The sequence below is a fragment of the Phalacrocorax aristotelis genome, chromosome Z, assembly GCF_949628215.1.
Source record: "Phalacrocorax aristotelis chromosome Z, bGulAri2.1, whole genome shotgun sequence".
NCBI classification, from domain to species: domain Eukaryota; kingdom Metazoa; phylum Chordata; class Aves; order Suliformes; family Phalacrocoracidae; genus Phalacrocorax; species Phalacrocorax aristotelis.
In genome coordinates, this window is record NC_134311.1 from 29,662,325 (window position 1) to 29,806,503 (window position 144,179).

General features: G+C 42.2%; 1 protein-coding gene across 5 annotated transcripts; it reads left to right on the forward strand.

The window, feature by feature from the left end:
* Positions 1–2,950: 2,950 nt before the first annotated feature.
* Positions 2,951–94,024, forward strand: ZNF462 (zinc finger protein 462). 5 transcript variants are annotated; one of them, XM_075079703.1, is made up of 13 exons: positions 2,951–3,158; positions 44,072–44,323; positions 44,928–50,416; positions 51,276–51,440; positions 53,039–53,313; positions 56,458–56,576; positions 60,792–60,983; positions 76,147–76,411; positions 78,574–78,710; positions 84,276–84,499; positions 86,903–87,035; positions 91,755–91,869; positions 93,077–94,024. In XM_075079703.1, the coding sequence occupies exons 2-13, from the start codon at positions 44,104–44,106 to the stop codon at positions 93,276–93,278; spliced, it is 7,536 nt and encodes a 2,511-aa protein (XP_074935804.1). In that variant the 5' UTR covers positions 2,951–3,158; positions 44,072–44,103; the 3' UTR covers positions 93,279–94,024. The 5 variants fall into 5 exon arrangements, with proteins under 5 accessions (XP_074935804.1, XP_074935808.1, XP_074935809.1 ...); XM_075079707.1 differs by having other exon boundaries at positions 53,210–53,313; XM_075079705.1 differs by lacking the exon at positions 2,951–3,158 and adding an exon at positions 3,595–3,676.
* The last annotated feature ends 50,155 nt before the right edge of the window (positions 94,025–144,179 follow it).

A 144,179-nucleotide genomic window follows, 5' to 3' on the forward strand; every position in this document is an offset into this window, starting at 1 on the left:
TCTTTCCTTCTTTCTTTCCTTCTTTCTTTCCTTCTTTCCTTCTTTCTTTCCTTCTTTCTTTCCTTCTTTCCTTCTTTCCTTTTTTCTTTCCTTCTTTCCTTCCTTCTTTCTTTCCTCCTTTTCTCCTTTCCTTCTTTCCTTTCCTTCTTTCCTTCTTTCCTTCCTTCTCTTTCCTTCTTCTTTCTTTTCTTTCTTTTCTTTCCTTCTTTCCTTCTTTCTTTCCTTCTTCCTTTCCTTCTTCCTTTCCTTCTTCCTTTCCTTTCCTTTCCTTTCCTTTCCTTTCCTTTCCTTTCCTTTCCTTTCCTTTCCTTTCCTTTCCTTTCCTTTCCTTCCTTCCTTCCTTCCTTCCTTCCTTCCTTCCTTCCTTCCTTCCTTCCTTCCTTCCTTCCTTCCTTCCTTCCTTCCTCCCTTCCTCCCTTCCTTCCCCTCTTCCTTCCTCTCTTCCTTCCTTCCTTCCTCTCTTCCTCTCTTCCTCTCTTTCTCCCTCTCTTCCTCTCTTTCTTTCTCTCTTTCTCTCTCTCCTTCTCTCTTTCCTTCTCTTTCTTTCTTTCCTTCTTCTGACCCACCCCATCACCACCCACCCACACCCCACCCCCCATCCCCCCAGTTTGATATCCACTCCTCTCAAGAGCCTTCATTTTGAAATGGGATTGTTGTTTCCCTGGAGGCTGGGTGGTCAGAAGTCAGGTGTTGTGGCGTTGTGTGGTTGCTCTATTTGCCTTTTTTTTTCACTGGTGTTTTGTGTTTTGTTTTTTTTTTTAATTTAAAATTAATACTGAGAGACAAAGAGGTAAATTATCTGCCTCGGCGTTGATGATACGTCAAAGATTGCAAAGCCCAGGCTCTCTCTTCCTGTGAAGAGGATGATTTACAGAAAATTGCAGGCAGAACACATGCACATTCTGGCAGCCGTAAAGACAGTCCCTCCCTTTTCCTTAATGTTCTTTTACCAGCTTCTTAGGAGGTGTCCGCTTCATTTGTCTGCATGAAACCAGTAGTCTTAGTAGGAATTCCCAGTTTTGATGTTTTTTCCCCCTTTCCTTAAGAAGGATTCTCTAAATCCAACAGTGCTTCTTCTGCCCAGATATTATCCTTCCTCCTATTTCTCACAGCACTTGTTTAGGGCAAGGAGGGGGGAGCGGAAAGAGGGGAGAGGAGGAGGGAGAAGATCTTTCTCCTGTTTAGTGATTAACTTGCACGGCTCAAAGAAAGAGAAGATTTAATGGGAGAGATCCTGCCTGTCTGCTTTGTACTCATGGCAGTCTTGCGGATGGGAAGATCGGAGAGTGCATGGGTTTAATATTTGACTAGTACCTGGGGACCGAATTTTGTTATTTTATTTTATTGCTATCGTTCGCATTTCTGCATTTGGTCTTCAGCTGAGCTGGGAGAGTTCAGATAATGAAGTTCTAACATGCCTGACCTCTCCCAGAGACAGTAAAATCTGGACTCTTTTAAGCAGATCATCTCAGCTTCACCACTAACATAAAACTTCCTCGGAGCAAGGGAGAGATCTCCCCCTTCACCCGAACCGGAGCTTTGTGGTTCTAGTCTCTCTTCCACCCATGCAAATTGCAGCGCTTGAGGGCTCGAGAAATCCCAGTGATGTTCCGATACCAGTCATGCCCTTGTGCTGAAATTGATTTTGCCTCATTCCCTTGTATTGATTTTCTGAGTCTGCACATAACCCCTAATCCCCCCCCTCCCCACACACACACTCCAGTGCTAGACATAACCCTAGAAAGAATCTGACCTGGTGCTGTAGGAAGACTGGAGGGGGAGAGGGGGGGATGTCGAGCAAAAGAAGTAGCTCAGCACAATGCTTAATAGAAACGAGACTAAAAATGCAGGCTACAGCCGCTTTGTCTTTGCTTGCTTGCCTTCATCACAAAGATACCTTTCTTTGTGAGCCTTGATCGTTAGTTTCCACGGTTTTAAACAATCAGTCACAAAGGAGCACACAACTAGGTGCTGGAAGGCATAAAAGTTATTTTAAGTAGAATTATTTATTTTATTTTGCAGCCAAAACCGTTTCACCAATGTAGGAAGTGATTTTGGTGCTCAGTATTACAAGCTCTCTTTTCTTCTAAATGCTTGTGAGAAATAAAAAACCTGGAGATGACTGTCTTTATTTCCGGGAGGAGACTTCAAAATACGTGCCAGAAATGGACAATTCGAGTCTCCTTTCTCCACATCAAATGCGAGCTGGAAGGGGGATTAAAAACCAACCACGTGGTAGATCTGGTTTTATACTTTGCAACCTCCAGCTCCATTTATGTTCTTTACCCTGCTCAGGGAAGATTAGCCTCTAGATGGATGTGTCTGAGGGATCACCTCAGGGGCAGATCTGCATGCAGAAACCGGTTTTTGCCATGGCTGGAAGAGAGCTATGACCTAGCAGAGCGCTCCATCCGAGCGGCTCCCCCAGCACTGCAGGAGCTGCTGAGCGCTCCTGCACAGGAAGCTTTGTGAAGGCAACAGCTTGGAAGGGGAAGCTCTTCAGATCTTTCCCCTTCTCCTCCTCCTCCCTGGCCTGTGAGTGATTCAGTGTCCCAAACCTTAACTTTTTGTTACCACCTTCCTCCTCTTAATCTCCTTCATCTTCAACACCTCCTCCTCTATCACTACCATCTTCTCCTCCATCTGTCTGCCTCCTGGATCTCTCTTGTTTGCTTGCTTCCCCCCTCCTCTTCCACCTCCCTCCCTCTCTTTCTTCTTGCCTTTTCCTCCTCTCTTTTCTTCTCTTTTCTTTCTCTTTTTCCTCCTCTTCCCCTACACGTTGTTGTTGTTGTTAGGAAGGATTCTTGCACCCCCTGGTGCTCTTGCGTTTTGTGTGGTAGGAGAGGAGATTGTCTTCTTTCTCTCTCTCCCTCTGGTTGCTCATTATTCAGAGAGAGACACAGAGGGTGAGTGAGAGAGAGAGAGAGACGGATATCTCAGGTCATCTGCAGCTGCAGCAAACCAGTGAAGGAGAGAGAGAGAGAGAGGGAGAAGGGGGGGGGGAAGCAGGGAAAGATGGCGATCCTCCATTGCTGAGACCTGGCAAGGAGCACATGAGACTCACAAAACAACTTCCACAACAATAACAAGAAGAAGAGCTAGGCAGAGAGGAAGAGGAGAGGAGGCAGCAGCAAGAGCAGCAGTGCCGGGACGCTCCTGTAAGTTCTTGCAATTAAAACCCATCTCCGGTTTGGCATTGGAGAGATCATCTCTCGTGTGTGTGTGTGTGTGTGTATATATATATTTTGTTTGGTCTTTTCTGTCTTTCTTTCTTTCCACCACCTTCCTCTGAAATCCATTCATTCGGTCAACGGAGGAAGGAGGAAGAAAGAAAGGAAGGAAAAAAAAAAAGAGGGGAGCGAGAGCGGGGTGTTTTGTTTGAGAGAGAAGTCTCTTGCATGGAGGAGGAGAAGAGGAGGAGGTGCTGGTGGTGGTGGTGGTGGTGGTGGGAGGAGGAGGAAGGCGGTTAATTAATTTTTTGTTGTTGCATTAAGGGGGGGTGTGAGATATGGGGAGATAAGTGAGATATCAGCCGAGCTTTCGGGGTGGGGGGTGCCCGAGAGGATGTGTGTGTGTGTGCGAGGTCTGGATGGTGCTGTGCGTGTGGACTTGGATCAGAGACGGGAGAGACACGGAGGAGAGAAAAGCTCTGTGCTGGCACAACCCAGGCAATCGGGTGACCTCTTTCTTCCTTCCTTTCTTCCTTTTCTTTCTTTCTTTCTTTCTTTCTTTCTTTCTTTCTTTCTTTCTTTCTTTCTTTCTTTCTTTCTTTCTTTCTTTCTTTCTTTCTTTCTTTCTTTCTTTCTTTCTTTCTTTTTCTCTCTCCCCCTCTTCCTCTCCTTCTCTTTCTCCTCGTCCTCTCTCGTTGCCCTCCTCCTCGCCGCTGGTGAGGCTGGTCCCTCACCCCGGCGGTGGTGCCCCCACCGCGGCTCTCCTGGAGTTGGGATGCGGGGGTCCCCGGCGGCGTCGGGGCTGGGGGGCTGGTGGTGCCCGCAGGAGGTTGCTTGGAGGAGGACAGCGTTCAGCTGGAGAGCAGGAGCCATTACACACGCTTGTGCTCTCCTTTGAGAGAAAGAGAGCGAGAAGGGAAGAAAGGAAGGGGAAGGAGCCCACTTCTTCTTGCTCAGTTCCCCGATGTCCCTACCTTTAAAGCAAGAGAGGGAGAAGGCGCTTTCTCCCCTGCCCCTTTCTCAACCACCCGGAGCAGCTTTCTCCCTACCTCTCCCCCTCTTTCCCTTTCTTTATCTCCCTGTCCTCCATTTGCAAGCTGTCTGCTTTGGTTCCAGTCCAGGCTCCACAACACAAAGCTTCTCCTCGCTCTCGCACACATGCACACACACAGTCTACAGGCTCTTTATGTCTTCTGGAGTAACCTTCTTCTCCCCCCCCCTCCGCTCCTCTTAGCATTGTGGTTTCTATTCTCCACACAGAGAGATCTTCCTGGAGCTTCATGTAGTTGTGATCTGATAGGATTTCTCCCCCCCTCACCTCCCTCTTTTGGGGGAGAAAAAGGGAAAGTTTCATTCGTTTTTCTGGTGTTTGGAAGGAGAAAGACCTTCAAGTTTGAGTGCTTTCTGTTGCTGCTTTTGTGTGTGTGTCTGTGGGGGTCTGTTTGTCTCATGAAGCTGCTTGCATGTCTAAGAGGAAGTGACTAGTTTGGCAGAGAGCTGTGATCTGAGTCAGGTAAGCCATGTCATGTTCTCTAGCTCCACCAGAAAATGGAGGAGAGAGAGAGTAGACAAAGCTGAGATGGGAAGTGCTCCTAACATCGTGGATGTCTCTCCATGTTTTGAAGCTTTGCTGGCAGTAGCTGGCTTAATCATGATTTTTTCCCCTAAGGTTTCTTCAGTTTTTTCAATGTACAACATTATGATGGGTCTTCTCTCTGACTTCATGCTATCAGGAAATGAGGATTGGAGGAAATTGCTCAGATTCTCCTTCACACAGAGAAACACATCCTCAGGCTTGTTTGCTCTTATGCTTTCATGCGGAGGTCACCTTTCTAGATATTTTCCTTTGGTTAAAGACCACAGAATTTAGAAGGTTGATCAGTTGGCCAAAGAAATAGTGTATATATGCATATATTTATAGATTTTTTGAAAGCATTTGGAGGTAAGTGCATGCAGCTTGGCTGCTCAGGTTCTTCCAGAGAACGTCATGAAATGTCATTTTTTTCTAGGTGATGATGGTGGTGCCTGATTTTTTGGGATTTTTAACATCTGATTTTCAAGAGCATTGCTTCTTTTGGATGTTTTTTAAATTAAGATGGAATATTTCTCCCCACTCACTAGGTCGCATTAAAATGATACTGGCAAGCTTTTAGTAGGTTCCTCAGAGCATCATAACATACATAACTTCTCTTGGAAAAACCAAAACAGTTTTCACAGCTGCCTTTTGGTGTCTTAAAATATTTTTTTCTGAACACTTATGGCAACATTTTTGTTATGATTTTAATGTCATTATGGAGACCTAAGATCTTTAAAGTGAGATAGCAGTTAAACAGGATTTTGTGTGCTTTTCTTTAACCCACCTTTTAAGCTGAAATAATTTTGAGTAGACTCAAACCAGGCCTCAATCTTTTTCCACCAACCTAAGTTTGCACATCAGTTGCATAGTAGATGCAGTTCCTCAAAAAATTCAAACTACATGCTGAAATGCATGAGGGGGATACCAGAGTGAAGTGCTACTGCGCTTGAAGGCATAGTTCCATAGAAAGGTATCAGTAATGTTCATACGTAGGCCACTCTGAAGAGTTTAAGAAGGAATGTGTTGCATGGGGGAGGTGTAAGTGACAGGATAGGGGACCAGTGAATCTGAATCAGAACATGCTGCCAGATGTGCGAAAGGAATAGAAAGATTTGAGGATTGCAATAATGAGTGATGAATGTAGGATCCAGCTGCTGCAAGGTTAAAATCAATGCCATTTTCTTACCTTTGCTGTGGAAGAAATGGTTTATTACATAACCTAATATACTTTGGAAGGACATTGCACTATCAACTGTGCATTTCTTAAGTTCTGATTGCTGATATGTCACCCGAATTACTGAGATAGTGTGGTTGTCTCCATCTTTTAGAAGTGGGCCATGGAACATACCATTCCAGGTATGTTTAGTCTTAGATTTTGACAAATGGGGGAGGTTAACTGTTCGTTTGGTTTTTGGGTTTTTTTTTTGCCTCCCTTGAGGTGATGTTCTTTGATGCACTTTGCAATCTTTGCACAGGACTAAATCAGCAGCCACTGAAGAAATTAGAAGAGTCCCCACTGACCTTTGCATATTTGGGTCAGATCCTAAATATCCATCCTCTGTATAAGAAGACTGTTAGGTATCTGCTTGTATTTCGTAGTTCAGAATTGTGAATCTCCTCTTCTTGGGAGGTCAACTCAGTGCTTGCACTACAGTGTGCCCTACAGATACATTGCTCTTGAACATGGGATGTGCAATCCAAGAACAAGTTAGGGATTTAAGCTGAGGATCTTTATGGGAGGGTCTCTTATCTCCCTCCTGTGGTTACAGACACTCTAGAAAACCAAACGTCGTTGGAATAGTTTCAGTTGGAGTGAGACTGGTGTTATTCCTATGGGGGGTTTCTTCACTATGAGAGACAAATCCCTTATAGAGAATGACATTCTTGTTGACGATGTTTCTTGCTGTAGTTCTGCCCAGACAGACTAAAGTTCACCTTGCTGTTAAAGTAGTAGCTGAGGGTCTTCTTTCATGTTTAAAAACAAAAGAAAACTAATCTAAAAAAAAAACAAACCAAAAAACAAAATCCAAGCGAGTGAGTTTTAAAGGAGCTCTAGAAAGATAATCTTAATTCATGAGATGGTGGTGACTAGAACTCGTATGTAACCAGGCACAAATTTCTTCATTCAGACAATGGCTTTCGATTGCTTTGGGTTTGTGGGTACTCAGAACTTTTTCATGGTGCAGGCTCTAACAGAAACTGCATTCATAGCTTACTCTTCAGTATATAAACTTGGCTTTTCTTAATTGCCTTTCTCAAGCCCATTAGACATAGCCTATGGACCACTGCTTTAAAAATATTTAAACAATTATTTGATTTCCTTATACATTTTTACTTGTTCATAATGTATTACATTGTTGAGAAATTTAAAATTTCATGTTTAGAGTTTCCTTCCATAATTTTTTAAAATTATGTTGTTACAAAAGAAAAACTAAAAATATGTTGTGTATACTCAGACTGTGAAGAATATGAGTACATAATTGGATGCTGGAAAAGGAAAGTAGAACAACTGCAAATAGAAGTGGAAAAAAAAAAAGATTATAATTTCAATTCAGTGAAGTTTATAACAAATTCTTCAGTGCTGTGAACTTTGACTTTAAGGAGGATTGACTTTTATGAAGACATGAGTGACTGAAAAGAAAGCTGATAAGTAGATAAGTATTGGAGAAGAACTGTGTTCAACATAGATGTCTGGACATCTGGCAGATGTTACTCTGGGCCCCAAGGAATGGGGCCCCTTAAAAAGGAAATGGGAAGAACTGAAGTCTTATAATAGTACAACTTACAGTTTGAGGAAGGTTACTTCAGAAAAGCGCAAAGAGGTCTCTTGAAATTTGGAACTCCCAGAAACAAGTGTAAATGAGGTTTTCCTATTGAGTTTTCCTATTATTCCAAACAACATGTGCAGAGTTACAATGTAACTTGAGATTGCTCCAGTTTGCTGTAACGCTTTCTCTGCATGGTGTTGTGGATAATTTCTTAAATTGAGCAGAAGAACACTGCTTTGTAGGAAGAAATTGCAGGAAAAGGACTTATAAGTGTGTAACTGGTGAATAGCTGTGTAGTATTCGTTAGCTGCATTGCCCTTTTATGAAGCTATCACTAAGCAAACTTAAGGACAAAACCTGTGGTATCCAACACCCCCCCCCCCCCCCGACTGAAAAGAGTGATTTGAAAAAGCATACTGATAGAGGAAGGAGGTCCTGTTTTGACAGATCAGGAAAGGTCTATGAAGGCCCATATGTCTTTGTGTCTTTTCAAGCTATTTCGTTTCCTTATCCTTTGTTACACTTCCAATCCATTGTACTAGAAAAATAATGTAAATGCTCTCTTGACAGATATTTGTGTATTTTAAAATTAAATAATGGATTTTGTGAATTTGTTACAGATTAAAATGGCCTGCTGGAGCCAGAACTGTATGATTTGCTTAACTTGCATACTTGATCAAGATGTGATCAAGTATGAACTTCTAATTGCTGGCTTCAGTAAAAATGTTGAACTTCATCAGTCTAAATGCTTGCTTGCTTGCTTTTCAAGCAGTTGCTTCCTTCTAGAGTACTAGATCATGCAGTCTGTTGAAAGGGTTTGTTTAATGGAAATCTTCTAGGTAGTGTTAAAATACATTATGGGCCTGTAGAAGGTGAGCAGGAGGTCTGTGAAGTGTTAATTGAGGAGGGGATGAGAAATGCCACCTTACTCTTCAGAGAGTGAGAATAATTTTGAAGTAATAAAAGAGTATGATGAGAATGAAGGCTTCTTAAACATCTATCCTCTCAGAGAGAGAGGAACTCAAACCATTTAATTGAGGTGCTGGAGAAGGTGGTGTGGTGCAAGTCTTCAGCTGCTGGCAGAGACACAGTTAACATTGTAAACGGTTGAACTTCAGCATGGCACTTCTCCAAATGAGTTGACTGTTGAAAATAAAATGTTCCAGAAGAACTGGGAGAACAGGAAAGAAGTTAAAATAGCATGGTTTGTATGCCAGTGCTGAAAGAAGAAAAGGGGGGGAGGAAGGGAGATAGCTCAACTTATGATAATTATCTTGTTGGTTGTAGTGAAAAGTCTTTAGTAGAAGATTCCAAATGAGGGGACTAGATTTAATAGAATGCAGTCTTCATTTGTGTCCTGAGTTTTGGAAGCATTCTTCTGCTTTCAGCTTGTGTTTGGGAAGTTGAACACATAGGTAAATAAAAAGACATGATATTGTTTTGTGTTTTGTTCCATTTTGTTCTTTTAACTTCAAAAACAATCCCAAAGATCTAAATTCTGTCCGTCATCTCAGGTTTTATGAAGCTGTGCCAGATGTTGCAGTACAAACACAACTGTGAAGGGGTTTGAAAGAGGGGGTTTGAGATATGGAAAAGGAAGTATTTATTTCTGGTGTCTTGTATTTGAAACACACAGTCTTATGTACAATTTCAATTTTGTCTGTGTTTTCTTCAGCTCTTCCAGAGTTGAAGATCTTGGTAAAGTTGCTTTGTTCAGCTTGAGGCAGTATGTGTTACTGCAATAACTCAAAATGTCCGTGCCTAATCACTACTTGAAGGAACTTTTCTTTAAGCAGTGTTTGAAAAAGAGCCTTCCCTCACCATTGGTTGTGATTACTTTGTAGTAATTTTTGAGACATGCTGGTTATCAGGACATCAGGCCCAGACTTACCATCAGTGCTATTCCTTTTATTTCCCCGTGATCTAAAAGCCTCTTTGTTTTTGGCTAATCTTTGTGATATAATTATGGATCTCCACAGCTGCTGTCTAGGGAGAGAACACAACAGGTTTTTGGCTTGGGCTAACAGCAGCTTTTTGGGTAGAAGATGGTAAGATCCCTCGAGAAAAACAATCCGTTTACACTTACTTGGTAATTTAAAGAAGATGGAGATGAGACATTTCAGAACGTGCAGTCATTGTTCTTGAGTGGAGTCAAATACAGTCTTTAAGAATGCATGTTTAATAATGTCAGCGTAAAGAGCTGTAGGCACAGCATCAATGTCATGAGTGATTAGGAAGGACTTACCGAGGGCTTATCGGGGTAGCAATCATTGCAAGGCCAGCGTGTTGAGGACAAATAATTCTGAGAAAACACTTGATTTAGACTACTCCTCTAGTTTTGAACTAGTTAAACTAAGAATCCAGTTGTTCAAGTGTGTCACTTGTTACTTCGTGATGGGCGATAAAACAATCTAATTGGTATTATGCAGAAAATTGGAGAGTTATTTCATGCCTTTGGGAGAAGCTAGGTGCTTGCATTTTGTGCCTGTGTTTTGCCTTCTCCTTTCAATGCCAGGAATTTGCAATTAATAACTTGCTAGTCATTTAGATAATGGGTGGTCAGCAGCACTGGATGGTGTATTTGCAGCACTTGTTACAGGTACAGGCTCTATGCTGACCTGAAGATTAAGAGGTGGGTTGTTGAGCGATGGCATTACTGTTGCTATTAAAAAGCTCTGGAAAGGGGCCTGAGAACCCCAGCTGCTGTCGTGGTGGAGGAAGTCAGGCCTTCAAAGGATACAAGGATTAGAGTGTCAGGAAAAGTAAATGGTAGCATCAGCACAAGTAGAAAATAGGCAGAGCTATTCAGCAAACAGAAAAGTAGGCTAAGGCATGCCATAATTATGTGTAGTGGAAACTTGCTGCTAATAGAGCAATTGCGTGGGGTAGAGAGGCAGGAGAATGATTTTTCAAGACAAAACAAAGCAGACATTGCAGAGAATGATATAGGAAGACTGAGGATTCAGTGTGCTTGTGATAATGTGAAAGAGAAGACTTTGTTTTGAAAGATGCTAAAAATGGAATCTTCTGATGTACATGTGGTCACTGTTTCCGTGGCCTTGTAGGACAATAGGGGCTTCTTTGCTCTGCCCGAATGAGCAAACTCTTCCTTCCCGCTTGCAGCTCTTAAGGTTCAGATAGTGCTGCTTCAGGGTGGTATCAGTGGTTGTGGAAAGAAGGCATCACAGGATATTCCTTTTGGGAAGAAGATGGATCATACTGGATTGGACTGTTATGTAAATTGATTCAATATAGAGTTGCTGCTTATCACAGGACCCAGGCAAACACATGCCTCCCACACATGGTCCCTAGACCTCTCATTGGTGGCAAATAAAAGAGCAGAATGGGCGAATGTGACACACAGAACCTGTGCTCCAGCAGCCCGTATTTTGAATTTAGTCCTTATTTATCAAATTAATAGGGTAGCCAGGGGAAGACTACATGTGCTGCAAGATTTTGGTCCAGCATGAGTGTGACATGCAGGGTGGTTCATTTACCTTCTAATGACTTTGACTTGCTGAAGACTTTAATTTAGTGTCTAGCTGGGAAAGGGATCATTAATAAAGGCCTTGCTGTGGTCTGAATGCCAGAATTCAGCTGTCCGGTGATGCTGAAAAGCATTTTTTTCCTTGCTGCCTCCCTCTTGTTGATCTTAAATTGACAGCTCAGATAGTTCCTAGGTCAGAAGTTCTGGAGTGATTGGTGAAGGTGGCTTACGTCAGCAGATATTATGTTGGATGTTTAACAACTTCTTCCTCCTTTCCTTTCAGGTTTGTTTGTTTTGTTTTGTTTTGTTTTTTAAACAGAGTGGACACTCCAGTCTGGGCTAAACTTGTGAGACAGCTTGGAAGAGTGCTGGTCTTGAGGTGGATGCAGTGAATCAGGCATGACTGTTCATCTCTAGTTGAGCAAACTGCTTCTGGAGAGAACTTAGAGAGGTCCTGAATATTTATTTCAACTCAGACTTGGATTTTTCAGTTCCAGTCAGGCTCAGCTAGGTTTGTGGGCATGTGCCTCTCTACAACAGGGTTTTAGGCCTCTCTGACCAAACAGTAAAACCAAAGAATTAGTGTCTAACCCTTGAAATCTTGCTCTTATTTTTTTTAATTACTTCAATCATCCATCCCTCTACCCAGTAATATAGGCATAATTAGGATTTAGCAGGGATATTGGAAATCAAGACCTTGGTCTGGATTCTGTTGCTGTGTATGTTGCAACAAACCAATACGTAGGGAAAAAAAAAAAAGGAAAACCTCCTTTTGCAGTGATTCTGGTGTGTGAGACTGGAGCAGACCTCTGCTGTTTGGAAACACTTGGGAGATGGGAACTAGAGTTACCTGCCACTTTGTTTCTATGTCACGGCTGTCATTCTGACTGTTCATTCGTTCTCAGGTATGTTGCTGTTTGTGGTGAGTATGGAAGAAGGGACTAACTATATATACAGGATCTACTTAGTTTAGTTGGTAATGCAGCAAAGTCTGGAAGGCAATGGCCATAAGGAGTCATCCTGTTTTCTTCTGTGTTGTGTGACAAGTGGTACTGTCAGAAAAATAAATAAATGTCAATATGAACAAATTTGGAATGATTTCTCTCCTTATTTGATTGGAAGCTCTGATCTTGCATTTCAGTTTTTCCCTCCCTTGTCTACATCTGGGTGGCTCTGGCTGCAGGATATAGGACCTCCAGCACTGGTGGGCTCTGAAACTGTGGTTCTATCATGCTCAGCTAAATAACTTGACAATTGTAAAAATGTTAACAAATGGCTGATGGAAAATTGAGAGCAGCCAGACAGCTCTCAGCCTGGTTAATTAGTTTCCTGACTGCTGAATTGTTCCTCCCCTCTCATACAGCTGTGGCTTGCAGCCCTGTGAGAAGGGGTTTGGGTTCCTGGCCAGGAGTGCATCCCAAAAGTTGAATTCATGTAACTTGAAGTCAGTGGGGACTGGTTCCTTTTGGTCTAAATGACCTTTTATCTTCATTGGGGGAGGGCAGTGGGGAGAAAGTATATCAGCTTTCAGCTATGTCAGGTCATATAGAGGTCAAGTTCTCTTGTCTGCAATCAAGCATATGGTGTAAAACAGCCCAGTGCATGATAGTACCAGGACCTGGGGAGAGGAGGACTTTATTAGGCCTTCTGGAGGTAAATATGAGTGAAGGCCATGTGGTGGATCTGCATATATGGTGGCTTTCAGCTCGGGGCTTGCAGGATTTGTGTGTTTAACTCTTCTGTGGTGCTGCCTCCTGGTGTGTTTCCACCCTGGTAGGTTGAGAAGAAGCTGTTTCTCAAGAGCATGCAGATCTCTCCTGCCAGGTCATCTGTGCATGTGTGAGACCTTCTGAAATCCCTGGCTCCAAGGGCATAACTGTATGACTCACTGAAGCTGCTGAAAGAGTGAGTCAATATATTTGGGTCTCCCAGCTGCATGAATAAATGAGTAAACCTGAATTATTTTTAAATGATGAGATTACAGGAGTGATAACATACTACAATGAATTTTCCATTCCATGCCCTCTACAAATTTGCTGCTCTCCTTCCATGGTGGAGTAGGGGAGGAATACAAGATTATCAGTGTGTTCTTCTTCCAAGGAACCACATAAAACCTGCTGAGGTCGCACTCAGAAAATGTCTTTCTGACCAAAAGCCTTGAGTCAGAAGTTGCTTGGCAGGATGACAGAGAGGTTGACCAAAGGTTGCATGTGGTGTGCTCTTGCAAAACGAACATGAAATGCTCATTGCCCTCCATGGTTCTTTGGTGCTTCCACAGGTTCACCCATGTTACTTCAGTGGTGTACAGGAATACAGTTTGCTTGCTGGTATTCTGGTCTTATCTCTGAAGATATTTATTTTAAGAATTTGTGTCTACATAGGTTTGTTAATACTGTACTGTAATATCAGATGGGCTGCTGAGACCTCAAGGGGGTGAGAAATCTATTTTTAGTGTGTTTGAAGGGTAGATGATGTTTCAGGTTGTGGAATGACTTTCTGGGGGGCCTGTCACCATATACTGAAGTTTTGTATGTCATGGCAGTAGAGGCCAGTCATATGATGATGAGGTAGTAACTTAAATGGGACATTAAAAAAAATCTTGCTCTTTGGGGAAATTTTAAAGATAGATGGAGCTAAAATGCCACACAGTCTGTTCTCAAGCTTGTTTCCTTGATGTGCTGAAGATATCTAATCCTCTTTACAGATGAAATAAGCAGCATGCTTATGAGCTGAAGGCAATGCCTGCTGATCTGTTGATGTCCACATTGGAGGGTTATTCATGTCTGAGAAAGAATTTTAGTAATGGCTGTTTTAGTTGCCCAAGTGGTGTGAAGAAGACGGTTTCTGATCTCCTTCCACGTCAGAAGTTAGTCACATGTGGGAAGTTGGATAATAGCAATGCTGTCCTATTTAAACCTATTTGACACCCCAGCCTGCAGAGATTTGGAGCTATAGTTTGAGAAGACTGCCTCAGATAAAATGTGTGCATGCAGCAATCTGAACAGTGAATCCAGCCTTGCTTTGGAAGCGCTGCACGATAGTGGTAGCCATGAAGAACAGATTTTAGTGATTTATTATGGTTAGATTTTGTGTGGACTGGCTTCCTATTTTCTTTGGAAGGCAGTAAAACTGCAACTTTTACAGGATTCTTCTTACATTCCTGGGATTTTGTTTTGTGTGCAGGCATGTACGCTTTATTTATTCATTTAATAAATCCTTACTGCCACTGTTAGGAACATTAACGAATGCTTTTTAATAGGTCAGACCTCAGCTACCATTGCATTTTATTGTTACTGTAGTACATTTAGCAGATAATAGAAGATGGGGGCTAAAGCCCTTTTACTGTAAAAGCTTATTCATGTGAATAGTTGCTGTGATCTGATTTTGAATTTTACTGCAGTTACTCCTGTGGGTAAACACTGGAAGATCAAATCCTTAGCTGCATGGACTAATTCTTGTGGAGCTTTCAGGGAGGCACTTGGAAATTACATCTCGAATAGAAGATGTCTTTAGCTTTCACCAACTACCAACTACATACATGAGATGTTCATTTGTGGTTGAGTGTAAGGGCGTGGTTGTAGCTGATTTCCAAGAGCCAATGGGAGCTTATGCATTACAAATTCTTTCATTCATGTACTCCTTTTCTTTCATTTTTGCTCTTTCTATTTTGACAGGGGGAGCATGTATGTTTCAAGTACTCAAGTTTGACTTCAATTAATGCTGGGATGTCCCTGAAGAAAGATTTCATATAAGTTTGTGGGTGTTCTAGTGTGAACATTCATGTTGCTGTGCTGCCCGTAGATGATGTTCATGCGTTCTGGAGTCCCATCACTAACAGTGGTCTTTTCGGAAGCCATGGTTTTTCACTTTTTTTTTTTTTTTAAATTTGATTAAGGGATTGGTTTGAATAGATAGTAATATAGTAACTGCCTGTTCAAGACAAAGGTACTTTGGATCAGGGAAAATACAACCTAGGCCCTTTTACAATGACAGGAGTGTGTACCTTTGCATATGTGTACATAATACAAGTTGTTATCCATGTGGTTCATACTGCTATGGTAGTTCATCTGGCAGTTCATTTAAATATTTACTCCAAAAGATCTTGTTCTCTGTTGGTGTGAAGCAGCATTTCCAGTTATTTTTAGGTCATTTTCATCTTAGCAACCCTGTTGGAGATAAACCAGACACAAACGCTGTAAACTGTCCCTGCATCTTGGTAGAAATTAATAAAATAAAGTTTAATGGTTTTGTCCCAAGGGGAGAATGGACCATCTGGTTAACAGAAGGTTAGGCCAAGTAATACAGTGCTGAGAGTGCCACAGACCAACCCAGAATATCTGGTAGTGTGTCCAGTTGCTGCATGTATTAAGCATTGAAATGGTGCTTTCAGATCTGCAGAGCCAGCAGTTCTGTTACCACTGCTGTGACGCAGGAGATAATTCTGTTGGGCAAGCATCAGCATGGGGGTGGATCTACAGTACAGGATGTGTAATGTCAACATGAAGCATGGGAGCTGGCAGTAAGAAGGAAAGCAGCCATTTCATGCCAGTGCAGGAAGCCTAAATAGATTTTTCCCCTCTGCATCTTGTCCTTTTATGCTGCTTTCATACTTGGTATTAAACGATTACCTTCTGCTTTGTCATCTGAAAACTTCAGCCCAGCAGGGTTTAATTTCTTTCTCTTTTTGAACCTGTTTGTTTTTTTTTAAACAAGTGAAGTGCACTTCAAAAGCATGTCTGATGGATTATAAAAGGGGCTAGGGGGAGGCTGAAGGGCTAAGCAGATCTGGGGGAAGAGAAGAGTTCAGTCATGTGCAAGTTCTGAGCTTCACATGAAGTTTCATTGTAGATCCTTTTGGCTCTAGTGCAGAGACAGTTTGTTCAAAAGCTGTAACCATTTGAGAACATTGTACTGCAGCTGTGAAATGCAGAAAGGTATGAAATACTGCAAGTGATACTGTGTAGACTTTGAAACTGTAATTACTAAGAAACTGTAGAAAGCTATTGTAATTGTTTCTGCTTTCTTTTTCACAGGAATGTTCTATTAGAATTTCTTTTTCCTATTTGGTTAAAGCTAGTGGCAAATTACTATGATACTAGGTTTTTTTCAGAGCCAAATACTGTTACATGACTGTCTAAATCTGCACAAAAAGAAATTTAAACAACCTTGCTAAGCATTCTGTGGACTTAAAAATCTAGTGATATGTCTTCTGGCAGGTCTGTTGTGGACTGGTCAACCAGCCAGTTTGGGGCTTTTTATTGTGGTGGGTTTTTTAGTGTTGGGTTTTTTTGTTTTGTTTTGTTTTTTTCAACCCAAAGACACTTGGAGCTATCTTCCTCTAGCTGCAACCTGGGAAGCTCTAGAATACTAGAGCTTGCTTCCTGATGGGCATGGCAAAGCGGAACTTCATAATCAGAACTCTCATGGTTTCTACTGCCTGTTCAGCAGGATTTTCAAAGAATAATATTACAGCTGCCCTTGAATGAATCCTTGTCTTAGATGCTGTTCAGTAGTAGCCCTGCAAAGGTATGACTTTCTTCATATGTTCCTAAGAACTGGAGTGGGAGTTTGGGAGTAGTCAACCCACAGGTATGTTTTCGCAGTTGCATTTTGGTGATGGGAGGAAGGGATGCAGATAAAACATGGCTTGTGTGTGAAGACTGTTTGCTCTGTTCTGCAGTAACTTCATCCTTATGCAGTCCTCCTTGCTCCACTGGCTCCATTCAGGAGATGTTTTGGTTGAAACTTTGGGAGTCTAGCACTTCTGCATAGGGCACTTGCAAAGAAGTGGCACTGAAGAATCATGTGAAACTTGAACATCATCTCTCAGGGCAGAACAACTTCTTGGTTCCATAGATAACTCTATGTTGTGGTAGATGTTTCAGCATCAGAAGTATTAAGGATGCAGGCAAATTGAGAGATTTTTTCTAAGGTATGATTGTTCTGTCATGTCTGTCCATATAATTTCCCTTGCAGATTTTATTTTCTAATAGCTGGTAATTTTGTGGTTTTTCTAGTGGTGTTGAACAGTTTTCAGAACACACTGGAGAATGTTCATCAGAAGTGTTTCTTCATATGCAAATTAATGCTTCTAGATTTTTTCCTGCACCTTTTCTCATAGAACATCTCTATACTGCAAAGAAAATACATTGTCCTTGACTTTTTCATACCAAAAAAGGTGCTACTTGCCGAAGATAGTTTATTATAAATAACTACTAAGATGATAATCTCACCACAGCATGCTTGGCAGTCTTCCACTGAGTTAGCCTGTTTCAGCAAGGAGCTGTCGCTTAAGATACAAACCAATCTGCAGGGACATATGATCACACACACTGACTGTTTTCACTGTCATCATGGATGCCTCATCATTTCCTGTGTCTCATAATTAGGAACTGGAATTATTATCGGGTAGACTAGCAGGACCTAGCACCAGAAATATGGACATGAGTTCCCATCTCATAAACACCAGGTTACAGAGAAGTTTGCAGTTATGGAGGCATTAGTAGGAGAATTTCTGTTGGGCTTGGTTGCTTTTTTTGTTTTATTTTTGATGTCACAAGGATAGATGTGAACTCTGGGGAAACTCTTTTTTATATATGTATGTTCACAGCATACTTTCCCATTAGAAATGGTGGAGAAACATAAGTCTACTGGCAGTGGTGTAGAGAGGATTTTTTTAGGTGTTGGTTTTGTTTGGGTAAATAACAACTTCAAGATCTCTGAATGTTTTGTTTTGTAGAAATATTGTCCAAAAGAAATGAGAAGAGTTAAGAGGTAGTATCCATTTTTCTGAGGGTTTTGGAAAACTAATATTGATACCCAGTTATGTTTACTATCAATATTTGACTAGTCACATAGCTTGACAGTGACTTTTTTGAGTTTGAAAAGTTGATACTGCTTTGTGATACGTGGCTGTTGAGTTATCATTGCAACAGTTGTGTGATGAGTATCACTGGCTGTTGTATGCAAAATTCTTTTCAAGTAGAGTGCTGGAAAGTGTACGTGTTTCATTTGTTTAGAAACAATTTGATCAGGCCATCTCTACTGCTTTGTTAACAGTATAATATGAATCAGAACTTTTTCTAACCTCCATGTTACTCGTGGATTCTGTTCCTTGGCACTTGATGCTTCTCAATGTCCTAACAACTTCTATTTAAAGCCTGGGCATCTATGGTTGCTTGAAAGTATGGCATGTGATATTTAATGGAAGCAATTGGTAAGACTGAGATGGAATAATGAAGGTATCAACAATGATGTTGGAATTATTTTCTCCCTTATTTGACAAATCCTGTTAATTCCAGTATGTATCTCAACAGGATCAAGGGGAAAACAGGACATGAAGAATTTAGTCAGACACTGACTTTGCAAGCCTTAATACCAGTCCTTTTTTGAAAACCTTACAAGTGTTTGGAGTTGACTCTCATCTGGGAAGTAATTTGCTGTCCTCTGAAAGAAAGGCATGGAAGGAGGCAGAGAGATGGTAACTCTTTATTTAGTGATGGTATCCTTCCCCACAAGCTCTACAAAGGCAAATTCCTGTGTTCTTTGCTGAAACTGTGGGAGTAGATTAATGATGGGATGGGTTCTGCTTGCTGATAAGATGAAGAAATAATTGGAACTGGTTTCTGATGTTCAGTGACCCATGCATGACTGTGTAGTGTTCATCTTTTAACATTTGGCCTAGATGCCTTTACACTTTGGGATGGCTGTTCAGATTCTGTCATGTCCAGAAGCCACCTAACTTGGGTGACCTTGTGGCTTTAAAGAAATTCCCATGGAACTGTTAGTTTCAACCTTACTGAAGGACACATTCTGAAGAGCTAGCTCATTAAGCAAGCTTTGAAGGGTGTGCTCTGCAGAGCAGCTTCCTGTTATTTGGTTAATGGTTGACCTAGTTCTATTGCCATATGCCTCCTGGAACGCATTCTAATATAAAATATGTGCTAAAGCAAGACTGGGATAATAGAAGGAAAGTCAAAGCCTTTATGAAACAGAAATCATATAATTCTGTTGCATTTTGGAGGGTATGGTAGTTACTAAAAATGGCAACATCTTCCTGGAACTGTATTGATTCTGATTGCAAACTCAGGAGTGGAATAGACCCATTTCTGTATTTTTTTTCAGACTGGCCTTGTACAAAAGGTTTGTATCAGTAATTCCCTGTGCTCCATATGTGAACCTAAAGTTAGGGAGTGAAGCACTCAGAGTGATATTATAGCTGTGAGGAAAGATTAGATTAGATTTGGCTGAAGGCAGGAGGATTTTTCCCTCGTGGTGGGTGTTATTTTCATTGCAAACCATGGATTAGCAAATTTTTTTCCTCTTTAAATCCTGGCTAGAAGCTGGAAATGGGAATTCAAGCTTTTACCTGGTATCAGAGACAACGCAGCATACATACTTACACTTAGGCAAAAATATAAGTAAATTGGAAGTACTAGGTGAAGTTCAACCTCCAACCTGCATGAGTACATTATGACACACTGAAGTTCTGAAGAACCTATAGGCTGTGTTTTCTGGTTAATTTGAATTTCTGCCCTAGGAAAAGGAAGGGTGTGCGATTTTTCATAGGTAGTGTGCATTATGGTTGAAAAGGGGGAAGGGAAAATTAAAGCCATGCTTTGTAACCTTTTGAGAGCTCATGACTCTATCAGTAGATGCGGTGATTTATTATTATTCTGTCAGTGTGGGAAACTGAACTGCTTACCAGACATACTGCTTTGAATATTCATATAACCTGGCAGTGGCTAACCTGTGTCTCTTCAGTTGCAGATGGCTTGCAAGCAGCCCAGGTGTGAATTCTGGGCAAAGGTATGTCATGACAGTGGTGGGGGTGGCTGCGGCCAGCCCTATTTGTCTGTGTGGGAAGAAGTAAGCTGTCAGGACCTGTAAAGACAGCTGTTGCTGATCAGCATCTGCCTAACCTGCAGAGAAGTGCTGGGATGTCTTGGGAGTCATAAGCATCTTATACCCCGGTAACTCCTTCAACTCAAGGCCCTTCATGTGCTTCTCATGACTTTGGGCTCATTTGGTGAGGTTATGAATATTTTCGCTTATTTGGCTAGGATACATGTAGTGACAGAATTACAGTTTTCCCTCCTTCCTTAGTGCCTAACACCGAATGGTATTTTTGTAGAACTCCTGGATCTGGGGGAAAACAAACTGCAACATTTTTAGTAGGACACAATGTGTTGCATGAGCTGTAATCATATTGGCCATGAAAAAAAATCTCTGCTCTGGGGAATGACACAAGCACAGCTCTTTGTGCAACCTGATCAGAACAAAGGATAATGCTTCTGCTGCAAGATCAGACAGATCTGATGCTTCAGCAGGCTGAGCAAATGAATGGAGGAAGTGGTCCGCCTCCTCTTATCCATTGTCTCAAAGATGCAGACTCATAGAGAAGAAAGGGAGGTTGAATTGAGCTTCTGAAGGAATATGCTCCTTTGTGTTCTGTGGGAAGAGAGCAAGCAGGAGTTCTAGAAGTTCTCTGCAATGGTGGGCTGAAAAGCTTGTGATAGGAAAGTGTGGCAATGGACTACTGTTATTGAAAGAGTACTTTCTCTTCTGCAGCCTGCCTAGAAAATCTTAGTGGTATTAGAAGGTGATGAAATGTTCCAAGCTGGGAATATGGGACCAAGCCTACCTTGAAGAAAGCCCAGTGGGTGTAAAAGTTCAATAAATTCTGACCTGCTAGTAGAGAATGATTTAAAACTTTTTCTGTACATGAGGAAATTGAGAGTTTTTTATCTTCTCCTTCTCCTTCTCTTCTTTTTCTTTTCCCTCCCTGAATAACTCATCTGTGTGTTCCAGAATACATAGGGAGAACTGGGATGATCAAATTACTGGGACAGGCAGAGTTGTCTTCTGCTTAGGAGAATCCTTCTGTTTCTCTTGCTCCAGCTGTCAAGCTGTCATAGCCAAATTAACCCAAGTGGTATTTTAGTAGCAAGCTCCCCTTTTAAAGGCATAATGAGGCCAAGGAAATGTGAGAAGAGAAGGAGCAGAGCAGGGATTGTTGATAAGCTGGGCAGAATTGAGGGTTACGTCACATTCCAGAGTTATAATATTTAACTTCCAGCCTCCAGGGAGATTTCAGCTGTGAAATGAATCCTTTAGAGGGAGGGGTGTAGAAGTTCTATCAGTATCATAGCTGGTTAGATCTCTGTGTATTACCTTTTTGCATGGTCATTGGGACTAGAAATTGCTAGCAGTTAGGTTTCTGATGATCAGAATACTTTCATATAGAAACTGTTTTCTTTCAAATCAAGCTTTTCTTGGCTCAGGCATCCATAGCTGAAATTTCTTTAGCAAGTATGCTGTTTTTCTTTTTTTAAGTTAATGAAGATTAGATTTGTGTCTGTGATAACAGAACCAGCTTTGGTGATCCATGAGGTGTCCCTTTGATCCATCCAGCATGTTCTCCCACACACTGTCTCCAAGGTTATGTCAAAAGAGAAGTAATTAGTTCCACAGGAAGCTGACAGAGTCCATCACTAGTCTGTAGTGAGGATGAAGATGCTTCTTTGGGAGCCCACTTAATAAAAGCACATCAGAAATCCATCAGATTTCTTGAGTGGAAGCCTGTATTGAAACTTTTAAAAATATGATGAATGGGCTGCCATGATCAGCATGCATAGAATCAAAAAACAGTTGTGAAAATTCCCTCTGTTTATTCTTAGGAGAGGGTTAAAACCCATCCCAAAGGATGTGCCATGCTGGATTTGACTCAACAGAGCCTTCAGTACAGGTTTCCAGCTGCTTTGACCTGCAGGAAGTACTGTTGGGGAGAGGAAATAATGATACCAGTTGCTCAGTGGATGAAGTATGATGGCTGCTTTGCCTCCTTTATTCAACCATGGTTACACCATGTCTAAATAAAATCAGTGTTATTTGGACAGGGTGATCAAAAATGTGTATATTCCGAAAGCGTCTATTGGAAGAGTTCAGTGAGCTTTCAAACAATGCTTGCATATGAGGACAAGAGGAAAGGTCTCCAGCGTGGATATAAATCTCACTAATAAATCAAGCAGCATTTTCCCAAGTGATAAAGATTTGGGTCTGAAAGTGAGTACTTTCTGAAGGAACAGTATCAGCCTGGTGCTAAGAAGAGAATAAAAGTAAATTGTCTATTGGTGAAGGCTGCAAAAGAATTTCTTCTGCTTACTCACGTCTTTAGGAAATAGGAGGCACAGCAGATGGATCTGGGCTAGTTTTGGAGATCTTCAGAAAAGCATCCTTTGAAACTGTTATATTTCCCAACTTCATGTTATGCAGATCTTATCTTTATTTTGTGGGATGTTTTTATTATTTTCTTAATAGAACTCCATAAGATATAAGACAGTTAGGCCAATCACTGTTTCCTGAAAAGCCACAGCACTGTGCCAGTCATGAAGTTAATAATGTTTTCACAAAAAAGGCTGTATCATGGCCTAGATAAGAGGAACCATGAAGGGCTGGCTTACGTGACACTTCAAACAAGAGCAATGTGCTTGGTTTCTCAGTCATCCATCAGGTCAAGCAAGGTGGATGTCTGACATCCTGTGACTGAATGTTGAATTTTGGAATTTACCCATTATACTTCAAAGACCACAGCAAATTTCTGGGCTATTATCAAATGTTCACAAAGGAGTTGAGCTGAAGAAGGCAAATCATCCAAACATGTATTTGTACAATGTACAATTTGTACAATTTGTGCCTTTCTTCTCCTCCAAGTAAAAGGGATTGAGAATTGGGAGAGTTTCCCCAGGGATCATCCAGATGGAGGCACCTGCTTTTGCAGCTCAAGGAGAAGGAGACTGTGGGGTGAGAAAACCTCATGCAGAGTGTGCAGAGGAATCATAGGTCTCATTGCCCATTGGCTTTTCTAGTGTATCAGAAAAGACTTTTGGGGCTTTCCATGACCAAAGTAAACTATGACCTTGCTTTGATAGATCAAACAAATAACACCAGTGTTGTGCCTTTGAGAGCCCTTGATCCCAAAGAGAAAAGCAAGGGTTTTCCTTTTTATTTTGGACGCATTCCACTGCAAACAAAAGCATCCTACAGGTCAGACAAGAAGGGTATCTGACAGGATTTAAAGAGACTTTTCCTTTTTGCTTCTATGCTCTATACCAGTAATTTATATTTTAAAATATCAGACCTAAAAGCTCCTCATTCAGTTTATATCTGTAACGGATAGAAAATGTGGAAAATGCACTGTGACTCACTCTAGAAATGTCTTGGCTTTGTAGCCTATGTGGGCTTTAAGAGTCCTGTCTTCCTTTTAAATGAGAAAACAGTGATCCTGTAAAGTAGTAGATATCATTCAGAATGGTGAGAATAGCTAAGTGGACTAGTACAGCATTTAGATGTATAAACACAGGACATACAGTTGTTCCTCTGATCTGTTCAAGTACCACTCTCAGAATACTAAATCTGTTCCTGAAGTTGGCATGTTTGTGAAAACTGAGTGTGGAAATGCTGGGCATAGTAATGATTTGAAGTCTGAAAAATTGTGCTTCACACTGAGAGCTTTCAGATAGTCCATTCCTCCCTTTCAGAGGTTTTCAGAAGTGACATTTAGAGGACTAAAAGCAGTTAATTTGCCAGGCTATGTCCAATATTATAGGAATCTGGAATCTGTACCAAGCTGTAACAAGATGCAGTGGCTGGAATCTAAGACTAGAAAATGTTTGCTATATAAATAGTTCCTTATTTCTAATTTAATAGTGGAAAAAGATTAAGAGCTATTGGAATGACTGATAGACTCTGTAGAAAGTCCTAAGGTGTAAAGCCTAAGTGTAGTTTCTCTTCAGATGCTGTGGTGGGAGGCAGGGGTTAGACTTGTTAACATTGAGTTGGATGTGGACAACTGTCTAGTTGTAGAAGGTGGATTTTCAGCAAGTTGACTCCCACTGCTGTTATCTCATGTTCGGTCAGGGATTAGTTGTCTTAAAGAACAGTTGATGGGAATGATATAACTTAAAGGTGTAGGGAGCCTAAGATGGTGACTGAGTTTTAACAGAACATGCAAGAGGACTCCTTCTCACCTGGCAAAGAAAAGGGAAGCTAACAACCAAATTAAGTGAAATGATAAGGCTGACTGCAGGTTTGTAGCTATTAGTTTAGGTTTGATTATCTGTAGCAGGTTTTCCTCCATTTCCCTGTCTTAGGCTTAAAATTATGAACAAGTGGTTTGCATTTTGTTCTCCAAGTGGAATCTGTGCACAAGCTTGGTGGAAGCTGCCTTCCTCTTAAAAATTAGATGTGTTTTCCTGTTACCTCAATAGAGGAAGAGAAGAAATGGAACAGGGTTTTTGTAGATCTGACAGAGCTACTATAGACTTTCACATTGTGGTTTATAAAGGACAGTAAATCCCCCAAACAGAAGACCTCTGGTTTCCTCTGAATTCTACAACCCAGCATTTTGGTCACCCAGAACTTTAGTCCTGGTTTTGCAGCCAGGAACTATAGACTTTGGTCCTGCAGTTACCACAGAGGTGGTTGTGGCATAAAAACCCAATCAGAATTTGTCAACATGTCAATTTCACAGAGTAACCTAATTTTCTATTAGAGATATCCCACCAATTATATTATGAAAACATTTCAGTAGATTCAAGGGTCTTGACCCTTTCAGTAGAGAGATGTTTCAGTTTTTTGTTAGACACCTCTAAAATCTTAGACCTTGGTCTGTTAAGGGTGACGCATCTAGGAACTTAGAGATTAACTCTTTTTCTGTGCTAATCAAAGACTTCAGCAATAAGCGCTATCATTAGATCCTCTTTTTTTGATAACCGATGCACAAACAAGTCAGTTTCTGGGAAAAAATGATACATTAGCTTGGTTTCGAAGGTCATGCTGCAGTAGAGGCCCCACTGTAAGTGCTTTTTTTTTTTTAACTTTATAAACCAATTACTACAGCAGGATGAAGAAGAGTTTTGATTCCCTAATTGACAAATTGTTTTCAGTTCTTAATTTGTAGTTTCAATTTTGGAAGACTGCTTTCAAGATTCAGAACTCCGTATTGCAGCAATCTAGCTGGATGAGTTAGAAGACAATGGGAGAACAAAGGAGTTCAGGAATTAAGAAGGAGAAAGAGGTTGAGCTGTTTCTTCTGTTTCTTGGTTTTGGAATGAGTGACTATTATAACCTCTAAGTAATGCTGAGATTAGTGGCTATATTCCATCATGAAATGCAAGTAAAGTTAAGATACAAAGGTAACTCTTGGCAAACTGTTCCCTCTCCATTTCTCTCCCATATTCTGTGTAGTCTTTTCTCCCAAGCATGGGTACAGAAGAGCCTTCTTGTCTTCTAACTTGAACGTTTCTTTTCTTCTAGTAATCAAGCCTACAGATATAGCCCCTGTGCACTCAGCTGAAAAGGAAAACACTTTTTTTTTTTTGACAGCGAAGCTTCACTGCCAAAATGATCTTGTACTGCATGTGGCTAGAGGTATATGATACAAGTTACTTTGTCAGCTTTGGAACACATCTGGAGAGCAGGCTCTTCAGAAAGGGTGAACCGTAGCACTAGTCCTGTGATTAGCAAGTCTGGTTCTGCCTCCTTCAGCTTCTGAGACCTTGAAGAATCATTGCAGGTTATGCTTTTGGGTAAGGAGAAACTTATACCAATTTTGACCCTCCACTTGATAACAAAAGCCTTTAGTAAGAACTGATCCACATAAAGGTCTGGTCCTTAGCTAGGAAAAACTGGCAGAACTGCAGCAAATTTCTAGAAATAAAAAACTGGAGAAATCTCTGAAAGCACAGCAGTTTCTGGGACTTGCACAATATTCTGCAGCCTATAAGAATACAGGAGCAGGAAGTTGGAATGACACTGATGGCTTAATCTGTGATCTCTTGTTTTTTTATGAGGGAAAGAAAATCTTTAGGAGAGAACTTTGCTCCTGTTCTCTTGGTGGTATTGGCTTGCATGGCTTTGTTTTTCTTTGAAAACTGATAGCAGAAGACTATCCAACCTTCAGGAGTGGAGCCATTATATGTGGGGCTGTGCAACAGGAGCCAAAGTTTAAAAATAAAATACCAGGCTGCCTTCCTGAGGATCCAGGCATAGCATACACACACACACTCTCATACGCAATATCTTGACTGACCACAGTTATATCAGTTACTGAGTACAGAGCAACAGACAATGAGGACCAAAACGGGAGTCTTAGTCTTGTTCCTCAAAAAGAAAGAGGAAGAAATATAAGACTTCTGCAGACTCGGATACCAGTTTCTGGAGTGCATGAGAGGCCCCTCATCACCAGCAGGGTTGAGAGAGAGCAAGACCAGATGACTGTCAGTCATTCCTGGTGGTGTCTGCTGTAGCCCCTTCCCAGCCCTCCCTTTTCTCTCCTTTGTTTTCTCTGTCCTACTAAATAATGGTTCTGGGCAGAGCAGTTTTTTCTGAAAATGTGCTCCTTTTTTCAGACATTAAAGCAGTGGCTTTTATTTCATACCGAGTGCTGAGGGACCAGCACACCAAACATCATAAGAAATGAAAGACGAACTGCTTTGACTTCTGAGTTACTTAAAAGATGCACATCACCAGAATCATTCTCTGCTAGGCTATGGAAATAGCAGATAATCAGTTTGCATCTTTCCAGAAGACCTGGAGAAGGAGGGGCCTACAGAGGAGGTAGTAGGTAGACCAGGAAGAATTATTTGTGGCAGAAAAACAGAAATGTAAGGTTTAATGCCAGGAATACAGCTTGGAAGTTGAGATAAGTTATGTTAGAAGGAAGAAAAAGTGACACTATTCAGGCAAATAATCTAAGAAAACTTGGAAGATACAGTTCTTGATCACTTTTGAAGGTGGACAGGGATGAAGAAGGTGAAAGATTTAACCCTTTTTGTGGCTGCTTCCCTGAAATGCTGGTGTCGTATCAACTTCCAGACTTTGCTTGATGATTGTAAGCTAGGCTGACAAAGGTAGGAGTCACAGAACCACAGAATGGTAGGGGTTGGAAGGGACCTCTGGAGATCATCCTGTCCAACCCCCCTGCTTGAGCAGGGACACCCAGAGCAGGAGGCACAGGACCACATCCAGGCAGGTTTTGAATGTCTCCAGGGAAGGAGACTCCACAACCTCTCTGGGCAGCAGGAAGTAGGATTCCTCCCAGTGGCTTGATGTGAAGCAGCAGGGAGCATGCTTCTCTCAGGAGATGTGACATAAACTAGTGCAGGTAGCAGCTTTTGACTGCAGATGCAGTTTCCAGAAAAGCCCCTGATCCGCAGATGCACCTCATGTAAATGCAAACTGGATTTTTAGCTAGGCTTCTTCCAGCTGCAGCATGAATGTTTGTATATCTCAGTTGACAGCTACAGAGTTAAAAAGAAAAAAAGAAGAGGTGTCACCACTTCGTATCTTTGCCCAGGCAAAGTAACAGTCACAGCTGCCCATGACACACTTGGCTTTTGGCAGAGCTCAGGCTGATTTTTCTCTGCAGACATGGGATGAAGCATGCTCAGTATGCTTCTTTCAAAAGGAATGCCAGCAGTATCTTGGATTACTACAGAGACCGCTCTGTGTCTGTGAGCTTCTTCTGCAGAGTTTGGGTTCACATTAAATTGGATCCGGAGTCCTTGGTAGCCTGTGTATTGCTCTCAGCACAGGCTAATCACCTTTTTTGGGAAGTCATGTTTTCTTAGACATCCAGACTGTCAAACTGGAATGCTTATTTTATTGAAGATTTCCAGAAAAACCATACTAGCTTTACATACTAGTTGAACATACACAGAAGGTGATGCTGTAGCCTAAGGGTTTTCTAGGACTTGATTCTCTTACAGTCTGAATTTATTTTTTTTTATAATCCATAAAATATCTGGGTCTTGTTTGTGGTGATGTCCTAACAATGAAGGGTAGGTGCAACTGTCAGCATGTGAAAACTAATTGCTTGGTAAATTCTCGTAAATTTTGTTAGCCAGGGTGGAGTGGAAGTGTGCACATGCTTTGTGGCTCCAGCTAGCATGTGTGAAAGAGAGGTCTGATTAAATCAAACTTCCTCTTCTTCGGTCATGAATATCTCCTGCTTACAGAAGACATTGAGGAAGACCTAGAGTGTTCCTCTTAAAGATATTTCTATAAAGGTGCTATAAAGAAGACTCCTTTTGATGACTTATAGTAAGTTTTGTTGAGTTTTTGTCCAGACATTTTCTAGAACAGAAGAATTATTAATATGTTGCCCATTATTTATAAGAGTTTGGGAAGAGAGTAGAAGGATTTAGTAGTTTGGGGAAAATAGTATTAAGAGAAAAGCCTCTCAAACCATATAAGAATCCTGTCAATCCTTCAAGTATCCTTCCTCACCCCCCCATATATAGCTCTCTTTTTGAGTGGCCACCCATCTTTCCATCTCCCTCCTCCCACTGTCATCTCAAGCAATATGAGGATTAGACCATGTTCACCATCCCTGAACTCTGTCTCCCCTGGTATTCTCATCAGCTCTGCAGACATTTTGCTGAATTGACCTAAATTCTTCAGCAAAAGGCCTGGATTCTGTGCAGAAAGCTGGAAATGGCAACTCCAGTTAACTAAATACGAAGATAAATAAAGAGCATCAGTTAATATCCTTGTGTGTGGTGTATGATTTACCCCTGCTCCTGAAATTTTAACTTCCATTGTGCTGGAGAACCATCCATTTGTAGCTGCTGAGTGAAGTTACCACTGGGATTTCAGGCACAGTGGCACAGAAAGGTAGCATGGCGTAACAGTGAATGGCTGGAGTGTGGAAACACACTTTCTGCTGCTGGCTGTGCCACAGACCAGCTGTGCAACCTGGAGTCAGGCTACTTCACTTTCCTGTGCTTCTCCATCACCAGGTACAGGAAGACGGTTCTCCGTGGTACAGACTCACTCATCTTGCTTTTCACAGAGAGAGCCTACAACAGTGTGACCTGAAGCTGCATGAGTCAAATAAATAGGTAGTAACTGCATGGAATGGAGTGTCAGTGTTGCTACTTGATATATTTAATTCTGTCATATGTTCCTTACAGACTACCTACAGGTTGTGAGTCTTCAGATTTTGTTCAATAATTTGAAGCTGTTCGAAAACCAAAGGAATACTTCAGTCTTTTCTCTCTCTGAGATCAAGTCACTTCTGCTGACTTAAATGACTTGTTTGTGATAAATGAATGGAGACCTGAAACATATGAGAGTGCCTTGTCTTGCTTTGGTGTTCCATAAACAGCAGAAAGAAAAAGTAAATTTCTGCAGGACTGATTGTATGCTTTTGGCATAGACTCTTCTGTCAATGAAGTCCTAAATTAATGTGAAACTTTCACTCTGTATACATTCCTGCAAACATGAACCCACACTTGAATGAATGCTTGTTGCATGAAAAAAAAAAGTACAAATGCCCTTTATTCAAATGAGTTTTAAAGGGTAAAAGGTCTAGAATGGCCCACAAAACACATTACATTCTTCCTTTTTCTCTTCCATAGAGTTAAAGGATATTGGCTAACAGAAATGAAGTGCTTCAAAATATTCTTTGTATGTATTTTGGTGTCATATGGTTCATGTACGACTCTTGGGAGTAGATTTCAGCTGACTGTCAAGTTGTGTTGCTGAATGCTGTGTCTGAAGGGCTGTTTACGTACCTGGACTCTTACTGAAAAGAGATGTCTGTTTATTTCTGTGACTGTCCATGTCTTCTCTCCACGTGTAGTTGAAAAAAATGCATTGTGTCCTTTTCATCCAGCATAAATCTGAGGACATACAATTTTATAACAGTTGAGTCTGTGGTCTTTGTGGTTTAGGACTTTGGTTTTTTTTGCTTGCTGATTTCCATCTTTGTTCCTTTAGTGAGAAGAAGAAAAAAGGATTTCTTTATATGGTTCTGCTTTGCAGTAATCCTGATTTATTTTAAAACCTCTTGAGCTGGAGGATTCAATGACATTTGATCTACCTAAAGTATTTATGTGTACCTCTTGGAAAAAAAGTAAGTTGGGAAGTTTGTACGTTTCCTCCCTTTAAGTCACACTTTGGTTCCTTTTTTTAAGTGGTTCTATAACAATCAACAAAACCAACTTCAATTATATACCCCTTTGCTTTGGAACTGTAGAACATTGCAATGTGTCTTTGTTATTACCACACGTAATTTTTTTCTCTTTATTGAAAACGTGAGTCAGACTACCCTTCCTTTGCTTTCAGAACATTACTTCTTAAGATTTCAGATTAATTAACAGGCATGTTATGTCGCATAATTTTGTTTGTATCTCATCAGGTTGAAAGTTCTGTTGAGTGTTTTAAACCATCACAGAGCTTGAATCTTCTGGGTACTTTGGGGTATTTTTAAAAATGTTGTTGCCATCTTTGTTAGCTTAAAATATATCTTATCCACTTCCATCTATTTTGAGTGCAGAGTAAATGTCGAGTTTGTCTACCCATGGAGTTATTTAGACAGAGCTATTGCAGTTTCAAATAACCCCCCTCAAGCCCAAAAGTATGTCCAAGTGTGGGTACAGCCTCACTTCTGGTTCTTCTCACACATATGGCTTGGTGTGACGTGCAGGATGACCTGGAGCCTTGATGAGTGTTTGTAGGAAAACATTTGAGGTCAGTTGCAGACGGCTACTCAGAATCGTAACACTAAGTGTTACTTCCAAACAAAATGGATCTGCTCCATATGCAGATACACAGTGACCTCATTGTACTTTTGTATTTTGGTTGAGGAGCAGTTGGTAGTCAAGATGTTCTGTCTCCTCCATTCCAGAGAGGGAATATGCCTGGAGCAGTTACTCTTTCTGCAGCTACAGTAATGGCTAGTGTACCATGGGAAGAGAGAACTGCCGCCCAGCCTGCTTTCCTAGAGGCATGCGTGGGTGGGATTCTGGTGGTAGCCACAAGCAGAATACCTGTCCTGAAGAGCCACTGTCTCATGAACCTTCAATAACATACCTGGATTTGAAATGAAAGAAGAGATTTTCTGAGGACAAAGCTTATAGGAAGACCATTTCTTGGCTGTTTATCTAATGCTTCTCTTCAGGCTTCTTCTAGGTGTCCCTGCTCAAGCAGGGGGGTTGGACAAGATGATCTCCAGAGGTCCCTTCCAACCCCCACCATTCTGTGATTTGTTGTCGCTTCTTGGTATCTATGTGCAAAACCAAAGTCCTGGTGAAGTCTAAGGTGCCTTTTCTTGAATTTGTCTAAGTATCTTAGTGTTTTTTTCAGGGCATTTTTGTCCTATTTGACCAGGCACATAATGAGCACTTTAGAAAAAGTCCTTCCACCTTGAATTTACCCTAGAAGTCTCTTCTTTTAGGCAAGGAAAACTGAAAATCTCTTCCAGTCTTCACCTTGCTTTAGAGAGAGTGCTGTCTGGGGACCTGTGCTGAGTTTTCTAAATCCTGCCTCTTACAAAAAATCAAGCATTTGGGTTCAGTTTCCAGGTTACACAGATTTCCAAAGGTTAAGGAAACTAATTAATCCAGAGACTTTCTCTTAAGTGGACTGTCCTATGCTTTTCTTTTTCCATAATGAAGATACGCCATCTTCTTTCAGAGTGTTTGAATAAAACATGATGGCCAGGTTTCAAATTGGTGATGGCCTGAGGTAGCTAAAATCTTTAATGAACTATTTGTAAATTATGATAAATTGTTAGTTTAATTCACTGGGTTAAATGGAAGGATTGTGTGGCTGGAAAATATAAGAACCAGGTGTTCTGGTCTCCCTTAATTCTTTTCTCAAAGAGATACTTTTTATATTGATGAACTAGTCTTGAACTAAACTTCCCTTATGACAAGAGACACTGTTTTATTTCTATGCAGTTTGTCAATTGTTTACATATTCTGGGATAACATTTTGGCAATTAGTTTCTCTTTTATCAGCTTTCACCCCATATCTTTAGGGTAAAGCAAGAATGGTTCCACTTTCTTCAAAATGAGAGTAATCTTATGACAATGGAAACTGATTATTTTGTTCTAAAATTGGATTTTGTTACCTTCCTAGTTATTTAAGACACTTGAAATTTTTCCACTTTTAAATGGCTAAATGTAAGAGCATTTACAACACCAGAAAAAAACGTGTTCTGTAATGGACTTGCAGAAGAGAAAAAAGCCGCAATAATTCTGTAATGTCTACATACTTGCAAGGATTGTAGCTTTTGAAAGATGCATTTAGTTAAAATTCTCAGCCCCTCTTAGCCATGGGCCTTATTACAAAGAAAGTGTTAGTTATTTTTGCTTCTTTATGGTCCATTTCCTGTTTGGGTATTTCTTGGGAGGAAGAAAAAGAAATTGGGTGTTAGTGGCTGACCCTCAAACGGCTTATTTAAAGCAAAAAGGATTAAACTAGGACAGAAGAACTCTATTAGGAGCTTCCACATCTTACAATTTTTGATACAACCCAGCTTTAATAATAGTTTTTTCCTTAATTTGAATCTGTCCGAAGTAGTCAGGGGAAAGGACTGTTTATTATTGGAAAGACGAGAAATAAGGTTAACAAGAGGTTGGGGTTTTTTTCTTTTTGTGAGGGAGATCGTTCTTAATTATTACCTGCATAACAAAGTGTGTTTGTTTTATTGATAGGGAATAGCAGCTTCTTCCTATTTTTAATGCAATAGTTTCTAATGTGTCTTTGATCCAAACACTTTCTGGCTGGAAAACTTCAATTAACCTTGGTCAATTCTTAGATATTGTGATCCATAATCTTAGAATCTGTCTGAATTACTTCCCCCCCTGCCTCCACCTTGAAAAGCGTTGTAGATGTTCCACTTAGTTTCTTCTAGGGACTGTATGCTATCTGCATATCACACAAATGATGATGATTGAGCCAGTATGCTATTTTAAATATTTTGTACCTGGGCTTTATATATTACACCAACTGAAAAAACTTGTTTCCTGGAAGGACCATGGGGCTGGAGATGGAGGTTGAAGGGGGAGTAAAAGGAGTAAGGTTCTCATCTGCACCCAGGATATTGCATTCCAGTGTGCATATATTCCATCCCAACATGTTATCCAATGGACTATAGAAATACATATAAAAATTTATTTGTGACAAAGTGAAGTATTTTGGACAACATAAATGTTAGCTGCAGCTTATTGTCCCTCCTTTTCAGCAGGATCACTTTTCAGCCGGATCACTTTTCAGCCATCAGTGACAGGACCAGCATCTTGCTGCCACCATCCCAAACAGACAGAGGATCTTGACTTGCGCAGGTGGAAAAGATCTTTTGGGAGCGATGGCAGGGAGAAGAGTGGCAGCCTAGTGGTAATCACTAGTCGGGAGATCTGTCAAATACTTGAAAAGTATATATTCTACCTGGGGCAGAAATGCTGGCTGCCATACTGCGAGTGACTCAGTGGGCAAATAAAACTCTGTATTCTGTCTGGCATTATAAATGGGTCAGTGATGGATTTGTATTACCTGAGGAAATGAACTGGCTGACAGAGAGGCTTCTGCTTACTACCCAGCAAATGTCAAATATAGCAGGAAGCTTGGGGGAAGGGGAGGGGTAACTGGAGACAAAGGCCATGTTAAAATAGCTAGGATGTCAGTGAAGCTCCTCAAACGAGTGTTTCTGAGGAGTATACTGGGAAAGCAGAACAATCTTTAGACTTTGCTGATCAGTGTTTCCTTGTCCTCCACCACAGTTTCAGCATGAATCCTGCTTTATAATTAGCGTGGTGCATGAGGTGGCCTTGAGCCTGCATGAGGTGGTATGTTCTATTCCGTTTTGTTTGCTGGTTCAGAACATGACTTCTGGTTCCAGTTTTATAGGGTTAAACCCATTCCTCTGAATGCCCTTTTCATCCTTTCCACCTGCATCTCTGCGTGGCGTTAACCCTTTAAAGGAGTACCTCTGGAGTATGCAAGATCTCAGGATGGACTGAGGGAGAGGACTGCATCATCCCCAGGGTCTTTACTAAGCTGGCCTCATATTGGTGACAAAAGGCAGGCAGTGGGCTTTGGCTCGCTTGGATCGGATCCATGCAATGTTTCTTTGGTTCCCAACTACCCTGTGAATTTCTCTTACTCAGAGAGTCTTGAATGTCTACCAAACTTGGTGCTGTATTATGGAAGTGATCTCTGGCTGAAAGATGACTCCTCTCACCAGCCAAGTTCAGTCTCTGTCACCACTGCTATGACATAGGTCCAGCAAAGCACGTAAAGGAAGGACATGTGTCCAGCAAAGCACCTTTTCACATCCATCTTTCAAAGTGGTGATAATCTCTATTTTGCGTTCTTGAAGACATTTTTCAGTAGCAGTCCCAAAGCAGAGCTTTGCCCTTCGCACTTTTGGTTTCTGAGTGCAGTCACTTGATTTCCACCTCTGTGACTCCACTGAGGGTGCCTGCTTGTGTTTTGAAACAGCTGTGTTGGCTCATCTAATCTCAGATCTCTAAGATTAAAATTCTGTGGCCCCTAAAATAATCCAGCAGTTCATGTGTTCCCACAGTTTAGCTCTGTCACCAGTTTGTAAGCTGTATTTAGCCTCTGTAAAAAAACCCATGCTCCTTGCAAACTAAAATTGGTCCTCTAAAGCATGCTTGCAAACAACCAGCATTGCAAGTGACCATGGAATGGAGCATGGAGTTCGGGGTGAATGGCAAGGTTACTTTTAGAGGCACTACTGGCTGTGCAGGTCTGTTTTAGGGTTCGTTTAAGGGCAGATGGCCATCAGGAGATAATCTGTTCTTTCTTCAGTCACAGCTTTATTCTTTCCCACTTCAGTTCATGGTGTAGCAGGGTATGTGGTTGAGTTTGTCATGTATGATTTGCTACTGGCAGGACCCCTTTTATAACAGCTCTGACTTCTTGGCAAGAAAGAGATCTTTGCTGGGGTTATGCCAGGTGCTCCTCCCCCTACTCCTTCCAGGGTGGGGCTGGTAATGCATCCTTTGTGTAAAGAGCTCCTAGAAGATGTTATTTGCAATGTATGAGAAGGAATTAGGTTTTCTGGAGTACCGAGTCAGATTGCTGCCGTGTTCTCCAGCACCACCTACTGACATCTTCCTCTCCCAAGTCCATGTACACAGTGGAGCGCACTTCTCTTCACTCTCAGGAACTGCATTTCTCGAGTAATTAACAACACACTCTTGGCTGGAAATTAGAAACCCCAGACCCACTGCTTTCAGTTGCATTATGCCATATGGGGAGCACTAAGGATCAGAGCACAAAAGCCAAGTTGCTTGGCTCTGGTATCTGTTTTCTCAGGTTGGGCCAGCCCACTTGCCTCTTGAACACGTATGTTGATGCAGAAGGGTGTTGAGAGGCTGGGTTGTGTTAGTGAGGTGGATAACTTGTCTCGTTTCCTGTAGAGTTTTGCTCTATGCTGTTCCATCTTCCTCCTAAATCCTGGAAGGATTTAAACAGGTATTTTCTTTACAGGTTTTGACTGGGAAAATGGTTTACTGCTTTTTTTGTGTGTTTTCATTTTCTCCCTCTTCTTCACCTTCTGGTAGGAAAGGAAACATAAGTTTATTCTGAAAAAAAAAAGAGTCTACCTGATAAAAATTTCCCCATTCCTAGTAAAATTATTGTTGCATCTTCTTGTAACACATGGCCAAAGCAGTATTCTGTTTACTGGCTCTGGTGAACCACAGAAAAACTTGAGAAAACTGTGTGTCTGTATTTGCACGTCTACAACTACTTCTGTGCAGTAAATTAAGTACTTGCCATTCTTAATAAGGGAAAAAGTCCTACTCTGACCATTTAGTTGTTCAGATTCTCACACATATTTAGACTCTTTTATTTCTGTAGGGATTAATAACGTGCCATGAAAGTAATTTAGAAGATCAGAAAAACCCATCAGTGCTTGGGGCAAAAGCACTTAATATTTGAGATCCTTCTCACAGGCGAAGTTGTTCATTCTAAGACTCAGTTGCCCATGCTTTATACCACGTAATGTTTCAAAGTTAACCTTCAGGAATGGAAGACAAAAAAATGTCAGAATCATACTTTGTATGACTCTCTCTTAATTTCTCTTTACTTAAGTTGTGGCATTTTATTTGCAATCTGCTTTTATTTTAAAAGTTTGACATTTGAAAGTATCCTTCAGGCATTTAGATGGCCTCTTCATGTATCTTTAAAAAAAAGAACAGATATATATGTACACTCCAGGAGCCCAGAGAAAGAAGAGGAGACATTATTTGTAAAGGAATTGAAAAGGAATGCTCAGCATTTAGGTAGCTTGAATCAGTAAAGACCCAGCCTGATGCTATTTGTAGTTTTGTTACTTATATCTGAATTATCTTTGTTGATTTTATTTCCTTGCAAGTAACACATGAGTGTAAGATAAAGTATTCCATCTTGGACTTTTGTCTTCCTTGCTAGGGAAGTTTGTGTTTTCTGCAGTGAGGTAACTTACCAGTTTGTTTTGTCTACTTGAGCCTGAGGACTGCTCCTATCTGTGATTTTCATTTCTTTCATACCTTCTTATAAAATCTGTGATGTGCCTCTAGTCTCCTAGAGTCTTAAAGTGAGATGGCTAATATGCATTGACATTCACTAACTGTACACCATATTTTTCTGGTTTGGGATTGGTTTTTTTTGCATTAGTTGGTTTTTGGCTTTATTTCCCATTTTTTAAAAAAATCATAGTCTTGGAGAACTGGTTGAGCTGATAGCACTGTATCTACCATTTGGACCTGTTTCAGGGCATTTATGTGTTTGTGTATTCAGTTCCCCAAAAGAAAAATAACCAGAGGTTCTGTGAATCCTTGTTCTCTTCCTGAACTGAAAAGCCCATCTATGCCTCTGGCACCTCCGAGCACTGTGTAGCCTCTCTTCCGCAAGCTTTAAGAGTAATGTGGTTTATATTTCCTTTAAAGTGTAGAAGATTTTGCAAGCTATGCGATAGATTTACAGTGATCCATGTATGGTATCAGGTATGTTAAATGAATGTGTGTATTCAGGAACATAAGTGAATAGTGTATAGGGATCAACAAAGTTGGTTGTCCTGTTTTCTGTGACTCGGAGATTTCTGAAAAGTTTGGAATATAATGTACAAAGAATGTAGTAGGAAGACTTCGTGTTGTTGTGAAGTCTGACCTGGAGCCCACTTCAGGTTCAGTCTTCCAGGTGGCTGGATAAATACCTTTTAGGAAAAAAAATTAGTCTGTCTCTGCTCTGTTGTTTTTACTGATGAGTTGTAATGCATCTGTAATAGAAGTTCTTTCCTGAAAATATCTTATGTTGTATTCCATGTACAGAAATATTTACTGGAAGAAATGGGCAGCGTGATCACATGTACCAGCTAATGTATTTCCCTCATAGCTATAACTGTTAAGTTCCAAAATGTAATATATGACCCAAAACTGGGCATCAGTATGGAGATCATTAATAATAAAAGGTATAACTGGTCATAAAATTTTGTCATAAGTGCGTTACATGAAAATACGAACCACAAAGTAAGCGTATCAGACTGGGCAGTTGCAACGCAACCAAACCCATGGAGTACTATCAAAATACAGTCCTATCAAATTAAAAAAATAAAGTTAAAAAAGAAATGTTCCCCAGGGGTCTGTGCTGGGTCCAGTCCTGTTCCACATAGTGAGTAATGACCTGTACGAAGGGACAGAGTGTACCCTCAGCAAGTTCGCTGATGATGCAGAACTGGGAGGAGTGGCTGATACACCAGAAGGCTGTGCTGCCATTCAGCAAGACCAGGACAGGCTGGGGAGCTGGGCTGAGGGGAACACAATGACATTCAACAAAAGCAAGTGCAAGGTCCTGCACCTGGGGAGGAACAACCCCATGTACCAGTACAGGCTGGGGGCTGAACTACTGGAAAGTGGCTCTGCTGAGAAGGCCCTGGGAGTGCTGGTGGACAGCAAGTTAACCATGAGCCAGCAATGTGTCCTTGTGGCTAAGAAGGCCAACCCTATGCTAGGGTGCACTAAAATGAGTGTGGCCAGCAGGTTGAGGGAGGCTATCCTCCTCCTCTACTCTGCCCTAGTGAGACCACATCTGGAGTACTGTGTTGAGTTCTGGGCTCTCCAGCTCAAGAAAGACAGGGTACTACTGGAGAGAGTCCAGCAGAGGGCTAGAAAGATGATCAGGGGACTGGAGCATATCTCTTATGAGGAAAGGCTGAGAGACCTGGGTTTGTTCAGCCTGGAGAAGAGAAGACTGAGAGGGGATCTTACCAATGCTAAAGGGATCTTAACAATATCTAAAGGGTGGGTGTTAAAGAGTTTGGGGCCAGACTTTTTTCAGTGGTGCCCAACAACAGGACAATGGGCAATGGACACAAATTGGAACACAAGAAGTTCCACCTGAATATGAGGAAAAACATCTTTACTTTAAAGGTGACAGAGCACTGGAACAGGCTGCCCAGAGAGGCTGTGGGATCTCCTCAGGAAATATTCAAAACCCACCTGGACGCAATCCTGTACACCCTGCACAGGGTGTACTTGCTCAAGCAGGGGTGTTGGACAAGATGATCTCCTGAGGTCCCTTCCAATCCCTACTATTCTGTGATTCTTTGAAATGGTATTTCCCTTTAGTTTATTTTGATACCAGCTTGGAGGAGTAACTCCAAAGACAACCCTCAGAGGACCAAAAATCCCAGTAGCTTGACTGGATTTTGGTCATTGAAAAAATCATTGTATGATTGTAGTTGACAGCTGAATTTATTATTTTAATTCCTCATTAATTATGGGTTTTTTTCATAAATGAAAGATGAGGGTGGCTTCCTCCAGTTGGAATAGCCTTCAGGTTTCCAGTTTCTCAACTGTATAAATTTTTGCATTGCTTCTATGATTTTACTTGTTTAGTCCTCATTTTCCCTGTTGTGACCTTATATGATAAAAGTGTTTAAAAAAAACCAGGCAAACCAATCCCCAACCCTAGGACATTGGAGCAGCAGCTCCGTCATACATGAGCTGAACGCAGCCAGGATCCCAGGTGGCACAGCTGGAAGGTCCTCACTGCAGCTGTAGGCACTGATGCCTCGTAAAACCCAGGCTTCTCTGGCAGGGAAAAATGCCTGCAGTGTTACTCATGGGAATTTTGAAAACTACTCAAGTCTGTAATTAGTTGATTGTGAATCGTATTGCCATAGTGTTTGGTAGTTTATTTCTGGCAGGTTGATCTCCAACAGCAACAGGAAGGCGGTTGGGAGATTAGACCAACACTCAGGCTTCCTGCGTGTTTTGAAGGAAAAAATATGACTCTGGTGCATGATTCCAGCCTCTCCTAAGACATTTTGTTTGTGCTAATCTGCTCTGACCCAACGTGCTCTGCAGAAGTCACTGGGACTCCCGATGGAGCCAGCAGGTCGGGCTGGCAGCCAGGGCCCCACCACCCCAGCTGGGAGCAGGGCAGGCCTAGGGGCAACCTCAGCCCCAGGCATTGGCAGCCCCCCTGGGGCCCAGCCAGGCCATGGGCTTGCAGGTGGGCCTGGCTCAGCGGGATGCAGGGCAGGGGTGTGTGGAGTTGGAGACTGGCCCTGCTGTGGTGTCACTGGGGCAGGGGCTGATGGCACCACAGGGTGAAATGGAGTCCTGGGCTGTGGGGAAGCCCCACGAGGGCTGTTGAGGAAGAGAGAGGCCTGTGGGTGCCCTGAACTGCATCTCCAGGGGGACTTTCTCCAGTTGAAAGTGGTTTGGCAGTGTTTCTGCTGGTGTGATGGGGTGTGTAACATCATAGAATCATAAAATCATAGAATCACTTAGGTTTGAAAAGACCTTTAAGATCATCAAGTCCAACCATAAACCTAACAGTGCCAGGTCCACCACTAAACCATGTCCCTAAGTGCCACATCTATCTGTCTTTTAGATACCTTCAGGTATGGTGACTCAACCACTTCCCTGGGAAGCCTGTTCCATCTTTGAGCTCCACCTTTGCACAGAGTAAAATGAAAGCTGTGTTCGCAACCTGTGTGTATGAGGTAGAGATAGAGATGCCTCTGATCATCTGACTGGAAGAAGGCTTGGAGAACCGGAGATTTCTTCATTTTACATGCAAAGTTACTAATACTGAGCTGGAAGTTCACATAGTGTGTGTGGTCTGACTGACCTTTTCAGTTGTGGTTGTGCATGTGCATATTCTTAACTTCTAGAAGCTCTGCTGACTCCATCTCAGAATGTAACGGATGGGTAGTCAAACCACAGAAGCTCAATTTTGAGGTCAATGCCTTGGGCTTCACAATTAATTTTGCATTTTGAAGCTTTAAAACCAAACTTAAACATAATGATTTGTACTACTTTAGCTGCTGCCAAATTCTGTAATGACTGTTGTTCAACAAGCACAATTATATTTTGTTCTGGAATTTTAAAAACCTACAAATCTAATGCAACTGTGTCTCTGATGTTCTCACACATTTATGAGTGTAGAGAAAGAAGTCAAAGACAATTCGAGGCTTCACCTTGGGTCTTTAAAACCATGGCTTTCCGAATCTCTTTTGCCCAATGTTTTGGAAGCTTTCCGCATGTAAGGAAACTGAGAATACCTCTTCTCCGTATTAAGCATTAAAGCCATATATTTTAGGAAGAGGTTGTAAATGCAAACTAGTCAGACAATGTCCTTTTAATAATCTGTTTGGTGAGGTTAGCATCGCATTAGTAAGGGTATTTTAGAAGTCACATTATCTGTGGGCAATGTGGTCTCAAGAGATTGGTTGTGAATATGTTAGAAGGCTTGTGGGATTTATGGATTAATTTCATGGTGGTTGTGTTTGGTTGTTTTGGGTTTTTTTCCCCACTCTAATGCTTTTTAGTTAGTGGATTTGGTAACTCCTCTCTCCCTCCACCACCTCCATCCCCCTCTAAATTTTCTTATACTGCTGTTTGAAAATTTAAAGGATTATGGAATGCATTGCTTTAGCTGGTCATGATGGAAGCTGCAAATCTTGCTTTGTCTCCTTTACTTGGAGTGTGTGTCTTGCCAGTGTGTTAACATCTGCACTTGAAAATGCTCTTTACTGGTAGGTAGGTGGGTCTCTCTCAGTTCCATATCCCATGCGGACCAAGAAGAGAGAATGACACACATTGTGTCTCAGTTTCTTTTGATATATGAGCTCAAACTAGCAGTCTGTGTTTTTCTTCGCCTTTGTGCAACGCCTGAATTTTGAAAGAAATATGTGGAAATGGTAAAGCCGAATTCCTTACAAAATACTTCATCCTGCTTTCAGTGTGATGCATGGTGAAAACTTCAAGTCCATTCAGCTGTACCTGATGTTTGATCCTCATAGCTGCAGTAAGATTAACCTCTTCTCTGACTTGGTGCTGCCTTTGTGGTACAGACCCTGCAGAGATTCAAGCTAGAACCCATTAGAAAGTCTCCCATCAGTTTTTTTAATCAGCAGCTGTTAATGATGTCTCAACTATTCCTTCTGATTTTTAGCAGAAGGGTATTGTTGGTTTAAGACTGCTTAGGCTGCAACCAGCATCCTTGAGGATACCTTCTCCAAGCATCAGTGACTGCTGGAGACGGGGATAGTGGTGGTTTTACCTCCCGAAGCTGCCAGGATGATCTTTTTGCAGAATGTCAGGTTTGCATTCCCTTCTGGTTTTCTATTTTATAAGCTGGCCTGAAGTTTCCAAAAGAGAGCTGAAAGCGTTTTGTGGTGGTGTTTCTAAAGGGTCTGAGGTTGGGGGGGCGGGGGGGGGGGCCGGGGAGGGCGTGAGGGGGGAAGAGCGAGAGTTGTGTGTGTGTTGTTTTTTCTCTGTTCTACACAATGGAGCTTTCAGAGAACCTCTCCTAAAAGGCATAGCTACAGCCTTTGTGTGAAGGGTGTGTCCGCTGGCAGGGTTTGCTGATGCAGACGGGCTGGCTGGTGATTAACAAAGGTCATTAGACTTTGGAATCTGGCAGGGGAGTGGGGTTGTGTGTCTTCTGCGCCAAGCAGGAGAGCTCCCCAGGGACAGGGCAGGCTGGAGGCCCCCTCCCTGCCTCCCCCCTAGCCCCCCCGCAGGAGGCTCAGCTGTGTGTTGCTTCTGCCTGTAGGACAGCTTGGACCAGTGTCTTGATGCTGTAATGCTCTGTTTCTGGAACAAACCGTCACATTTGTTATCCATGGGACAGGGAAACCAACCCTAGGAGATGCTTGTGGGTGATCTGCTCAGGGAGGGAAGGCACTGCTTGGGCAGTGAAGGGGTACAGCGGCAACATGACTTGGGGGGGCAAGTCATGCAGGAGAAGGGGAGATACATTCTGGGGATGCTGATTTTTCAAGTGCCATCCAAGACGGAGGAGGGAAAAAAGGAGGAAAAAAGAAAAAGCCTGGTGTGCTTGAGATGAAGCTGAGATAAGCGAGGCCATGTTGTGCACTGGTGAGAAGCTCTGAGCCTCTGAGTGCAGGAGTTGTCTGAGCTAAAATGGCTGCTCCCAAAGCTCAGAGGACTAGGGCAGCTTAGTGAGTCTTAAAGCTTCAGTGACGCAGGGGCTCATATCTCTTGAAAGTGTGATAAACACATTCAGCAGAGCTGTGGCTTGTTTGGCTGAGATGAAAGGACTAAGCTTGGGGGATGGGTAGTGAAAACTGGATGATCTGCTTTTCTGTGAAGTACTCTAAATGCAGGAGTCGTCTGCTCCATGGAAAAATTTGTTTTCAGGTCTAATGGACTGTGCTAAAGGAGACGTGGGGTGGGGCTTCACTCACTGCTGTAATTTGATCCAGAGCAGATAGCAACCTCTTCCACACAATTTGGTCTGGTGCTTGCACATAAAAGCTTGAGTATCTCGATTATTGTAACTTTGTTAGCTGAAAAGAAGCTGGTGCAGCGTTCCTTTTCTTTATTGGTGGTGGGAGGGAGTGGGGGAGAGAAGGGACACCGTGCAGCCTGCAAAGTAATGTAGGTGAATATACGGAGAGCCTCTGTGCTCAGACTGTCCAGAATTTGACTTCCAAGAAGTTTATTTTAGCAGGCTAGCAGAAGAAGCATCCTTTGTACAAAATCCTGATGCTGTACCCTCTCTTGTTTCTGTGCCCTAATGTTTTGGAGCTTTCTCCTCGCTGTGGAAGTAGCTTCCTACTCTACACACAATAAACACACAGAATTACCGGTCCTTTGGGCTGCCATTGTGCCTTGGACCTCTGAAATACTTGGTTTATCATCCTTCCCCAGTGCAGCACCTGGATCCTTAAAGAAGTAATTCCTATATTAACATAGGAAGGTTGCTCATGTGCCTATGGATTGGACAGGGTAGGAGGGTCTAAGGCTTCTTGTCTTGGTTGTGCTTTGTGTTGTCTCTCCTTCATGGTGGTGTCGAAACATAAAACTCTCTGTTGCTGGATTAACTGGTCACAAGCTGAACCACCATACTTCATGTTACTGCATCTTGTGTTGCTTTATACTTAAAGGTACACAGAGCTTTTGGATAAACCAAGAAAGTAATGATATCTCTGAGTCTTTGTAACTCCTGTTTCCATTGTACTTTTGCAGTATTCCTATTGCAGTTGCTGTCCCTTTCTTCCTGCATGCCTTTCCATCCCCCAGACTGCTAATGCACAAAAGTCATCATGTCCCCAGTATAACTAAAATTAAACCATAAACATTTTAACAAAGAATGGAGATGCCCTTACAAAGTTTGGTGGAAGTAGGGCAGAGCAAAGCATTCTACGTTGGGTTCATGTAGCTGCACCTCATCTTGCAGTTAGGTCTAGGTTTTCCACCAACATCAGGATTGATGGGAAGAAAGGCAAGTTTCTTCCTGGGAGGCTTTTCATCTGTGGTAGTGAAACTGGCAGGACTTGGCAATTTCCAGGGAGCTGGAGTGGGTCTCATAAAGGCAGAAGCCACTGTCTTCTGATTGTAAATTTCAGTGCATGACTGGGAGTAATGTACTGTTTCTCTAGCATATGGGTTGTGGTCTTTAAACAAGACAAAATTACTGAACAATAGCCCTATCCTGTGTAATGGAAAAGACAAGAGGACAAAGTCCATTGAATCAATAGTCACTTGTCAGAAAGTTGACTTAGTGTTGAGTCAGCAACATGTGAGCTGCCTAGATAGGACTTTATGTGAATCTGAATTGATGCCTCTTAATATGGTAAGCAAAGGTTGAGTTTTATGCCTCAGTATTTGCGAATCTCTGGAACTGACTGAGTCATCAGAAGCTTGGTATTACTTATTTTCAGGATTCGTGACAATGGCATTGCTGTACAACATGTCTCTTTCTTCTCTCCATCCCGTTTTTCTTGCAGAATTTTCTAATGTAAAAGATCATCCCTGAACCATGGAGGTGCTGCAGTGTGACGGCTGTGATTTTCGAGCTCCATCTTATGAAGACCTAAAAGCTCACATTCAGGATGTTCACACTGCTTTTCTGCAGCCCACTGATGTCTCTGAAGAAAGTCCTAGCCAGCCAAGGTCTGGTTCCATGAATGCTAGCAACCAGACTGAAGTTGAATTTTCTTCTGTAAAGGATGAATTTACAATTGCAGATGAAATAGCAGGTAAATCTCAACTCCAAGATTGATCTCAACTCTAAGATCTCAGCTCCAACCCTCTATTTTACATGTGGCTTATTTCAGTGTGTTTTAGTTCCTACTTTTAATGTGATTTAAAAGCTCACATTATCTTTATTGGTGCGTTAGCAAAGCAGTTGTCTATCTTCATCCATATTGGTTCTGACCATGGCTTTTTCTGTAAATGCAGACATGGAGGATGATTTTGTTTCCCAGCTGCTTTTGATATATTTCTTTATACTGCTTTTTGGTTTTCAGAGATTCATGGTTGTTCTTCGCTACCATGAACCACCTCAAAATTTTCAACTTTATTAGCATACTAGCTTTCTTTTTTCCCCAGGAATATTACTTTGGAAATTATCTATCCCAAACTGGACACCACGGTCATATATATCTGTAGACACTATGCATAATGGTAATTTTTCTGACCATTGCCAGATATGTAGATATCACCATAAGTATGTGAGGGAATCCTGGTGTGATTATCATCTGTTCAGGATGTGGTTGCATTCTTATGCATACAGGGTGGGTGGAGAAAAGCCTCTTTATTTGATTTTATTTATTTACATATACACCTTAATTCTCATTTTAGGGCAAAATGCAACAAGTCAGATGGGAACTGGAAGTTACTATAGCCAGAGCCAGACTTTCTATGGTCAGCACATGGCTCCAAATCCTAAACCAACCAACAAGTTTTTCCAGTGCAAGTTCTGTGTGCGTTACTTCCGTTCCAAAAACCTCCTCATAGAACACACACGCAAGGTTCATGGAGCACAGTCTGGGGGGAGCTCAGTAGGACCACCAACTGCTAGTTCCCTAAGTTACAACATCATGATGCATGAAGGGTTTGGCAAAGTTTTCAGTTGCCAGTTCTGCACCTACAAGTCACCCAGGCGCGCGAGGATTATTAAGCATCAGAAAATGTATCACAAAAACAACCTGAAAGAGAGTTCAACTCCTCCTACTGCTGCCGCTATGTCTGAATCAACATCTGCTTCTGTGCCAGTGCAAGAACCCTGCAAGGAGCTGCCTGCAGAGGTGGTGGAGCGGAGCATTTTGGAATCTATGGTCAAGCCCCTGACAAAGTCTAGGGGCAACTTTTGCTGTGAATGGTGCAGCTACCAGACACCTCGAAGGGAGCGCTGGTGTGACCACATGATGAAAAAGCACCGCAGCATGGTAAAAATACTGTCAAGCCTGAGGCAGCAACAAGATGGAACCAGTGCACCTGATGTACCGTCTAAGAGTGCCCAGAGTGCCTCTCCAAACTCTAATTATATCTCCATGAATACAACAGGACGTGAGATGTCAAATACTAATGTCTCAAACTTCAGGAGCTCTGTGGGCAATTCCCTTATCAGGCCCAACTCTTCTACATCTTCCAAGTTTTCTTCTGTGTCTTACCCTCAAATGAAGCCTAAGTCACCTCACAACTCGGGCATGGTTAATTTGTCTGACAGATCCCGCTATGGAATTGCTGATATGACGAATTCTTCCGCTGACCTGGAAACAAGCAGTATGCTAAATGACTCCAGCTCAGATGAAGAGCTAAATGAAATGGACAGCGAGAATGGCTTGAACTCCATGGATCACCAGACCTCAGGAATGTCTGCAGAGCAGCTGATGGGATCTGATGGCAACAAACTATTAGAAACAAAGGGGATTCCCTTTAGAAGGTATATGAACAGGTTCCAGTGTCCTTTTTGCCCTTTCTTGACAATGCATCGCCGAAGCATTTCCCGTCACATTGAGAACATCCACCTGTCTGGGAAGACAGCTGTGTACAAGTGTGATGAATGCCCTTTCACTTGCAAGAGTTCATTAAAGCTTGGTGCCCACAAGCAATGTCACACAGGAGCAACATCAGACTGGGACACTATGAACTCTCAGACTGAAAGCATTGCCTCTTCTTTGAATGACAGTACAGTGTCTTACGAGAGTGGAAATATAAATGGCAGGAAGTCAGCTGGGATGATGGAGGCGGTGCAGCCACAGCAGCAACAGCAACAACAGCAGTCACCCCAGCCCCATTCACAACATCCATACAAGTGCACAATGTGCAACTATTCCACCACAACTTTGAAAGGCCTCAGAGTTCATCAGCAGCACAAGCATTCGTTCTGTGACAACTTGCCAAAATATGATGGACCGCCATCAAACACACCACAGGAGAGTGAGGCAGATGCTCACCCCTCTGCCAGCACAGTGAAGAAGAGCCAGACCTCCATCCTTGGGCTGTCATCTAAAAATAACTTTGTTGCGAAGGCCCCTCGGAAGGTGTCAAATGACTTCCCTTTAGATCTCTCTCCAGTGAAAAAGAGAACTAGAATTGATGAAATAGCAAGCAATCTGCAGAGCAAAATCAACCAAAACAAACAGCAAGAAGATGCTGTGATTAACGTAGAGGATGATGAGGAAGAGGAGGAGGACAATGAGGTGGAGATAGAAGTGGAGTTAGACAGAGAAGAGGAGCAAACAGAACCAATGATAGAGGTTTCCAGTTCTTACACACCCCAACAAATGTGGGGCAGAGAGGCTAATGATTCCCAGAAGGAGACAAACTTTAGAAGCATGCAGCATGACTACAATTCCACCAATGGAGCAGAGATTGAGCTCACTTTATCTGAAGATGAGGAAGACTATTATTCTTCTGTGAGCATGAAGGACCATCAGAGCCCTAATACCTCTGTTCTGGGGAGCCAGTCAAACATGTATGGTACTGATCAGAACAACGAGAATTCAGAGTTTAGTGACTCTGGCAGGCTTTACTATTGTAAACACTGTGATTTCAGCAACAAATCTGCCAGGAGTGTTAGCACCCACTACCAACGAATGCATCCCTATATTAAATTCAGCTTTAGGTATATCCTGGATCCCAATGATCACAGCGCAGTATACCGCTGTCTTGAGTGCTACATTGACTACACAAACTTTGAAGACCTGCAGCAGCATTATGGAGAGCATCACCCTGAAGCTATGAATGTACTGAACTTTGATCATTCTGATCTGATCTACCGCTGCCGCTTCTGCTCTTACACAAGCCCGAATGTTAGAAGCCTGATGCCACATTACCAAAGAATGCATCCCACAGTGAAAATTAACAATGCAATGATATTTTCAAGCTATGTTGTTGAACAGCAAGAAGGTCTGAACACAGAGTCTCAGACACTGAGAGAGATCTTGAATTCTGCTCCAAAAACTATGGCAACCTCCACTCCTGTGGCTCGTGGGGCTGGTGTGCCAGCTGGTTTTAACAAAAGTGCCACCAAGAGTTTTAGTCCTGAATGTGAAAATCAGAAGGAACCTCCAGTCAATACTGTGGTTGTTTATGACTGTGACGTGTGTTCATTTGCAAGCCCTAACATGCATTCCGTTCTGGTGCATTACCAGAAAAAGCACCCTGAAGAAAAAGCATCATATTTCAGAATTCAGAAGACCATGCGTGTAGTGTCTGTTGACAGGGGCTCTGCCCTGGCACAGATGTCTTTTGAGTTGGGGACACCTGTCTCCCCAAAATTGTCCAACTTGGCTTCTCAACCTCCACCTCCCCCACCACCACCCCCAGACCTCGCTACTGAACTCTACTATTGCAAACACTGTTCATACAGCAACCGCTCAGTTGTGGGAGTGCTTGTCCACTACCAGAAGAGGCACCCAGAGATAAAGGTCACTGCCAAATATATCAGACAGGCACCCCCCACCGCAGCAATGATGAGGGCTGGTGAGTTGACACCTGGTATTCAGAGGCCACCAGTGTCAATGCAGCAGTTGAGCCGGGGTGGATCTGAGGCCTCTGTGAATCCTCCAGAGAATGAAATGTTCTTCTGCCAACACTGTGATTATGGAAATCGGACTGTGAAAGGCGTGCTCATTCATTATCAAAAGAAGCATCGTGACTTCAAAGCTAACGCAGATGTGATTAGGCAGCATACAGCCACCATTAGAAGCCTTTGCGATCGCAGCCAGAAGAAATCAACTGGCAGCATGCCTGCTCACACCTCCAGCACCGAACGGGACAAGTCAAAGCTAAGAGCCCTCAAATGCAGGCAGTGTAGCTACACATCACCTTACTTTTATGCATTGAGGAAACATATTAAGAAAGACCACCCAAATCTGAAGGCCACGGTCACATCCATTCTGAGATGGGCATTTTTGGATGGCTTGATAGAAGCTGGTTATCACTGTGAATGGTGCATTTATTCACACACAGAGCCAAGTGGTTTGCTTGTGCATTATCAAAGGAGACACCCCGAGCATTATGTTGACTATACGTATATGGCAACTAAACTCTGGGCAGGTCCTGATCCTTCCCCTCCTGCCCTAGTGATGCCAACAGAGATAAAGACCTATAAATGCAGAGACTGCATTTTTGAAGCATCTTCCATTTGGGATATTACTAATCACTACCAAGCATTTCATCCTTGGGCCATGAATGGAGATGAATCTGTGTTGTTAGATATCATTAAGGAGAAAGATGCTGCTGAGAAATCCATCCCGCAGCCTGATGAAGCTGGGGCCAGGATGGATTCTGAAGACCAGATAACAACATCACAGATGGATCAGGATGCAGAGTGTGCAGAGGATCCCAGCCTTTCCCAGGAAAAAACTGTCCAGCTGACTTCTGCAAACCCTGCCATCTCTTCCACTCCGTATCAGTGTACAGTTTGCCAGTCTGAGTACAACAACTTGCATGGTCTCCTGACACATTATGGCAAAAAGCATCCTGGCATGAAAGTGAAAGCTGCAGACTTTGCTCAGGATATAGACATTAACCCAGGGGCTGTATACAAGTGCAGACACTGCCCATACATTAATACACGTATTCATGGCGTTCTCACACACTACCAGAAACGGCACCCATCAATAAAGGTCACTGCTGAAGACTTTGTGCATGATGTGGAGCAGTCAAATGATATTGCTCAGAATGATGTGGAAGAGACAAGTAGGATTTTCAAGCAAGGCTATGGTGCTTATCGGTGCAAACTCTGCCCTTACACCCATGGAACACTTGAGAAGCTGAAAATTCACTATGAGAAATACCACAATCAACCTGAATTTGATGTTTTCGCCCAGTCACCACCAAAGGTGTCTGCCGCAGTGGAGCCAGACATGGTGACTGAAATCAAGGCCTCCCCAGAAATTGCTGCTGAGGATGTTGGAGAAGTCTCTCTGCCAGCACCTCATTTCTCCAGTTCTCATTTAGTGTCTCACACAGTTTTCCGGTGTCAGCTCTGCAAATACTTCTGTTCCACCCGGAAGGGGATAGCTAGGCACTACCGCATCAAGCATAACAATGTCCGGGCACAGCCAGAGGGCAAGAACAACCTCTTCAAATGTGCTTTGTGTTCGTACACCAACCCTATCCGCAAAGGGCTTGCGGCACACTACCAGAAAAGACATGACATTGATGCTTACTACACTCACTGCTTAGCAGCCTCCAGGACAGTAAGCGACAAACCCAATAAAGTGATCATTCCATCTCCTCCCAAGGATGACACTCCTCAGTTAAGTGAGGAGCTGAGGAGGGCTGTGGAGAAGAAGAAATGCTCGCTTTGTTCCTTCCAGTCCTTCAGCAAAAAGGGTATTGTGTCCCACTACATGAAGCGTCACCCTGGTGTTTTCCCTAAGAAGCAGCATGCAAGCAAGCTAGGGGGATACTTCACTGCTGTGTATGCCGATGAGCATGAAAAGCTAACTCCAGCTGAGGAGAGGAATGACTTTGAAAAGCCTGAGGTGGAGACTGAGGCTCAGGAAATTGAGTGGCTTCCCTTCAGGTGCATAAAATGTTTCAAGCTGTCCTTCAGCACAGCAGAGCTGCTGTGCATGCATTACACCGACCACCACAGCAAGGATTTGAAGAGGGACTTTACCATACTGGGAAGCGGCACCCGCTCTCAGAACCCTGTCTACCAGTGCAAGCACTGTGATACCAAATTGCATAGCACAGCAGAGCTGACCGCACACTTGAATGGTCACAACGAGGAATTCCAGAAGCGTGCCAAACGTCAGGAGAGGAGGAAGCAGCTTTTGAGCAAGCAGAAATATGCAGATGGTGCTTTTGCAGATTTCAAACAAGAGAGGGTAAGGATTTGTGTGTCTGGTCTTTTTCCCTGCTGCCTGCTCCCTGCCAGGGAGCCCACTAATGCCTACTTCCATGTTCACTTTGACAGCCAAATGACCACAGGCTAATGAATGACTCAGCATGCCAGTGAGCTCCATAAGTCAATTACACATTGTGCTTTAATTTCCTCCACATCTCCCCAGGTTCTGTAGGAAGCCCTGCTCCTTCCTACTGCTTCCTTCAGTAGTTTATCTGCTTTCCTTCCTCCCACCCTTCTTTAAAGCAAGGTATCTGACAGTTCCTTGTTCTTTTGTGTCAAGGCTGCCATGTACTTTGTTCCAGATTCTTTACAAAATGTCCCATCCCCCTCTTCAGTGTATCCCTGAATAACACATCAGTTTCCTTCTCAACCTCTCTCTCAGTATTTTATTTGATTAAGCACTCAATATTAACAGGACATGATTTTTTTCTGGTGACTGAAGCTTTGGGCAAGTGCCTCACAAGCAGAAGACAAAACCGCTACTTTTCTTGCCACTTATTTTTCCTTCTGCTTCAGTTTGAAATATACTTGCTGTGGAAAACCTCGACACAGCTGTTGGGGAAGTTGTGGTGTCAAAGAGCACAGTTTCTGGCCAAACTGAATGGTCTTCTAAAGGACTACTGTTATGCAGAAACTGAAGGTTTCTCCTGCACAGACGTCTTGTCCACTTACTCTGGGGAGGCATTAATAGATGTCAACAAAAATTGACCTTGCAGTTCTGCAAAACAGGACGTGTACATCAAGCATAATTACCCTTCAGGTGTAAAATCTGATACCGTGTTCCTAAGAATGAGATAACAAAACATACTTCCATGATTTATGCTTATGTACTCAAACAGGCTTTTGGACACTTGGAAGATGTTTCAAAACTTAAGGAAAGGAAGGTGGTTGGCTACAAATGCAAATTTTGCGTGGAAGTCCATCCAACACTTCGAGCCATCTGTAATCACCTCCGCAAGCATGTCCAGTATGGGAATGTCTCTTCTGTGTCAGCTACAGTAAAGGTAAGAATTTCAGAAAGGTGACTGAAGGCGACTGTGACTTCTTGCATTGTTTGAAATAAAGGACTCATTGAAAACCTATGGAGGGCTCTTGTAAAGTTGAATGGGTTTTGAACTGGGTATTCTGGTTCAGCATGATGTTTTAATCTAACACTAAGTTTCTGAAGTGCATTTGGTTTATTTTAAAATGTTTTAACTTTTTTTCACTCTTGATCCAGGGGCACGAAGACTATTAATTCTCATTTCTTCTCAGCCAGAAAGGAGTTGATGTCGTTGATGACCGAAAGACTTGGTTTATGAGCAGGAGACTTTCTCTCAGCTATTCTGGGCTACTTTTCTGCTTAGTTACACCCTAAAGAGCTGCTTGTTTTCTTTTTTTCTTGAATTTTTTTTTTAAGAAGAGGAAGTGTGCACATGCAAATGTGCGAAGTTGCTTGTGGTGCACCTTTCCACGTGAAATTTGTATACTGACTCCAAACAAAACATTCAATGGCCAGCTGAGCCAGTGGTCCCATTCAGGTGATTAGGTGTAAATGTGTCGTTCCTTTCTCCCCGTGAAAGGCAATGCCTTCTAGGACGTCTCCAAGGATAGGCCATGCTCCACAGCTGTATTTCCAGGATATCGGCAGGGGCAGTGAAAGTGCAACAAGGCTGTGGGAAGTAGCTGTGTATTCCTTCTCGCGCTGCAGTGAGCTCTTGGCAAAACTCCTGCTGCCTAAGGGTGCTTCTTTCGTGACATCATCTACTTGTTGTGAGGAAGCCAAGTCCTTCATAGCCTACCTCATGCTACCTGAGAGAGGTTTCATTGCCCTACCACTGACCTTCCTATACCTTACCTGGTACTACTGACAGATTCAGATGCTTTCTTCCTAACAGTCCATCTCCAATTCTCCTTGCTTCTTAAGTGAGGTTTATGTAGGGTCAATGCTTTCTTTTGGGTAAATAGAAATTTTGTAGCAGGGAACAAAAGCTGAAATCTATGGCTGAAGGAGTGTGATGGAAATACTCTTATAGGTTATTAAAGTTGCTGAAAAATGCATGCTCTGGTTAGAAAAGGGAAAGGAAGGTTAATAAAGGGAATTAAAAAAATTTTTTCCTTTGCATTTTACTTTTAAAGAGGATTCTAGGGTCTTAGAGTACTGGCTTCTTTGTTGTGAATTTGACACTGATGGACAAAGTCTAGTGTAGACTACGCTGCTGTATTAGTCTGCAGAGGAGCTATACAGTAAGCTAGAGCAAGATAAACTAAAATTGGCTTGCTCTATACCTTACTAATGTTTATCTGATCAAGTTTAGAAGATTCATATCAGGACTATTGAAAGGTAGTTGATTCCGTTTCTTGTCTTTTTGCATTATCTGACACAAATTTGATTAAGGAGTGAGGCTCCTTTTACATATGTGTGTATGTATGCAATAATTACATTTTTCCCTCCCAAGAGTAGGCCCTTTTTTCAGAAAGCCATTGATGTGGAGTTTGTGTAGGGATATATTTAGAAAAATAATGCAGTGGGAAGCCTAGGCATTATAATGAACACGTGGGAAAGACTGAGGGACAGAAGGGAGAGAGAATTGATGGCTCTGGGGGGGTATGTGTTTTTTAGCAGGAAGCTGAAGATTCTTCAAACACAACTTTGATGGAGGGTTGTGAGGGAGCCAAAGACCCTGGCATTGTGGAATTTACAGAAGCTGAATCTGGAGCATCCTTGGAAGATGAAACCAGGCCTGGGGGCTACCACTGCAGCCAGTGTGACCGGGTTTTGATGTCTATGCAGGGTCTGCGATCTCACGAGAGGAGTCACTTGGCTCTGGCCATGTTTACCCGGGAAGACAAGTACAGCTGCCAGTATTGCTCCTTTGTCTCTGCTTTCAGGCACAAGTAAGTTGTAGCTTTTATTTTTGTTTTCAAAAGAAGCACAAAATAGCACTACTGTTTTCTAGGTTGGCATTGAAGAAGAGCTCACTCAACTTCATCTTGAGTAACACTTTTCTCAGCATTTAGGTATTTTCCGTGCAGCAAAATCTTTGGCCATTATGAGTGGCTATTTATAAAAGGTCACATCTTTATATCTTCTTGAATTTATTTAAGCCCTTCTGGCTTTTTGCATGTAGGGGAAAAGCATGTGAGCAAAAGAATAAGACTTCTTTCAGTAGGCAGACAGTGAAGCCCACCACTTATGCAACCTTGTCAAATGCATGGGACTTAACAAGCCAAGAAGAAGAAAGTATTTTCCATGTTAATCTTTCATATATAAGGAGTTTCTGCTGCATATAACTACCTTGTTTATGATTACTATAATTCTTTGATGATTGAGTTTGCATTTCTAATGTTAAATAACTGTCATAAACTTACCTTAAAATTAGATTTTTTTTTGGTCTTTTCTTAGTTATGGTATGCAATTTTAGTCTACAAATATTTCAAGTTCATACCAGTGTGGTATACTAGTGACTCTTTCAGCATGTTTCCGTGTCTGATGTAGCATGTGAAAAATACATAGTCATCATTAGTAGTCACATTTTGTATGATTTGTTTCCCTAATGTTGTCTTTGCCTTCCTTGAGCTGGGTATTTTTTTAAATTATTTTAATCATAATCATATATATAGCATACCCCAAAAAAGTGGGGTTTGGGGGATATTTTCCCCTGGCATCTTGGACTGACTCAGAGGCACATGTTTTTCCAAATTTCTGGGGAGAGAGGTGCTTATTTACCGTTTTAATAAAAGAAGAGAGATCCAGGTGCTCATTTGATGTAGGCATTGATAGCACTGTCAGTAGCGCTCTTAAATTTGGTGAGGATGTCACTGGTTTGCAATCAAATGCATGTGAGAGAGGAAGCATGATAAAAAGCATTTTTTAACTCATGTTAGAAAGCAAGATTTCTGCTAGTGTCACAGCATTGCAAATTGATGCCACAGTGTGGTCTGCCTTGTTGAAAAGGATTGAGCAGCCAACAGTAAGAAAGGGACTGGGGGAAGAGTGGGTACTACTGGGTGAATCCCACCCTGCTTTGGCAAGGCTGACAGTGGGGGATGCCCCTACCTTGCAAAGTTTAGAGAATGTGCTATTTGCCTAGTAAACTGGTTTGCTTCCAAAATGAGACTTGTGTTGAGTTTGGTGTCTAGTCACTCTGTTTCCTACCTAGGAAGCGAATAAAGTCGTGCCCTACAAGTAGAAGGATGGGGTAAGTCAGAAAGTGGTGGATGGCAGGGAAGAACTCTACAGGTATCACCAAACTTGATAATAGGTATTGTCGCTGTTGTTGAAGTCATCTGCTTCATCTTTGATTTTTGTTTCTAATGCAATTACTCTCTCGAGAGATAGTCTGTGAAATTAACAAACCAAATGCTTAAACAGCCCACTGTTCTCCCAAATCTGACCAACACTTAAAAACCTGCCTTCAGAAGAATTTTGTGGGCAAAGTATGTGGTTGTGAATGTACTTTGAATTGTTGCTGTGTAGAATACCTTAAAGTATGTATTTAGAATAGCTTGATATGTATTATATACATCTTTGGCAGTCTGCTTTTATTGTTAAGTGCGCTCATTTCCTGTCAGCTATTTAAAACTGGTTTTGTTCTATGAAGTATTCACTGCAAGGGTTCAGTGTCTTACTCATTTGGGAGACTTTTTCCCATTTCTGCTGAAAAGCTGTACATTTTATCTTGCCACAACCTCCATCCCAGATTTCTATGAAATTGTATTTGTATGAAGTGGCCCTGAGAGGAGACATAAGCTCATTTTTTATTTTTTTGCTGTCATCAGATCTTTGAGTACACAGACTTCAGTGTTAGCTCTCGTAAACAGGGATTTTCTGGCTCAAGCTCTTGTCAGTGTGGGACTAAAGATCCCGTGACAATCTTGTGTAGTGTGAGAGGGCTGGAACAACTGCCACTTGATCTGCGTGCTGATAGTCAGTAAAAAAAGGACAGTTTAGGAAAAGTAAAATGAAATATGTTGAAATACATGTAGAATTAAGGTGGCAGGTGAGGGGTAGTTTTGGCAAATTGCCATTCCTCTAGTGTGCTGTGTCTGCCCTGTTGTTGTTCCACCACCATGCATAAGGTGACTCAAACTAACACTAGATCACAAAGCGTGAATGTGTCAAGGAAGAGGCTGTACTGGAACACTTTACAGCCCAAGCTGAAACTACCTGCCTGGCACCTGGAGACTCTGAATTCATGGCTATTGTCCACAGTGTAGGAACTGTAGAGCTCTGCAGGGCTCACTCAGATAGAATGAATTTGATCTTCTGTTAGAAAATGTCGAAAACATCCTTTTTTCCCTTCCAAACTTCACTGAGCTATTATGAGAAACTGTGGAGAGAGAGCAGGTTCTGATCACCCCCCAGTATTCAGACTGTCAGTAGCTTCCAGTTTCCCTGAAGAAAGTAAAGGCTGGTCTTTGCCACCCCTTCTTCTCTTGTTGAGCTTCATGCAGAATCTCCCACACTGTTACTTTTGAAACTCTGCTGCCTTTTAATCCTGGAACTCATCAACTGCAGCCTGCTGGCACCCTCCCCAGAGCAGGATCTCTAATCTGCTTTTGCTGCTGTAACGAAAAGAAGGCTTCCTCAGTAAAGCTGGTCGAAAATACTTCCCCCCCCGCCCCCCATCAGCAGGACAAAAGAGGGCATATTTTGACGAAAATGTTTGCCAGGAGAAAGATTCTGTAATGATAATTTTTTTTTGTTCTTGTCTGTTTCTTGTTTCTTCAACTGATCCTTTAAGTCTGGATCAGGTATGATTTAATTTATACTAATAATGCCCTATAAGTTTATTCAAGTGGTTTGCTTTCTGCATAACAGAATTGGTGTCAGTTCTGCTCCTTTTCCTCAGTTAGATTCTACTTTATTCTGTAAGCAAACCTATTAAACTTTAGGACAGAGTATGAAAAAGAAGAATTGAGCCTGGTCTGCCTCTTATTTAATTTATTATTGCTGTGAAGTGTGTGCTTTGCATCAGAAGGAAGAGTGAAAATTATTTACTCTTTTGTGTTTCCCTTTTCTGTCTTTCTCTTTTTAAGTCTGGATCGTCATATGCAGACCCATCATGGACACCATAAGCCGTTCCGTTGCAAACTGTGCCCATTCAAGTCCTCTTATAATAGCCGCCTGAAAACCCATATACTCAAGGCTCATGCTGGTAAGTTTTCTCTCTCAGTTTTGCAGTGCAGCAGCTGAAATGGCCCATGTATTCTTCTTGCTGATCAGAGATGCTGGTTTGAACCACGTGTTTTGTCACCAAATTTGGGTAAGATTTTCAAAGGCAAGTCAGGATTGGCCAGCCTATGCATCTGTTAGAATCAGTGGGAGTTCGGATAATGTTTTTGGAAGGACAAGAATTTAAAACAGTGATCAGTACTTTACGAGCTTCCTTCTTTTCCTCTATTTTCTTTTATTTGAATAATTTTTTTTTTCTTACAATTTCTGCTCGTTTTCAAGTAAATTTAATCAGTCTGCTTGTACCATTGGTGCTGTCATGGATTGGTAGTGAGCTTTGCTCCACTGTATTTGTATTTATATTTGTGCTTTAGGTGACTCTGAGAAAAGGCTTGTGGATTGCACCTTGGTAGAGTGTTATGCTGGCTTTCGTGTTAAATCCAAGCACTGCAAACTTTGGGAGTTGGGTCACTTGTGCAGCACACTGAGAATGGCACGATTCCATTATTGTACATGGAAATTTTTCCTGCAAATCTCTGTATTGCAGTATGGAATCCATACAAGCAAGCACACGACATGCTTCTGAAGAACAGGAATTGGGAAGGTGATATGTCATACAGGATAGGTCACCTCAAAGTGTAGCACTTTTGATTATTAAAAAGTGAGAGACTCATAATTTCCTCATCTTTATTACTTGGCCCTAGACTAATAGCACCGACGCGCATCATGCACTGAAAGGTTATCAGAAGATTGGTATCAAAAAGCACTGGCTCCATTGGTTACAGTTGCATCTTTGTGGTTAAAAGGACAAAAAAATCAACCCTCAGACCGCAGCCCAAACATGTACTCTGATGCAAATAACAGAATAGTGACCAATTGAAAAACTGCAAAGTAGTCCAGTTGTTAAACACTTGCAAGTAGAAACTCCTGGAACAGATGACGAAAGGGCTAGAAGTATGTTACTCTCTATTATATGTTTACACTGTGTCATACACTCAGGTTGGGGTGGGGAAGGAAGATGGGAAAATGGGAAGAAAAAGCAAGAGGAATTTATAGCTGTCTGCTGATTTAGGAAAAAAAAAGGTAATTGTCACCATTGATCCAAAGGCACTTTTCATCTACAAAAATGTAGGAGGGATTGATGGTCACTTGTACTTCGTTTCCTATATTGATTTCGTATTTCACAGAGCTTGTGCCAGGACCCTTTTCTGTAATTAGGTGGGTATTGTGGATTAGTTTAACTTTTGCCAACCTCCTGTTTTATGGGACCATAGCATTCTGTTCCTTCTAGGAAATCCAACTGTATGCAGCAGTTCCAGTTTACAGAGTCCCACATCCTGTATGGAAGTGACATGGTTCTTTATCTTCTCCAACAATAAAAATGTTTTCTTTATGCTCTTGTACAGTTGGGCTACTTTGTGTTACCTTGTTTGAACCTGCCAGATTTTTAGCACCAAAGTTAGCATGCAACTAATATTTACTTCGCACTCCTCTTCATGTAAGTCATTGATTTATTTATTATGAATTCATGCTCTTGAACTTGATTATCAGACGCTCCTTGAAGGACCATGTTTTGCATCGTACAGGAACACATTTTCACGGTTGCCTAGATAGTGCTTACACAACGACTTGTGTAAAAGGGTTTCCAAAGGCTTATGAGATGTTTCAGCCTGCGTCCATTTCTACCAAAAGAGTATTTGCATCACAGAAAAATCGCTTGTATGTTTTTCAGTCAGAGCTTTGCTTTGTTGCGTTTTGAGTCAGTCCTTCAGAAATATATACTACTGAATAAACATGTTATGAAGACCTTTCCTCAGACTTCCCCATTTTCAATAACTCAGTGATTCTCTGAACCTCTCTTTTACTACTGTTTTTTGTCTCCTGTCAATCAACTCATTATCAGTTTATTTAGAAGTGGAAACTTCTCTGAATTTTTCTGAGTTCTCCTGGAGATCTTTAAAATCCTGTAAAATCCTGAAGTCTTTTGCTCAGCCTTTTACTGCTCTTTTACTCTGTCCCTCATTTTCTGGGGATGGGTCAAAATTCAGTGGACTATAAAATGCATTCTTGCCTAGCAGCTGGCACCACTCAGTGTTTCTCATATTTGTTTTTCATCCAGTATGTGCCATCTCCTTTGGCATGGAGCAGAACAGTTTATAGTATCTCTAAATGGGCTGTCTGTTGTTTTCATCTGAATTTTTTCACCTGTTCTTTTTTGGGTTTTTTGGTCTTATATGTTTGGGGGGCCTTTGTTAGCATTTTCTAGTGTCCTTGCTTCATTAGTAATGACACCGGATGCACTGCATGCACAAATGGATGATTGTAAGACAGAGTATTGGCTCTGCTCAGTTTCTGTGTAACCTGTAACATAATGCTTTGGGTACATACCAGGTGTTGGGACCCACTACATACATTTTTAGATCTATTTATTTGTATATGTATTAAAATAATCATTTTATGAAATGCAAAACTAGCAGTGAAAAAACTGAAGAAGGCTTCTGTTGAGCCAAACTGTAGCCTTTCCTCTGCAATCAAACACATCCTTTCATGCTGATGTCCACGTGAACTGTTATGGCTATAGTGGGTATATTTATTAGTTGTGCCTAGACTGCTTAATATGGAATTGTCCCCTATGTGCTTTAATGTCTTGTGGTGCTCTTAAGTTAACGGTTGGTGCCTACTGTCGCCCAGGAATCTCTTATACTGACAAACCATAAGTTCTATATCTGTATCTCACTGGTGTCTTATACCTTGGAGTTTCTTTTGTCCCTATATTATTCAGTTCCACTGAGCAACTTGTTATACATGCTATACAAAGAATGTTTTCTTTCTACTTGTAAAAAGGTAATATATAACTGATACAAGATGCAAGTGAGGAATGCCATTTGAAAAAACATGTGAGACAATTTCTTGTTTCACCATTTCACACTCTAAGTGATCTGTTCTTTTTCAGATGTACCAAAAGAGGCTTTTGAAGAGTTTGTATTTTGTCACTGTGATTAGCATAGCTTTTTTGGAAGAGTGGGGCGGGAACTATTTTTATGTAGTATGGTTGCTAATCTTTTCAGGTGTGCTTGCTCTCACTTGCTGCAATACATGTGTTTTCACATACTCTTTTGGTTCACTTATATCCAGTGTTGGAAACAATGCTGATTGAGGACCTTGTTTGCTAAATTTGATGAGAGATGGAAAACATGCTCTGCTTAGTTCATTACCTGAACTTTTGTTCTTCTGTTACTATTCATGAATATTTCACTCCTGTATTAGTTTTGGCACTTTATGTACAACTCATATATGGCCAGTGTTACTCTTGTACATGGAAGTGGCACTTCCAAAACAATAACTTGGCACCTGCATAATATCACATTGTTTGTGTTGGGACAGTTTCACTTTGTGTTCCAGTTGCCTCCATGCTTAATGCAAAACAAATCTTGTCTCAGGATTTGTTTCCCCTTGTTTGCTGTCTCTGTGGCTTGGGATGTATTCAGAATTAAATTCACTACTGTTCATTGCTTCTGTTCTTTCACTTCTTTTTAGTGCTTTTTCATAACACTTTCACATAGCCTTACAGGTATGCACTGTTCTTAGTATTGCCATGTTCACGTCTTGCAGTAAACCAGCCTTGACTTGGTTACCAGTTCTATGAAGATTACTCCTGCCTAATGGCAGGTTTTTCATAAGAAAAATGCGACCTTCCCCTAATGTAAATACCCTCCTCCCCGCTTTTTTTTTGGAGGGACCTTTCTTAGCATTTTGTAGCGTCCTTCTTGCTTCATTAATAATGATGCTGGATGTGCTGCATGCAGAAACAGATGACTTCACCCTCTCTGGTTGCTGTTGTCCCAAAGAAATTTGGAAGTGCTATAGTTAAGTGACTCCATTTTCATCCCAGAGTCTGTTTCTTTGTCATACCATGCAACACAGGCATGCTAAGAGTCTGGTCTCTGTTTTCTGGCATCAGTCACTTTACAAGGATCTGCAGTTGTCAGAAAGCGATACTTTGGTCCAAAGCAGGTGTCTGTACTCACAGACTCCAGACTGCTCCAACAAGGAGACCTGCATAGCTTGTTCTCTTTGGGATCAGTCTTTCGCTGAAGAGTCCATGGGAATTTTACTGCCGAGTTCAGTAAAAGAAGTATGGGGGCCCCATTTTGTTTCTTTTGTGAGCTGATGACTTGCCTGTATTTCGCTCACCCAGGTGAACATGCCTACAAATGTTCCTCCTGCTCATTTTCCACCATGACAATCAGCCAGCTGAAAGAGCACTCCTTGAAAGTGCATGGGAAAGCACTGACACTACCAAGACCCCGCATTGTCAACCTTGCAGCCTCACACGCCCACCACACCTCCAAGAACCACACTCCTGCTGAAGAAGTGGAGGACTCTAATGGTAAGAGGTGCCTCAGAGCAAGAATTTAATTGTCTAAGGTGCCACTTAATATTTTTATTACCAAAAAAATTACAGCAGGTAGCTTGCCCAAAAAGCAGCTTCATTTGATCATTAAGAAAATCCAGAAGTTGCATCAAAACCAAGACTAAATATGGTGTTGTAGGAAGTGACCTGCTTTAGATTCTCACCAGTTCATACTACATTAACTTGTCCTGTCACCAGTTGACTTTGGGATATGTCAGTGCTGGCTTTACTTCTTAGCAGAGATTTAAATGGTAGAGAATTTTCACAGGCAGAGCTTCTGTTGATAGCCAGTGGGGAAGGGATCATCTAATTCCATCCATACTCCTGAAAAACACCCCTTTATCTTGTTAGTAGAGCACTGCAGTGAAACCACATGATTAAGCTTAAAATGTGAACCTGTAATGACAGTAAAAGTAATTATTCTTTTTGTCCTTGCTACAGAGGACACCAAAAGTACCTTCAGTTATTAAGCTGCATCTGCAGAAAGGAGAATCTGAGAATCATTTCTTTTCCATGCTTTCTTTGAAAGCTGTTCATCCCCTTGTGCTGGAGGAGTATGCAGAAGATATTTGGAAAGGAAGGAACATTGTTAACAGAGAAAGTGTAGACTCAGAGGTGTTGTGTGGTATCACAGCAAGTGTTGATGCTTTTTAAGTGGTAGCTTATGAGGCATGTTTTGGGTGTCACTTCCTGCCAATTAAGAAAAGAGGTGGTCTTCGGGGGGGGGGGGGAATCTTAATTCCTGGATGAGTTGCACTGGCATGGGAGGAAAATGTGGGTGACTCTAAAAAAAGGTTTAGACCTGCAGATGTTCATGGAATTGGGATGGATGCAGGGCGTATTAGAAGAGAGGAAAAAAAATTACCTTTCTTCCAGAAGTTTGAGAGGTTCTTAGGGTTTTTTGTTGTTACTGTTTTGCTTGGGTTGTTGGCAAACTAAGGATGGGAGGAAAATATTATCAGTAATAATTTTGTAGCATTTTTGGTCTCCCATCTTCCTTTCTTTCCTTTCTCACCAGAAAAAAGTGTGAAATGAGAAAGAGGGAAAGATAAAGAATTAAGTTCAGAAAATGGCAGAAAGGAATTTAAAGAAAAAAGTAATCAGCGTAGAAATACGTGACTGAAGAAAAAGCGAGGTGTGAATAATATTTTTGTGGTTCAGCAAGTAACTTCTGGGGTCAGAATCACAATTAACAAAAGATTTTGGCTAGCTGCTCTTAGACTATCTTTTGTTAAAGCGTTATACGGAACAGTGCAGTGAAGATTTACTAACTGAGCTTTTATTTTTGCTAATGCTAGCTTAAATTAATCCAACAAGCAGAATACATATTGTGTATTCTGCTCCTTTTTTATTCCTTTTTTAAAAAATGTTCCATTACTGACTAAGAAGTGGAGAATAATTTTCAGTGTCTGTCCTAGTCTTTCCTGTGCATTAGCAATCTTTTGGTAGCAATGGTGTGTGAGAGATACAGAAGGACAATATTTGAATTTGGGAAGGCTGGTTCATTTACTCCTTTTTTTGCTTATCCCAGGAGCTCAAAGTCATGATTAGTGAGGTTTAAATTTTAGTGCAGATCTCTGTAGAAGGTAATTTTACAGCCTTTAGGAACTCTTCCTAAAAATAGATAAGATGATGACTTTGTTAACAAAAGCATTTCATGAGCTTAACTCTGTTACCTAGATCTGTATTGCAGTCTGAAACCAAGGCAGAATTTGTCCCAGTTAGTTTGATCATCTTTAAACAGGGTTAATGGTTAAGTCACTTTGACAATAATAGAAGCCACCCACTTGGGAAGTAGTCAGAGAAGTACAGGTGTTACAATAATCGTGTTATCGTTTTCAGCATTGCTTGAGGAAGGTATAACCTGTTTTAAGCAATTTTTTTACATTAGGAAGCTGGCTGCAGATCAAGTTAATGATGTCTGCTTTTACAACATCATTTATTTTTGTTTTTTAGAAGAGAATAAATCAATGTCTCTGTAGCCTAAGCCTGAAAGTTGCAGGTGATATGTAGGATTAGATAAAAGACTGGTCCCAATAATAGGAAATAGGTCTGTGTGACTGGCGCTATTATTTCCAGCTGGAGCCAATATTAAGTGGGGCTCACCTGGTGTAGTGTAGTTGGATTTTGCCAGTGTTAGTACATATAAATAACCTGCAATTTGGGCTGTGATCAAGTTACCTCACTGGGATGCAAAATTGAATTAGGGCTGGGGTGAAAGGCAGACAAAAGGTTGCCTCACATTGTTATGAACTTTTTTTGTAGGTTGGTAGGTATGCAGCAGGCTAGTACAATTGAAGTGGTTGTAGAAAGGGCCTGTTCTTGTCTGTGGATGAATATTGTGGTTGGAATAGGAAATAGAGCAGGATGACTTGGGGGAGATTTGAGGAGCTAGCAGAACTCATCTTGCCAATTGTTGAGCCCTATAAAAATGGAGAAAAAGGAAACGGGTACTGAATTGTAATAGCAGAGTGCATGTCTGAATAGAACTGTTCTGGGACAACAGCCCAGTGGAACTTCTGCTGATGCTTTTTTTCCTGCAGAAATTGTTCCCTGAGGGGCCTTTCTTAGAACATGTCTTTTGTTATTTTAGATTGATCCATTCATTAAAAGATGCAAGTATATTTAAATTTCTGTGACTCATCTCTTTTAGTGTTCAACTGTATATCCTGGAGATGTTTTGGGTGCTTGATATACTTTTTACTGAAGTGAAGTTAAAGTGGAGTAGGTGCTGAATGTTTTAGGAAGGCCAATCCCTGGCAACTACATTGTCATTAGAAAGCATAGCAACCACTTCAGTGCTTGTATGCCTCTCTCAGAGCAGTAGTGTAAGACAGTGATTGTGTCAGCCTCAGTAAGTCAGCAGAGACAGGTTTCTTACAGAGACATCACTGGAAGATGCTCCTTTTTGTATTCTACCTCTCTGCATGTTGAGTGATATTTTGATATGTAAGGAACCAGTTTTCATTGTATCCGAATCTAACCAGAGGTAAAGCACTCAGGTTTTTTTTGGGTGGTGGGGTGATGATGGGTTTTTTTGAGGGTGTTTTTCTTACAAACACCCACAAAGACCCAGCGACTGTTGATCTCCAGTGCAACTTTTCTCTGTTTTGCATAGCACAGGGGCACTGAATGCTTTGTGGTGGTCAACTCTTTTTGAAATTGTAAGGTTGACAAATACCTGTCCTCTTGCAAGGAGGGAATGGTGGTGTCTGACTATTTTTATTTACTCATTTGCCATTTATACTGAAATGTGGCTTAACACTTCTGAGAACTTACACAGTAAAAATTCAGTGTCAATTGAAGTATGACAAACTGCTAGGAGGATTGGGTGAACCCCCTAACAAGATCTGTTTCCATGTTCTTTCAGAGCCTTTCTGAGAATCAGAACTTATATTCATGTTAATTTCTGCCCAGAAGGGTTGTATGGATTTATTGATGATACTGTCATCCTATGGGGCAGTGTGTGTCACAGACAGGGGCTTCCAATGTTGCACTGAGCAGGCTCAGCTCTGTTCTGTTGACTTGAGTCCGAGGCAATGGAATCCCACAGTCTGCATTGTCAAGGCTTAACATTAGAAGAGAAATATGGAAGAATTGGAAGCAAGGCAGAGACACAAAAATTGCATGACTGAACACTAGAAAACAGGACTAGGAACAGCAACAGGTGTTACTAGCAAAGTGATCATCAGCTAAGGAGAAAGCACGTGGCAACAGACGTGGATTGTGTAAGCAGTGGTGTTGTGTGTCTTTGCTTGTATTCAAGGGCTGTGGAGGTGGTGGACTGCCTTCCTCTTATAAACTGGAGAAATTAATGAGTGTAACCTATTGTCATAAAGCCCACAAAGTAGAATTACTCAATAGACTGATAAACAGTATCATGTTATGACTTCACCTTCAGCAAAAGCTTCTTGGGAGCCGTAAACTGCCCTGGCTAGTACTACTGCTTTTTTGAGTAGCTCGTTATTATGTGAAAATAACCCCTTTGATCTAACTGTGTTGTAGAGCAAAGTACTACTCTTCATTTGTGTGGTTGGCAGATTGGAGCCTCGTAAATTTGTTTGTATCATGACTGTGTGCAGTAATTAAAAATAATAGGCTTTTAATTTTACTGATTAAGAATACTGAATTCTCAAAATAAAACAGCAAAGTGCAACTGATAGACTAGAAGGACCTGGATGTGGCTTCTAATGTCTTCTCAGTCATGCTGCTATTGTACAAGATCATTACTTTTTAGTGGTAACCAGTTCTTGAAATATTGAAAGCAGTACTCTTTGTGTGTGCCCTTGAAGCTCAGTATCATGCTTTTCACTGTTGGGCAAACCAAACGGGATCTATCATTAATACCAGCACACATCACAAAACACATGCAGGGTCAGAACTAGAAGATTTTTTGAGTATTCCAGTACATGGTATGTCAACATCTTCATTAAATTTAATGACTTGCAGCAGCAAATGCATTGAAAACCGCTAAGTGAAACACCCAGTGCCCTGTACCATCTTTCTCTGAACTTTAGCCTTTGCCAGTGGAAAAGAACTTTGCCTCATCTAGAGACTGAAATATAAATACATCTGCTTGCTCTGCCAGAGCTAGGCTGGGTACAAAACTGCTTGACTAAGTTCTGTTTCTGGGACTGTTGTTTAAGAACTGCAAATCCCTTCCCATTTCTGTATACTTCTTCAAAGTGTATAATGCATAATCAGGACGTGTGTCTTCTGTGCCACTTGTCAGATAAAATCCTGAGGGGTGCAGAGGGTCTTTAGCAGGTTTGCTAAAGCAATTTCATGTGCTACCAGAATGAGAGGAGAACAGTGGGAAGCAAGGAGCCTTTTCAACCAAATTCTCTCAGCTGGTGCCAGTGAGGCAGGACTGTTACAGTGATCCACTCAGCCCTAGAGCTGCATATCTCCCTCTTCCTTCCACCTTTCAGAAGAGAGGCAACCTTTCCATATGCTCAGGCATACTACTCCTGATTTTTTTTTGATCCATACCATAGTTTGCGACAGACTTGTTTATTTCTATTTGCTTGCACTGTTGCTGTTGATAAAGGATACTTTTCTAACCTTCCAGTCAGGGCACAAAGTTCCTAAAATGATCCTCCTCACCTTTGGTGCTGTTTCTCGTTGCTACTACGTCTTAGTGTTTTATGGCTGCTGCTTGCTGTTTGAGGAAGACCACAACAGTCCTCACAGCCCAGAAACCCTGTACTGGAGCAGAATAGCCTTTTCCTTGTGTTTAGTTTTGGGTTTGGTTTGGTGTTTTTTGGTTTTTGGTTTTGTTTGTTGTTTTTTTTTTCCCAGGGGAGGGATTTGGACCCCACTCTTTTGAAATTTAAGACCCTCTTACTTCACTGTTGTTTGACTGGGAGGCAGAGAGCCAGTAATGACTACAGGGCAAATTCAGGCAAAGTTTCAATACCAATTGCTTTAATTGCAAGGTGAGTTGGAAGGGATAGCATCCATATTAAGGATGCAAGATGGGGATCTGCATACTGCAGAACAGAAGATGCCTCTGCTTTTGTAGTTACAGTCAGGCTGCAAAGAGTTATCTACATGCTCTGCCTGTTTCCTGGCTTTTGTGCTCCATAGGAGTGATGCTACATGCTCACTCTGAAGTATCAGATTAACACTTCTTCCGTGCAGCCTTTTTTTTCCCCAGCCGTGTTCCTTCTTTCCATAATCTAGAGCAAGTTTCTGCTTTCCCCTCAGACTTTGCCTGTCTTTCCTTCCCAGAGGTGCCACCAGTGACCACACTGCCTGCCAGTGCTTGTTACAACTCTCCGGTACTTGGTGATCGGTCTTGCTTCTTGTGGTCAGCATTAAAGTAATTATCAGATGTTGGATCAGATGGGAACTTTTCTCCTGCATCAGATTGGCAGGAGCTGGTGGAACAAGTGCAGGGCTTGTTCACCTCCAAGTTTACTGAACAAACTCCTCGCTGTTTCAAAGACCTAGGGCACTGATGATGACCTTGTTCTCTGCAGCTCTCTTCCACTGGTGTACAGTTGTTTGGCTTTTGGTCTTTTCCTACAGCATGTTGAGAATAGTTTTGTGGCTAGTGGAACAGAGGGAGATGTTTATTCTGTCATTGGCTGTCGTCAGGGGGGGTGCCAACTTGCAGATAATTGTGCAGTTTTCTGGTCCTGAGCTTTTTGTTCTTGAACTGAATGGGTAAAGACAAAATGGGGATTCAACAGGATGGAGACAGGAATGCATGCAGCTGGGAGAAGGCTGCTGTCAGTGTCTGTATGGATTTGGCCAGCCTGCTGCAACGGGATTGATGCGGTACTGAAAGACTTGCCTAGTTGTAGAGGGAAGACAGAATAAACTGTTTGGGTGGATCAAGTAATAAATGAAGGAGGAAACATCTTCTAGATTCCTCTGGACAGACAGAAATGGCCTGACTGCACCCACGGGGGAAAGAAAGAAGCATATTTAGGCTCCTGTTGGGTTTTTTGCTGAGGTTTTTGCTTTCTTTTGGCTCTTTTACGTTCAGGATAGGGGATGAAGTGGTAGGTGGTGCTCTCTTAGCTGTCATGTTTTACTGCTGTCCCTGGAATTTGTGATCACTCTATGTAGAGTAAAAAGGATGCTATTGCTGTGAAGGGGTGTTGTGATATGACTTGACCAATGCTGTACAAAAGAGCGTTTCTGCAGGCTATCGTTCCCACATATTAGTAGTCTTCTTGTGTAAGCTAACTGATATTCTCCCTTTCCCCTGAGACTCCAGGTATTTTCTACTGATCTAAAACCTACTAGAGGGATTTAGTGCTTGATGGAGAGGTAAAACTCCTTTGCTCATTTTAGCTCTGTTGAAACTGACATATGTGATCATCATTGTTGAGGTCCAAAGTGTGAGGTTTAAGTAGCTGGTTTTATTTCTTCTAGAAGGGACATTGTTAGTATATTTTGGTACCAATGCTTGAAAATACTGCCCAAAGTGATCTGAGCTTAGAGCTGGTGATAGAGATGAGGCCTTTCTGTTGGCAATAATAATAATAATGTCAAGGTGTATGCTGGAGGTCTCCAGAACAAATTACAAGTTCCTGAGCTCGGTGATTAGAATGGATCCCCACTACCCATATATTGTCACTTTAATTTAGGGCCAGTTTTAAAGCAGAATGCAAAAATGTAGCACTTAATAAAGATTATTTCTTTCCCCTCTTCATTTCAAGGTTAGAGGCAAGCAAGCATTTAGGTGACAGCAGCATGTGCATTTGTGGGTCTGTGTTTGTATTAATACAAATAGTTAAAGGGTCAGAGCAGTAGAAAAGGAAGTGTGGAGTGCTCCTGACAAGTATCAATGAATTGCCCTTAAAAATGAGAAAGGAAATCATGGAACATAATAGTATGAGAATGGTTCAGTTAACCATGCCAAAAAAAAAAAATTGCTTGGTAGATCATTGTCTGAGTGAATAATCAATTGAAGTAGGAAATCTTTGTAAATTCAGAGAAGAACCCATTACCAGTAAGTCCTCTTGGCAGCTTGGTTAAATTAGCATCTTGCTAAAGCTATTTCCAGATCTGTTTGTGTTCCTCTCTTCTGAAAGTGTACTTTGATTTATGAGGTTTGAGTTTAGCTCAACAGAATAAGGAATAGCTCAGCAACTTTTTATTTATGAATTTTATGAAAATAGGTAAGCACATGCAGATCGCCATATTTGACATGTAGCAGAAGTCTTGGTTTTAAGTACCACCCTGTATTTAGACAATGGAATTTTATTCTTTGTGTAACTTAAAAGTTAAAAGTATAGGGTTAAACTGTGACCAACAGTTTGAACTGTTCACCCAGTATAAGCCAATGGCAGCAGATTCTCAGCCTGCAAAGTTCTTTAAACAGAAGGCAGTGGAAGAACAGAGGTGAAATAACACAAATGCGGAGCAAGGGAAAGATGTTGCACTCCCCATGCGTCATCTGTATTGTAAGAGAAAACAGCAATAGGTAAAGCAACCGGTAGGGTTAGAAAGCTCTAGTGGCTTGACACTGATGCAAAGGTTGCAAGTGGTAGAGCAGCTGCTGAAAAAATGTAGTTTATGAGAGGCTTGTGTGCAGCCTAAATGTGACTAGTAAGTGGCCAAGTCATCTAAAGAACTGTAGGAAAGATAAATTGAATTGAAGCCAGGAAAGAAATTTTGTTGTGGAGACGATGGATGAAAAGAAGGGATAACTAGAAATTAAATGGCTGTATGATGCAGTTTTTCCTGAGCCCTAAAACCAGCCCTTCCAAATCACAGCATTAGCAGAGGAGGGTAATGATTCAGGCCGTGTTCATGACCATGTTGTGCCTGTCTTGAAAGTTAATGCTAATAGGAATTCCTGGTAGTGTTGGATACTCAAAAAACAGGAGGACATGGGAAGCTCTTGGACTGATCCTTCTCTTCTGATGGAAATAGTATGGTATAACTAATTTCATTACTCATTCGTAAGCCTTACACAATTCCTACTGCTTTCCTTTGCATCATCTTATACAGAGTATTATAGCCACTTTCCCCTTGATCTCAACTATGAAACTCCCAGATTCTTCACTAGGCAGCAGTATGAGACTCTCTCTGTGTAATGGAATTCAGATGATAAAATTATTTATTATTCTTAGATGAAATTTATGTCCCTTTGAAATTATTTGGATAGTAGCACAAGAAGCTGCATGGCATATATCCTGTCTCAGTTCCATTCAGAAATAGGTGTGCACATAACTGAAAAGGGAATTCAAAGTTATAAAGAAACATGGATATAGCTTCTCACCTCTTTTGAATAAACAAGATTGTATAGTCCATTTATCTTTCTGGTTGCCCTCTTCTGAGCCTTAGACATAGATGTAATATCTTTCTCACAAAAGCTGGTCCAAAACGATCCAAAAAGTGGCCTTTACAGATAATGCTGAAATAAATTCCTCCAACAAGGTTTTTGGGTTGGGTTTGCTTGTTTTTTTTTTAAATAAATCCTTTAAATGGCAATTTTATTCCAGGGCTTTATTTTCTTTCTTCTGTGATTACTTTTTTCTTTTGTCAATTGGAGTGTGTGAACAAGGACACAAAGTTTGTTTCCATTACATGTCGTTCACAGCATCCTAGCAATGTAAAGGTTTTTTAGTAGAAATCAGAATTTAACTAGAGGAGTAGGTTCATACTCTGTTTTTAAACACATAATGAATAAAACTTCCTTATACTGTGTGGTTTGCTAAGCTTCGTCATGAATGTTTTGTTGCATCCCTCTGAATCTTAGTCTTTTCTATCTTCCCCTCCCCTCAGCTTAATTTATTGCCAGAACATTTCACCCTCCCACATATTCTTCCTTCCAGGTCAGTGCTGCATGGCATAAAGTGAACAAATGTGTGTAGTCTTGACAATCTTTGTATGACACCCTGCTTTGCCACCTTCCCACTTTTCAAGCTGTTGCCATTCATGACTGTATGCTATCCTACCACTCAGTGAGCTGGTAATTTTGAGTTCTGTTGAGTTTCAGAAGGGATTATGTTCCTAAATCTTTTAAGTTCCACTTTTAGCCTTATCTTAGCCTTTTAAAACAATAATTATTAGTTCAATCCTCTGTGCTTTTGGCCATATATTTTGTGTGTGTTGGTATTTTTTGGTATAGTATTGCATCTTGATTTGGTTTCACAAATATGTTTCTATCCAGAGGAAACCATTTGTCTGCTGCTTTTCTTAATGCATTGGAATTCTTCTGTCATTCTTCATAGAAATTGTCTCTTTACAAGAGTGATTTAAGAGAAAATTAAATGCATTCCAAGTATTTTCCTTATAGTCTCTTTACGACTTTTTCTCACAGATCCATACCGTCGTAGGCCTGTATTGTTACTACATTCCCCTTTTTTCCCCCAAAGTGTTTTTAAGCACTTTTGGTTATACATTCTCTTTGTTTTTTTCTGATCTCAGGAGCCAAACATCCCCTTCCCCAGTTTTATTTGTCATACAAATGCTGATCTTTATTGACTTCGGTTGATGTTTCTGTGTGGATGTACCAGGAAAGCACGGTGTCTTCATTTTTATCTCCCACTGTCTCCTGGTTATTGAGCTGTTCAATTATTAGTAGTTCGCAAATACAGTAAGCTTGCTTTCCAGTGTACTCAAACAGTTGCTTCTGAACAGTGTTTCTCCCTCTGTCCCTATCCCTCATTGTGCAGGCATGCTTGTATTAGATGTGTCTAGTTCTGTTCACCCTAAAAGGATGTAGCAATGGTTTGATTTCTTTCCTTTAATAGGTACTTTTTCCTCTGGTTTCTCAACTGCTGCTGCTCAGTGTCTCTTACTTAAGGCACATCTAGGTGTATTTCTGGTCTGGTGGTTTTGTTTTTTGTTTAGGTGGCTTGTTTTAGTGTGATTTGGTGTTGCATATGTGTTTATCGATAGCTCTGAAAATACCTACAAATAGCTGAAACCTCACTTAATTTTTGAGTAAATTTCTATATCCAGATCAAAATCTTTAGGTTTTTTTCTTCTGAAAAAATCCCAAGTTTTTTTTCTTTTAGGTATCTGAAACATGTTACATGCTGCAGAGGATCCATGAAAACCTGGATTTTCATTTTGCTTCTGTGGTGGGTTTTCATTGTGGTGGGCTTTCACTCTATATTTCCCCAGTGCATGACCCCAGGGTATGCAGGTGTCTTATCAACCTGCATTTTCATGATTGCATTGCATTGCACTGCAGTGAGAGTGTGAATGCTCTTTTGGATGAGGTAGTAACTTCCAGTATGGTTCATAGACTCATTGTGCCAGTCTTTGCATCTGTACTCTGAATAAAGTTTGCAGGGTGGCAACATCACTTACCAGGCATTTAAGTGTTTTAGGCACTCTGGAAATGCTGTCTCTCTTCACCCCGTGCAGAGACACTATGAGACTTACTTTATGTATTATTACCAGCATACAGTAGTAATTTAGATATGGCTGTGTTGATGGGGCACCATGTGGACAGTCATTTCTACTGCTTCCCTTTCAACTAGTCATTTCCTCATTTGGATATGAGACTGCTGTTGTATACTGAGGTAAATTCTGTGGTCTTTTAGATCCATAGGTGCTGGCAGGGATTATACTACTTGCTAGCTTTGTTGTTTTTCCTGTGCAGGTAGTCTGTGGATAGGTGTGATATATGAAATCTCAAAAATGAGATTTGCAGCATCGCCACTGTTATTCCATTTTTGACTACATCAATTACTGCTAATTTCTGCCTCTTGGTATGACAGTAGGTGTCCTTCCTTTTATGTCAGAGCATCCCATGCTGTTACCTTGCTTTTGGAGTTGCATGGTGAAGTCCTTCCATTCATTTTGGATAAAATTACTTTTAAAAATATATCTTGGTGGTTTTGGTGTGGTCATTTTTTGTTTGTTTGACTGTTCTAAATCAGTCAGGGCTAAGTCTGTTTTCTTTCCTTGCGTTGCATATATGAACATGCTGTATTTTCTTGTGCTGGCTTGAAGCTGCTCAAAGAAGAAAGTGCCACTTTTTTTTTTCCTTAACATGTAATTGGTACTTCCTGGCGTTTAATTTTTCTTCATTTTCTTCCCCTTCATATATTTTCTTTGCCTTTGTGTTTTACATTGCTTAATACAAATTCTCTTAACTCTTCCCTTTGCATATTTTAATGTCATTCTTCTGCTTTCTGACTTTGATGTAGGCCTCTTGGGCCAGTTTACTTTTTTCAAATATGGATGGCTAGACCCTCTTCCTGCTCCAGGCCAAGGTTGTTAACACTTTCCCAGAGTGCTCCTAACCCTTTGTTCTTGGGGTGCAGGAGAAAGGCTGAGGTGGATCTTGCATTGTGTACAGCCATGACTCAATTGTTGGTCAGTTCTGAGGAAAAAGCTCTGCTCTTTTCCTCCTTCATTCTCCACTCTTACATCCAGGCATTCTGTTGTTGCAGCAACACCGCCAAAAGCTGTCCAGCAGCTTGGTGCACAGCAGCTTGAGGCCTGGGTAAATGCTAAGGTTCTTAAAATACTTGATCCACATCTTAGGTCAGATCAGCACTGAAGTACATGCAGAACCATTAGGAATAGAAGCCTGCTCTTCCAGCAGGAGTAGAAGAGGTGCCCGTGTAGAAGTGCTTTGCCAGTTTAAGGCAGCACTGTTGTTCCTTGGCTGTCGATTTGCCTCCCTAGTCCTTCTCTCAGGTACTGCTTTTGAAAAATAAATTTTAAAATGCAGAATGTAAACCCCATAATCTGTTTCATATTTGGTGGCAGTTCATTCTGTGCTGTGTGCTAAAACACGTGTTTGGAAGCAAACCGAAATCAGTTGCTATCTTTCCGCTGCCTTCACTGGTTTTAGAGTGGGCATGAAAATGTGTGGGTCACTGAAGTTGGTGGAAAACCTCCCATGCCTTTAGTTGGCTTTGAACTCTGTTCAAAGTGTTCCTGGTGGAGCTGGGTTGCACCTGTATGCTAGCATAGCTGTCTGTCAAGCTGATTCTCAGAAACCAACAGAAGCCCTATACCCATGTGTTAATCCTGGGTGTTTTTCTTCAGGAAGTACTAAATCTTGCACTCAGAAGGATTGCAAAATAATGAAAACATTTGGCAAGGGAAAAAGGAAGGAATACATAGGCAGAACTAGGGACATGCATGTAACCATTGGGTTTTTTTTTCTGTAAAAATCATAACTATCTTAATTGTAATGGAGCAATATACAAAAAATTTTAAGGTGGCCAGCATGAATCCTGGTTGAAAGACAGTAAGAATTCAAATATCAAAGGTAGAATTTGTTTTTGGCTATTCCTGATGACAAAGAAAGCTACTTTGTGTACTTTCTTTCCTGTGGAAATAGACATGTAGATGTCTACTTTTAAAGTTTTCACATACCAGATTCCACAGAAGTACCTAAATTACTGATTGAAAGTTTGAGAGTTGGAATAATAGACACCAGATGATAGGGGAAGTAAAAACATCTGAAATGTAGTAGGTCTTCCAAACAATGACAAAACTTCCTTGTTCTGAAAATAATAGTTTTAAACCTGTAACTTTCTTAGCAGTGGATATCACTGAGGCTTTGGCTAAGAACTTTGATGATGTGATGGAAATTTTTGATATCTTCTTCCTGAGGAAGGGAACAGTAAGCTACAAACTAGATTTTAATCAATATGCTACAAGTAATTTGACTAGTACACATACAAAAAGAACTGTTTCCAGTGCTATGAACTTTGTTTTAGGCTGTTATATCATTGTCAGGAGATCTGTCTAACTGTGTTTCAAGCTTTTAGAAGCACTGAACCTGGTAGTCCAGACGTCAGGCTGTAGGTATAAAAGTCAGCAAATCTGCTCTGAACCATGCATCATTTTGGGTGTCAAGGTGCTGTTCCAAAACAGGGTGAGCTCACAGTTGTTGCCTTTCAGGAGAAGAGACTTCTGCAGAGGTTTGCAGTTCCTCAGGCCTGTCCTGCGTGAAAGCGAAGCGGGGAGCCTGTTTCAAACACAAGGAAAAGAAAGCCTTGACATTTGAATGGGTGGAGCTCACTGTGAGCCCTCATGGTGAGCAAACCTGCTGTAGAAGTGGTGCAAACAAGAGATGATAAATGTTGCATTGTAATGCCTCATTTCATGAGGCTTGGATAGGAAAAACAAGAAGTATTTAATTCATTTTACTACACTCTTTCATGTGTCTGCCTTTGTCTTTGCTGTACACCTGGTGATAAAGCCAGGGGAGTCCAGAGACATTTATCTACTGTTTGTGTTTTGTTTGTGTGTTTGTTTTTTTGTTGTTGTTCTTAGTTTGTTTTTTGTTTCTTAGGCATGTGTAACCCCCTTCTGTGGTAGTGAGAAAAGAAAGCAAACATTTTACTCTTTTGAAGACAGGTGGAGAAGTCCCCACACTGTGTACTGTATAGGCCTGTTTGCCTCTTGTTTCTCCCTGCTAATGGTTAGAATGGATGGTGTTAAGTTCCCACAAGTATGTCTGCTAGAGAATTCCTACATATCCAGCGTCAGGGAATTAAGCTTTGGAAAATGAAGTACCCATCAAAGCAGGAGGTGGCTGGTACAGTTTGTATCCTGACTTCCCCCCACTTACCCCCCTGCCCTGCTTTTTTTTCCTTTTTCCAGAAAGCTTAAGAAAAGAGCCTTTTGTCTTCTTTTCAGAAAAGTTACACTGAAATTCATCTGTGCTTCATTCATCTGCTTTCATTTGTGCCATTCATGGGCAGCTGTGGGTTATATAGGACAAAGCAGATGAATTCCTAACCTCCACATTCAAGCAGTGTGTTGGGAAAGGTTCAACACCACCCTCCCCCACTCCTTTTTTGGGGGGTCCAACTAAAGTATTATAGCATTCAGTTTCAGTACTGAGACATCCTGGACTGTGCTTCTACACATGCCATTAAAATAGTGTGACAGTCCTGCTGGGTTGTAGGAGGGATACGTCTAAATAGACATATCTATATAAAAAGTTCTCTTTCTCAGTGTAGCAGCTTCTAAGGAAATGTGGTTTAGAAGTTTGTTTTACTGGAACGTATGATTGAATATATGTTTTTTTTCCAATGACACCTTCATTTTAAACATCATCAGCCAGGAGAACTTGAATTTACCTGTTGTGAAGACTGCTTCAGATGTGACAAAGTAAAATTGTATAATTTTGCTAAAGTTAACTTTTGACCTGGGTTTCATAAATAACTCCATGAATGAGTAGGGAAGAGTATCCATATATTTTTCCCCTCTCACTCTCTTTTTTTTTTTTCTTTTATATAGGGTATTTACATGTATCCTCTGCCAGATATTCTTCTGGTGTGAACTGGCATAGAACATTTGAAAGGATCTGCTCTGATTTATGCACCAAACACATAAATACTTGTCAGTATGATTAATGTGCTTTACCTTCACAAATTAAAAGTGTCTTAAAACCAGACTTCATTTTAGACTACTTTTAATTTAAATCTGTCACTTCTTTCCTCCCCAAATCAGATCTAAAAAGCATAATTTACACTGATCACCTTTTAAATTGTAGAATACATATTAAAACAGAATAAGAAGTGCCACACCTCTTTTTCTTGATCCCTTCAGAAAGCTGTCGGTGGATTTCATAACAAAGATCTTGATCAACCCCCCTCTAAAGGCCAATAGGTACTGGAGCAGATCTCAAAACTTTTTAGATTCGTTGATCCACCTGGAATAACAATTTCCCTCTGTTTCTCTACAGACTCTTCATATTCTGAGCCTCCTGATGTTCAGCAGCAGTTGAACCACTACCAGTCTGCAGCTTTGGCCAGGAACAACAACAACATCAGCCCAATCCCACTTTCTGGGAATGCTGCAGGAGTGGAAAAAACAGAAGCCATCCTTAACTGTGAATTTTGTGAATTCTCCTCGGGTTACATACAGAGCATTCGGCGTCACTACCGTGACAAGCATGGAGGGAAAAAACTCTTCAAGTGCAAGGATTGTTCCTTTTATACAGGCTTTAAGTAAGTACTGTGCAAAACAGAAAAACTGGACTCATAAGGGTTGTTTTAGCACTTGAAAAAAGTTCTGAGATCTTTGAGAGCTGGCTGTCAACATGGCTGCTGCTGACCAGGGAGAGGAACATAGGAAATGCCATGCCAGATCACAGCAGCATCCATGTAATCCATTTTCTTCTCTCCTACAACAGCCGGTACCATCTGCTGCAGACAAAAGCACAGTAAGTCCTTGCAGTAGGTTTTACTTGCGGGAGAAAATGGTACAGGTAGCACTTTCCTCAGCGTAGGCAATTAGAGGGCTATCCTGATCCTCAAGTGTGAAAATTTTCTCTACAAAAATAAGGTCATTTTCTGGTGCCAACGGCATGAAGCATGGGACAGTCAAGTGTCCTAGGGAGACAGGAGAATTTATATCACCTTCCTGAAGAAACCTCTCTCATGTAATTTTATTTCTCCCACCATCTAACTAGCTGAAATGCAAAGCATTCTCTAGCTTATCTGATAGCATATAGAGACATTTCAGAAAATCCAATTAGATGTTCAAAATTTAAAAACTCTGTGCTCTGTGTGTGTGTGTGTGTGCATGCCTGTGTGTGTTTGGTTTTAGCTTCTGTTCTGTAAGGAAGCAAAAGGCCTATGCACCTGTGCTGTTCATCATTTCCTCCTGATATGCTGGACTCTCAAGCATAACACCCTCAGCTGACATTTGAGGTCTCAACTTGTTAAGGTCTTAGGAGACTGGTAGCAGTAAGCAGTGTGACTGGATAAAGGGGAGGAGTTCTTTTGAAGAAAATCTTGAACACAAATCTGAGAGAATCCACACAAGAGCAACCTCTAGTTACATTTCTCTAGCCTCTGTTGTTTCAGCCCCTTGCTGTCTGTATGGTAAAATTTGCTGCTTGTGCTTTATATCCTGATTGCTATCTGTCTTAAAGATTGCCAGCAATTGCCAGGTCTGTTCAATCTGTTCGTATCTTGCAAGTGCCATTTTCTTCTACCTGGATAATATGAAAAAAATCTTAAATCAAGCAGCATTTAAACTTGTTCATAGTTGCATAAGGGAGTATTGTTCTTTCATCTGGTGTTTCAAACGTTCAAGGACTAAGTATTGCTTCATTTAGAAGCACAAGAAAGTCTTTAGAAAATAGACAGAACCTTCTTCAACTCACTGTAGAAACTTAAATGCATGAAAGCTCTCACTGAAGTTGATAGAAATACCCCAGTAGAATTCAACGATCACTGGATCAGGCCCAAAGCCAATTGTGTTAGAAAGTTGCTTTGTGTTCAAACTAACAGTCTTGAAGAACTTCAGGGAGACTTCTAACTCTAGTTCAATGTGACAAGCTCCTTAGCTTTTGCAAGTTTTACCACTGCTTTAGGAAGAAATGACCAAGTGCCCCAAGTTTACAGACGCCTCTCATTTCAGTAGTTGAGCTTGTGGTTAGATAGGTGTACAGTTAATTTCCTCTGTATGCATGTCTCTTGCAACTTTTAGGTATGCAGCCAGCATGAAATTTTTTGTTCAGAAATACTGTGGAGTATTCATTCATTCCTCCACATTAATAAGTAGAGTATTCTTAGCCTTGGGTTTTCAGATTCTTATAGCTGATGCTCTAAAACCTAAATACTCATTACCAAACTCACTGTGAACACAAGTCTGTTTTGTATCCTGAATCTAATATTTTAGCTTGTTTTGGGCTTGTCCTACAAAGAGGGGGGTGGTTAACGACATTATCGGCTTCCAGAAATAAATCTGTCCTTACCTTTGCAAGTCCAGAACAGTTGGTAGGTTTTGATGAACTTGCTAAAAATTTAATCTTTGCCAGAGAAAGTACACTGAATATTTCAGCCTGAAGTCAAATAATGCGCATGAAAGATGGGAATTCTTTCACTGTCTTAACTATACCAATGTGACTCTAGATCAACCCGTGCAAAAGAATATCGTGTCAGAATGAGTGTTTGTTACTTGAGGATACAAGCCTGCAAATACCTCTGCTCATGTGTTACTCATGTGAGTAGCCCAAATGAAATGTCGTGTGGCACTGTGAAGACAAGGCTGAGTGGTATCTGTACCATTTTACACGACACGTCCCTTATAGAGCTGTGACACTTCATCGTTCCCTGCACACCTCTTCTGACTGCTTCCATCTCTCCCTCCCGTTTCACAGATCTGCTTTTACTATGCACGTGGAAGCTGGGCATTCGGCAGTTCCTGAGGAAGGACCCAAAGACCTTCGCTGTCCTCTTTGCCTATATCACACCAAATATAAACGCAACATGATTGACCATATAGTTCTGCACAGAGGTAACAATATCCCTGTATGTGTCTGTATCTGATGAGGGGAATGCTGAACAACACCCTTGTCTTTCAGACTGGTTTCATCAAATTTTTCCTTCTCTGCACATCATTACCTTTTCCCCTTTCTGTACATGAGAACAAGTATGTTGACTAAGTCATCAGCCCTTGAGTATCTTTCGTTTCATTTCTAAATGATGCATCTTATTTCCTGCAAAATTCAAAGTTAGCCAGTGCTGAAACAGGGCAGATTTAAAATTGGTTTTAAGCTTTTCCTCTAGAGAGGTTAAGTCATCAAATACCTGTTTAGCAAGAGTTGCCCTAATTTACAGCTCTAATCTAGGCCAGAGTTGTCTCCTGCTTATGTCCTTCTTATCATAAAGGCCTTTCTACCATAAACTCTGAGAAAGTACCATAAACTGTGAGAAAGTATATCAACTGAACATAGAGGCCCCCAAAATATCCCTTGATTACTTGATTGAATTTTTTCTCTTCAGCATTCTTTAGGATCAAAACAGGAATTCTCATATTTTTGGTTTTCTTTAAGACTCCTTTTCTATCTCCACCTCGCCCTTCCTTTTTTAAGCCAGCTAAAAGTGGGATTAGGGATTTCTATATTCTATTAACTGCGGGCTTGCTAGCTCAGAAGAGACAGCTGTTTGGGCTCTCTGGGCTGGGATTCCTGCCCATAGCTATCACACTTGATGCTTGTAGATGGTCTGTTGGCTGCTGAAATCTAAACCCATGTGTTGGGATGGCACTCTGCCTGCTTGCAGGTTGGGCAGAGTTTCACAGTAGGGTATTGGTGGTGAGCAAACACAAGTTTTGCATGCCATCTTTTTCCTGGAGGAGATCCTGGTGTGACAAGCGCTTTCGTAATTCCTTGTAACATACCACTTTTCAGTGTTGGTAGCTTAAAGTCCTTCTTGTACCAAAGCAGTGAGGTTGGCAGAGTTCATAGACATTTCTGTCTGCTAGCAGGGCTATTCTGAGGGAACATCTGGGAAAAATGACCTGTCAGTGATTCAGAAAGCACATTACAAAGCTGCCTTATTTGGTTGTAAGAGTTTGGCAGATGCTTTAGCTTTTACTTCCTGTCTTTGAAGGTGTTGCTGTGTCTGATTTTGTCCAGCTTCAGGGCATACATCAGAATTAGCTCACTTTAGAGTAGAGGAGGGTTTAGTTAATGCTTGTGCAGGGGACTGTGCAGTTCCAGGTGCTACTGAGGGGTGCTCTGTTTTGTGGCTGTGCCAGGGCTCCAGTGGACACTGATAAAACTTTAAAATACAGATAGACAGGCTGAGGGAGAACTGGATGGGCTTGGTTAAGGTATTTTCCATCATGTGTAGACTTGACACTTGGATTGTCTAGTTGCAGAAGTGGAAGAGCACTTCATGAGCTCAAGCAGCTGTATGACCTATACAGAGCTGTTTCTGGCCAATTGTAAGGAGGTGGTTACCTCCTGGGTAAGTGACACTGCGGATCTCTTTCTTTTGTAGAGCTGTTGCTTCAGTTGCACAAACCATCCTCGAGCCTTTGTGCTGCTGAAACAAAGCTGATAGCAAAGAATATAATGATATACCCACGAGAGCATTGGGAGAGGTAGAACAGAGTAAAAGAAGTTTTAATGTAAATGGGATTATAGCTGATAAAGAATCTCTCAGAGGCCACTGAGGGACGGACAAGGGCCTTCTCTGGCATCAAGTGTCCAGGTAATAAAGGAAGTAGGGTCCTTCCTTAAAGTTCCTTCTGGTGCCTTTGGTGCATCCAGCTTAAAAAAAAACACCTCTACAGTTGTGTTTAATTGTGTGGCAGCTGAAGCAGACAATTTCGACGAGATTTAACATGGACTGAAAGAAAGATTGAGGGATGGTGAATGTAGTCTAAGGTAGCCTTCCTTTTTTTATAGCTGTTGCATTGGTAAAACAAGGGCATAGCCCTGAGCTGTGGTCCAAGAAAATGAGTTCTGAGGTAGATGGAGTGGTGCAGTGTGTAAAATCAAGAGTGAAGGATTTGATCCATTCATAGTTAATGTTCCTTCTGTGTAAAAATACATGTTTACAGATGTGTGACCCTTACATTACTTCCAAGTTGTTGCACCCCTAATCCTTGGTGAAACAGCGTGTGCTTGAAAGGAGAGTATATTTGCTTCTTAATGAGTGGCTGCAGAAGCTGAGTTTTACAGGGCTAAAGCATTATCAGCTAGAAGCCTGAATGCCTAGTGAGAAAAAATTAGGCAAGGAATTTGCTTCCCATTGAGAATGAGGGCAAACAGGAAGCTTCCCAAGAGCCTTCTTCCATGTATCATCTATTCCTCATCGGTGTAAACACAGTCCACTATCATTTCTGCGGGTACAGATGGAGCACAGACTCATTACAGGTGGCCTGTATCAGGGGACTGACACAGCCAGAGGCTGCTATGCAGGTAGGTGAAGAGAACAAGTTTGGCTCTCGAGTTCTTCCTGGCCTTTATGACAGGCAAGCCTTAGAGAGGAGACATAGGGAAGACAGTGAACTTTTGCTCTGTGGCCAGCAGAGGTGCTGGCCTTCAGTGTAGTCTGGACAATGCAATTAGTTTTTGTTATCCCTTCCAGTAGCATTCCCATCACTCATTTTGAAACACGTTGGTATTTTCCAGGCCCAAATGCAACTTACCAAGATCATTGTTGGGTCTACTTTAAAATCCTTGGGACATTATTTTTAATTCTTTTAGCAATCATTTTATTCTCTTCCCGGTACAAATAGTGATTTTGTTCATCCATTTAATAGAATCACACCCATTTCTCTTGAATAGTAACATTAAGATTAAAAAGTCAAATTTTCAAATTCATCTACCTCCCCAAAAGCTTCATTGCTGCACATCCAGATTCCTTGCACATGGTTATTTCTGGCATTATCCCTTGTACGTGCAGAACCCTTGTGCTGTGCTTGCATTTGGCTACTGGAATGCAAATGCTATGTGTTTTGTGACTGTAGCTTGGATTTGCAGGCAAAAATGCATGTTTTCAGACACGCAACATGGCCAAATAATTGGTGTGTGTCTAGATAGTAGGACTATTTTGTTTGTACTTGGTTTACCTTTAGGGGGAGGAAGTAACTTGTATATGCTGTGCTGTGTTGCTGAGTAAAGATTTTACAGCTAAGGACTGCTAGAATCATGGGCCCTTTATGCCTTAAGCAAAAAGATGTATATCTGCTTTGAGTTACTGTATTGCAAATACCTAGTGCCTTAATGGTATTTCAGTTTCATCTCAGATCTGTATTACAGTTAGCCTGAATAAAAATGCAGTTTAATGGAAAGATTTTATTTCTTAAACCAAGATGATGCTTTTTAGGTGTTTATTATGTTGTTGTTTTTTAATTACACCTCTTGCAAAATTGTCCTGCAATTCAGGGCATCTTTTTGTGAGGCATATACAGTAGTCTTTGTTTAGACACTTCCGAACTTTGAAGAAGTCTACACATGGATAAAGAAGCTACTGCTTTCAATATGTGTATGAGACTTTATGGTTTACTGTAATTTTGTCAGTTGCCCAGATGTGATAAGTGCATTCTAAATTAGTAATTAAATAAACAGACCTTTGCAGGAGCAAGCTGGAGATGAGAACATTACAAACTGTGAGGTTCTGGACCCAAATAACCGTGCAAGTTCCAAAGTCACTGCTTCGAGGAAGCTCACTGACATGATTACATCTTGTAAAAGCTTTAAATCACCCCCTGAAAGTGAAATCCTTCAGGCTGGAATTGATGTTTATGTTTATTTTGCTTTTCTTGTGTTATTGTGTTGCCTTTGATTTGGGGAGTGTGTGTGTGATTGTGAGATAATAGGTTTTGCTAATGTGAATTAGTTAATGCTGCATTACTTCAGACTGGTAGATAAAAAGTTTTATACCATTCCATGTTTTAGCATTTTTAATCTGTGCCAGGTGCTAGAGGAAAAGTGAATTTTCAAATATAATAATTAGTATTTCTCTTTTTGAAAACATCACTTGACTGTTTCACTTTTAAAACCAGCTGCGTCACTGATTTCAGTGAGTTCAAAAGCACACAGCTGCAACAACCTTGTAAAAAGTCTTGTTATGACCCCAGAATCACAGCTTTACATTCTGTTGGCTATTAGACCCTATTCTCACCTCCCCTTTTCCCACGCTTAATGGCCACATCTTGGTGTCTTCATAGCTAGAGAAGCTGTTGTTTGTGTACAAACGAATTAAAAGTCTACAAGGGTTTTTTGAAGGCATAGCTTTGGGGAAAACATCCACTTTTGAAGAGGCCAAAGAGGAAGTGATGAGATAGGATAACTTGTGTTCAGGGAGAAGCTGAGCAGGATGGAATATTTTTTGGGGCTGTAGAAAAAGTCTTGTGAGCAGTGGTGGCACGTGGATTGGCTAAAAGCGAACGAATAGTGGATCTTTTGCCACCTTCTGAAAACCCTAAGGGAGTTTGCATTTCTGTAGTTGTCTTTGGATGTGATGTTACCCTCATCACTAAAGAAAAGGGCCCATTGGCTCAGATCGGTACGTGGATTGTCACGTCTCACGTTCCCCTAGCTTTCACGTGTACTGTCTGAGATTCAGGCCTGGATTTTTAGTTTGTTTGTTTTAACCTGTCATTAGGGATGATCTGCATACGCAGGATCAAACTCCTCCTTTAATCTGCATTCCATAAGGAGTAACAATACTAAATTTCAGTGTTCTAGTTCAAAAGGCCAGCTGAGTAACAAAAGCCGATAATGAGGGTCTCCTGGTGACCCTCAGCTGAAGGGTCAAATTTGGGGTTTCCCTTGTGCGCACAGCTTGGGGGGAACCACATGGCTGAGTGTTATGCACATTGGATGGTGGCTCTGTCAAATGACTGAAATTAATTGCTGCTCTATGAAAGGTCAGTGCTTTGTTTGAGAAGCGGAGAGTTTAAAAACTCAGCAAGAGCATTTTCAGTACATGCCTCTATCCATGATCTGAACTGTGACATAACATGTGTACAGATTTTGGGTGTGTTGTGAAGTTTCTGCCCCTGGCTGAACTGCACAGCCTCTTCCAGGAAAAGGTGATGCCTTGCACACCCACTCTGTCCTCAGAGAATAGCTTTAGATGTGGTGGTGAGGATACCAGCTCCGATTTTTATACATCCAGCAGGGTGATGCATTGGGAAGCACCCTGCAGCTTCCCTGTTTGTTACATTTCTAGCAGCCGTTCCTGGCTGCTGTCAAGTACTCAACCAACATGGACTTTTGGTCTGGCTGATTTATGGCTGGTTTTGTACGCCCAGGCCCTGCGACTCTGACTCAAAGATGGCGTCTCATTTGCCTCAAAACCTCTATTCCCATCCTCTTCACCCAATAAGCAGTTACATTTATGAGGACACCTGCATTTATAGCCTTGGAGGATTAACCCTGTCGTTGCAGGAAGAATTGTTTTTTGTGTTGATCCAGCTTAGCTCCCATTCCTTTATAGATGGACTACCTACCCATATAGCAGGTCCTATTCCTTGTGTGGGTGGTAGTGCCCAAACTGTTCACGAGTGGGCATGGTATTTCATAAAATTTGTTAAGTGAATTTTGTCCTATCCCTACAGAAGAGCGGGTCGTTCCCATTGAAGTCTGCCGTTCCAAACTGTCAAAGTACTTGCAGGGAGTTGTTTTCCGCTGTGATAAGTGTACCTTTACCTGCTCCAGTGATGAGAGCTTGCAGCAGCACATAGAGAAGCACAATGAACTGAAACCTTATAAATGCCAACTCTGCTACTATGAGACCAAACACACAGAGGAGCTGGACGCTCACCTTCGAGATGAGCACAAGGTAACATCCAAATAGTTTTAATTCGTAGCAACCTACTTCTTGCAAATGCTGTATTAGTCTACTTGCATGTCAACTCTCAGTAGCCAACTTGCTGTTCGGTTTTTTTCTCTCCCTCCCCAAATCTGGAAACTAACACCCTGTTGGACTTCACTTCCTCTGTTTTCTATTATTTCTTTTTCTCTTTAGAAACTCAAAATTGAGGGTTTCTGAAGCTGTTCAGATTGATCAGAATTGGCAGACTGTTGTATGCAGAGTATGATTATCTGGAAAAGGCACTTGTGTATGCTAGGTTTATTTAAAGAGGGGAAAAAAAATGTTGTGAAACAATATTAAGGCTGTGTGATTCAGCTTCTCTAAAAGGCAGGAGATTCCAAACATAAGATTGCTCTGGCAACTTCAGCAGCATGACATGCCATGCATTTTTTAATAACAAAGAGGGCAATACATCTCCGTTTACATTTAACAAGAGAAAGATAAACAGCAAGTATAACCAGGTCCTAAGTTAAGACTGCTTTGGAGTTTTTTGTGGAGTGCCTGAGTGCAGACCTGATCCAGTCTTTGAGAAGTCATTAGAGGCTTTCCACAGACTGTTAGCTTTCAATTTCTGTAACTGTGAGCTGTGTAGCTGAGAGACACTGAAGTTCTAGAACTGCAATGTGTTTTGCAGTATTTCTTAAAAATGCTTCCTTGTCACATTTCCAGGGGAGGCAGCTAGATGCCTCCACCTGTTGGAGCTGAGCTGCTCAGGTTCTCACTAAAAACTCACTCCTGCTTCACGGACTGAATAACGCTTTCTTTACAGCCAAATACATTTATATTGACAGTTTTAGCAGCAGAAGTCCCAGCAAAACTTTCCTTACTTAAAAAATATTTGGCTGTCTTATAAAAACAAACTCTGTAAACCGATGTTGGCCTGCTATGCTTATCTGCCCTCTTCTTTATTACTTCTGGAGAGTCTTCTGCAATTCACCCAGTACATGAGATGCTCCATGCCTCCTAGTCACCACAGCAAGGCGCTTGGCGCATGCAGGAGGCACTATCTTCATTCTTTTGACACAGTGCATCAGGCTGGGAAGATTATTCCCTTACTTAGCTCTCCCTTCCAATCCGGATCTGCACTGATGGTGCCAGTAGTTTAGTGTATCTTTTCTCCATTTCTCTTTAGTAATCTATATCGCTAATTTGTGTCCAAGTTCTGGGCTCAGAGACCCAAGTGATATATTGCACCTTGGAGTTCCTGTGCATGAGCTGAGTTGAATTAAGTGCCTTGCATGTGGTCTTGTTTGTTTAAATCTCAGTGGGTAATGTGTTAAGTCAGAGAACCTCATCACAGCTCCTTGTACAGAGTAGTGCTAGGAATCTGCACACCACCGCATTTAGGATACTTTGCTATTTGGAGATACACTGCAGTCTAATTCACATGCTCCTTAGGTTCATTCACATTCTGTTTCCCACGGGGGATAAAAAAATAGTCAGTGGGTGTTGATATTTCATTCAGCATCTTTCAGGTGTTATACTGCACGCATTCCTCCATCTCTATCCTCTCTGCCTCTGTGGCTCAGTGCCTATGCTGCTGGAAGGCTGTGTCTTTGCATGAAAGATTAATCCAAAATCCTTCCCAGCAGCGATCAGTGAGCTCAGAGGGCACTTGTCATCCAACAAGTATTAGCCCTAGTGTCCTGGTCATGCTCCACGTTCTCCGCCTGTACTGTAAATCTGGACTGCTCCTCTGCTGTTTCTGTTGGATGTGGTGGAGTTCCTGACTTCTGTGCCCCAAGCTGATCCTTTCATACTGCTGCTGTGAGCTGTTAAGTAGCTGGTGCATATCACCCTAGGGTGAGCTGAATTTGACTGCTGGGTGGAGTGTTCCCATTATAGCCTGTGTATCAGTTTGCAAAGTACTTTGCAGCCCTTCATAATGAAAATTAATCTGTTATTAATGAGTGAAAGTGTATGTGGCACACAGCAGCTGTGTACTTAGTAAAAGACCCATCCTTTCATGAATGAAGCTGAATGTCACAAACAATTTTCCTTCAGTGTGGAATAGGTAGTGCAATAGCAGCATTTGATCACAGTGGTTGAATGGTCCCATATAAAGCTGAAAACTTAGTGTTTTCCATTTTGTGTATTTTTTGTTTGTTTTAATACATCAAAAACAGGAAGAAATGGGGGGGTTTACTGAATGTCACTAATTTTTGAAAACCAAATATGCAAATGCAGAATCAACAGCAAAAGAAGAATCACTGTTATTGAAAAGATACAGTATTAATTTGATTAGGTAACTGCATGTCACCTCTAGCTGAGCAGGCTTTGGGGTGTACTAGATTTTGTTTTGCCTACGTGATGCTTGTTCTGCTTAGCTGATGATTGTACTGATTGCTGACAAAAGTGTTCCTTTGAAAGGTGAGTCGTAATTTTGAGCTGGTTGGACGGGTTAACTTGGACCAGCTGGAACAAATGAAGGGGAAAACAGAGAGCTCCAGCAGTGATGAAGAAGAAAAAGAAGAAGAGTTAAGCCCCAAGACTGAAGAGAGAGGTCAGTGCAGCTTCTTTTTTTTTTTTTTTTTTGGCACTGCAGCATGCACCACCAGTCCCACCAAGCAAGGTCAGCTGTTGACTCTACAGCACATTCCTGTAGAGCCATGAAGGCATGCCAGCAGGAGCAGAATGGGGCTTTTGTGAAGACACTGCTCCTGGGGGAATCTCATGTTTCTAATCCTTATTACAAGTTTTCTGTCTGTTAAGAAAATACATACTATGAAAAAACACAGATAGCATCTGTGTCTTATCTCCCCATGCAGATAACATGTATAAGGGCTTGGAAAACTATGTAAGTGGAGTATTTTAGTCGTCTGTTAGATTTTCTGTTTTGGTAGCCAATTTTCAGCTTTTCACTCGGCATTGTTCAAGCAAGGGCTGAAGGAGTCATGGCCAAACTTTTTTATGGGCTGTTATTAACTCTGTGCCCAGCATTCCTTGTCAGACAGAGTCAGTCGTGTTGCAGTTGCTGCAGTTGGCAGCTCTGAAGCCAGTGTAGGTACATGCCCCACCTGTACCATTGTGCATTTAATTATGTTCCTAAGTTAATATCTAAGACTAATCCCCCAGACTTCAGCAAGGCTAGGCCATGTGCTTCCTAATGCTTTTGGTTTGGTTGAAGTTAGATCAGCAGGGAAAAAGTAAGTTCTCTGTAAATTGAATTAAGGGGTTTTTGTCCTTCCCTTCCAACAACCTTCCCCCATGAAAACCAGGTTATTGCAGTATCTGGTGTAAATTCTCTGTTGTCTAGTCTGCTCTGGTGCACAATTCATCAGCCAAATTCAGTATGTTTGCAACTCTTTAGCCCTGTGATATTTGAATGTCAGATTCCCAGCGTCACCCACCCTCTTGATGCTGATGACTGCAGTTAGCCAAGTTCTGTGTACTTTAACTAAAGATAGACCACCATGTTTACCTTTTCCCTCTTGAATTTTCAGCTTTCAAACTCTCTCAGGAGTTGTTCACAAAAGAAAATGTGTCTCCCTATGTCTTTTCAGACCTTGAAAAATTCTGATTTCTGGATTCACAGGTTGTTTACAGAACAGGAGGGGCTCAGATCATGCTTCTTACCTTTTAATAGCAAGACCCCAGCATCTTGGCTTTTGTTTAGTGTCCCCCCGCAGCATAACTTTGGTCTGCACTTACCACCAGCACTTCACTTCAAGTGTGGCTAGTGATGGTTTTTATTTAAATGAGAAAAGAAGTGAGTTGGATAGGAAACCATTTACATTTTAGTGAACAATATCCTTCACAAGATTTTAGGCAGAGCAGTAGAAGAATCAGAAGAGGACCTAAAGGGATGTTTGTTGTATATGTGTTTCAAAGTTCAACATTAGTAACTTGTGTGGAAACATGCTTGGGTGTCTGTCTGGGGACAGCTTTGACCCTCAGAGCTTCGAGGCTGGAACAGTGATTGTGCAATGTTTTGACTAAAGGACCAGCTCACCTTAGTTGCAGATGTAGCAGGCTGATTAATGTTTTGTATAGACCCATAGCTAGCGGGGGATGCTGTCCTTGTGAGGATTTACCTTAGCATTACATACAAGCACAGGTGCTGAAATGACCTTGGAAGCCATGGTATCTAGACCAAGAAGAAGGTGCTATCTGCCAAGCCTTACAAATCCCTATAAATGCACCACGGGGAGGGGGACAGCCCAAGGTGAAATTCATTGTTTAAATTGGTTTTAGCCTTTACCCTATGAAAATGTGAAAATATCCCTTTCTATGCTGGAGTTTTTAATTTGCAGGATAATAAGTGGTACCCCCGTGTCTCATGTGATCAATAGTTAAGCAAGGGATGGTGTCTTAATAATTCCAATTTTTATTCTGTACTTTTTTTCACCTGTATCTGTGGGTTTTTAATCTGTAACTGGCTAAAATGATTTCTGCATTCTTGTTCAGATGACCAGTCTAAAAAAATTACACATATTTCCAAGTTTGTTTTGCAGCTATTCTTCCTTAGCAGGCCTATAGGGCCAATGTTTCACCATTGTTATTTTTTCCTCCTTTTTAATGTGTTACCATTTATAATATATTTTACTAAAATAGCTAGAAAATGCAGAAAGCCCTTTTGCCTACTACAGCAAGGGTATTTAGAAAAGATCCAGCTGTAGTGACTATATTTTTCTAAACAAGTTGTGGGTTACCACTGCAAGGTGCAAGATGCAAGGTATGCTTTTGAAAAATGATGCCAGTTAGAAGGAAACTGAAGGCGTGATTGGATGCTGAGTTGGATGCTGACATCTCCCTATGGATTTTCAGAAGATAGTTCTAAAACAGAAATGGTTTTCCCTGTTAGCAGAGGACCAGACCTATGGTCTTAAATATAGCCTGTCGCAGTGGTTAATGCCATCACAGCTTTCAAACCACATCAGATAGTGTAATCCTGTATGGCACTCGGGTGCTTTTGACAGTTCTAGCCTGTATGGTGTTAGCAGGAATTGGGATTTGCTGAGAGACCCTCTGTGTGCTCAGAGTATCTGGAAGCAAGTGCTGTCTGAACCCCCTGAAGCCTGTGACTTCAGCAGAGCCAGGATTTCTTCCCATGAGTCAAACAGCTGCCTAGAACAGCTTGCCCTCGTAGGGACTGCATCCCAGAGGAACTGTCTTCACAGACGTTTATGCCTTGGTCTTAGCAGAAACTGGAATCAAGAGATGTTTTTCCACAGTAGGCAAAAATAAATGTCCATGAGTGCATATGTGATGGAGGAAAACCTCAGAGGTCAGTTGCCCCTGCACTCTGTTACCTCTCATCTGCAGGCCCAGAGAGGAGCAGCTTCTGATATTCCTCCAAAGAAGCAGTACAAATCCACAGCCCTAGAAGCAAAACTGATTGGGAAGTAGGGTGAACAAGATAGTGTTTTCTGAAGAGGTGATAGATTTACTAGAGTAGCACTTTCTAATCTTAATGGGAGTTGCAAGTATAAATCACAGACTTGTTTGGGTTGGAAGGGACCTTGAAAGATCATGCAGTCCCAACGCCCCTGCCATGGGTGGAGACATCTTTCATTAGATGAGGTTTCTTAAAGCCCTGTCCAACCCGACCGTGAACACATCTAAAGATGGGGCATCCACACCTTCTCCGTCCGGGCAACCTGTTCCAGTGTTTCAACACTCTCATCTTAAAAAATTTCTTCCTTATGTACAATCTAAACCTGCCCTCTTTCAGTTTAAAGCCATTGCCCCATGTACCGTCACTGCAGGCCCTGGTAAAAAGTCTCTCTCCATCTTTCTCATAAGACCCCTTTAAGAATTGAAAAGCCACAACAAGGCCTTCTTGGAGCCTTCTCTTCTCACGGCTGAACAACCCAAACTCCTCCCTATTTAAGCAAAACAGCCTCTGTGTTGTGTATCTCCTCTCTGCAGAGGCCCAGATTAAACTTCCTATTGCGTATTATACGGTAGGTATGTTCTCTTACAGAACAGCAGCATTTGCCTCTAAAACTGTACCCTCCATAAATATTTGTCCCTGTACTATGACTAGTCTGTGTTGTGGTGTGTTTATAAATTTGTACCACACATAAGGTATAAAATCCAGATGTAAACTGAACTAATGGCATTGATTTACTTTCTGGTGTTCGTCTTGACACAGCACCTTACTTTGTGACATTTAACCGTGTAATAAGTCACTGACAGTAAGTAATACAAAGTGGGTTTTTTTTCTTTCAGGGGGAGGAGGCAAAAAATTAAGAACCATTCCATACAGAACTTTTGTGAAGGCTAACTAGTGAGAAATGTGTCACTAAAATACATTTAAAGGACTTACATACAGATAATAGGAACGTGTGGGCAATTTAAAAGTTCATAGGCTGATCTTGAACAGAGTAAATCTGAGAGTGCAGAAATCAAGTGAGCAGGGATCAGAACCAAAATGAAGCAAAATCCCTTTTATTATGTAGTTTGGGAGGAGTCAGAAAGACATTCTGTTGATTTCTTGCTTAAGATAATCCCTGGTAAGGAATTAATGCTCTAGCAGATGGTGCTGTCTCATTTCCAGCAAAAGAATCAAGTCAGATAGTCCATGCAATTATTTTTAATGGCTTGTGTGGTGATCTTCTTAATTTGTGAGAAAATGTTTCATCTTTTGTTAAAGCTGGCTGTGTTCACATGGAGCTTGGCTTTCAGAAATACCGCTCCCTGAGCTGCCAGTGGCTTCACTCGTATTACTAGGTGCTTGACACTTCTGCAAATGAGGCCCCAAGCACTTTGTATAAAAAATTAGGATGGGATGAAACACCTATGCAGTTAAAACGCAGGACTTAACCCATGAGACTTCACGATGAAGGGATTTCTATTTATTATGAGGATCCCATGTAAAATATACCAAGTCTTTGTTTCCTAAAATTCATACTACTAATTCAAAAATCATTGATGGGCTCCAGTGGATTCTTTGATTTTGCTTTCAGCCATAAACTTCTCAGTTGTGGTTTTGAATTAAAAGTCTGCAGTTTCTTCGTTTGTGGAAATACAGGAACAGGGAGTAGTAACTGGTTACCCTTATTGGCAGGGGTGCTGTAAGACTTAGGATAGGGTTTGATGCTTGCAGTGTCACTTTGCTTTGGGTGAGTTGCATTTTCACAAGCACGGTTATTTGGTAGCTAATTACTTTTGCTTCTTAGGCATGAGAAAGTGCAGCAGAAGGGATCAGAGTAGGATCACAGCGGTCACTTCTTGCCCTGGCACTTATGAATTCATGGGCTATGCTGACATTTTGCAGATCCCATGATGTTTCCTGACAGCGGTGCTCCAGAGAAACGCTTCCCGTGTGAGTTCTGTGGCAGGTCATTTACGGAAGGCTCTGAGTGGGAGCGGCACGTGCTGAGACATGGCATGTAAGTTGGTTTACATTCCTTTGCCAAGCATCCATAGGTAACAGCAGATCTCTGTGCATTCCCCTCACCCATTCCTCGCCTCCCAAGAAGCCCTGTGATGAAGGCAAACACAGTTCTATGAAGAACAATTCTGTCTATCACAAGAGTGGATAGAGCCATCAGATGTCCCTGCATGGGAAGGTCCTGTTCATCCTTTTGAACTCTTATGCCTAGGGTGGCTGTAGACTGTAGGATTTAACTGTGATTCTAAAACTTAAGATTGTCCCAAGGTGAATACCACTTGTCCAGGATTAACTTTACATGAGTGTACTGTTGATTTTGCTTGCCAGCAAAGCAGCATAAAAATGGCAGAAAATTATACAGAATGTTCTAGGAAGGAACTGGAGGTTTTTTCCTCTGTATTTTTATATCCCTTTTGCAACCTTGCAGCTAAACTTACATAGTGCAAAGAATTACGTGCAGAGAAATGTCAAGACCTTCAAAGGAAGTAAAATCAGCCTGAATTAACTCCTCCTACAACGTGCATGGTGAAGTTCACTAGTTCATCTTTATAGTGCAGATCTTTGCCTTTCTATACCAGTTTGCATGCTGTAGGATGATAGGTTTCATAGATAAGACAGGCATCTCTGGAACAATCATTTTCCTTCTGTTGATGAAGATCTTGTTGGTAGCAGAGATCTCTTTGTCGACCAGAGTTTCTTCAAAGAGTAGGTTTCATTCAAGTTTGCTGACGTATGGAAGACATTTGAATACAATATTGCAGCTTAACTGTCATGGGATGAGAAATATTACTTCTCTTAATCTTGTCTGCCTAAATATGAATACTTGAAACGTTGCAACCTATAGAAAGTTTTATTGGATCGTTAACTCTTTGGGAGTACTCTTTTCCTATGCCCCTGTTTGGCACTTGTAAATCTTGTGTACAAGGGACTGGGGAAAGGAGAATAAACTTTTAAAAGTCAGAATTGGGGTTCTTCCCTCTGATCTCATATCTGTCCTAGTGTAGAGCACTATAGAATGCCATGGGTCCCACTGGTAGCTTCATTCCACTGCCTCTCCTTTAGAGCATGAGGTGGCAATGGTGTGGCTGCTTGCATCTACCTTCTTAGAAAGTGATGTGTTTTTCAACCTCGTGTGACACACACAGATTGACTTTGCTGTTCTCTGTATCGACTGTGTTTCTGTTTTCTGCCACCTGGTTTTCCAGGGCACTGAATGAAAGCAAGCACAGGACCAGTGAGGACAGCCAGCCAAAGGAGGACATAGAAGAAACTGTTAGCACACTGCCAGAAGAAAAAGAAGGCATTGAGAAAATGGTGGTGGACTATTCCCACAACAGTGAAACAGCAGCCAGCGTGGTAGCTGCTGACAAACCTCTCCAAGACAACTCAGAGGCCAAAAATGAATAAGCATTTGGTGTGATTCTAATCAACGTACTTGAACAGTGATGAACGGGGTGGGGTGGGTGGGTGGGGTGGGCAGAAGGAAGATATAAAGCTGCTTTTAGGACTGAATGATCTATTTTCAAAGCACTGGTACCTGTGTGAGTGTGTGTATATTAAAGTTATTTAAGTGATGGAATAAGTGGCTCCATTACATCACTGCATCTTTTCTTCTGGACCTTGACAATGGGAAGTTACATTCATCTTGGACTAATGAAGCAACTCCCCGTATTCCTACATTACACATCGTGCTTTGCAGTGGAGACTTGGATTGTTTGTGGATGGAAGCGTCGTGAGCATGGAAGAAGTGGGGGGGACAACTTTTCAACGCACAAATTTGTGTGCGTTTTTCTAGTTTTAATACATAATGCTTTTCCAGACTGAATGCAACTGCTTTAGAAAAGAAAAAAAAAGAGAAAAAAAAAAAAAAAAAAGGAAAACAAAAACAAAACAGAAACTGCTTTGCTTAAAACAGTCACCTGTTTCCTAGTACCTCAGAATTAACCAAGGGAGATCTCTGCATTTGTCAGTACTACCTGTTGTTGTTGTGGTTAAATGTAGAGAGACTGCTGGGCAAGGTGGTGAATGGAGGAAGAAAAAAAGTTTTAAAGAAAGGAAAACAAATTGTGCTTAAAATCCCAGTGTGGGTTTTATTTCTTAAAATACTGTGATTTTTTTAATTATTTTAGTAAAAAAAAAAACAAAAAAAAAGAGAGAGAGACTTTAATTCCTAGATAACTGTTTGTGAATTGTCATCCTTTATTCCAGGTAAGCTGTTTGTTAGTATTCTGTTATAATTTTAGGATTTGATAGATTTCATGTGACTGATTGTGCAGTTTTGTTTGCCCCATGTTTATTTTCTATCAGCCTGAGGTGTTACAAATACAGCACAATTAAGTTTCTCATGAAAAATGAGTATTTCTTTTCGAGGGGGGACAGGGAAAGGAGACTAGATCTTGTGAATAGGACTTTTTGTTGTTGTTGTTAATTTTAAACATGGAAATAACAAAGAAGTTTTAACTTTTTTTAAAAAACTAAAGAACCAAACTTACGGCACAGCTATGCAGCTCGCGGGCCAAACACATAGGTCCTCATAACCGTTCTGTTGCTTGTCATATTAACATCTATCAGTCTCACACCAGTAACTTTTCGTTAAGATTGGCTGCCTTTTTTTTCTTCCGTCTGTGGTGTGTGTGTTGTTTTTTTTTTTTTTGTTTAGGTGTGGTGGGAGGGAGGGGTGTCTGTTAAAACATCTTTTTGCAAGCGAAGGTGAAATAGTTACATACAACATTGAGCCTGGAGAACTACTTTTACTCGATTCAAGATGGAGTTGCTAAGTTTTTCCCCTCCTCCTTAGCTTTTAGCATGAGGGGAGCAGCGTAGAATGAATATGAACCTGCATACCTAAGTGGCTGATCCTGCACTACTTCTTGGGTAGAAAGCCTACCAAACGCAACCGGAATTTTGCCTGAGCAACAAATACAGGATCTGTGCCCATGGTATGTTCTGATTGTGAACAAAAAAAAAAAAAAAAAAAAAAAAAAAAAGAGTTTCTTTCCAAAAAGTAGAAAGTACTTGACTGAAACCTAGTTTTAGAAATGCATGTGTCTTTGTTTGTTTTTTTTGTTTTGGGGGGGATCTGGGGGAGGGGGAGGGGGGAAAATAGGGAGCTGCTGAGGAAACGGTGTCCTAGAGAGCTTCACATAAAATTGATGGCAAAAATGTTGCATTTGTGGAATAAGTGCTACTTGAGAAGCATGGTGTTTTGCTTTTGGGGATTCATCAGTTGTGTGTTAGGGGGATTATTTTGATTTTTTTTTTTTGTTGGGTTCTGTTTTGTTTTGTTTTTTGAAGTAGGGAGGGAATGTCGTGGAAAAACACATTGGAGGGACAAGTATAAATACACATTTTGTGTCTGTATTTGTTTTTTAATTGGCCTCATTTCAAATGTATTTAAACAGTTCCATACCTGGATTGGGTGTTTGTAATGGTTACCAAAAATGAAAAAGAAAAAAAAAAAAAAAAAGAAATAATGATTGTGACATGCTTTTATCACTACTTTATTTTTCAAATAACATGTAAATATTGTAATCCATTGGATTTTGTTTTGCTAACCTGTTAATAAAAAATATGGGACCATTATCCTTTTAACAAGCCTAGAATGTCCTACTTTTTTTCCTTTTATTCTTTTCCCAAAAATGTATACCTGATGTATTGTGGACACACATTTTAGATGCATTATTATGATTCTGTTGACTGTAATGACGTAGAATTGAAAATAACATTTTTTTCATTGTTTAATTTATACAGAGGACTTTTTCAGAGTTTGACAGAAGGAAATAATAGCAAAATGCTAACCCATTGGCTTCAGCACTCGGTATTTCCTGATTTTAAAATTACTGCTTACTGATGGGGGATAGGAAGGGGATACTGAACTGTTGCACTGACGGGTTTGTTTTTTTTAAAAAAAAAAAACAATGAAAATTAATAAAAACTTTTTAAGAGTGTGTCCTTGTGTGTGTAGTTTTGTATTGGTTACTCTGATGGTAGGTCTGTTCAAGTGACTGGTTCTGCAACTGGCAGCTCCGGGAGGCAGCACAGCACCCTTTTTTCCCTATACACCTTTTCCTCTCCTATTTCACAGGGGATTTTGGATTTGCAGGCGGGGGGGAGGGAGTGACTTCCCCTAGCTCACACGGCTCTAGGGTCTACCACATCTCTGAAGAATGCCTTGAATATCCACCACCAGCCTAACATACATTAGAGGTCAAGGGCACACTGCCATGGTCTGCTGACTCCTCCTGAACCCAAACATAGAAATGAAGGAATTTTGCGGGCTGTCTTGAAGGATCAAAATAGATGGAGACAGGCTGGTATTTGGATTATCAACTCAGTCTCTTCATGAGTTGGGATACTGTACACTCCAATATCTGATGACCTACTGGATCCAGCACTGAGGCTGTGCTTAACTGCAGTTGAATATACGCCCAGTAAGATGGAGCAGGAGGCATTGTTTTTTCCTCTTTCTCCATTGAAAACTTAAACTGATGCTTGTGGTGTTGTCTTGGAATCTTTCTTTGCTAAACACACATTCAGAAGACGTCAGGGTTTTTTTTCTGGGTGTGTTTTAATCAGATCCTGTTTCCAGTTTAAGTAGCTTTTTGATTGTACTGGAACTGGATCTCAACTGAGTGTATATGACATTAAACAGTATGAAAGCTTTGATCAGCTGATAGCTTTACATGCTTCCACCTTTTTCCCTAAGAGTCAAAATATTTCTCTGTTAAAATACTTATTTCCTTATCCTACGTTTACAGAGAAGTAAAAGAAAAGCATGCAGTTCAGGCTGTTAAGACATTTCCTTTTTTCAGTGGTCCCTGGGAACATTTGTTCATAAGGGAGACCTACAAATATTTTGCACATTATATGTTCTAGCCCAGAGCTAACCTGCACTTCTGCCAATTTAAAAAGAGAAAGGGTTGCTCAGTGGTATGTCACTAACAAGAATTATGTAACTGATGTAATGAAAGACCTTGGGATGATTTCAGGAGCATTACAGTTGCATTATCCCCTTCACCTCAGCGGCAGGATATGTGAGTTTGAAACAAAGCCCTCCACCTTCCCAGTTTTAGGTCTCTGGCTGAATATGACTGGATCACCTGCCTTGAGATTCCTGTGCTGAATTGAAATATAACAAGGGGGTGGGAGGAAAGAGGCAAAGGAAAGAGTTACTAACACAATTCTATACTCACATTACTTCTCTGCCTTGCTGGACAACTCCCTTTCTCATAACTGGGAGCCCTGGGCTTCACAGGGAGCATTTGTGCTGTGCAACAACTGGTGTTCTGCACACAGTGTATTCCCAAGCTCATTGTCCTTCCTTTTCTTAAGGAGTCTGGGTAAATGTTTGCCATGTTATTGCTAGCTGACTGCTGGCATTTTCTTCTTGTCTAGAGGTCCCTGAATGCTCTCCATGCAAAGATCTTGGCTTTGTATTCACACCAGTGCAAAGGCTTTGCCAGGAGTTGCTATGGGAAAGGAGACTGCTATCTCCCTCTCTTGCAAACACACAACCTCCCTGGAGAAGAGTTGAGCAGTTGAGGTTACTCTGTGGGACCCCCTTGGGGACCAACACTGAGGATTGGCAGAGTCATGGTAAGTAAGGATTATAGATCCATAACTGTAGGGTTTCCAGTGGAAAGCCTGCTCTTTGCAAAGTGATAGAGACTATGTGAAATGTTGATACTTGTGGCCCAGTTATCTTGGAAACTGGTGCCGTGCGGAAGACTTCATATGAACTTAAACAGCAAAGTCTCCTGGCTTCAAGAAAATATCTAGCTACAATTGCAGATGTTCAGTATATTTCAATGAAAACTGCCCCAAGTTTCCCCGCTCTTCCGTACCCTGAAGTCTTTCTTCAATATTTTTCTGGTAACACAGGACTTTTCCACCACGAAAGCCAGCTGTCTGGCTCCAAAACAAGATTTTTGACTAGGAAGTGGTTCTGGATAAGAAGATTTTAGAAAAGGGAATGTTTTAGTCCAAGATAGGCTTGAGATGTTAGAGAAACCTTTGTTTGTTTGCAGCATGGTTGATTTCATGCCCCCCACACCAACCACTGCTGGAAACAGGGATTCCAGCTTGAGCACTCTGAAGTACAAAGTTTAGCCTTGAAGTCTGTAGTCCTTCCAGGATGTAAACCTTGTAAACTTTTTATTGTCTTCTCATCAGTCACATACCAAACTGTCCTCAGATAAATGGATGGGTGCAAACACTCTGTGAACTAAAGGTGGGGCTGGGTGGCATAAGTCAAAGAGCAAATATCCTGGCCAAAGTCTTGGTAAAGGTGGCTGATACCTACTTGGATAAACTAATGTTTGGGGAGCCTAGCTGAAGGCATTGTCTTTGCTGCTGCATTTGCAGTTACCTGTGTGTGGAAATACAGTGCATATTTTGCAATGGTAGAGGGAGAGAAGGAAGTCTGATTCATCAGACATGCAGGACATATGCGTGTGGGTTGGATGAGTGGACAGTGGGGTAGAGAGAGAACTGGCTCAACAACAGAACTCAGGGTCGTGATCAATGGAGCAGAGTCTGGATGGAGGCCTGTAACCAGTGGTGCTCCCCAGGGGTCTGTGCTGGGTCCAGTCCTGTTCTACATATTCATCAATGACCGGGATGATGGGATAGAGTGTAACCTCAGCAAGTTCGCTGATGATACCAAGCTGGGAGGAGTGGCTGATACACCAGAAGGCTGTGCTGCCATCCATCGAGACCTGGACAGGCTGGAGAGCTGGGCTGAGGGGAACACAATGACATTCAACAAAAACAAGTGCAAGGTCCTGCACCTGGGGAGGAACAACCCCAGGCACCAGTACAGGCTGGGGGCTGAACTACTGAAAAGCAGCTCTGTTGAGAAGGCCCTGGGAGTGCTGGTGGACAACAAGCTGACCCTGAGCCAGCAACGTGCCCTTGTGGCCAGAAGGCCATCGGTATCCTGGGCTGCATTAAAAGGAGTGTGGCCAGCAGATCAAGAGAGGTTATCCTGCCCCTCTACTCTGCCCTACTGAGACCACATTTGGAGTATTGTGTCCAGTTTTGGGCCCCCCCAGTTTAAGAAGGACACGGAACTGCTTGAGCAAGTCCAGTGGAGAACTATGATGATGATTAGGGGACTGGAGCATCTCCCTTATGAGGAAAGGCTGAGAGACCTGGGTTTGTTCAGCCTGGAGAATACTGATGGGGAATTTTGTCAATACCAATAAATATCTAAAGGGTGGGTGTCAGGACGATAGGACTAGGCTTCTTTCAATAGTGCTCAATGACAGGACAAGGGGCAATGGGCAGAAGTTGTAACACAGGAAGTTCCACCTAAACATGAGAAAAACTTCTTTACCGTGAGGGTGACAGAGCAGTGGAACAGGCTGCCCAGGGAGGTTGTGGAGTCGTCTTCTCAGGAAACATTCAAAACCCGCCTGGATGCGTTCCTGTGCCCCCTGCTCTGGGTGTGCCTGTTCAAGCAGAGGGGTTGGACAAGATGATCTCCAGGGGTCCCTTCCAACCCCTACCATTCTGTGATTCTGTGACTCTGTGTGTGGCTAAAAAGGGAGAAGACATTCAGGTAGGACAACAGGATAGCTTTTCTATTGGGAGAGCAGTGCAACACTGGGCCATGTCAACCCACGAGCATGGGGTATCTTCACTGTTAGTAGTTTTTTGGACTCAGACAGACAAAGCCATGACTGACCTGGTCTAGTGTCAACAATAACCCTGCTTTTGGCAAGCAGTGGGACCAGAGACCTCCAGAACTCCCTCCCAGACTCATGTCCTATTTCAGTTTGCTATTTTCTTATTTCTTTGGTGTTCTCTTAACATTCAGTTTCTCCAGCTTGTCTCTGACTTTTTGCAAGCCCGCATTTTTGACTGTGAACTACTTTAATGATGTGCTCACTGACTCATAGACTTTTCTCTGACCAGCATTTCTGTCTGTCCTCTGTCCGATCATTTTTGACCAAAAGGCATGCCCTCCATTTAAATGTACGCTCAGTGACATATAATGTACCTAAGGCAATGATCTCATAGCAGGATCTAAGCAAATTTTATCAGAGTTTCTCTTTGGGTTTTTATGTTACAATAGCAAGGGACAGCACCAAACAGCTCTTAGATCTAGAAAATGACTATCATGTAGGAGAAGATATCAATCTGTATTTCTGCGTTTCATCTTGGCCCAAACTATTTAATTAGTTCTGTCTCGAATCCTATAATTCCTTTCCTCCAGCACTCCCACAATATGCTACAAATCAAGTGAAATACCCAACAAATTAGTGTCAGTGTGGTGGGGTTTTGTTTTCGCTTTCCCTTTGTGATGGAGCCAGTATTCTCGCTTGTTACAACTGGGAATCCAATCCAAAGTTCTGTCAGCTTGGGGAAAAATGAGGAAAACAGCATGAAAAATAAGCAAAATAAAATAACTCCTCATGCAAGGCACTCCATTCTGTAGCAACAGATGGAGTGTGCAGCTAAGTGTCAGGTAGCACTATTGGCTTTTCTTTCACTGCGTTTGAGATCTATTTTGTTCTATCAGAATGTGGGAATTGATCAGACCAAGTCTCTTCCCTGTCTAGTTCAGTGTCTTGACTCCTGAAGGAAAAAGTGGGGAATCCCATGGTAAGCAGGAACAGAATAATCTGTCCCTAATTAAAGTCTCATCTTAACCTGTTCTGACAATAGCTTTATGGACAGAAGCAGGAGTCCTACCTCTTTCACATTCATGTTATGTTATGTAAGTTACAGTACTTTTGCTACCGATTCCATTTTAAATTTTGCTGAACTCTTTGTTTCCCTTATGAGAACTGACAGGTAAAATATTTTTATGTTTTAAAAAAATTCTTATTATCCTAAAAATAAATGTTCCCTAAAAGTTAGTTGTGTGGTCTCTGTTACTCTTACATTGTTCATAAAATGCATTTTTTTATGTACATAAACTAATCTGTCAAGAATTCCAGTTGATTCATTTCAGATAGGATGCTTAGGAAAAAATGAAGTCAGCTGCTGGAATGAGAAAAGACTTGCTTCTCTTCTCAAATAATTTGCCTTTTTGAATAGTTGGTGTAAAAGCAGATATGCCTCAGCCTTATTCTTGAATTCTCTATCGAGTTTACACTTCTATTAATGAAGAGCTTAGCTCAGTCCAGCCAACTGTACATGCATGACTTCCAAATCTAAGTGAAATGCGTCTCTTTGCAGCTGTTCTGTTGTGCTCTCAGTAGCGTTTGAAGAGAAATATATTTACCAGCTATGCCTCAAATTAATTTAGCCTGTATTGAAAGTGTTGGACTGCAATTTAAACTGTTCTCTGCAACTGAAGGAAATCATATTAAGCTACTGGGCCAAATGATGCTTCAAGTCTTTGTGGAATCATTTAGGCTGAAGCCACCAAAGACTTCTAGCAGAGACACTGCATTTAAAGGAGTGGCAGCTTTGGTCTGTATGAACCAGTAGATAATTAGAAGGCAATCTCCATAAAGCAATGAGTCTTTCATGTGTTATTTCCAGAGAAAATGTTTTCCTCTGCTTAGACTCTTCAGGACCTCAGGTATGTGATTGTTAAAACCACATAATTTAAGTAAATATAGACATTCAGAAGTAGAAAGGATTTAGTTTCTCATAGATAAGTAAATATACAGCACTGAAAGCATGTTGCCTGCAGAAAGACGTAAGGTCTTTGAGACATCTTGCTGCAGCTGCAGGGTATTTCTCCCTATTACTGTAAGAGTCTCCTCCTGGAAAACAGGTCAGAAAATAGGTTTGTTTCTGCCGTTCCTCAGCTGCTCCTGTAATCACCTCTTCCACCTTCCTTTGCAGGATTGCTCCTAGTAAGCAGACGAGAAACTCTGGCCATGCTGGAGGTGGTAGAAGTTGTGCTATTGTATTTAGGAGACTGAGGACATTATCATGGTTGTTGGTGCTGGAGGAAGCCCAGGCTCATGTACACGCAAGACTGAGACTATACAGACACTGTCCCTGCCTGGAAGGGAGGAGCGTATAGCAAGGCAAGAAAACAGAGTTGTCTGCTCAGCTTCAGCTGGGACCAGACATAATCCATCTGGTGATCAAAAGAGTATCTCTGTGCTTGCCTTCATCAGTCCTTACGATCTGTTCTGGAGGGGAGGTGCAAACAGGATGTGTGCTTTTTCAGCTCAGCTGCAGAAAAAAGCCTTTTTGGAGTGAACCGATTTAAACATGTCTGATCGGTCTCTGAAGAACTGGTTGGTCTTCTGTCCTATTCACCAAAAGCCGGAAGGACAGGCAATCAGATGTATATATCATATCCCATGTAATTAACTCAACTATCAGCAGCAACAAAAGTATAATTATATACTGATAATCAGATTAAATGTATGTTGTTATTTAATCTACTTAACATACATGTTTAGCAATTAGGACCTCATTCTGCAGGGATTCGTGCTGTAACTTAGATTTCTTTCCATGTAATTTAATTGGAAAGCTGACATGAAGATGCTCTTTTCCCATTAATTTATATCAAATGGGTGTTGTCCCTGAGTGAGTGAGCTGTTCTCAGGGACACTGTACAGTCCCAGAGGGCCTTAGAGTGAGATGGAAAAGAGGAATAAAGGATCAGGGTCTCCAAACCAGTAAGCTGGTTACAAAAATAATGACAAAAAAAAGCAAATGCATTAATTCCTTGGAGGAAGCATTGCCTTTCGACATTCATAATGGCAGCATTGGATTTTTAGATGTCTCAAGAGGCCTGTTGGCATCCTTTGGCATCTGAGTGTTTTTGAAAACGTCTGAAAAATCATGCTTTCCATTGCAGGAGGTGTGAGTTCAGTACTTGATATTGGAGTTGGTATTCTAGGTGTGCTGGTGACCAACAGGATCTCAAGGCACATCTTTCTGACTGCAGGCATGGAAGAGTTGCTTCTCATGGGGGATCTCCATTCACCTGGAGCAGGGGACTTCAGTCATCTGCTCCAGACCTTTTCGTCTTTGCCTGGGACAAAAAAGCAGACCTCCTCCTCAGTGTCATCCTTGAGAGCAAACTCTGTGATTACACAGTGCATTAAAGTAGAAGCATGATCAGGTACCACCATTAGTCAGCAATGGAAAAGTGCTATGCTCACAGGTGGTCAATCTGTTCAGGGAAGAGATGATAATTTTGATTTTCTGCAAAAGGGGAACCTTGAATAAGATGATTCTCAAAGATTTCTCAATTAAAATGTTCAGATTCAATTTCAGAGAGCTCCATCCTGATACGGACACTAGCAAAGGCTGCAAATGAAATGGCAAGGGTACAGCTGAGCGGTTCTCCAGGTGAGTTTCTGCTTTATGAGAGTTTACTGGCGGATTCTGTGTTTTAGTCATACTTCCTGCAAATAGCAAGAACTCCATTTCACGGTTGGTTCTTATCAAAATGTAGGCCGTTTTATCAAGATAAAACTTAGGTACCTCAAGCCTGCCATTATGCTTATATTTTCCAGATGTCTAAAGTCATCTGAAAGCTAATGATGGAAAAGGGAAAATGCAAAACTAGAGAATCATGGCACAAGCTTGCTTCCTAATTTTTTTCTGTCCATGGAGTTATGTGTAGCTACCATCCATGTTGAGATAGTGCTTTTCCTCACAGACCTCAAAGCAGAGGATGAGGTGAGGTAAAATGCACGTACTTCTTTTCAGCACCATCAGGTGTCTGATCTCTTATAGCTGGAGCTGGGTGCAAGCTCTCCTCTCAGATCCAAATTGTGCATAAGGTTAGGAGAAGTCAGGAGCTGAATACTGCCCAGTCCCCATGGTAGGTCAGACTGAAAACTTACTTACAGAATGTCAGAATTCTGATCAAAACTTAGTGGCTCAGATCCATCTCTAATCTGAACATCTAAACTGACGGTTCCTAAATAACCCCTTTGTGCAGCTGTTTCATTGCTGGATTGCTTTGTTCTGCACAAAGTTTTCCAGACATCTCTAGCTGCCTGTGAGCAGTGAGGAATCTTATTTTCTTCTTCAACAGCAGGTTTCCAGCACAGCTTTAGTTAGTCCCGATTGTGTCCAATTTCTGGCTGGGATTTCTTTCTTTTAAAGGTAGTGATAGTCCTCTCTTGACTAACTTTCCTGTGTCATGAATAACATTCATTAAATCTATAATATTTATACTATGAGTCCTCTCAGAGCAGGAAGAGTTGTACAAACTTGCATTCAAAATTACTAAACCTTAAATCCTGTTTATGTTCTAATGACAGACAAGGGCTTAAAACTATTTATAAATATCTCCTGTCACCATTTAAAGGCCCCCTTCATGGAGGATCCATAACACTAGGAAGGACTCTGTTGTTAATGAAGCATTTCAATTATTTTGATTCTCATGTTTCTTTTCACTAATGGTAGTCATAATTTGAGGAAGAGCCCATTCATATTTCATGCATTACTCTCAAAGAGAGTAATTTATAGTAAGAGGATGGAATAAAAAGTGGAACAAGACACTAATCTTTTTGTACATGACAATAGCATATAAAGAAGTCATGTCACACAAATATCTTTGTAGTGCTTGCTGTAGTATGAACAGAGCACAAACCCTTCACCAAACAAGTCGTGGCTTACTGTTGGAGCAGAAGGAGGTTTTAATATCTCTTTTTGCTAGATGGAGAACTGGTATAGAAAGTAGAGGAAAATGTGTTGTCTCAGGGAAGTCTGTCGTAACTGGAAAACAATTCTGGTAAGTTGTGTCCTTATTCATGGCCTTAGTGTGAAGACCTTCCCTTCTCTTTTACCGGAATAAGAATGTAAAACCAGAAAGGACTGTCTGCATTATGGAGCTGGGTATTGCCAAGCTAATCATAAAACTGGTTCAGCCCTGAATAATGCACTGAACATCTGTTCCTGTGCTTGAAGGACACTCAGAATTAGGCAACAAATGCCAGGCCAAGAATAACACCCCCTGAACAAAGAATACAAAGAACAGGAAGACACTAGAAGCTGTACCTGTGTTGGACAGAGCCAGCTCCAGCTGGACCCACCGCTGGCCAAAGCTAAGACCATCAGCTATGTTGGTAGTGCCTCTGTGATAACATATTTTGGAAAGGGTAAGAAACATTTTGTAACAACTGCTGGGAGAGAGGATTGAGAAAATGTGAAAGAAACAGCCCTGCAGACTGCCCAAGGTCAGTGGAAAAGGAAGGGGAGGAGGGGCTGCAGGTGCCAGAGCAGAGATTCCCCGGCAGTCCATGGAGAAGATCATGGTGACTAGCGTTGTTCTCCTGCATGGAGGTCCACGGTGGAGCAGATATCCACCCTGGCAGCCTATGGAGGACCCCATACCAGAGCAGGTGGATGTACCCTGAAGGAAACTGCAGCTCATGGAGAATCCATGCTGGAGCAGGCTCCTGCCAGGAGCTGAGGCCCATGGAGGTTTTATGGCAGGACCTATGACCCCATGGGGGACCCACGCTGGAGCAGTCTGTTCTTGATGGACTGCACCCCATGAAAAGGACCCACATTGGAGAAGTTAGTGGATGACTGTGTCCCATGAGTGGGACACCATGCTGGGGCAGGGGAAGAGTGTGAGGAGGAAGAAATGGCAGGTGCAACGTGTGATGAACTGACCACAATCCCCATCCCCTGTCCCCCTGCACTGATCGGGGGGAGGAGGTAGAGAAATTGCAAGTAAAGTGGAGCCTGAGAAGAAGGGAGGTATGGGGAGAAGTTGGCCTTAGTTTTGTTCTTGTTTCTTACTATCCTACTGTGTTTAATTGTCAATAAATTAAATTAAATTCTCCAAGTTGAGTCTGTTTTGCCCATGACGGTAAGTGGTAAGTGATCTCCCTTATCTTTATCTCGACCCATGAGCTTTTTATCATATTTTGTTCCCCTGTCCTGTTGAGGAGGGAGAGCAATGGAGTGGCTTGGTCAGCACCTGGCAGCCAGACAAGGTCAACACACCACTAGAAGCTATCCATCTCTTGGTCCCACAGCTGCTCACATTTAAATCTGTCCTCTTGGTAAGTGCACAGATATCAAGAGGGAAAATGCTTTTAGTTATTTGCTTTAAGTTAGACCTTTGTGCATGAAAGGCACAAAATTTGGGTGGGGTTTGGTCTTTGGTTTTGGTTTATTTTTCCTTTTTTTTTTTTTTTTAAATGATATATCTTTAAAGCTGGTGGGATACCATAAATTCAGATTTACTATCAAGATGAGTAAAAATGCAGTCAAATATAGTAAAAGAATTTAGGCAAAATTAGTGAGTGGACACCCTTTTTCTGAGGGGGAACAGATCTGTCCATCTCCTTGGGGTCTGTTAAATTATGCTTCTGAGAAAAGAGAGGCTTTTTACCCACTCTGGTGAGAAGAAACCGTGCATCTGTATGGCTGGGGACAAGAGATGGCCCTCTCTTGGACATTCACCTTGACCAGGCACTTTCACACCTGCCCCACAGAAGTCAGGGGGCTGGTTGAATGTCCTTCTTCTACCATCTCCTTCTCCAAGCAGAGAGGCACAACAGTACAGGTCTCCCTCCAATAACCTGTCCAGCTTGCTGGTGGCTCTGCCTTCCTTTGTACTGACCGTTAGCAATCCCACCTTTTCTCTGAAGGTGTAGTACAAGTCCACAGCCCTTCACAAACCTGCAGGAGCAACGGGCAGCGCTGGCTGCATGCAAACCCCTTCCACACCTGTGCCTCCTCCATGAGTCTGTACACAATAGCTGAGAGCCTCTGTGAAGAAACCAGTCTCTTGATTGCAGTTGGCAGCCTTAAGCTATGTTGCTGAGGTGAGGATGTTATCTTGCCTGGAAAAAGGAATTTATCCTTTCAAAACTCATTGTGATGGGGAGGATGGTAACATTAGCTTGGGCAGCAGATGGCTTTTTCAGGAAGACATTCTGGGAACGTGTTCAGGTTTCGCCTTTCATGTGGTGTATGTGCATACTGGCAGCTGATTTAGACTAAACAAAGGGTAATTCTACGTTGTGGTTTCCTTCTGTCAACAGACTGCATGACTGGATGAAGTTCCCAGTGGCATATATCGTCTACTATTTTCCTTCCCTCTGGGATCCCTAGTGAGCATCCATCTTGACTGCAAGTCAAGTCTAAGGTGCCCCCCTCCCCCTTTTCTACTTTTTCAAACTCCTGTTGCGGTACCTAGTCAATCACTCTTTTCCTGGTGATGCTGGAGGCCTCCAGCTCTCTGGTTTCGGCTTTCCTTTTCCCTGGCCTCTGCCACAAGCCTGTCTGCTGGTGTCATTTACCACTAGTCTTCTCCTCTTCCATGTGTGGACCCTCACTGCAGATTTACTCTCCTCTCTCTCCTGTGTGCTTATAGCTACTGATGAAGTTCTCCACATTGTGAATTGCTATTAACTTATCTTTTACTGGCCAGATTTTAAAACACAGCTTCAGAGAGATGAGAGCGGAAGACCTTGCTCAGGAGCATCTGTTCCTGCTGTCGCTTTGTCTTCATGCTTTCTCAGGAATGTCCTGTATTGTAAGAAAGGTGATTCTGGAGACAATGCAACTGCGCAATATATCATTTTTCCTGAGAGAACATGGGACACAGCTGATATAAAATCTCTGAACGGTAGCTGAAAGCACCTAATTGCTAGAACGACCTGAGCACTGCATGTTGGGGGGTGGGGGGTGGGGGGTTCACATGGGTAATGAGAAGCTCAACAGTATTTTAGTGATAATTTGATACTTAACTTTTAGCCTGTTATGTAAGTGCTAATTAAATGTTTTAACATGCTGTACATGTTTTATGTATTAATAAGCAATAAGTGTACAAGTTACACTTTTTATGTGATTTAGAATTAATTGCAGAGTGGTGAGATTTTCTCCTTTATATACCTATTAAACCCACATAACTGCTGTTTTTACAGTTGATTGGTGTTCAGTTAACATACAGTAATTGCTCTTTAAAGCCTTTAGTAAGTGCATATTTGAGACAATTTACAGTGTTAGCAATTTCCTGGTACTATTCCTCAGAGGTACAGGGAAGCTAATCATGTTCAATGCTGGAATTCACTGGGAGTCTGCCACGCGTACCCCACTGTGCGCTGTGTGAGCTACGTTCAGCCATGAGGGATTCCACTTTCAGGGATGATAAACACACACGAAGAAATACTTTATTGGCTATAAAATGATCCTGCTGCACAACATGCTGCAGCGAGGCGAGCAGCTGGGAGGTAGGGACACATTGTTAGAAACACAAATCAGGAGGGCCATCACTCAGTGTTTTCTGCTTTATCCTGCAAAGCCACAGAGAAAAGCAACTGGCTGTCCTCTTTTCTCCTGGTAGATCACACAGCCCCTCTGTGTTTGCCTCCAGTTTAAAGATGGGGAAGCTGTAAGCCTGAGTCCCTACTTCTCCATGCAATCTCAATGTGACCTCAGGCAAATCACTTAGTGCCTCCGTGCCCCACTTACCCTTCTGTGGATGTAACACTCTGCCTGTCTTCACTCCGAGAGAATATCGTTCATTCGAGACTACAGGTTCCAACACTAAAGAGATCAAATGCATATTTAAGATATATTTAAAACCAGACAAACAGCACCACCCTCCTGCCCCATTAATGCAGAAGTTTTGAGGGCACCAGAAAACTGATTGCTGCTTCCTAAATGACTGAGGCAGCAAGGTGCACAAAGTGCCTGCCATTTAATTGACACAGCCATCTGAAATCCAATCTACCAGGCAAAGCAAAGGAAGAATGTAGTTTGAAATCTGTATGCCAGTGAGAGAGAGTGCATGGAAAAGAAAGCAATTTTTTGTTCCACATCATTCCTTTTGCATAATGTTGTATCCTTTTTACGAGGCAGCATAATAAAGCTTAACCCCCTCTTTGCTCTCCACCCTTCAATCGCTGACTTAAAAGAAAGCAGCAAAGCCCTATCTTTAGTGTCAAATGAACAATGGGCACTCTGCCAGTGAGAAGAAATGAGCTGCTTTTGAAAGAGTTGTGGAGGAAAGTGCAAAGTATTCTAACTTCTCATGAAATAAGTACTTGAATGATAGTCACTTGGCTCATCCTTTAAGATAGTGCAGGTTTTGCACTCAAGGTTAATATTAAATATTGGTTGGGGTAGATAGCGGGGCCAGAAAGCCTACCTTGTGGGTAAGAAAAGACAAAGATACAATAACTTGAAAGATTTTCACGTTCAATATACTTCAGAAACAGTAACTAATTAATATTTCCACTACAAGACGGTATATTTCATCCTATCTTACGGATGAAGCTTAGCCACAACTTTCCAGGCAGCCTGGAGGATATTGAGACATTGATTTTAACAAGACTTAGGAAACTCAGCCGTTTAGGCAGCACTGCATATTTCAGCAGAGGCTCAGGGCTGTGCTGCTCCAGCTTGAACAAAGCTGCAGGAAGTCACTCAGCACAAAGCAGCAGGGAAAATGCTTTCTTCTACAGGGTGCTGAAGACTTCGTGAAGCAGCACGGGCTGAGACCAGCCAAGGACCTGTTTGACAAAGTTTAAGGCTTGATCTGAATTTTTGCTGAAGCCACGAGGCACTCAGACCAAGCACGAGGAGCTGCCCACACAGAAACATGGAGAGCCTTGGTGCTCCACTGCTTTCCCTGTTCTCTTTCCTTTCTTTAATTTTTTTTCCTTAAATTTTTTTTTCCTTAATTTTTTTCCTTAAACATGGAAAAAAATACTTTGTTAACAGTGTTTAGGCTCCTGTTATTATTATTGAAAGCTAATAGAAGCTTTTAGAAAAGTTTGGAAAAGCTAATTTGAAAGAGGTTCTGGCAGGCTAAGGGGTTGCATAATTCCCTGTATTATCATGGTAGATTTAAATTTTTTGAAGGAATGTCTTCATTTAACCCACTTTAGCAAGTTTGGGAGGGACTCCACCAGTTTTCTTTCCCTTCCAGACACAGTCACTGGTGAAATGGAGCTTCCAATGCTTTCTCCACAAAGTGATAATAATAAAAAATCCTTGTATGTTTGTGCTAGATCTTGCACCCACAGGAAAATGTCTATAAAAATGATAATTTACCTGGATGGGCACAATGTCAAACACTAAAGTTGCCTTCAGCAGCTGCCGTGGTTCTGGCAGTTCTTCATTGCCTCAGTTACTTACATGTCTCCCAGTTTTCCTCCTTTGGTGTGGTTACCTCCAATATGAAATCCTCTAGGTTTCTATCTCCATCTGAACTATGATTCAGTGTTGATGTGCCAGTGTGATTTTGCCGTAAGCACTGTTTCCAAAGCAGAGATGGTTGGAAACTTTCCAAAGGCAAGGTTTTCTGCTGGGAGGTGCTGATTCAACAAAGGCAAAACCTGCCAGGCAAGAGCATTGCTCTGGCTGGAATCTCCTTGTGAATCAGAACAATTGGTTTCAATTGTTTGAAGTCCTGAAAGGTAAGTCCTTTGTTTAGAGACAATACGCTGCTAAAAGTTCAATTTGAAATGGAAGATTTTAATTTTGATTGAAACACGCTATGTTCTTTTTTCTCTTTGGAGGGCACCCTGTCACCTTTTTCCTGGCTGGAGCTGTTTGTCAGTGCATGTGAGGAACTGAAGCTCCATCTCAAGGTGGTGGAGGATTAAGAGCAGTCCCAAGGATTCTTTCTGAGCATGCGTGACACATCACCTCTGCCTGCATACCAGACACGTGGGCTGGCAGGGTCCTTGGCTAGGGAGGGCTGGCTGCTCAGACCTGCCGCAGAGCTGGTGCTGCTCTTTCCCTGGGATTTGGCACCTGGTGTTTGGTGCTCTCAGCGTGGCTGGGGACTGCATTTTCTCCTTCCCACTGCCTGCCATGGGTATGTCCCCATAGGCCTCTAGTCCCCTCCATTTGTGAGCACTGGGGAGAGGCACCACCGACTGGCAGGCTTTGATCATGTTTTGTCTTGTGCCTGTGATAAATGTGACCCAAAAGGCTGTGCCTCCCCTCACTGTAGCCCTCCTGCAGGTACCACAGCCTGTAGCATGAAGCATCCCCTCTGGGAGAGCAGGCAGTCTAATCTAAGCAGGTCCTTTCACATTCCCTGGTCAGTGGCGATACTCTTGCCTATCCCCAGCCAAACAGCCCTGTTTGGTTTTGCGCACTTCTGTCACCGAGTCCCACAAATTTCCCTCTCTTGGTGCAGGGGACACTCGATACCCTTTGACAACTGGAGACTTAATTAAAGTGAACCGGATACGCTGAGGTAGGAATCCATGTTCTCCAGTTTCTGTTAAAGGTAGTGCAGAGGGTGGGGGTGTCTAATGGGAGCAGAGTGAACAGGAGGGATTAAAGCTGTGTTATCTCATCTCTGTGGACATGGAGCGGAAGTGCAGGGGGCTTTAGAGGCTGATGACGTCTGAGCCACAGCAGCAGAGGAGGCAGGGAGTCAGTGCCTTCACACTGACAACTTCTCTGAAGCTTGGTAGAGCGGCGGGCAACTGAGATGACAAGCTTCTGTTACCATCTCTGGATCCAGGCTGGACACCAGAGAAAAGGATGAGGTCAGGATTACAGAAACAGCACAGGCTGAGGAAAGGCAGAACATGCCAGGCAACGTACCCCTGGTGTTTTTCCATTACCTCACTGGGCTCAGTTTCTCACCTTCTGAAGCCTAGAAGAGATACCAGGGAGTCAAACAAACAGTGGATCCTGAACAAGTGCATGCACTTCACACTATCCTGCTTAAAAATACCAGTGTGTCAGGGAGCTGCAGCATGCCTTAAGACATGAGAGCATCCCACAGTAGTTGTCTCCTTTTCCTATTGTCTCCTATCACCAGCTTCTGCCTGAAAACTGGAGTCTTTTCCTCTCTCTGAGCCTTGCCAGAGATATAACCAAGGGCAATAGAGATTTAAACTGTCAGTGGACTTGCTCTTCTTCAATATCCTTTATTGTTACACAGAAGCTTCCTTAGTTCAGGAAAGGTTGAGGATCTCGTGGTGTTCAGAATTGTAATGCTCCTTTATGACACCTGTCTTGCTCAACTGCATGTCTGTGATCTGTTCTTCTCGGTGAAGGAGACTGCAAAGAACCCCAGAAGTTTTGTCAGTATCTCCTTCCTCACTCACACTAGCCAGCTTGTGCCTTCTCTAGCACTTCATGCTGGTGCAGAAAAAGAAGATGATGAGTTCTGGCAAATTATCTCCAGGAAGATTGAATAAAGACAGTAAAACCCTAAGTGCTCTTGAAAGGGATTTGCAAAAAAAGGAGAAACAATGAAATGGAGGAACACCTCATAAGTGATATTTCCCAACCTACAGCAGTGACAGTGGAGCTGCTGACCTCTGATGTGGGCAGCCGCAGCTGTTTCTGTTCCACATCGCGTTCAGTGGTGCCTGAGGTATTGCCAGGAAAAGTGCTGCATGACAGAGTGTGGCATGTAGGTACTGCAGGATGCAATGTTAAGAAGTTGCATTGGGCAGGGATAAATGGGAAAGGTGAGGGCCCAGCAAGTACAGGCTTAGTAGGGGTTACGAGCATGGAAAGATGGGGACACCAGAGCATGGAACTAGAAGGTAGGGGAAGACCTAGTGTTTGAATAGCTGGCATCCAGTCCATAAGTAGTCTGAATTTCCCTCCTAATGGTAGAAGAAAGATATTAATATTAAAAAAGACTTTGCTAGCTTCACACACGCACACACCTGCATCTTGCAGTGTTTCTGCGAGAGAAATTTCCTGATGAAACGGAATGTGTGACTAAAGCATTTCTGAAGTTCCCCCAAGGCATTGGCTCTTCCGCTAGCATAAATCAGCACTTCTCCATTGACTCTGATGGATTTACTTCTCTTTGTGCCCCCCAAGAATCTGGCCAGAGGCATGTGCTACCCTTTGCTGCCCTGTTGGGTATGCAAGGTTGCAGATTTCCACGGTCAGGTACTTTGAAATTCCACCCTTTGGTTCCAGTGACAAAACAAGCCAGACTTGAGCTTTTTCAGTGATTTGGAAGGTGCTCAGATGTCGCTGTATAAATAGCTAACTAGATCTAGCTCTTTAATGTTTCTAACAGTGACTGCAGTGAAGTGAATTGTGGCTCATAAATCTGTGAAGGTCTGCAAGTCATTGCTCATAGTATCTGGAGAGCAAAAAACGCAGAATCTTTCAGGAGCTCACTGCATACATTATTTCAAAAGAGTAGAGTACCACTGGAGTTTCTGCTAAGCTAAGGGGCCTCACGTAATAGTGTTGAGCATCTGTATGTGAAGTGGAATGAGTAGTACGGACTCAACTGTGTCTGAGCGTTGCCTTCTGAGGTTGAGTGCTACTTGACACAAATGATTCAACACATGGTGGGACAATGGTAGCACTTCCATTTAGCACTTGCATTGTGTTCTGCTTCTAGCTGGTGTGAAAACAAGAAATGCATACTTCCTGGCAAAGAGATGTCCCTGACCAAGGCTCAGCCTTGCCCTATTGAAGTATGGCTGCGTTCTCAGAAGTGCCTGGAGAAGTGCACTGTGGAGTTGCGTGCTCAGTTTGCTAGTGACTACCCATCCACTGCACCTCAACATGCAATGACATGCCCCTTATTTCTCACCTGCCAGGCTTGTGTGCTCTACCACAAGCGCTGAGACCATGTGGGATGTGTTCATCCTCCTTTGTAAGCAATAGAAGTGAAGGTTCTGAGAGGAAAACTCTGCTTTCTGTTCCACTCACATTAATCTTTACGGGGTGGCAGCAGGAGCTCAGGAAACAATTTAGTGATGATCCACAGTCACAGACCAAACCCACGTCCTGCAGTCTCAGGGATGTCATCTCCCTGGTGCCCGGGGAAGAAGAAAGGTATGAAGTGCTTCTACAATTACTTGGGTCACACAAGTAGCTGTATATATGGAGAGGATCCCTGTTCTGTAGCAGCTGCCTGACAGATGGAGAATAAATGTAACCATTCAAACTGATGAAAAAAAAAAAACCACAATGGTGGGGAAAAACGTTTATAAGTATTTTAGATTTGGGATTCTCACCAGACTTCTGTATTCAGGCCATGCTCTGACTTTGCCTATTCAGTGTGCATAATACCCCGAAAATCAGCCTTTTCTACGCACCCATGCAAATAAAACTCTTGCATGTCAGTTGCTACCAAAACATTTCTCTGACCTTAACAAATACTACTTTGCCTTACTCATTCTGTCCAGACCATTGCTGCAGCAACTGTTTAGCTATTTAACTGTCATTGCACCTTTTCATTAGCTGCTTTTCTCCCCAGGATCAGACACAAGACTGCTGCTTCCCCTGGCTCTCAGGTTCTGCTGAAAATCCCATTCAGCCCACACTCAGGCTTGAGAGGCTTTTAAACAGGCATCTTGATGCCTTCTTCTATACCTTCCCCACTTGCTGCACTGCCTGCAAAGCTGCCTCCTCTTCTCCAAATCCTTCCTTGAAACTTTTTTGGCATGGAGTCATCCCTTCCGAGTGCTTGGGCTTCTGTTGTGCTGAGATCACTGGCTGACCTGTGTTGACCAAGAGATTTGTTGTTTCTGTACTCTTCCCCATCTAGACGTGCCTTTCTCGTGTGGAACACCTACACTGATACTGATGCTTTCTGCAGGAGGGGCTATCTGCGACCTTGGCAGAGAATCCAGTACGGTTGGATCCAGGACCCTGAGCACAGCACAGTACAACTTCCAGAGTTTAAAGATTTTACCAAAGTTGTCAGGATCATGAAAGCTGTGTTAATGACAGAGGAAGTGATAAGTCCAAGGCCAATTTTTGTGTCGGAGGATTTTTATTTCTGCAGTCCTAAGCCTATAGCACTGTACGCCCCCACCACACACAACCTCACAACCTGGTGAGAAACGGGGGTGGGATTGGAAAGATAAAAAAAAAAAAAAAATTTTGTGTTTCCTTTAATTTAAATTCTGTTAAATATATCTCTGCTTTAGATATGGCTTTGATAAGCTCCTGTGGCCTTCTCTGTGGTTTGAGCTATTAGGTCCCAGATCTTCGCCTTGGTGGGCTGTGAAACCTTTGAGAGTTTCACTCACATTTTCTCAGCGTAAAAAATATGCCTAAGGTCATATTGTGTGTGTATGAAAGAAAAGGACCACCATACCTTCCACTTCCCAACCCACTGAGTCTGAGATCATTGTTCTCTGGATTGCATTGGTTTTAACCTGGATGCTATTTGATCCCATCAGCTGAGTAACAGCATTGTGTTAGGATATATGGATGGCTCTCAGGAGATTACTAGGCAGGCTGGGAGGGATCTTTTGGTTTGCCTTTGCTGTATTATATTACTCTTGGAAATAAGGAAAGCCCAAGATTTGTCCTGATTTCACAGAGGTGTTGAATGATTGCAGGTGCCGTTGATTTATGGGAATTGGGTGCTTTCAGAAAAATCAGGTCAGCCTGGGGTTTCTGTGAAATTGATTTCTTTTTTCTTTTTTCTTTTTTTTTTTATTGAAAGAAAAAAACTTACTTCCTTATCAAAATTAATCTGTATGCAGGGCTTGCAGTACTCAGCATCTTGCTACCTTGTTAACTTGCTGGCTACAGAAGTTTTTGCTGCACATTTTACATTGGTGAGCACAAAAAGATTGTTTCCCTACTGAAAGTTTTGCAACACTTCTGAGCTGGTTTTGTAATTCTGGAACTGGGTGAGAGTGCAAACACCAAGTTCTCCTCTTGGGAACTGTCTAGCACAGCAATATGTGGCTCCAAAGTAATTTCTCTGGAATTAGAGGGGATTTTATCTACACCAGTAGGTAAGCAATTTGAGAATTTGGCTCCATGTCTTACAAAGTCTGACTGCACTCAAATATGTTGCGGGGACTCCTGAGGCACTGTCAGTCAACTCTTCCATTTACAAAGCATTTTCAGCTCCCTTAATTGTGTTAGCTTGGGTATGACACTGATAGGGTTATTCTGATGCCAGAGTGAGGTTGGTTGGTGATGGTTTGAACCTCTCTGAACGGCACTCAACTGAGTGATTTGACAAACCCATCATCTCTCACACAACTGGTTCCAGTGCAATAGGCCAGCTAACAGCAGGAGGAATGACAAGTTTGGACCCAGTTACACAAATGGACCCCATCTTCCCTGTGCTAAAGTTGCAAAGCAGTACACTTCCACCAGGATACACCAGTTCAGCCCATCTGACCACTGAAATACAACAGGGCATCCTCAGCTTGAGGTGCTCAGCATTGTTTCACACTGTATTTATTGTATTGAATGGAGACCTGCATCATCCTTCCGCAATTTTTTCTCAATACATGGATTCCTGCATTAGGAACAACTTCAGATGATGAGTACCTGTCAGTGTACCTGACCTTTCAGTTACTAGAGGCTGGGGGTAGAGTGTGGCACTGGTCACTCAGACCCTGATGGCAAACAGGTGAGAGACCTACCTGACCTTTTCCTTCCTCAACAGAGAGGCAGAACACAGACATTTTTTCTTAAAATCAGAGATCTTTCCCACTCCCTTCATGAATCAGTGTTGTTAAACTAAGGGTTGCAAATGTGTCTACAACTTTATTTTGCCACCCTGCACTGTCTTGTTTCTAAAATCCACAAGTCTTCTCTGCTCCACCTCTGAAGAGTGGGAGTAGCTATTCCTTGAGGCTTAAATAAATTCTTGGCCTTCATGTTTGCTGATGTTGATGGTAGCATCCCAGAGAATGAGCTGCCTGTTCTGGAGGAATGTGATATTTAGGTGGGATTTGGTTTTAAAACTGAGCAGACAGGCAGCATCAAAACTAATGACAATAATGAAAGCAGTAGGCTTAGAAAAATGGTATCTCAGAAGTTGGAAGGAAGTAGTAGAAGGCATAAAAGTTTTCTCCCTGAGAATGGGAATAGGACCAAAGGAATGGAAAAGGAATCATGATGATGGAGTTATACTTAAAGTGTTCCTTGTAATACCAGAGAGAAGCTAAGAAGGAGGGAAACAAAGTTTTCCAATTATTATCTTGGTAAGGAAAATGCTAGAGAAAAGTGTCCACTTGTCTGAATTCATGACCCAAAGCTTGTGTGCGTCTTTCTTTACGTACTCTGCATGTGAAGCATCTCAGATGAATGTTTGTATTTGGACATTTGTATACTGCCTTCTGTTGGCATACATGGGTACCTTCTGCATGCGTGTTTAGATAAGAATTGGATCTCCTAGTACTGTGAAAAAATACAGCAGCATGTGATAACCACAGGGTCCTGGCAAGATGGTCCCACTCCAAAGCACATTCCTGCAGGTGCAGTCAGTGCTGTTACACACACTAGGCTAGTCTTGTGTGTGCGTGGAGTAACTAGCTGATGTTAAGTATCTGAACCCTTGGTAAGCCACTCTGGGGTAATGCAAACAATGTTGTCTGGAGATGACTGCTCTTCTCCTCCTTTCAGTCCAAAACAATTGGGGTAATAGATGAGGTTCCTGGACCGATGAGTGTGACTCACCCAGCTTGATGTACAGAAGGGAGAGGAAATGAAGTAAGGGGCCAAAAATAGTCCTAGAGACATTAGCTTAGAAGGAAGGACAAAACAGAGCACAGACTAGAAAATAAAAGACCTACAGTGATGTGACATTAAGACCATCTGGACAATGTTTGGCAGCAGTTGAAAAGCAAACAAAGCCCTGAGAAGGGTTTCTAAAAGTGAGGGGAATATAAATTACATACTGCCCAGCAAGCTCTTAGAAAGCATTGATCTTTTCTTATCTATCTGCATTGGTGCATCCAATTTTGAAAAGGAGCAGCCCAAAGGGGAGAAAAAACCTGCCTCAGGGAATATGACAGTTTGAAGAGGGATTCAACCAAGTGTTGGCTTGCTTATACTTGGAGAAGCTCTCAGAGAGCTCTGACTGAGACAAGGGTGTCTGAAAGGCAGGTAGTGTAGTAACACTAACCCGCTATGCAAATAAGTCCCAGCAATAAGAGCTCAGTGGCTGACATGCAAAAAAGTGTAAGTGGACTTATAAGTTTGCATAATGTCTGCCACAATGATTGAGGTTGCTTGGTGCTGTTGCCAGAGGAATTAAGAGTAGTGATAGTATCAAATGTGGTGTAAGAAGAACTTCAAAGCTTTGAAATTCTTGAGAAGAAATAACTCTCTTGGGGCAGTTCTTGATAGTTGCTATATTTATAAAGTTGCTCGAAACATGACAAGAGTTGACCAAGAGAAATACTGCATTTGGAGGGAAAGAAGGGGTTGTTGGATGCTTTTCTGAACTGAAAAAGATGGTCTCCTACAAACTTTTTTCTGAAGAAAATCCCAAAGCAGAAAACCTGCTGTGCTTTTTGGGCTAGTGTTTTAGAGTTTTTTTTCCCCCTGGTTATCTTTTTCTTTAAAAAGCCCACCCAAAATATATTCTAGCTACAACTTTTCAGGCTGTGTGACAAAAAGATAAGGAGAAACAAGAGATTCTAGGAAAAAGCTGTTTTGAATCCTCCTCCTTCCCCTGATAACAGACATTTTGACCCAAGTGCCACAGCAACACTGCTGGGAATGTTTCTCCTATCTCTAGTCCAAAATTAGAGTGAGGGAACTTTGCTGGCAGGCAGCTAAGCTTTGTGCTCGGGAAGTATATCTGTACAGATGATCATGAGCTACACTGCCTTTGGAGAGCAGCTAAGCTTGTGGGTGCTTTTCCACCCAGACCAACGGACGGAACAGAAGTTTCCCTATCCAACAATTGCCACAAATCAGATGAAGCCCTTAAAAACACCACAGCTACTGATGTGAATAGGTGTCCTTCTGTTAACAGCAGTAGCCTTGGATAGGGTGATGGTTTGCCATCCTTCCATACAATGCATGCATCCCTTCCTCCTGTGCTTAAGGAATCATAAAAGTGAGAGAGAGAGAGAGAGAGAGAGAGAGAGAGAGAGAGAGAGAGAGAGAGAGAGAGAGTGTGTGTGTGTGTGTGTGTGTGTGTGTGTGTGTGTGTGTGTGTGTGTGTGTGTGTGTGTGTGTGTGTGTGTGTGTGTGTGTGTGTGTGTGTGTGTGTGTGTGTGTGTGTGTGTGTGTGTGTGTGTGTGTGTGTGTGTGTGTGTGTGTGTGTGTGTGTGTGTGTGTGTGTGTGTGTGTGTGTGTGTGTGTGTGTGTGTGTGTGTGTGTGTGTGTGTGTGTGTGTGTGTGTGTGTGTGTGTGTGTGTGTGTGTGTGTGTGTGTGTGTGTGTGTGTGTGTGTGTGTGTGTGTGTGTGTGTGTGTGTGTGTGTGTGTGTGTGTGTGTGTGTGTGTGTGTGTGTGTGTGTGTGTGTGTGTGTGTGTGTGTGTGTGTGTGTGTGTGTGTGTGTGTGTGTGTGTGTGTGTGTGTGTGTGTGTGTGTGTGTGTGTGTGTGTGTGTGTGTGTGTGTGTGTGTGTGTGTGTGTGTGTGTGTGTGTGTGTGTGTGTGTGTGTGTGTGTGTGTGTGTGTGTGTGTGTGTGTGTGTGTGTGACAGGAAATTACTCCTACCCCTTCCTTGTTCTGACTCTGTTCTTGTCCCCTACTGGATCCTCTTATCACATGCCCCTGCTGCAAAGTTCCTTCTTATCTAAACTATCTAAACTGTGATCTTCCATCTGAATGCCCAGCACAGAGGAAATGACCCATTGCAGGAACACAAGCCACAAGGCTTCAAACTGTTGATTTCTCACTTATTTCCCTGCAGTTGGCAAACAAGCCCATAATTTCCAGGTTGGGCACTCCCAATTGCTACACTCACAAGAACTGGGAGTAGCAGTTGAATTGTGTGAGGATATTTAGGGAGGGGAATAAAGGCTAATTAATCAGAAATTAATCTCTACCAAATATAAGTGAAATTTAGAGCTTCGCCTCCATCTAAACCTCTAGCACCAAAGGGGCCGAGAGGGGTGCGATCTTTCCAAACGCGGCTGCCCCAAGGTTTTCATGCTCCTAAGGAGTAAATAGAGCTGGGGAGGCAACGTCTAGTTAGTCAGGGCTCAAGGATATGACCAGCCCTGGCTTGAGGAGATGTCTTTTACCAGCTGAGCTGTGGTAGCTGTGGTAGCTCACAGCTGAGAACGCCAGGCTTGTTCCATCAGAGAGCTCAGGCTGGCCAGCTCAGACTCCTCAAAGCAGACCTCTTCCCTCACTTTCAGTTTTGTTGTGGGTTAGGCTGACACCAAGCAACTCATTAAGCAGAAGTAATGTTGCTGTGTGATTGATCTTGGAGACTTCACGTTACCTCCACTTTACATATCATGAGTGTCTCTCATACTCTGAGGCCACCATCTTCATCTGTGTGAGTCTCCAAACAAGGGACATGCTCACAGTGATCAGACAGCTAGAAAAGTCAGCTCTCAGGTTGTCTGCAACATGAAATCCACAAACAAGTCTGAGAAAAATGGAGAAAGTGAATCTAAGTATCAGTAACCCATTCATACAGAAAAGAGTAATCTGATGAAGGCAATTTATTTAAAAAGTCAATTTGTAAACAGGAAACCACAGAATACAGGCTTGGTAGAGGTATCTGCTCCATCGCTGTGCCTCAAGGCTGATTCAGTCTTGCCCAAGTTATCCAAGATGGATGTTTGTCTAATCTTTTCTTTGATCTCTCCAGAGGTGGAGTTGTGATACGGATGCTCTACAGCTCAGCTATTCCTGCTGTTTGAATGTTTGTTTCCTGAAGCCAGAGCTGAAGATCTTTTCCTGATTCACAGCATAATTATGTGTCCCATCTGCAATGGAAATGGAAAAAAAGTTATTCCATTCTTCCTCAGAGCAGCCTGGGACATAGCTGAGGACTGCTCTCATTCCTCCCTTTGCTCTCCTCTGAGCTGAACAACCACCAATGCTTTCAGTCTGCCTTTGCAGGTCCTGATTTCCAGCCTTTCAATCACTGTTGCTCTCCTCTACACTTACTGCAATGGATTCACATTTTCCTTGAAATTTGGTGCCCCAAAATGCCCAAATGAGTAAATACATGTAAAGCCATCTCAGTGTGAAGAAGCGGAGGGATGATTTCAGGTGTCTTAAACATAACAGCTGTATTCCTGTATCCAGGCATATAGTGTGTGTATGATGCCTGGCTTACATTTAGTTTGTGACCAGCTATAACCCCCAGATATTTTTATCCTCTATTTGTACTGTTGATATTTTTCTTTATTATTTTTAAAAGAATTATGTTCTTTTAAAATCCTTTTCCAGACTAATTTTCTAGTTTGTCAAGATCAGTTTCAATTCTCAGCCTGTTTTTCATGGCCTACAGGCCCTCTCATTTACCATCTACAAATAGATGAACATACTTTCAAGTCCCTCAAACCTATAAAAACATGGATTAGTAAAATGTTGAACACAGTCTTTATCTGAATATTGTTGCAAATGGACTTTTTATTATGCCAAGGTAACCTCAGTTTCACTGAACAACTTCTCCCTAAAAGGAAACACGCAAAGATGTCTCAGTTTTGCCCCATGCAGGGAAGTGCCAATTTCAGACATGCATCATAGGAACAGAGATTTGTGTAAGGAAAGGAGGCAGAGTTTAGACACAGATGTGGTTTATAGCTGGGGTTTCATGCTGGCTTTAGATGTCACCAAGCTCATAGGAATCTCTTCCTCCAAGCAATGTAACGAGGAATGTGACTGTCACAGACTGCCAGAGTACGGTGGGTGACTCACTCGGCATTGAAAAGGGACAAAACTTTAGAAGTGTCATTTCTTCACTTTCTTTTACTACTTGACAATGATCCAAAACTTCCTATAATAATCACCAATAATTACACAGGCTGTCCAGGACCATTGGTTACCACAACTATTTCGTAAGCAGAATACGGGACTTTACGTTCCCTACTGCTCCTATGAATTCCCTTGATTCTTGAATACATTCTTACTGCAACAGCCAGAGATAGAAGGGCTCATATAAAAAAAGAAGAGGTAATAATGAATGCCCTACCAGCCAGAGATATGGCCCTAAGACACCAATTTATTACTGATTCTTTTAGCTGATGCTTTGTTATATACCCTCCAACTTTCTCAGGACTTGAACTAGTTTGCTCAAGTTCAGAACTTCTTTAAGCAGTGGTACTCATGATGTGTCTCTCTTTTGTAACAGAATGTACCAAGTTGTAGATGATCCAGTTCACCCTGCCAACCTGAAATTGTGTTGTCAATTCAGTTCCAAAGTATGTATTTCATAACAGAAAAAGGTGTCTTTTTTTTTCCTGATGCAATAGTAATTAAGCCCCGACTTCCAATGGGATACTGACTCAATTAAGTGTATCTTGCAGGCATCCAGATGTGTTTCAAGACTCCCATTTTTGATGTATGCTGGAATTTGTCTCCTCTGACCTTGTAAACAGCCACCCTTGGAAAGCATATAGGCAAGATTTCTGTCCTTTAAAACAACCCAGGCTGAAAAACTGCACTGAAGTTGTAACTGATGTTGTTGCTTGGGAAAAACGTTTGGTGCCAGCATAGCTAACTCTTCATAACATCTTTATATCATACCCAGTGCAGCAGGCAGAAGCAGTAGCAGTTAAAAATGTGTGAAGGACAAACAGGCTCTATCTAATCTTTTTTTTTTTCACAGTAAGCCAAAATTTTCTTTAGGCTCTACTAAGGACTGAGACAGTATGTCCTACTTCCAGTGGGAAAGGTGCCTTAGATTCAGCAGCAGTAGCTGAAGTGCCCAATGGCAAAATGCACTACCATTCACACCTCTTGTTGCTCTTCCGGTACAGTCAGGTATGAGGAGACACCAGTCAGAGAAAATAGGCATGGTGTGGATGTAGCTCACCTCCTCCAGTAGTTTCCAGCCCTGTTGACACAAACCAGTCCATACTGACTGGGGTGGAGGCCACCAGGCTTCAGCTGATCTGATCCACATTAGTGCTGTGGGCATAACTTCTCACGGTACCCGTTCATTTTCTTGCTGAGGAGAAGATGGCAAAGAGGAGGGAATTTCTTTGAATCCAGTTATTTTCTGCCTATCATGAACATAAAGATTCTTCCAGGTGTTGTGAGCTTATCTTGTTATTCTCTGTGAATTATACCTTTAATTTACAGATCATTATTTCCTGTGGGATTTTGGGTGGTGTTTAATTGCTCGTTCTCTTGCAAGTGTAGGAGTGCTCTTACAGTATTAATGACGTTGCACTATTTTGGGTAACCACCAAGCCCAAAAGAAAAGACTGTACTTAAGTTCAAGAGGTTCAAGAACAGAAGGGAGGAAGACTAGGAGGTCATTTAGAGCAGCACTTTTCACACTACAGCCATGTTTTAGTATTGTCTCTGCACAACATCAGTCAGCTCCCAGTGCTGGAACTACAAGTGTTTCAGAATATATGCGAACTATCTCACCTACCTTCTTCTTGCTTTTGTCTTTACAGACACTATTATAGTAGAGTTTGTGCACATTATGAGCTTTCTTTCAAGTTTTTAACCTCAGAAACTGCTGGGAAGAGCGAAATGCTTTGCCTTTTATTTCGTAAATAAGAAAATAAATCATGTAATGGACCTAGATGAATTGGATCCTAGCCTAACTTTGGATTTCTAATAGTCTAACATGGCCATCTTACTTTACAGAGAACAGACAGTGCAGAAGGTAACCAGTGAGTCCAGCCCTTGGTCAGGAGGAATGCCTGTGGCATGGCAAAGGGCATGAACTGTGGTCACTCCCAGAAGAGCAGGTTAATCCCCAGGCTATTCCTCCTGTCAGGTTTTTGGAGACAACTTTTGGCTGGGCATAGAGAAGGAAGGCTACTGGGTAATCCAGTAGCTGTCTGTCCCCAGGGCATCTTTTAAGTGATCTCCAACAGCAATAGCTCTGCTGTGTGCTGCCAAACCATGCTCCTGTCACCATGTGACGAGTTCTACCTTGCATTAAGTTATTTCAGTGATAGGAGAAGCTGATGCCATGCAAACAAAGCCACGAGGAGAAGGGACGTAGTGGTGACAGTGTTGCATACAATAAATGAAGGGTTGCTTTGTTACCTATTTGGGGGTGGCATCATCTGGCCACACAAGGAGTTGTGGAGGTGAAAATGAGGCTGTGAAATAATATGATTAGGCAAATTTCTCCCTGTGATAAAAACTAAATTAAAAATAGACATTAAACTGTTCAATTAATTAGAGTGCACTAATGTACTCTATTCTCATGCTCTAATTTGTGCCATGTTGAAAGTAGCTGCTTCTTCCCCCTCCGCCTCCTTATAAATAAATCATATGCTTTCTGGATCAACTCATCCAATTATATCTTAATTGTTTCTAGGAGCAAACCTCACTACTACATTAATTGTCATACAAGGATTTGCTCACACAGGGCCAGATTCCCATTGGCGATATTTTAATTATTATTGCAGTGCAAACATGGACTTCAATAGCTTATTAACACTAGAGGGTTTAGTAAACAAATACCAAAACGGGTGTTTCCTGTGAGGAGGTTGGTAACCTCTTTGTTTATCTCTGAAGAAGCTGGGAACCTGAATAGGTCTCAGAAGCCTGATTTAAGTAGTGGAGATATATATAATGACGTATCTCACACTACCAACGCCATAATGATGTTTAACATGCAATATATGAGTACATAATAGATATTTTGCAAGACAGACATCATGTAGTGAAAAGGAGGGGTTATCTTCTCATTTTGTTACAACTACATTTCTGATGTGTAGAGGGCCACATAAGGCTTACAAAAAACATTTAGTCAGGTAGACGCAGATTTAAATCAAGGTTTAAAAATGCTGAAGAAGGCTTTGGTGTTCTGAGCTCCCACTGACATTCAATTGGTCTTCTCCTACATCACTTCGGTACTGTTGAACCTGCAGCTCTTCCATGTGCATTTTAGCATGTGCCAATAAGCTATGTGGTTAAAAATAGCGAGAGGGCAAGAGATGCTGAAACTTGCAGTGGCTTATCTATATTAGAGTTTGGTAAGCCTGGAACTTTGTGAAAAATAGGTCTTTACGCTTATTTTACTGGCCATGTGACAATCTTTAAAACTCTATCTTTCATTTGACTGTTCCCTTATAAAACAAAAAGTAGTGAGAAAAACTCATTTAGAGGCAACCAAATCTTCAGGCTTGAATGAAATTGTTTCTTTTCAGCTGAGGCTTGAGTTTTGAAAGCAAAAAAATAAACAGAGAGAGTTTTGGTAACAGATGTCATTTTGACATGAGAAATCAAAATGTGACGTTTAGGCAGTGGTGGATCAAAAGTAGGCTTCGTTTTGCTTGATCTCCCTCTCCTCCTAAAAAATTTCCTTCCTAGACAGTTACATCTTGAGCTGCTCTGTGCTGCAGACCTAAAAGCTTTGGTTGACTAGGTTTTGCATTTTCAGTGATAGGGTGGGAGAGATAAGCTCCACCCAGCTAGAGCACACTGGCTAATAATAACTTTGTGATGGCAAGAAATGAGCATTCAATCTGCACCACATCCTTCAAACTAGTCAAAACTGTCCCCTCTGCAAAACAAGGGCAGCAGTGGTATGAGCTTCCTCAGACCTGCCCAGACACACTTCTTACCCCGTCTGAGAAAGAGCCTTTTCTAGGGCTGAGGGGGGCTGTCTACTCAGCCCCCTCCTCTTCAATGGCTTTGCCAAGTTTGGATGACGACAACTATGATGGCAGTTTCATGTCACCTAGTGCATGCCAGGAAGGGCTTGAAAAAATTAATGGATGGGAATAATTTAATCACCACCTGGAGCTGGGCTATCCCAGTGTGCCCCCACTATCTCCCTCAGCATTATGGCATTCCCAGTTTACGTCAGGGTAAGAGGGGAGAGTTAGCTCCTGAGAGATTTATTCTGCTAGGGGTCCTATCCATGAAGAAACTTACTGAAAGATGTTTGGGAGATGCTTGTTCTCATCCTGTTCTTTCAACCAAGCTGGTCTGCTCTCTTTGTTTCGTAAAAGGAGAGTCTTGCAGCCACCAGCTCTGTACTAGGACACCTGGGTGTGGGCTCCAAACTTGATTGTCCATGTGGGTCTGTGAAGTGCTGAAATCCAGCTCTGTGAAGTATTCATCCACACCTCCGCTTCGAGCTTATTCAGGGAAGGAGAGCATATTGTACTGGGCCTAGTGTGATGAGGCCATGTTCTAAGCCTCATGAAGGACTGCCTGGGCTACTTCACTCTACTGATTAATCAGTAGTGATAATAGAAATAAGATGAAGAACAGCAGTAGCCTTCAGAGCGTGGCAGCTCTCTGGCTGGCATAGCTATGCACATGATGTGGCTCCCTTGAGGTCAAAGACTGAACTTTTATCTAAAGTTAAGCCTGAATATACTATTATTTCCCTTTCAGTAATCCGCTAGCAGAATATCAAATAAATGCAGCATAAGTGAGGAGGGACACCTATTGTTGCTGTGATAACATGAGCAGGAAAGCAAGACTGGAGGCCAACAATAAAGCATAAGTATCCAGAGTCAAGAACTGGACTAGGTTTAAGCTAAGTGCCAGTCCTGACACATATGCCGCATGGCCAGATAGGTGCTGTGAGCTGCCCTGGCTGGACGAAGGTGCAAAGGCGGGCAGAGATGCAAAGGGGTCACGTGCCAGCAGAGCCCTGGCCAACTCCAGCTACCCCATGAGTGCAGACCCCTCCTCCCTGACTTGCCCACTGACAAGGAGGAGTGAGACATGGGGCTTGGCACGCAGGTGGTCCCAAGCCTGCTGAGAGACCTCTCTCTCCCTCAGGAGTCACTAGTGGGGCAGCCATGCTCCGCTCCCACCCCTTTGTGCTTTGGGAGTGGTGAAAAGAAGCCAGAAAGAGGAAAGCCACGCCAAAGAGAAGAGCAGCCTGTTGCACATATTGCAGCACTCACTAGAGCTGAGCTGGGGTGTGTGCTGCTCGGTACTGCTAGGTCTGCCACCAGAATATTGCCTGGGAGAAAACACCAGTGAGGATGACAAGTGTGATATTAAATTCCAGCAGAAAATAATAAAAATATATATATATATAAGGAAATTTTAAAGGGTTCGGTTATACTGTCTGGATTTATTCTCCTGTGAGGAAAAAAACTAAGAAGAGAGACTTCTAGCTCTTTCTGGCTTCAAAGACAACCTGGCCTTTCTAAAATAAAAGTGTAGACTGACTTTTTGTGTCTACAGCCAGATGAACTCAACTAATAGCACTCAGAGAGTCAAATAATTGCCCCATTTCAGCACTGGTTCCCATGCCAAAAGAGATCCAGCTCATGCATTTTATCAGGCATGGACCAAGGCACCACAACCAAAGTTCTACTCCTGTGAAAGGATACTGTGCAGGACTGTGAGGGCAATTCAAGCATGCAAATATTTTGCTGAGTAGCCATTCACTGGCTTGAGGAACTGTGCGTGCTTGCATAATCCCACTGCAAGTGGAGGTGCTTACACTGTAGGTGGCTGATGCCTCTCTGGCTCCTGCTGGGGTGCTTGCTGGGGAGTTCGGTGGCACTGGTGGATGGGGGCAAACCCAACACCTCAAGTGAGCTCTCTGCTACCCCTGTGAGTGTTTCACATGAGGCTCTTTGGTCCTTTGCTGCAGCAGTTCCCCACCTGAAAAAAACAATATTACCACTACCCAACCCCAATGAAAATGCAAGGAAAATGAAAGGCATGAGGTACTCAGATCCTGCCATGGAGGCAAGCAGTATTACGCAGAGCCAGGCTCATTACAGTTTCTTTAAGACTTGTTCATGCTGCAGTAGGAGCCCTCTTAGCATCTCAATTAGTAATCTGATGGAGACAATCTGGGCCTATTCTTCTGTTATTCACTGGCTGCTTTTTGTTGCTTTGTTAGCACAAACGAGGCTTATTTCATGCAGGGATCTGTTTTTTGAGGTCAATAGCAGAGATAAAATCTCTGACATTCAGAAATTTTGTAGCCAAACAGGAGAAGATGCCAGAAACCCAGCCACGGACCTTGAGAAGGAGAAGCTGGAGAAACAGTGATGAGGGGTCTCCCCTGGTCCTAAACCCCCTGCACTGTTGTCCACAAAGCCCTGAGGACCTGGGTCCCCCCTGCTCCTCCCTGCTCCACTACCATTAACAAGCTGGATGAGGGGAAGACCAGTTAAAGTTACTTCTGAAGACACCAATTTACGGGTCATGGCCCTGCGCATGATCTTTTCTTTGGGATTATGTGTGAGGCAGTTTATACACTGACCCTAAAATGTTGTTTTTAACCAAAACAGAGGTCTGTGATTCACATTAGTGATAGACAATATCCATTGGCCTATAGCCAAACTAGCACAAATGGGATGCTATTTAGAGTACATGTGTATGTATGTATGTATGTATTTACATTTATTTTATGTTATCTTTCTCTACCTTCCCTTAGTAACTGCTTTTCATTCTGCCTTCCCTTCCTAGTCCACAGATGCCCTTGCTGTAACAGTGCTCTTCTAATACTTGTGTTTCTTCTTTAGTTGCACAATGGGGACTTCTGACTGTTGGATGTTTAAACAGCAAATCTCAGGTGCTTCACTGTCATTTTCAAAGTTAACTTAACCTCTTGGGATCCTAATGCCTTATGGAAAATGAATAGGACTTAGAATTTTAAATTTCTGATTGTCTTTTGGAAGGAACCTATAAACTGCCTGTCTTCAAAGTGCCATAAATGAGATTAATTCATGGGCCAATCCTGTTCCTAATGAGAAACTCATGTGTTACTGAAATGAAAGGCAAGAATAAGTAGTTGGAGGTAAGCCTTTTTACCTAGATTTGTATCTTAACCTTTCCCCACTTCATTCATCTGGGTTTGTAAAGTACGCAAAACCTTTCAGCTGGGCAAATCTGCAATGTTGTCCCACTGCCGTGAATACGGACTGAATCTTTACTGATCTTCTGCGCTGTTTCAGACTCCTTCATATTTCAAAGGTATAAATTTCAGCTTCAAGAACAAAAGCCAATCTCAATGCAATTGTACAAAAAATATAGTCATGAGAGGCACAAAATGAATTACAGCTATTAGGAGGAAACTCCACTGTTCTTCACAGCTAACATTATTACTTGTTCTGGCAAACCCAGCAAAGACCACTAGGCAATTAATAGCATGCAGAGATAATAATGACATTGCTATTCACAGGCAAAAAAACTTATGTTTGATTACTCAAGGTACCTGTTCCTTGCTTTCACATTTGTTCAGACATTTTTATCTACAGCATATCTTCTTGCCCAGGAACTTATTTATACGTGATAGGATATTTTTACTGTTGCCACTAGAGGTCTATTCACCACTACAAATATAAAAGAAAGAGGCAAGCAATATATTTTCTTCTCTGGATTTTATTTCTTTTAATAAGGTTCAGTATTAGTATTAGAGTAACGATCTAAAGTAACATGGCTGTGGATGCTTTATAGTAATTGTTAAATTAAGTGTGACTATTTTTTTAGGGTGTATACAATTTGGTCTTACTAATGTCATCCTTTTGGTTTGGTAATGGGTACTTCTTGCAGTTTTTTTCTTTTCTTTCAGGACAGAGCAGTTATTTGCTGCACCTAGATCCACGTGGCCCAGCTACAACACCTGATAGGTGTATAAATACATCCCCCTGTGATAAACAAAAGAAAAGGCAAGTGTTCCTGTCCTACCCAGATTTGCTTCTGGTGAGATACTCTCAGTTATCACAGACTTCAGCAGGATTAGTTTCAGCTCAAGTGGGAGCAGAATCTGTCCTTTTGTTCCCCAGGCTTTCCTGCTCCCTCTTTCCCTCCTTCCACCTTTCTTTGTCAGAGTCCATGTGAACTCTGGTTTATCTTTTCATCACTCACTCAGCACAGCCTCCTGTTTCAGTGCTACATCCTAGGGTTTCTACAAGGTTCCAAACACTTTCCCCCCCTTTGGCTCATATGAAATACAGGCTTTCTTGCTGTTTATAGGAAACATGCCTCTGCTGGGCTCCGGAGGGAAGGAACAACACTGCCTTACAAAGGTGGGGTTCACTCAGCCCTAACTTCATTCTGTTCCCATTGTTAATCAGGAGTAAAAATCCTACTGACTTCAGTGAGACCAAAGTTAGGCTGAAACTCACAGCATTTGAAAATCTCCTCTCTACATCCTTTTTCTAAAAGACCAAAATTAGAAAGCATTTACTGAACTCCACCAGTTTTTTCTCTGGTTGGTTTAAAAGCTATCCTGCCCATCCTTTCCTCTTCAATCTGTGTAGATGATCTTAGCACAGGACAGGATCTTGTCCCACCCCAGGAGAAGCGGTAGGAGAAGATCTCGTACAGGAGAGAGACTTTCTTGAAGCATTTTTCCCTGCCTCACTCTGGAATCAAGAAGTGCCAAAAGCTCAGGGCTGAGTCTTGTTTTTGTCCCCAGAGCCATTATCCAGTGTGCCTTCTCACCTGACACTGGCCTGTGCCTTTGCCATCCCTGGACTCACCCTGGCTCAGTTCCAGCCACCATCCCGCCACAACCTTGGGTCCACCAGCTGGCCTCCTCACACAGTCCAGCGACTGTAGAAACAGTGTCCTGGGGATTAGAGGAGGAAACAGGACAGCCCTGATCTCTGAGCCTCTCATTCCCATTGTACAAAAGGGACTGTGAGGAGGAACACCACCTGAACCAAGGCTTGCTGCCTGTGATTTACAAAATAATAACACAGACCTGGCTGTTAAACTTGTGATTCAGGTACTGGGAATCTCTGGCTTGCTCGGGTTTAATCCCTATGCCCTTTGCTTCATTGCTGTTTCCATGCAATGTCCCACCAGAGTCCTTGGGGCTCTTGGAATCTGTGTGGGAGCTTCAATCACTCAGCTCCTGACTCAAAACCCTCAGGTCAGCCTGTGCTGCCTGGGTGGCAGCTCCTGGCTTTCCAACACTGGGGGTCAGTTATTCTGCATTTCCCAGTCCTCACTTCTGAAGTCTCTTGACATCTGGGAGAAGATGCTGGGTGGTTCAGCAGCAGTCTCCCAGCTTCCACCTCTTTATTCCACCCTGCTCAGCCTGCATCGCTTCCCCCACCTTGCTCACTCCTTTTTATTGTCCCATGGGCCTTAACAGCTTGGGAGAACTGTGTTCGGAGAGGTAACTCTCTTATATCCAAGCAGCCTGCCAAGCACATGAATCTCAGGAAGTTTAACCCTCTGAGTACCCAGTCATGTATTCCTGTCCTAATCATTGGACTGATCAAAACATTATTTTGAATGCATCAGTCAACAATCTGTGGCCATTTTACAAATGAATTTCCAAGTTTTATCTTCCTCTACCAATGAAGATTGGTAGTGAAGCTGAGCACCAGTAGGAGGTCATGTCAGGATGAGTGTTTTCATCATTCACCTTGATGTCAAAACGGCACAGTTTGCCGCAGGAGAGGCTCAGTGCCCTGCACAAAGACTTCTCATTTGTCAGGCACTTACATCGTGGAGAGACCGTTCTGACACACAAGATGGTGCAGATGAACCACCCCTGGAAGCTGGTGACCCTCAATATAACCCAAGTTTCTGGATGGCTTGTGTGTCTCCTACTTTGCCTGATGCAGAGAAATGGTGCCTCTCCCCTGTCCCACCATGTTAGAGCACCCCAGAGAGAGATCCACAGTACAAAGCTGTTACTGCCTGCCCAGCTCAGTCCTCCTGGCTCAGGCAAGGTGCATGCTTCCTTGAACAAAGTCTTTACATGGCCTTTTCGGAACGTTTTTATGACCTCAGCCATTTCCCCTTCCTGGCCATAAAGCTCCTGCATTCAAGCTTTGGGGTGAGGTCTGGTGTGGGCTCCTCACTCCACATGCCTGCAGACCTGAGGTCATGACTGAGACTGGTGCCTGGCTATGCCTTTGCTATTTCCTCATGCCATTTGGTCATGGTACAGATGACTCGTTATAGCTTTGTGGTGTACAGCCATTTCTAGTATTTGAGTCTGCTCACTACCCATCTGCAGTGCTCAAAAACTGTTCCTTTCTGTGGTTTTTAGAGGTATGCTTCAGACCACATGTGCACAGGAGGGATAAATCTGCCATAAAATGTTAATATGTAATAATTTATGTGGAACATAAGGGTTGGCTCCCCTTTCCCTTGCATCTAAAGCAGTCCACTAAGACTCAAACTGGCTTCAGGGGGAGGTAAGGTGCTCCTGCTTTGGAAAGAGTTTTAAGGTACTTGTTTAGGGTAGCTCTAATCCTGCCACAGCCATACCCATCAGACAAACAGGCACTGACAAACACCCATCTCCACAGGCTTTTATAAATCTAATAACAGGCCCATGGAGGACTGGCAGATACCTTCTGGTCCCCTGTCCCACAGCAGATTCAACAGATCAGGAATGCTCCTGACGCACATTTCTCTCTACCGCTCCTCCACACCTACCGTAACCCTTATCTAAAAAAACTTGGTTCCCGTGCTTTGTGCCTCTTCTCTCCCCATGTTTCCCATTATGTGATTCCCAAATCTCTTGCTGCAATTCCCACCCATTTTCTGTTTCTATTTTGGTGAGCCATGGGGAGTGCTTTATTCCTCTGTGCCATACAGAGAACCTCTGAGTATTTGAAGACCTATTCCTCAGCTTCCCTTGGTCTTCTTGTGTGCACATTAAACAAGCACAGGTCTTTTAGCCCTTGTTCATGGGCTGTGGGAAGGTGAGCTGGGAGCAGGGCCTAGTGCACTCAGTGCCCTTTAGGCGTCAAATGGATGCTGTGCACCATGTCTGAGTCTGCCTGGCAGACTTTCAGGAGTATTCAGACCATGGATCTACACGCCACTGTTTTCCCCCCAGCCCTTCTTCTCCCAAGCATTAAAAAGGGCAACGTTTAACAGCGATTGGCTGTGCTGTTAAACCCACACAGCAAGCTTAGCCAACTGTCTGCCTAAAGGGCACACCCCCCAAAGGAGGAGGAAAAAGGAGAAATTCAGTTTAGTCAAGCCTTTAGTGAAAATCCAAAGAGGACAGATACTCCAGGTGCTTTGATTATGGCTGATACAATTTTGCTAGGAGGCTACTGCAGGATGTTTATAAGACAATGGTAACTTCAAATATCAGAGGAAGAAAATCTGATCTGTATGTACAAGGAGAAAAAGTCCACCCTCACATATTTGAGGTACTTTCTATTTAAATTTGCATTAAAAAAAAAAAAAAGCAGGAACCTCCATCGACAGAGATTTTTAATGCTGATGTTGTATTTGTCCATTTAAAGGATACTGTTTGGGTTTTTCCTTAGCGCATTCCAAGTGCCACTTTTTATTCTGTTAGTGTTTGAATAGGAATTAGCAACAAAATACTGAAATAGAAGTGTAGTGGAAAGGAAGGACAACAAAGACACAGGGAGCGTTACATTGCATTGGATTTTAACAGATTGCCCTGTGCCGAAGGTCACTGAAACTATCCATGCAAAGCTCCCCTGGAGTTTTAGGGAAGGCAACCCTTGAGAAAAACACTGAGGCTGGAGCCTGGTGTGCATGTTTGTGGTACGGGATTTCCTTTTGCTGCTGAACTTAGCTACATTTGTGGCCAGACCTTCTGAAGTCTGTTCACCTCTCTGCTCTGCAGGAAAGCTGCTCAGTGTGCTGGCTTTTCTTGTCTGGCTGAGGGGGAGCAGATTGCCTCCTCCTTTCTCCTAGCCATGTGGCTGGGAAGGCCTGCCCATGCGGTAGGTGGAAAGGGAGGTGTGGTTATGTCTGGGGGAGCCTCAAAAGGAGAGTGTCTATTGAACTCCTGCTCTGACAGAGCTGTTTCATCCTTGCCTTACTTCAGCACAGCTTCCCAGATTTACAGTGGGGTTTCTGTTTTCTTTTTTATAGTTTTTATTATTTATTATTATTATTATTATTATTATCATCATCATCATCATCTTTGTTTTGTTTTGTTTTGTTTTGTCTGAACAGGACAGAACTAAAATGAAAACCACAGGTTATTTTATGGCAGTATTACTTGAAGGTCCCAAACAATACCACAGGCTCACTGGGATGAGCCCTTTACACCCCTGAGCAAAGAGAAATGTGCTGCCCTGAACAGGTTTTAATCTTGACCTAGCCTGTGTTACATTACAGTCACTTACTGGTTTTACAGGTTTCATCACAGCACAGATCTCCACGATCGAACATAAAGATGCTTTCCACTTTGCTCCCTGTTCCCAGTGTAATATAGCACACAGCTGGAGAAGTGTAAACCTATACAGGCAGTACAGGTAAAGATTATGGGATACATCTGTCATTTCCAGAAGACAGATAAAAAGAATACAAAATTTATTCTCCTCCCCTTAGTTCTTTGCTACGTTCAAATGCAACTCTGGATTTTTCACCTTCTATGAGGAGCTGAACATGGCAAAAAGCATGTCTCCATGGAGGCTTAAGAGTGTGTGTGTGTACTGGTTGTGCCACCAGTGGAAAGGAGAAGCCCCATGTCAGCTTTTTTTCCCATTTGACTTCTTAGCAGCTGGGAAGCAGCCCAGTGAAAGAAAGCAGGACACTTGTCCTGGCATACATTGTTTTGCATTCAGAGGTTTAGAAGAAATCCTGCTGGCCTTGATGCTGGAGCTGTTAATGTTTTTAGACTTGACAGCATATTATTAACTGCAATGGCAGAGAACACCATCTGACTTCCTGAGCTGTTTGTCCAGTCTGTGAGTTGGAAGTTTTGTTCATTTTGTTAGAGGAAAAGGTGTAATCATCCAGATTTGGTGAAAGATCTTGAATTATCATATCTAAAGCAGAAGTTTAAACTTGGAATTTTTTTATTTCCTTTTTGGCCTCTCAATATCCTGAGTCTCCTTCCTCTTGACAGTTTACTACTTTTAGTAATCATTTGTTGGCAATTCAGGAAATACAAGAAGAAGACAAATAGGATGACAGCGAGGCTTGGACTATTTTGGGGCACAACGTCAGCTAACATGTCTAGCTTAATAAGTAGCACTGGTTGTTTCTTTTCATTATCATCTGAATTTTGATTTTCAGTCTTTTTCCTTCTGCAGTTAGTAGGACTAGAATTTAGCTTTTCTTCTCTCTCTCTCTCTCTCTCTTTTTTTTTTTTTTTTTTTTTTTTTTTTAAATGGGTTGTTTTCTCTGGGTGGTTGGATGCCCTAGCACCTACCAGGAGATATCCGACAAAGGGTCTTAGCAGGAAGGCAGGCCAGCTATATTTGGGAAAAGCTGTAGGATGAGTATCACAGAAACTGGAAGCATTATAAGTTTGTATTTGGTTTATGTGCCAAGGTTTAGGTAGTGGAGGGTGCGGGGGCAGGCTGCAATGATGGTTTCTGTGAGAAGACACCAGGAGCAGTCCCCATATTGGACAGAGCTGGCTCCAGCTGACTCCAAGATGGACCCACTACTGGCCAAAACTGAGCCCATCAGCTATGTTGGTAGCACCTCTGTGATAACATATTTAAGAAAGGGCAAAAACTGCTGTGCAAGAGCTGCTGTGAGAAAGAAGAGAGAGAATATGTGAGAGAAAGAGCTCTGCAGACACCAAGGTCATGAAGAAGGAGGACGAGGAGGGGCTCCAGGCACCAGAGCAGGGATTCCCCGGCAGTCCATGGAGAAGATCATGGTGACTAGCATTGTTCTGCATGGAGGTCCATGGTGGAACAGATATCCACCCTGGCAGCCTATGGAGGACCCCATACCAGAGCAGGTGGATGTCCCCTGAAGAAAGCTGCAGCCCATGGAGAACCCAGGCTGGAGCAGGCTCCTGGCAGGACCTGAGGCCCATGGAGAGGAACCAGCGCTGGAGCAGGTCTTCTGGCAGGACTGGTGACCATGCAGGGGATCTACACTGGAGCAGTCTGTTCCTGAAGGACTGCACCCCATGGAAAGGACCCATGTTGGAGCAGTCCATGAAGAACTGCAGCCTGTGGGAAGGACCCACATTGGAGAAGTTCATGGACTGTCTCCCATGGATGAGATCCAACACTGGAGCAGGGGAAGAGACTACATGTGGTGAACTGACCACAACCTCCATTTCCCATCCCCCTGTGCTGCTCAGTGGAGAAGGTAGAAACATCAGGAATGAAAATGAGCCTGGAAAGAAAGGAGGGGTGGTTTGGGGTTTGTTCTTATTCCTCATTATCCTACGGTGTTTGACTGGCAATAAATTAAATTGATTTCTCCAAGTTGATCCTGTTTGGCCCATGATGGTAATTGGTAAATGATCTCCCTGTCTTTATCTTGAACTATGAGCCTTTCGTCATATTTTTCTCCCCTGTCCACTTGAGGAGGTGGAGCAATAGAGCATTTTGGTGGGCATCTGGCAGCCAGCCAAGGTCAGCCCAGAACAGTAGGCTCAAATCTTTGGGCAGGTTCTTCATTCAAGGTCAATGCAACTCTCACTAGCACTGAGGGTCTCATCAGCTCTGCACCAGGATGAGATAAGGAGGGGGAACTGGTTTGCAAGTGAGAATCAGGCTCACTCTGAAATTGACTTGCTGACTCCCCAAGCAAAATTCCCTGAAACTTACCCACAGGGAAGATACTCCCCTTGTGCATGTTTGCTTCCTACTGTCTTTGTCAGCCCAGTGAAACACTGCGCACAGTTGTTGTGCGTGTGTCATCCTGTCTCAGTACCATCCCAATCACCAGTGTGTGGTGATTGCTTTTGCAAAAGCAAGGTGAAACTTCCATGAGTAAACAGGTGTGGGTTTGGGGTTTCTTTGTTTGTTTGTTTGTTTTTATGAAATACAGACCAAAGCAGCAGAACATCTCTTTTTACATCCCCTACCCGTGACACCCACCTTTTTTTGGTACTGTTATTGTGAAGGATTGCTCTCTCAGCCCGTGTTGTAGGCTAAGGATTTTTTCAACCTCTGCTCAGGCAGCAGGGATGAAGGGTGTCCACTCCCAGCCTCAAAATGGGAGCAGGGCTTCCCTGGCAGCGGAGAGGTGACTTGGGGAGCCGCTGCTCCCCTGCAGCCTGGGATGGGGCCCCGCCACAGACACCCCTGTCCGCTTCCCAGTGGCTTCTCCTGGGGTTTGCGCCTTCTCCTGGGGTTTGGTCTGGGTTTGGACCCAGACCTGGTTTATTATTAATTAATAACAAATTAATTATTTTATACTCCAGTAACACTTCACAGTTCCCATAGGGAACCGGGACTACTCTTCATTATATTTTCAATGCAGTAAACATGCAAATGCAAAAAAACAGCTGATACTGTAATTATAGCAATCCTGGATACATGCAGTGGAGATAGGTATTTTTCCTTGCAGAGTTTTGAAGAAAAGTTAAACCTTGCCTTGTAACAGTTGAGAAAAACAAAAATAAGCCCCTACACTTTGCATTGGTATAAATGAAAACTGAAAACTGTTTGACTTTATGTAGGAGATGAGATGTTTTACTTTAAAATTGACACTTTGACAATCAAAACCAGATGTGCTCCAGCAAAACTGAGTGTTGTTTTAAATGGTGTTCTTTTGCTTAAATTGTCTTCCAGAAGACAAACAAACAAGCAAACAAACAAGGAAAACAAAACCCCCAACTTTTTAATCTGTGTATTTTCTCTTGCTATAAAGGCTCTTCACTGGAAAAGGCAAAGAATGGGTCAGTGCCACTTCTGCGTGGGATTCTGAACCATAATGAATTAATAACAGCGAAGTAAAGTACCCATGCTGTGTGCCAAAAAAAGAGGGGAAGCTGGTCTAGTGGTACTAGTGGTCTAGTGATTACTTAGGGTAATCAAGCCCTAATTTGCAAAAGGTCAGTGAAGGAGAAAACAACCCATATCACTACCACATCCTCTATGGAAATGTGCCCCTGAGGTTTTCAGACACCACCGCATGGCAAGTTACAAGACCTGAGTGCCAGCTCTCAACCCATTTGGAGATGCGGAGGAAGGGCAGGGGGGTTATGGCTGCAGACTTCCCTAGGGGCTACCACAGAGCTTCATCTAGGGCCCCAAAGATTTTACAGTTGGAACTGCAGCAGGTCATAACCTCTTGGGATTTATCAAGCAGGTGTTGTTACCGGAGTGTCACACACTCAGCTGCTCCATATGATTCCTCTCACTGCGGAAAGACACTCAGGCATTTGTTATTATTTTTGGCCTGGGCAAGCAGTTCCTGAAATGGCTTTTCAGAGCAAAAAAGAGAGACACGGTCTCCACGCTCCAGAACTGACTAGATGAGGTGTGATATGCTGGAATGAGCGAGGAATGTGAGAGGGAAAGCGGAACAACAACGTCAAGGACTTTCTGCACTTAGGCACTGAAGTGCTACCCAATTTTCATAAGGTCCGCCTTTTCATAAGGTATCAGCAGCATTGCTATAAGCATCGCTGCTTTTGCCTGCCTGTCTCCTTGCAGGGCTTGTGGAAATGAATCTTGCAAGAGGCTTTTCAAGCATTAAGGAGTTACTGAGGAATTCAGCAATATTAACTCCATGTGATAGGCACAGCATATCAAACCTGGGAAACTGTGCTTTTTGCAGCAGAGACCTGCAGTGAGACAAAAGCTTCTCTAGACAGAGGTCCCCTATTTCAAACATTATTTTCAAGATAACAATGGCAAAAATATTTGTGCTGGTGGGTGATAGAAGCCACAGGAATTAATGCAGCTGCTGTCACTGCCATGCTGCTTGCGAGTCACCATTAAATACCAGTGTAATGACATGGTGAGAAGCTTGAACGTGTTCAGCTTGGTGAGTCCTTTCAGTGCTTTGAAGCCTGATCCATTTTATGACAGCAGCTCGTAACCCAAGAGAATTGCTGCCATTGCATCTAGATCTTTATGCACAGGACAAAGAGCTAATCTGCACCCTTGGAAGGAAGGACAAATTACCCACAATGCCTCTCCTAAGCACTGTGTTGGTAGAAAACAGGTATTTATTTGGAACAAGGAGACCAGCACACATTTGCCATCCACTTAGAGCAGGATGACAGCCACATCCTTGGCCCTGCTGGCACAGCACAAGGCTAGTCCTTGCTGTGGTGGTGGTGAACCAAGCACTCAAGGATGAATTCAAGGATGAGGATCCATCTCTAGAAAACCAAGAAAAGCAGCTCTCTGAAAGCAAAAACAGTAGTGTGCTCCACAGCATGTGATATATCCAACACTACCCAACAAAAAGGGCTGGTGGGGGAGGGAAGGGGATATTTGACATCGATTTCCAAACAAAGCCTAGCAACTTGTCCTGTGTAGAATGGCCCAGATATTGCACTTCTTGCTGTCACCCTTACTAAAAGGCAAGCAAGTCTTTCAAGACAGACAGCAGGAGATGATGCATCAACTCCACCTTCTGGGCCCAAGATGGACTCAGCTGTATCTAGATTATTCCTGGTGGGGGTTTGCTTAACCTGCTCTTGAAGGCTTCCCGTGAGAGGCCCCATCACCTCTCCTACTGCCTCACTGCTGTAGGAATGTCTCCCTTCAGCTCTAGTCCAAGCTTCATTACCAGAGCTTGAACCCATCACACCTCCGGTTGTGGAGATTTATTCTCTTTCTCTCCCTCTCCATCTTAAGTATTTGAAACTTGGTGTCATTTTTATCTGAAACTCTTCTAGTCTCAACAGAGAAAATCTTTTTCCGAGTCTGCCATTTTCTAGACTTCTCACTATTTCTACTGTTGTGCTGTGGACCGGGAATGGTGTCTAAAGCAGTATACAGTACTGCTGCCATCCAGTGGAGAAGCAAATTGCTCTGGGTGTGCTACATATGAAACCTTGTTTGCACATTGCAAACTTACTTTCTTTTCCTTGGTTTTCCCACAGCAGCACACCAGTGCTGTCTCCTCTCAGCAGCTTCTGCTTCACAATGACCCTGATCAGCTGTGGCTTCCTGACCCATTTGGTGGTGGAAAGCCATCTCCACAGTTTGCATGCAAGTCCGTCTGGACTTCAGTGCTCTTTAAAGGGCCAGTTTTGAAGTGCAGTAGGGGTGAGTTCAAGCAGGTTGCTCAGCTGCCTTCGTAGCTGCCTACCTAGTTTTGGGCTGATCGTGGCTCCACTGGATAAGCAATTGCATCTCCGTTTCAGTATGTCATGCAAAGCAGGCAAAAGATTGCAACTTTGATTTTTTTTTTTAAACCAAGTTAAAAATTACATACATCCTGCTCAGCCCAGCCAGTGAGGAAGCTGGGAGTTGGCATGTGTGCTGGTCTACCATCTACTATTAACAGCAAACAGGGCTGGCATAGGGTGAATCCCTTGATCTCTAGTATTACTTCCACCTGACATAAAGCACACCGATTTATCTAGCAGCTGTGACCCAAGGCCAGCTTACTGTCTCCAAGGAGCCCACAGGTGGCCTGGGAAATACAATGACCCTGGTGTACTTGATATATTTGCCTTCTGTGTTTTGGGGGTTTTATTGTGCTTGCTGAAATTTCTCATGAATTCACATAATTCCAGTGTCTAGTGACTTTCAAGCGAGTCCCAGATACCTCAGGAATTGCAATTAAATATAAAGAAGTTAGCAAAAATGGACTTTCTCCTACCTGTTATTTGCATTGAAAGATCGTTTAAACATGTTGGAACACATCACTGTCAGTGCACTAACAATGTACACCTTTTGTCTCAGTCTAGACAAGCCCTCAGCATTCCCACTACCCCACCAGAAATTCCACATATGAGCAGAAAAAAGCCTCAGAAAGCTCCTCACCAACTTGCAAAACCCACTGCCTACATCCCTCATGGAAGGGAGGGCTTTGCTTTCATAGATCACTCAGCAAAACCTGAATATCTACAGCATAAACAGATGCTAAAGAGAGAATGTGAGATTTAGAGATGAGGGTTGTTGGTGCATGCCTGCTCAGTGACTTGATTTTGTTGGGCTTTTCTTAACCCCAGACATAAAAATATCCATCACAAAAAGAATAGGGCAGAAGGGAGAGAAAAGAAAAAAGCTGGTTCTTTACCCCTCCTGGGGTATAAAAGGGGCTATTTTGTTTCTGCAACCTACTGCAGTGCAGTGCTGACTTCATCTACATGCTGTTGCTCCTGTGTTTTTGTTGCACTCATAGTTTGCCAACCTTTTTTTGTTTAAGTGGTGGGAAAGGTATGTTCCTAATACATACAGTCAGACGCCTTGGAAAATGTGATAGCTCACAGAACAGACCTCTGCCAGTGGAAAAAAATGACAGTGTAAACCCCATGTTTTATTTTTTCTTTGACAAATTTACCCTTTAAGCTCTTGCTGTCCACTTCGATGCTGGGCTGAGGCTCCTTTCTCAAACCCACTTCAAAGCTCCCACTTTGAGAGTTTGTGCTAATGTGACCCACTTTTCCCTAATACAGCCGAATTATCCCAATGCAGCATACAAGTACCAGGCATGATGCAAGTATCACCCGCCTGGGCTGGGTCAGAAGATTTAATCAGGAAGATAAAAACAGTCCACTCACAGTACTTCTGTAACAGTAACACCTGAAACCACAAGTACGCTCAGGGCTCCACAGTGCTAGGACCAGTAAGGTACACAATAAAATGAAAGTCCCTGGTCTCCAGAGGCAATAGAAAGGATGGCAGACAGTAGCACACTGATCCAGTCCTAGGGCTGGGTACTTCAGAGACCCTGTAGTTAAGTAACTTGCCTAGTTTTACCCTGAAAAAAATAAAAAGAGGCAGAGGCAAGAGCTTATCCGGGGCAGTGCTTTAAGTGCAAGACATTTCAGCAGATTGTTATTAGACTGTTGCACCCACACAGCACTTAAATGGGACACATCTTATAGGTACTGTCCTTTCATCGGTGCTTACGTACAAGATTAATTTTTTTTCTCCAGATTGAAACAATTTATCTCACAGTTTCTGTGTTATGGAAGTCTGTTTTGTCAGTCATACTGGCCACTGCCTATTTTGTGTCGTGTAACTACCGGGTTACCCTGAAATCAGAGCCATTGGCTGCTGGGTACACATTGCAAGACTGCTACCACAGCTCAGCCCCTTTGGCAAATATCTAGGAGAGGATCCCAAACCAAATTCATTTCTACCGCTCTTTGCACTAAGCCCAAAATAGCAGCTGCTTTACAGTGAAGAAGTCAAACTGTTTGTTTGCAGTATTACACCTTTAACAATTTCTTTCTGAATGCTTTAACAACTTCCCATCTGACAATCTTTCACCATGAGAAACTACCAGCTTTATTCGTTGTTTAGGAAGAAAGTCCCTGGACAGAGCAGGATGGTGAGAATACAACCTAGACAGGCAAAGCAGAAGATTTGTACTTTGTGGCTGTGTCCAGGTCCTGTCTGAACATTTTCACCTCTAGATTATTACTATCTAAATGCAAACTGGAGACAAGGACTGAGCAACCACGGGCAAAAACACACCACCATGCTTTGCAGACCTTAGAGTCTAAAAGTAGACAGGATGGGTTAATAGAGTTTAAGAGGGAGCAGGGCAGGTGAAGTGACTTGCCAAATGCCACCCACAGAGAAAATACAAATAAATACAAATAAATAATATAAATAAAATGCCTCTTAAATACAAATAAAGAAGGTAACCCAGCCAAGTAAATTAAATTTTACCAGACTCCTGCTCACTTGACCATATAGCTTTTTCAAAGCCAAAGCTTCTGGTTTTTGTCTTGGTTTGACCAATGTCAACCAGCAAGACATGCAATCAAAGAAGAAACACTTGGACATGCTTAAAAGTTGACAAAATGTCCAACAGCGGTAAAAGATAAACCAAAATCCTTGACAAGATTTGCAAGGCCAGGTCTGATTTTGACCTTTGCTACAGAGACGAAAATCAGAGCTATTCTGCTACAAACAGAAAGAAATCAATTTGATGCATTAAAATAGGAGAACACTGATAAAGTTCAGACGATGTCTAGAGCAAGGCACCAGAGCTGGAGTATGAAAGGGTGTAACCTGGCATAATCCTAGTCAGGATCCACTGGGGCACCCTCCTGCCATGGCTATCAGTTGGAGCTCATCCTTTTGTTGCATGGGACTTGTTGACTCATGCCCTCCTGTCTGAAGGCACTTGACAGGCCATCTACGAACAGCTACCAGGTCTGGTCAGGCAGAGGCAACGTGCTGGCTCAGACCACTGCAGCTGCTTCCAGCACGGAGCTGCCTGATGGCTCAGTGAAGGCCACCATCCCAACCATCCTGTGTGCCAGGGCGAGGAGCCCTTTGCTTGCTAAGGGGACTGGGAAGAGTCATCCAGGCTCTGTAGGCACAAGAGTCAGGGTCCTGCAAGTGGGGGGGGGGGAGGGGAGGGGAGAAATGGGGGCAAGGGGGAGCGGCGAGGAGCTCTGCCAATACACTTTCCAATCAGCCTGTCTGGCACTGGAGAGAATTCAGTGCTCCCCCCACCCTGACCTCTTATCCTTGTGTGGTCTGCATGGCGTGGTGCCAGAGCTCAGATGTGGTACTGCTGTATTCCTTGGAGCACTCCAACGTTATTAAGAAAAAAAAAAAAAAAAAAAAAAAGAAAAACTGGCTCTATTTTCTATTTTCTGAGAATGGGATGGTGCCCAACAGATGCAATGAAAGAAATTAAATGGTGCTAATTTGTTGATCGCTTACACTGCCATGAACATGTCTAATAGCAAATTTATAACCTGACTACACCCCAGCTGAAAAATCACAGTGCTTGGAAGAGGAAAGCCCCATAAGACTCCTGCTGTGTTACTTAACTGCTTTTTCAGTGATTATGACCCACCTCCATGCCTATTTGTACAAGACAACTTTTCCTTTCCTGCTCCAGTTTAAGGGGTGCCTGGTGCAGGAAAAGGAAAAGGAAATGAGGCAAACCTGGAGGAGGACAGAAGCAAACAGGTGGGTGGAAGCAGGGCAAAGGGAAACAGGAACATCACTTGAACAATGCTCAGGCTTGACACTTGGGTTTAACACATGACAGGAGCAAGGGTGGACCTGCGCGCCTCAGAAGGAAGGTAATGCTGTTGCAGGAAGCAGAGATGAAGACGCCAATGTTCTGACTCTTCTATTTGCTCAACAGGCTGAAGGAAGTAAGATTTCCTCACATTAAAGTCCAGCAGTAATGAGTCCCCTTAGCAGCAGAGAAAAAGCACCAGAGATTCCTCTGGTGTATCTCTGGGTATCAGACTGGCTGCTCTGGAGGCCAGGGTGACTCTCATATGGTCTCTCTTTGAGGGCTGTAAAATAAACAGGCAAAAAAGAGAAAGCCTTAAACCTAGCACTGTTGCACCAATGAGGAGACAGCATTAATGTTTCCTTTTTACTTTAAAAAGTTGAATATAAGCTTTTAATATCACAGTGAATAAAAACAAAATGAGGAAGTGCCTAAATACAGGAAAGGGGATCGTTTATGGGAACTGCCTCAAATATGGACGGAGGCTTTTTACTACATTTCCCACTGGGATAAGTGGTATGAGCTTTACTCTTTCTTATCTGCATCAGCAATTCCAGTGATCAAGTGGGAGGATCAAGAGGAACTCATGATTTCTGCCAGTAAGGATTTGGATTGCTTGTGAATGGGACAGTTGGAAACCAACATTAATGACCTTCAGGACCAATCAGTGTTAAATACATGCATATGTAGGAAGGTGTTGTTAACAGCCCGCGGTAAGAAGCAACACTGAATTACACTTCTTGGGAGCAGATTGTTAGTCAGAGTCATGAGCTTACTTTTTTTTTTCCTGCCTTCACCCCAGGGAAAAATTTATCAGCCCTTGCCCCTCTTCTGGCTCTCACTCATTTGCTCCTTCTC

Excerpts from the sequence above, each read along its gene's own strand:
- ZNF462 (XM_075079703.1), top strand. The coding sequence starts at position 44,104 with ATGGAGGTGCTGCAGTGTGACGGCTGTGATTTTCGAGCTCCATCTTAT. Across the intron at positions 44,324-44,927 it reads AATTGCAGATGAAATAGCAG|GGCAAAATGCAACAAGTCAG; the intron begins GTAAATCTCAAC and ends TTCTCATTTTAG. Across the intron at positions 84,500-86,902 it reads ACCTTCGAGATGAGCACAAG|GTGAGTCGTAATTTTGAGCT; the intron begins GTAACATCCAAA and ends TTCCTTTGAAAG.